The sequence below is a fragment of the Amphibalanus amphitrite genome, unplaced genomic scaffold, assembly GCF_019059575.1.
Source record: "Amphibalanus amphitrite isolate SeventyFive unplaced genomic scaffold, NRLGWU_Aamphi_draft 000069F_arrow, whole genome shotgun sequence".
Taxonomy (NCBI): domain Eukaryota; kingdom Metazoa; phylum Arthropoda; class Thecostraca; order Balanomorpha; family Balanidae; genus Amphibalanus; species Amphibalanus amphitrite.
This window is the reverse complement of record NW_024881565.1, coordinates 455278-565653: the sequence shown is the minus strand read 5'-3', so window position 1 is coordinate 565653 and position 110376 is coordinate 455278. Positions and strand designations below refer to the sequence as shown.

Sequence of the window (110376 nt, the reverse complement as noted above, 5' to 3'; positions counted from 1 at the left end):
TTCGCACGAGCGCCGGCGGTTTGGTATTTAGGGTCTGTGATACCAGCACACTGGACGCTCGAATGGCTGTGGTTGTCGTTGGAGACTTACTGACTTCAGAAGATAATGTTTTCGTCACTTCCGTCGACTGGCTACTGCCAGTTTGACCGCTCTCAGTAGACATCGATACCAGTGTGTCTTCTGTCGATGTGCCATTCATTCTGGCTGAATCAGCCTCGTGTCTTGATGGCATTTTCGTATTGGTATTTACTTTTGTTGGCTGTATTGTGCTTGACCCATTCATCGACTTCGACTGGCCTGTTGCTGCTTGTGAAGGTTTTCTAGATCGCATTGTCGTATCTTGGTCGGACGTCTTCACTTTACTATCTGATGATGTTCTTGAAGTGTTGACGATACCTCCAACTCTCTTCGTTGTTTCTTCATCAAGCGCTTTACTCTCACCAACCGAAGAACCTGGAGAGCCGTTGGGTGACATGGATGTTTGAGTTATCGCTGCTTCGGAGGCGCTATTGGGTATAATCTGAGTGGTCGCATCATGTAGCTCAGGTGAGCGGTCCGACTCCGATCCATCCACCGCGCTATCCACTGGCGGTCCGCTGAGATGGCCGGTGGCATTGGCCGCTACGCTTATGAGTTCGGTAACGCTGTGCGGGCTCACTTCAGGGGCATTTCCGTTCTCTTCGGAAGGATGTGCTATGTTAGTGTCTGAGCTGGCGGTATCGTCCAACATCTCCGGCTCTGATGTGGTCATGGACGTCTCTCCTGTTTTAGCAGCGGCGTCTAATGAGTTGATGTTGGACCCTCCCACAGGCTTACCCTCCTCGATATTGGCAGTGGCGGTCGATTCAGCTTCCGCCTTGGGCGCCGCTGGCGACGATTCGGAAGTGATGACTCGGCTGGTCGTGGTTTCTGGTTCATCCTCTCTGGTCTCAGAAACACCGGCATTTGTGACATCGGTAACACTCGTGGTTTCGGTGACACCAACAGTTGCAGCATTCGTGACAAGAAGAGCCGGATCCTCAGTGATACCAGCATTTCTGGCTTCAGTAGCAGTTAAAGGCTCGGTAACGCCACTAGTTGTCTGTTCGGTAACGTTTGTGACATTGAGAACACTGATAGTTGTGACATCAGTAACTCCACCAGCTGTCTCAGAAACATCGGGCGCAACAGTGGAATGTCTGTCAGGTTCTTCAGAAGCATAGTCAGGTGGTGGCAATGGCTTATGTGCCATTTTTCCAGTCACCATAGGTTTTTCGATCGTTGGTCCGAGGGTGGTTACAGGCTGTTGTGTCATTACCCCATCTGCCGTCACAGGTTTTAGTATCGCCTGTTCGGTCACCGTCATCGGCTTCTCGTCCGCTGACTCTGGAGATGGCGAGGCTAGTTTAACCTCAGTCACTGGCTTATCTTCTGGCGGTTCAGCCTCGGTGTCAGGACCATCCACCGTCTGTTCAACCTTCGTGACAAGCTGCTCCACCGTCCTTCCAGCCTCAGTGACAGACGTAGCTGCTGTGGTAGCCTCAGAAGTGAATCCACTCGAGGCAGATTCAGCCTCGGTAGCAGATTCTTCCGTGGCCCGCCCGTTTACATCAGCAGCTCCAGTCGCGTTGTCTGCGGCGGGACAACCCTGAATCCAGCTGGCGGCGGCCACCTCCCGTCCGTCTGCCGTGTTGGCCACCACCGGTCGGCTGAGGTAGGCCCGGGTGGCGTCCACCTCGCCCACCTGTCAGGAGAGTTTCAGCGTCAGATTCACATTAGCTCACCGACATATGGTCAATAACAGCCACCGAGCGCTTCAGCAAACAGTTTAACGATAAATAAACTAGACAGTTCACATTTTTCAATTTCTCACAGTCATCGCGTACCCATTGATTCTCACCTAACGTAACGCACAACCCTGTCCTGGTCCCGCTGCCCTTCCCACCTTGACGTAGTGCATCTCTCGAACGGTGGGGATACGCCGCATGTCCCGGAGGTTTAGCACGTCCGCACGCCGCACGGCCCACCGATCGGAGTCGAAGCTCAGCACGGGCAGACCGGCTGGTGTGCGGGAGTTGGGTCCAGCCAGCAGCGCGCCCGCCAGGCCACCGCTGATGCGGGGAATTCTGGAGTGGAAACGAAGGGGTGGAGATCAGACTTCCACTTAGAGCGGAAAATGCACCTTTGAATTAGCCAGGGATATTTGTAAAGTTATTGAATAAGTGTAACAATTGAACGAAAACTGACATCCTGTTAAAAATTTGACAGGAATATCGTAATACATTGAGATAACAAGAATATAGCATATATCTAATGACTACATTGGGTCATTCAGAAGCGAGTCAGCGGCTTTGGTACTACTCACGGCTGACATGTGGCGTCTTCTCGCGGTGGGTCTTCACACTCGGTCCGCTGCAGGCGCGCTAGGGCGGCCATCAGGCTGTTGGCCGTCAGTAGAGCGTCCTCCACACTGGCCGTCTCCAGGGAGCAGCGCGCGCCGCACTGGCGCCAGTACTGGGCGCGCCAGCCGGCCGACGGACCGCCCCCGCCGCCGGCGGCGCCGCGGGTCTGCAGGAACTGCTCACCGAACGCGGCCACGTCCAGCCGGCGCGCGCGCACGATGACGGCATTGTCGACGACCAGCGAGTGGCGGCGCAGCAGGCGGATGTTGTCGCCCCAGCTGGCGTCGCCCACGAAGAAGAGCGGGTCGCGCCGGCCGGGCCGCGCCGCCAGCTGTTTGAACAGCAGGTCCATGTCGGCGGGCTGCAGCAGGGCCAGGATGGCGCGGCCGTGGGTGCTGTCCGCGGCCGCCGACAGACCGCCCAGGCTGGGGCCGAGTGTAGCCGTGCGTAGACAGGGCACCGTCGGCCGCAGCTGGGCCGATAGGGCGGCGGCCAGCGCGTGGCGGCGCGGCTCGTCCGAGTGCAGCACCAGCAGCCGGCGGAGGCCGAGCGCGCGCACCAGCGTGGCCAGCAGCGCCGGCTGCCAGCCGGGCGGCGGCTGCACGCTGAACTCGGCCGGCGGCGCCGCTCCCTCGCCCGCAGACAACCGCAGCACCGTCACGTTGGCGCCGGCGAGCGCGGCCGTCACGGCGCCGGCCGCCGCGCCCGGCAGGTCGTGGATGACGGCCAGCGGCGGCGGTCCAACCGACAGTAGGCGCACAGCGCGCATCGGCGAGCCGCAGTGGTCGGCCGGCTCGAGACGCACGTGCAGCCGTAGCCGGCGCGAGAGGCGCGTCACCGTCCAGCGGAGCGCCTCCCAGCGCTGCAGGCCCTCGGCACTGACGGCGCCGCCGCACACGCGCCGGCCCGGCCCGTGGATGCCGAGCAGCGCCACCACGCGCGCCGGCGCCTCCAGCGAGCCGGGCACCGGCGCGTCGGGGTCGGTCGGTGCCACTGGCGGTGGAGGGCTCGGGGCGGACACGGGAGGTGTGTGGGCTACCAGCGGGGGTCGCGGGCCGACGGGGGGCGGTGACACGGGAGCGGCCACCGCCCCTGTCGGTGAGCCTGGAGGAGGTGGCCCCGATGTCGACTGATCAGCAGCGGAGTTGTCTGTCGTCTGATGCCGCGGCGGCTGACCTGTGTTTGTAGTCAGCCGATTTGTGTTGGTATGGTGTACATTAGACACAGAAGGCCGAACCACAGTGCCAATGCCCTTAGCTGTGGATGTCACTCGATTCTGCACAGTGCGCGGTTCGTCCGTCTCACCCGGTCGCCGTTGGCCAGGGATGTGCGTTCGATCAGTCGTCCCCTCACCGCCGCTGGCAGTCGGACGGTGCGCCGTGTCACCAGTGACAGAGATCTGTTTGACAATGCTCTCCTGGCCATCCAGCTCAGCATTTGAAGTGGCGGATGTCGTGAGACCTCCAACCGAATGAGCGTCATCGCGCCCGTGGGTGTTCTTTGATTCGAGCTCGTCACTTCGTTCCGTAGTGTTTCCGTCTGGACTGTGTGTTTCAGTACTCGTGGGCTGATTTTCCTTTCTCGTGCTTGATTCGACCGAGCTTTGTTGTTCGGTCGTGATACTGAAAGTGTCCTGTCTTTCCGTACTGGTATCAGTGTTTTCCTCCCCATCTGTCGTGGTCTCCAGTCTGTCTGCCCGTTCGGTGCTGACATCGGGTCTGGGCTGTTCCTCAGTCGTGGGGCGGAGAGACTGCGGCGGCGGCTCCCGGCCCGGCGTTCTCGGCACACCTCCCGGTACCTCGTCCTCTCCTGCAGACCGGGGTGGAGGGGGAGACTGTCTGTCCGGGGGCCGCAGAACCCCTCCCGGCACCCCACCTACCTCCACTGCGGGCGGCGGTGCGCAGCCGGGCGGTCTGACCATCGCCCCCGCCGCCGTGGAGCTGGGCGGCCGCCGCGAGTGGCCGTTCACGGGACCGGGACGGGCCGCGGTGGTGGCCGGCGTCGACTGCAGCAGCGAGGCTACGATCCGAGCGATCTCCGACTGGTCGTCGGTGAGAGCCGGCCCCGGCAGCGGCGTGGGGCGCTCGGAGGTCGGACCCGGCGACGCCTGATGATCGGAGGGTAAAGTTGACCCTTCCACCGGCGGGAGAAGACGATCAGGCAACTCTACTGGGTGAGTAGAGGAGGGATCCGTCGTTGTTGGCAGATGTGTGGAGATAGGAGTCGATGTTTCCGCTGATGAGGTAGAGCTGGTGACTGGTGACGATTTCGGAGAGCTCGTGTCTGTTGTCACGGCTACTCGAGTCGAGGTGATGGAAACTTTCGGTGGTTGACCAGAAGATGGCTCTGGTACGCCAGAAGGCTGTCCGAGGGCCTCATCAACGTCAGTTGCCGATGTAGGCCGTTCATGGGATGAATCGGGCAGACCCACTGGTGGTCGTTCAGAGGCTAGCTGATGCTTCTCAGCGGGCGTCTCAGAGCTGTTTCCCTTGGTCAAGTGCACAGAGCTGATATTCCGACTCTTTCCGGGACCACTCAGCACCTGCTCTGGACTTCCTCCGTCACTCGCTGGTGCCGATGATAAGACCACGGTGATATCCGGACCGGCGCCGGCCGAGGGCAGGGTGACGACACTACCCGACGACGCTGTGGACAGGTCTGAGACCGTCTCTGTAGTGACAGTGTCAGTAGCGGCGGCCGCTGGTGTCGAGCTCCCTCCGATTGGCTCCGTGGGGACTCCGATGCCGGGCGCTGCCGCCAGGCCGGCCAGGTCGATGATGGGTATCTGCGGAGGAGACATTCTCCACGGTCCTGGCCGGACGGTCACGGGGAGAGAGGAGGAGGGAGGTGGGTGGCCGTGGCTCGCCGAGGGCCGCCGGCGGGACGGTGACCCGCGGAGCCGCTGCAGCGGAGAGCGAGACGGGGCTGCTGGGGTGGCGGAGGACGGTGTGGCAGTAGCGGCGGAGGTCGGCCGCTGGGGTACCGGTGGCGGAGTGGTACCCTGGCGGCTCAGCTCGCCCGGCTGGGGCCGGGACGAGGTGGCCCGGGTGGGGGAGAAGGTCAGCAGCGGCGCCACTAGCTCGTCGGTCCGTATTCCGCTGACGGTGGCCGGGTCGGGCCGACGGCGACTGTTGATGAGTCTGTTCCGACCGCGGCCCGGCGGCGGCCGGCGGCGGCGGACCGCCAGCACGCGGCCGGCGCTGGGCCGCGGCGACGCCGGCGGGACGGTGGTGGTGAGCTGGCGCGGCGGCGCGGCTCTGACCGGCGTCGGCGCCGTCTCGGCAGCCACCAGCCGGTCGACGGTCGGCGGCCGCGAGCGGCGCACACACTCAGCCCGCGTGGCATTACCGTCGAGCGGCGGCAGCTGGCCCGAGAACAGCGAGAGCTGGCGCAGGTGGAGCGCGCCGGCCGGCCCCAGGCCCACGTGCAGACTCAGAAGCGGCACCGTCAGCCCCGAGAGGTGGCCGTCGCCGCGGCCGAGCCCGTCCAGCTCCGGTGGACTCCTGGAGAGGGGACAGGGGGACAGTCAGATCGAAGAGCGAAACAGAAGGCAACAGTCTCATCGATGAACTCAACGCCGAGAGGGAAGAAATGACGTCATTCAGGCGTCAGCTGATCTCTGTACCAACACCAGCGGTCGACGGCTGGTCAGACGGCCATAACTTTCGATTCGGACGTAATTACCCCCGTGATAAAACTAGAACGGCCGGCCTCAATGAAAGAGAGAGGAAGGGCGAGATGGTTAATGGTGAACGTCTATGTCCACTTTAAGCGAATTAAAGCAGGGGCTAACCGAACATGACAAACGCCCGTTAACCGTGCGTTTTTGAAATATGGACGTATTGCAACTCAGCATCCCCCGCCCTGTGACCGAGGCGGCGTAAGATCGCCCCTCGCACGGGAGGGTGTAAGATCGTTTCTCACCTAGTGACCAGGACGATATGACATGGTTTCTCACCTGGTGCCGGGGGCGGCGTGTGAGAACACCAACGGGTCCAGGTACAGTCTCCGGAAGGCGGCTGGTGAGAGCCGGTCCAGCCTCTGACAGGAACCCGGCCGGTTGCCGCACTCGGCTTGCCAGGCGCTGAACAGGGCGTTGGCGAACGTGAAGACAGCGTGTACGGCTGGCAGGGCCAGTCGGCTCCGTTCCAGACGGTCCAGGTCGTCCTCTGACAAACTGCGGAAAGACGTGCACATTTCAGTACAGACACAGCGCACTTCGCTTAAGATGCTTAATGGAGACTGCTCCCATGGCACGTAAACATATAAGCACGGCAGAAATGAAAACAGCGCTGCCATAACGTACACATTGGCAAGCTGATATTGAGCTATCAGATTGATGCATCTACTCGTCCACGAGTCTTACTCGAAGTCGCGGCAGATGGGTCGCCGCTCTCCTCTGGCGCTCGATGTAAAGTTGAAGAGCCGGCAGCCGAGCCGGTCCATGGTGTGCTGGATGAACCAGGCGTTGGAGGGCAGTCGCGGGATGGTGACCGACTGCATCTCCCGCCACTCCTTCTCCAGCTGTCCGATGGCCGCCGGCTGGCTGGGCACAAAGTACAGCGGCGCCGGCAGCCGGTCGAGCAGCGCGGCGCGGTCCTGGCGGCGCGGCGCGGCCGCCACCAGCACCCCGGCGAGCCCGGCCGCCCCATCAGACCGCTGCCGCAGCCGGGCCAGGGCGTCACCCACAGCCGCGCTGCCGACCACCAGCACCAGGTGCCGAGCCAGCGGCGCCGACTGCAGCTCGCCCACAGCCACCACGCCGCGCAGGCAGATGCTGTAGCTGTTGACGACGCTTTCGAGCAGGGAGACGACCAGGACGTCATCGGCGTCATCGCCGGCCGCCACCGACAGGTCCCGCCAGCCGAGCTCGAGCACGAACTTGGCGATTGCCTGGAACGGAGAGTCGGAGTGTCAGCGGAAGGTATCGGTTCTTTTCAGTGGAATAGATAGTGAGACCTGTGCCACCGAGCTGAGGTTCGTGTCATCATGACCGTCTGGTATCTGTCACCGAGCGGAGCGGTGGGTGTCCACCAGAGGAGGCACCCCGCAGCGAGCCGGTGGCCCGCGAAAACGGACCATCACCGGACGGCGCGCTGAATCGGGGCCGTGCCGCCGGCCGGGCGCGGCGCGTCACGGCGCGTGACGCGCGTCACCACACCGTGTAACGGCCGGCCGCTGGACGGAGATCCCGTCAGCGTCACCCGCGGCTGCCGGCGCGGCTCGTAACGCGGCCACCGCGGCGCGATCCGCCGCAGGGGGTGGTCATCCGATCCGCCTGAGGCGCCGTTAACTGCAGCCGCGGCGGAGACGGGGTGGCGACACTCGGCGAGGGCGAGACGCTCTCCGGCGGACGTCTCCACTCTGCCGTGTGTGTGTGGTGTAATAGAGACAGACGCTGCAGCCCGGCCTACCTACTGTCCGGTCGGGGACGGGAGCTGACGGCACACCGTCCAGCTGACGGGACGGAGCGGTGGAAAGTGGGCGCGAGCGGTGGAGTAATGTATCAGACCGAGCCGCGCCCGTCACTGATGGAGCGCTGCGAAATGCTCACATTCTCCCGGGCCGGCCATGCAAGAGGCGCCCCGGAGCTGGTCACGCCGCGCGGCGCCGGCGGACCTTCCCAGAGACGGGCCGTCGACGTCGAGCGGCCCGCGGCCGAGACAGCCGCCGCCGACAAACAACATGGGCGTGCAGATACACTGCAGGGACTTTCGATTGTGCATTAGCTGCCCATCCTACTCCTCCCCCTACGTCTCGATACTTTCGATTTTGCATGAGCCGTTATCATATGATCTGAAGAGTGCAGTGGTCCTGAGGGCAGCCAAGCAGCGTCTGATTTTATCGTTCTCGTGATACTCGGCTAGAGTCGGACACCGCTCACTGGCCCTTTCGAAGCTGTTGAAGCGTTGAGCTATTAAACGCTTAGGGTACCTGTGAGCCTTTCGCTCGTGACTAATGATCCTCTCCATGCATACCTAATTGACAACCAAACATAACAACTCGACCTCCGATAATCGCTTTGGCTTGGTCACGCTGTTTCTGTGATCGGCGACTTGGTATGATTCTGTTTTGAAATGTAAAAACATATGCTTATACTTATTTTCCGTTGTGCCTACTGCCCAGGGTTGAATCCTGGTTAGCACGTCGCGAGGACACCAAGATTAACGGTAGTTGACAATTTACTATATCCCGTGAACCCCAGAAGATGCGATGCAAGCGCGCAATGCTGTGCCTATCAGGGAGCGGATTCACTCCGAATGACTCTTTTCAGTCGCACAGACGAGCCGGTAGTTACAGACCGGCTGATTACCGCCGCCACCATCGATCTCCATCAGCGTCCGGCAGACAAAGCGCCGCTCTCAGGCGTCTCTGCGGGAGAAATTGTCGCGCTGAATCGTCCCCGGTGTGCCACTGACGCTGGTCCTGGGCGGTGGACGGCCGTCGGACCCAACTCCTGCGAGTCAGCGCAGCCACCGGCGCCATTTTTCACCGTGCTCCACTAAAACATCTGTCACCGGCGGTAAGTAAGTGGTCGGAACGCGGCACAGTAAGGCCGCCCGCGCGCGGAGCTGGCTGGTCCACAGACGGCGGTATACCTAGGCCCGGCTCGGTCCGATTCGGAGGGGGTGAGGTGCTTCCCTACGATTCCAGTGACTTGGTGCAGTCCGGTCCGCGGGCTAACTAGGTTAGCCTGTGAGGTAGCATCTGGCGTAGTTTGGATCACGGTTTTGTCCTCTCATCTGGCAGATTTCGGTCATGTATAGACGATCCACTGATCACCTAGTAATCTGTAAGATGACTTGCAATTCTCAGCTGCCATTTTGATACCGCCAAAGCGTGGATATGGACAGGGGAGATATCTGAAACGTGATGGCTTTTAGTAATCTCACAGCCGCTGGTGTTCGAGCTTATTTGGAGCAAACCACCCACCGTGGCGGATGGTCATAACACCAAGCCCGCTAGTTAATTAATTTCGGATTCCGTGTTAAGGCTGACTTGGGTCAAACACATCAAACATCGTTATATTTTGCCCTAGTTGGCAGCTTACTCGCGCCGCGCCTTGAGCGGCCCAGCGTAACGACACCTCTGAACGGCAGGATAGCACCCATTACCTTGACGTACGCTGGCCGGCGGGCGGGGCGCCCGGCGCTCGTCACGCTCGACCGGCCGCCGACGGAGGCGACTCTCTCCGGGGGCCCGGCAGGTCGTCTCATGACCACACTCGACGGGCGGCACCCCGGGGCAGAGCAGACGCGGCACCTGCAGTCATTGGGCGCACACGGCTGCCGACATCTGCCGCCGAACCGTCTGTCGGCGCTGCATTGTTACATCACTGACAGGCGGCGGAGATCCGGCCGCCCTACGTGGGACGGTCACCCAATCGCTGAGTCGCCGCGACCGATAGAACTGGGCCGGACACCCTCTCACTCCACGGCTGGGTAGCTGGCTAAAGCAGACGCTCGAACGAGCGGCGATGGGGGCCGAAATTAAGGGAATTAAGTATTAAGTCACAGGGAAACAGCAGTGATTACGATGATGTATCGTCTCGTTAGATTATCAGCCGCACACGGCGATGGCGCAGTTAGATAAACAAGAGCTGCACGCCACGGTGGTTTCCGTTTGCTTAGTACATAATCAGGTGGTTCGCAGAAGCCTTTATGGCTAACGAACTGTTTCAAGTCGTCCACACTCCACATATGACTGCTGGTTAAAAAGGAATATAACCGTTTTTATTAAATACGCAAACAAGAAGATGTATCAACAACTGTTCAAACACAGCAAGGATTTCGAATTTGCGTACCGAAGCTGTTATCGAAGTTATAAGTTAGTTAGCGACGTTTTCCCTTGGGCTGGTCCATTCCACCCATAACCCGTCGCCTGACGTGCGGCCACGTTGTCACGCATCCTGCACAAGAAAACACACAATTTGCCACACATTACACTTTCTGCTTGGCAACGTAGCCGTGGAAATGGCATTTAACAGCCAATTGAGATGTGTACGGACGCAGCGACCCGTGGGTCGGCCGCAGTGGCCGGCCGTGGAGCGGTAAATCGGGCGGTCCGGCCGGCGGACGCGCTCATCGACCGGCCTCTCCGGGATCTTCTCGTCTCGCTTCTCCGCTCGGTGTGGTCGGGAAGTCTCAAATATTACTTTCGGCGTGGCCATTTGTCGCTTGTTTGGGTCTGTTACTTTAAACATGTATTCTCTGTCAGTAATTATCAGTCATTATGTATACTTTAGAACTTTGATCATTTCCTAATCTGTCCAGTTTATACCGACATCTCATTCCCGTTTCTTTTTTTCCGTTTCTTTTCTTTTTCCCATCTGACTTAGTTCAAGACCAGTTGACCCTATCCAACTATTTGCACTTGACTGATTCCCGATTCGTACATCTCGGTCTTGTCCGATCATGCAACAGCAACACACTCGTCACTCCGTCTCCGTCCGCATAACTCCGCGCATTACATACCTACCAACTGCCGACGGTACACGCCGGTGCAGTGACTCGGCCGGCGCCGCCCGGAGAGCTCCCACGGCCATAATGACCGGCTAAGTGTCGTGCTGCCCTAACACGGTGAAACTGCCGGCTCCCACACACTGACAGCGCCGACCACTTCATTTGTCACCTTGTCGCCCGTGCATTTTTACCTACCACGTAGGTACTCCACGGACTCATCGCGCAAGCGTCCGAAATGTCTCCCGGTAATTTTCTAACGACAACGGAGAAACTGGCATCAGTCCGAGTAAGAACTCAATGGAAATTTAACAGCCATTTGGGATGATGAATGGTCTGATAAACTCCCACGGCGGAGACGCTGCTGCTTCGTTGGTCAGCAATGGGCGGCGAGCCAGGTAACAGTACACTGTACAGTGAGTAAGAGCAAATAGCGGCATATACCGCCTGCTCAGAGAATATAGAAAGTCGCTATAATATATGACGTATTCGAGTCGCTATAATATACATTACCTTTCCTTACTGTTGGCGGGACTTTGGCGAAATATATGACATATTATATCGCTATTGAAGACTATAGTCGTCAATTCGCCAGAGAGTCACCAGTCGCTAAAAATATTTCCACCCCTCCGCGCTGGGAGGAAAAGCATGACCCTTCCCTCTCGACACGTGAACGGAATCCATTCAGACTCAAACACTCGTGAATCGTAACCAGGGCTGCAGACTCGGAGTTGGGCTCACCTAAAACTCCTCGACTCCGCAACCCGTCCTAATCTACCCGTGCGTCCCACACACGGCCCGGACTCACCCTGGCCCTCTCCTCTGGCGGCAGGCGGTGCGGTCGGCCGATCCTCAGCTGCGCCAGCTCCGGGTGTGAGCCGGCCGGAGGTCCGTCCGACGCCGCCGTGCCGTCAATCACGCCCAGAATGCGCGTCTTGCCGGCGGTGCAGCGCAGCAGGTGGTCCACGGGGTCGCTGATCAGAGGGCACGAGTCCAGCACGTACACACCTGCCAGAGGACGTGCCGGGGGTGAGTAGATGAAAATGTATAAGACGTGTTCATTCAAACGAACCCCGCAGTTGAAATTGGGATTCTAAACTATAAAACAAACTGCCTGTCGTGTTTTAGATATACGGATAGACGCACATGGCGATTATTACAATATTTCCACTCGATTATATGAAACTTGGTGGCTTCCCTCCATGAAGTTATCGTCTTTCATCCACACTCGTCGTCCTGACACCATAGTTCCTAGTTGTATTGCATTCTGCCAAGACTCGGCTAGTCGTCTGTGTCAGGGTGTGTGGAGTCCGTGTGTCAAACGGCTGGTACTGCCAGATGGCGGCTGCTCGGCCGCTGGCGGTGGCGCGAGCTTTCATCGTTGGATCGGCCGGTCCGGCGTCACGTGTCATTTGCTGTATCACTGACGGCCAGATGGAGCCGCTAGAGACCGGGCGGTGCCGCGTGCCGGCCCGAGTGTGTGTGTATGTGTGTGTGTCGCTGCGCACGCGTTACGATAACCTCATGGTGGTTGGCCGAAACCGAGATCAGGGCTGATCAGATAGCACCCGATTCGATTCGAAAGATGACCAACCTGTTCTAATTTGGCTTCATTTATTGCATAATCAATTTAATCATCCATAAATTTTTTTTTTAAATTTAGTCCGAACCTTTTGATGGAAAGGATTCACAAGGACAGAGCCACCGCTAAGCGAAGCTTGTTGCGGTGACCCTGCCCTCTACCCTCCGATCGCGCAATTCCAGTTCTATGGCAGAATTTAGAGTCCAAAGTTTAACGTGCGCACATAGCCGCGCACGGCCGGTCCCCTCACTGACTTCACCTGGCTACGGCCTGCCACCAACCGCAACCATATCTGTCAGGAGGCCCATAAATGTCAAGCGCCCGTCGCGCTTCGAACCCGGACTGTTGTAACCGGGAACGCGTGCTCTCACCACGCGGAGTCCAACGCTCTACCAACTGAGTTACGGGACCGGCAAATGATGAAGGTCTTTCAATACTAAGAACGTGTCATGTGATGTGTTTTGTGATATGCCATGCCATTATTAGAGCCCTTTTCCGGCACTGAGGGGCCACCGCCCACCTCCCTACTCCCCTGTGCGTAGTTGTAGCGGCACCTGTCATTCTTGTTCGCCATTACCGGCCGGTAGGTCAGGGTAGCCTAATGAGGCCGTATCACACCCCAGCTGCGCCAGGAAACAACCGATAAACGCCGGGATCGCCTTCCGGAGAGAGCGCCAGCTGTCTGACCTCTGACCCGGGCCCGACCCTGACCAGTGACCTCTGCCCCGGGGCCGGACGGCGACCGCTCACCCTGTGACCCCAGCACGGTGTTACGGCGGCTACTCACAGTTAACGGAACACTTAGGCACTACCGGACAGACTGGTGCTCCCCATCTCGTTACCATGTCCGACATCATTAGGTGATGAGCATCCGCTTTTATTTCTAATTGCAGGTGCGACTTCACCCGTTCGTGTTACACCTGCTGCGCCTCTTTACACGAATACATTTCGGCAGAGCAGTAGCAGCGGACGCGTTCCCACCATCTGACCCAGTTGGGTACCTCCTAGTGGGTGCGAGTTCACCTTCACCGCGCTGGCCATCCGTGCATGACTGACTGACTGGCTGAGTCACTCGCGCACGGACTGAATCGCCGGCCGAGTGCGGCAGAGACACTGACAGACTGAGGGGCACATCTCGGCGTGACTGCGCCGGCAGGTGCGGCCGGCCGTGTGAGCGCGGCGCCGCAGCGTGCAGGGCGCGCAGTACTGACCTAGTCTGACGCCGGGCAGGAACGAGTCGGAAACGATCCTGCCGTCCACCTGTCCGCGGCTCTGGTTGATCCGGCGCAGCGCGAACCGCACCGCCTCGTACGCCTGCACGGCGGCCGGGTCGGTGCGGTCACAGCGGCGCGGTCGGCCGGCCGCCGAACTCGAGTGCACCGGCAGCAGCAGCCCTGAAACAGAGGAGTGTGTGTTACAAGATCGGTGTATTTTGGAACTCAGAGGATGGTCAGGCGGCACCAACATCACTGTAACAGGAGAGCGCACCACGGGAGTGACACCGAACAGACGCTCGTACTGACCCAGAGGGTTATCTGGCCGGCACCAGTCCGGCTGAAACAAGGGAGCGTGTCACTCGCTGGCCCGAAACACATGGACGTATCACCAGGGGTCATCTGTCCGAGTCAAAATGCTGTAACAATGGTGTCGTTATTGTGCTGCTACGCAACGGCGCGTAACAAGTAGATGATGACCGGCAAGAGCAGTATTGTGCTGTATTGTGTCGTGTTGCAGAATCTGTTGCATAACATCAGAGTCTTTGATTAAGTTCAGCGTTATGAGGAAAATCATAGTTAATACTGCTTTAAGTAAACTGTAATGGCAAAAATACAATACAAAAGCGATATATTTCGAGCACTGCTCTTTCTCAATCGGTTCGGAGGCTAGTATAAGTGCAGAACACGTCTCACTTCAAAGTAGCATTTCGTCACATTTGCCGCTTTCCAGCCCGAAATATCATCTATCGCGTGACAACTACATAAATTGCCCTCCCATACCAAAGCACACGATTGAGGATAAAGTATTGAGGATAAGGTCAAATGACTCATACAGTATTAATCTGTTGCATAATTGACTTCCTTGTTATAGTGGTCACCATATACAATTGGAGCTAGCATGCGATGCGCCTAACTCTAGAAAGAACACAATTCAGATAATGTTGAATCGAGCATTGGGGCAGGTATCTGCTGTTGAACGTGGTAAACAAAATTGATGAGTTTTGTTCTGTCGAGCTAAATTCAATTCGCAGCTTTTACTACATTGGGTACATACGTTCTAGCGAACAAATGTGTATTTGCCCCACTGAACGTGTGCAATGACTTTCTGAACCGCGTAGCACATGTGGCTCAGCCGGCGATAATGTCAAAATAAGTGACTTTTAACTAGAGGATTTTCTCAATTGACCAATTCAATTATTTCTGTTTACGTTCACTGATCAGTATATCTGACACTTGACAGGTCCACGTCAGAGAAAGTGATGCGCTTTGATTGGTAAAGGCCGGTTGTGAGTGGAATTCGCAGCTGAGTGAATGCTATGCATTTGACCGGGCTCATTTCACGGTTCAGTGCCCGCGCCGTGCAGTTGGCACTGGGAGCACTGCAGCACCCTCCCACCCAAACGTACGGTGCCAGCCCTCGGAAGGAGGAACTGCATCTCCAGGACGTGCCAGACTGTTGGAGCTGAGCCATCACCGCCGGACATGTGAAAACACATAGCGCTGCAACAGGCTTGGACCGAACAAAAAGCCGATTGAGGCGACGATTGGCGGGATATGTACATACTCCGTAAACCGGATATCACTTTGTGCTCAATATTTATCCAAAATAACTCGCTTATTTGCCCGGAGCCTTACATTTCGCGAATGGTTAGGTAGTATTAATATATGCTCTTACTCGCATTTATTCGTGTTTCTGAACATAAGGGTATATGGTTCAGTTTTATGTCCTCTCGGCATAGCATTACGCGGAAATAGGCTGACGGTGAATGGTTTAATTAATCGCAATGCTTATCAATTTTCTAAAGAAGGCGTTCGTCGGCTGTGTCTGAGACTCTGAACGGTCGGCCGACCCGGACCGTGGACTGGCGGCCGTGTCCTGATTCAGGTGGCCGGCCCGTCAGCCGTCGGTCGGTCGCTGCCTTCCGTGTCGGCGGACATCTGCCGTCCAATTATCGACTCCAGGTGCCTCTTGGCCGAGCAGACGCCGCGCCGTGGCTTATGGACCCAGCGGCACTGGCTGTGGATCGTACTCGGACTGGCCAGGCGGGGCGGCGGGCGCCGGCCAAATGTCCGTCCCTCTCAGTCGGGCCCTATCTAGGGCGGGGATTCTCTCCGAGGTTTCTCGCTCGGCGCCTGGCGTCAATTCTGCCGCCGCGCCGGGTGATACAAGACGGCGGCAGCCGCCACTGTCACTTGACAAGGACAGTCCCTTTCAGTGGCCACTTAAATGGAAAAATCACGGACCCTGAGCAGTTTATTAGCTGTAAAGTCGTCCTTTTAACCCGCGAGTTGCTGGGGGGGGGGGGGCGTTAAACGCCCACACTTTTTTCGCCGGGCCATACATAAAAACGGCGCGCCGCAGGCGCGCCAAATTTTTGGTACCTGTAGGGAATTGATTGAAGTTTATTGTGACAAAGTTTAAAAAAAAATCGGTCGGAAAATTTTTTGAGATATCGAGGTTTTAGTGACGTCATGATTTCTGAGCTTTCGACCAAAAACAGCATATGTTCAAAAAATGATATAAAATCACAGAATAGACATACAGACATGTCGTAAACGCCATTAGACTGCCAATACCATGAGCAACCAAATGGCTATCTTCGATTATTGATTATCGTTCCGCATTTTCCAAAATCTTGAACTGAATCTTGGCAATTTCTCGTGACTACTTCACGACCATGATACATGCATTTCTTAAATTGAACTTTTTGAGCCAAACACGTACACATATGATAAAATGAATGTCACCATCGTGTTCTACGCCCCAAATTACCCATAAAACATGTGTCACAGGCTGCGAATATCAGTTTTGATTTTCGGGGATATGTGCCTACCCGGTTGACCTGACCCTGACCTATGCTTGACTGACCCTTACATGGAGCTGACACTCTTGTAGGCCTTATATGATGGATTGTGCACCGTTTTGACAGAGTTTATGACGAGAGGCGCCCATTGCGAAGTCCTGAAGTCCATGTTACTGAAAGCCCGATTTCTGGTGTTTGACCCGACCTTGACCCGACCTGTGACCTCAAAATTCAACTTTAAAGTACTCATCTGAAGCGTCTCGTCGCGTTCTTTCGTTTGCCGCGTCGTGCGTTTCGCTGCGCCTATTGGTTCTCAAGTTATCGGCTGGGGGCGTTTAACGCCCCCCCCCCCCAGCAAACGGTGGGTGGCGAAATACTCCAGCAATGGGTTAACCATCTTCGTCTTCCTGCATTTAGACAGGAAAAACATCTTTCCAAGGAAGTCCAGAAATATGTTGGAATATTTTGGCCTAAAGTCAGTGAATACCAATAGGTCACAGCAACACAAAAGGCATTCTTTTTCCACTGCCGTTTAAGTACTATTCGCTGAATTTCCTAAATCTGTCTAAACAGCGCCTGAGCTGCGCCGATACCATGTAGTTCCGCTGTACGGCACGCTGATCCGTGCTGGCGTGTGTCGAGCACGGCCGACGGTGTGTCAGTAGGAGCGCAGGGCGGCCGCTGAGACAGCCTGACAGCCGCGGCGGGTGCGGCGGCCCCAATCCGGGCACAGCCGTCAGGCAGCTGTCGCCCCGCGCCGGCCGAGACTGGGTCGGCAGCGGCGCCGCCCCGGCCGCGCCGACACCGACACCGGCGCACCGGGGCCGGCCGTCGGTCGGCGGCAGGTGCGAGACACCGACCGAGCCAGTCACCGACGGCAAACGGCACAGACTGAACTCGGAGATCACAAAGCGCGGAGATGGAGCCCTCGGCACGGCCTGTCACTTCAATACCAGCTTGACATACATACTAACATGGACACCTAACGCCGAGTGTCAGCGACTCTGCAAGTTAAACAGGACTATGAAAGAGTGGGTGCCTCGATACGAATATAAAGAAGCGGGATCTCGAGACCCGTTTACAATCGGCAGTTTTTCAGTCAGATAATGTACCGGTATCCAGCCGCTAGCATTCCAAACTGATCCCGGTTGCAACCCCGAAACTTTAGGCGCTGTTCAAACAGCAGCCGTGATTGAGACCCGGATCTGGTTCTTCTGCTCAGCTTAACTTGTGCATGTGTGACCAGAGGCGCGCACAACAGTAACATCGGCTATAATATTGGAGACTGCATTGTCGCACCCAACACTACATAGGCCGTATCGGATAATGCGCTGTCACATACATATAACGCGAACATCGAGTGGGGCAGACTGCCATACCGCACAAAACACTAGCATCGGCTGGACCAGAGACCGCACTGTCGCACACAATTACATGGGTTATATCAGACTGCGTCACCGTATGCAAGACAGTTGAATCAGCTGGCCTGAAGACTGCAATATCACACAAAACACGAACCTCGGCTGGAGCGGGGACTCTATTATTGCACGCAATGTTTAAATCGACTGGAACGGAGACTGCATTACCGCTCACCACACTAGTAGCATCAGCTGAACCGGAGACTTCAGTACCGCACACGACACTAACATCGCTTATACTGGAGACTGCATTGCCGCACACGACACTAACATCAACTGGAAAGGAGACTGTCGTCTCACTCAACACAACGCTACCATCGGCCGGATCGGAGACTGCACTGTCGCACACGGCAGCATCAGCTGGACCGGGGACTTTATTACCGCACACAACAGTAACACACAGAACCGACGACTGCACAGCGCACACAGCACTAGCACCTGCAAGGTCGGAGAGTGCAAGGCCGCACACGACTAACATTGGTTACACTGGAGACTTCATTACCGCACACAACACCAACATCGCTGAACCAGAGACTGCATTACCTCACACAACACGAACTAGCATCGGTTGACCAGGGACTGGGTTACCGCTCACTTTCAATGATTGATAAGCACATCTCGAGTATGAAGAGGGGCACATGCATAACAGATCTGAGGACACAGTCCACAATTACTGCAGTAGCGCGCGAGCAAAGCACTACACACGCAGCATTACACATGAAGGGATGCCTACGCACCACGCTTTTAAGCTGAGCCAATGACTGAAGGCAGGCCTAATGCAAATACTTACCTACATAACCGCAGGGCGTAACAATGCGGAAAATTGCGTTTACACAAGACACTAACTAAATGTTCCGTGACTGTAGTAAGGGAAACACGTTTGGACTGTATGGAGATAGTGGCATAAACACGGGACAAGAATACGTTTGGAAGACTATAATGACGCATACGGCGGTAAACCGATACGATTTCTGGACACCACCGCCTGTTAGCACTGGGACAATAAATGATTCACTGGCACAATAACATGAAATGGGGAGCTCTTGAGGAACTCCATTTGTCACAGGCGGCAAAGCAAATGAGAAATAAATGCGAGCAGGTACCACTTTACGCTGATGATAATTCGAGTGTAAATGGTGTCGTCATGTGCCTTCAAAAGCTCATGGGGACGGTGAGGTAATCAGTGTGATTTGCGCGATGCCCACCCGGCTGCCTGGCGCAGTGGGGACGCCCGAGGTGTCCATGGTGTGAAAGTGTGCTGGGCACCGTGAGAAGCGCGACTGTTGCGCTGTCCACTGGCGCCGACGGTGGCTTTCTTTACATGAGCTCTGGCAGTGTGGTGAACGGTCTATGGGAGTGCCTGGCGGCGTTAATTGACATTGGATTTGGCACTAACGGCGATTTTAACATAGCCCATCGGGGTTGCCCTATAACGATTATGACGACGCCCAATCTACTGAATGTAAAACTATAAGATCCAACAGTTCCATCGTGGTTCCATCAACCAGTTGTGATAAACATATAAAAACGTTTCCAATTGGCAAACGGTACGCAATACCTTTCCCTTCCGGAGTTCACGCAAATACGATTCCAGAAGTTATGCAAGTGCCTAGAAAATGCAGTGATGTTAACGTGACGGGAAGGCGTTACCTGCCGATAAGACAACTGAAGTCTGGCAATGGATAACCATCTATTCCAGCTTTGCATGGTTCGAGGGAGATGAGCCGTTTGAACGGAAGGATTGTAAAGGTGGAAATAACAATGCATCTTAAAATGTGTTGAAACACAATATGACCTTTCGCGTTTCAGTTTGGTTCTCTATCGTGTTGATTTTGAGATTTTAATTTGATTCTCAAGCAGGTACTTATTCGGAAGATCGGATTTATGTACTTTTGATTTGGGTTACATCATAGTATAGGTTATGATGCCGGTTTGGGTTGCTTCAAAGGAAAGTATGGACGGAACCGTCGCTACACCCCCGAGTCACGGGTCAAATAACAGTCGCGGGACGAGGGGACGTTATGGCAGTTACGGCACCGACCGGACCCGCCTGTTATCGGTCAAAGCTCCGATTCGACACTGCTGCCTTTCGAGGATCAGTGACATGGCCTGCGTGACGATGTTCCATGCAATCTGCATCGCTTGCCAAATCACTGCACGAAACTTATTGCTGATGGGTCACATTTTAATCGCAACAAGAGCGTTCATCCTAAGCTCAATCAAGACCGTCTTTTCATGTGACTGAGTATCGAACGGTAACCCTTGTGATCGGCGTTCAGAAAGCAGACATGATGGCGTGTGACGGTTGTCGCTTTATCTCTTAGGGAATTCAATAGTAGGGTAATCAGCACACAATCATTGAGCTACCAGTGCAGGAAAACGGTGATAAGCGTCGGTAACATCAGTAATCAATGGCCGCACTACTCCGCTCGATTAGAGGAGTGGGAACGGCCAGGAACTAGGATGGGTAGCGACGATGACGGCGACCCAATCAGTATCATACATTCGCCGTATTGTTAAGCACGAGATAAAAGTGAGGGGCGGTGCGAAATAGCAAACGCTACAGGGGAGGCGCTAAAAGAATACGTTTCTTTAGAATAAACATGGCACATGTGTGCGTATCGCACGAGCAATCAGCAACAAAGTGATGTTTAGGTTTTCATGCAGGGCCGCCACTAGCAATCGCAGTGTGTTATCAAGACATGACCTGACAGTGCTAATTGTGATGTGGCATAGGGACCGGCGCCGCCGGGTACTCACCGAGCTGGACGGGCGCCTCCGGGTTGACCCGCAGGTGGTGACAGCGCGGCGTGGCGCCGACCACAGTCAGCACCAGCCCCAGCACCAGCACCAGGCCGGCCAGCGGCCCGGCACGTCTCATCGCGCCGGGGCTGGTCAGCGCTCCCGACTGGTGCGGCGCTCCATACCGACAGACGCGCCGCTCGCACAGATCACACGGCCGAGACGAGCTGCACTACACTGGTGTACCACTGATTAGTCTGACTGGTATGGCTCGGCCCTCCCCACTCAGCCACTCCGGCAACACACAGGCGACCTCAGCGAGGTCGGTATAACTCCGGCCGGCTCCGTCCGTCGGCTGAGTCGTGTCGAGTAGAGCGCGCCCAGCTCAGCCCGGAGAGGTGTGGTGGCCACGGACGGTGGTCGCCGACTGCGGCCGGCCGGCCGCCGACGGTCCGCCGCCGCCGCCGTCAGCGAGCTGTGCCCGTTTTCTCCGCGCCGACATTTCGCACGCTAAATCGTCCGGATGGACAATCAGCGGCGGCTGCGCACCGGTCGCGAGACGCGTGCCTCCGCACCTGCAGCCGCCAACCGTCGGCGCCGTCACAGCCCGGAGCCTGCGGACGCCAAAGCGTGAGCTTTTGTGCACGCAGACAGTATAGGCAGTAGGAGCATACGAGGCTTGGCGAAAGGGGAGAGACCTGGCGCTAGCACATAGACTCATGGCAGATCCAAAGGATAAGAGCCTCCACAATTAAGTGACGTGAACGTCCGAATAGATAGTTAGCATACACGAGCTTAAGTTGGCGACAAGGCAGAGACGAGTCCCTGGACCAAGCAGCGAGAAGGTCTGCCCCGGGGTCTGCCATATTGAGTCAACCCCTTGATGACACCCATCAAACACCCGCAAAACCAGTTTACACGGAAAAGTACGAACACGATTGCTGCAGATGCTGTTCAAGGATCCAGCCAATCTGTTTTAGAGACGGGCAAGATCGCCTTCCCGGACGCAGCAGAAGTCCAATGTTAATAGCAAGTGGGGCCATATTCAACATCTGCGTCCGGGAGACATAAAGCTGGGTGAAACATTGTCAATGCTACGTTAACTCTAAACGAATAGCCAAGCCCACGTTTCACATGTCGAGAGCAGCCCAGTATAATTGAATATAAAAATATTGAGATGGAAACATGTTTGTTGACAAGTTATTTTTTATTCACTGTAGCGGTGAGAAGGGAAACAAGGTTACTTAGCAACAATGTTTTATCTGTTCAACATGCGTTCCTCCTACTATCGAAATCGATGCATATACGCATCAACACTTTTACATTAAATTTACAAATGCAACATATTATTACACTGTTTGACAATATAAATAACAAGCGCTGCGATTTCATTAGCAAGTCCGTCCACTGAATACAAGGCTGCCATGCAAAGGCAAAAACGATTACGTCAGGTCAGAGGTCATTACGTCACGCCAGAGGTCACCCGGTAATCGTTTTTGCCTTTGCGCCGCAGAAAACAATACGCGATTCGCAGCATAAAATAAAATTTGCACCAGCTGATATTAAGCGTTCATTCGCAATAAGATGCAACAAACCTAACTAACTATACCAACAGCATCAACAACAAAGCACTTGTTAGAGAGCGCACTCATTGGCACACATTAAATAACCAAGCATGCTTCAGATCAAGCAGTTCAACACGATTACCAATATCATTATGTCAAGGTACAATTAGCGTGGGCCATGCCCTCCGACGGAATCCGTGCTGGTTCTTATGCGAACGAGAGCCGACAAAAGCCAACGAACAAATAAGTAGAATGACATGATACGTCAAAGTTGTTCTCGTCTTTGAGTGAGCATACTGGAAGACTCATAAGTAGTTCGTTTCAAGGCCAGAACAATGCGTTCCGCTTTTGTCACCTGTTGCACAGCGTGTCTACATATCTGTACTTCGCACCTAACCTAGATACACTTCCTACACAAACGATACACCAGGCTTCCGCAAAAATGACACCTTGCTTCTTCTGACTTTCTGTCATGGTGCTCATTAATTCTCACTTCTAGACAAGCAATAATACACATTCCCTAATACTCCCCAAACTCAGACATTCTGTTCTATGATTGCTAACAATTAATTCATATAGACCGTCCTCTGCATTGTGATCTGTTGATCTACTGCTGGGCGGACGGAGGCGACAGCAAGCTAGGAAAAGAGCCCACCGGACGCCTGGGCCACCCACCGCCGGGGCGCGGAGGCGGCCGATTCAGATCACAGACGTGGGTGTTAAGATCATAGACGATCTCATCACTCACCGTCCCAGCACGGCCGGCCGTCCGCCAGCCCGGCCGCTCAGAAACGAGAGACGGACACGGGCAGCCCACCACTCGACCGGGTACGGCGGCGGAACCGGGTCCGGGTGCGCACCGGCTGGCTGGGACTCGGCTCCAGGGAGGCGCGCGAAGGCCACCGCCGGCAGCCTAGACACAGCGCCGACCGAGCCTTCCTCGGACGGAGCGGTGTTCGCTTCTCGGGTGACGGACCCTTGGGACTGCTTTGGATGTTGTTGTTACAGACGCCATTCAAAAGCAGATCGTCTAGTTTCAGTCCGTAAGTGAGCATGGACTCTGAGAACGTCTTGACTGGACGGCTCGGCGAACGCTTCGGACGGCCCACACACCAGCAAGGGTCTGCAGGCTTGACAGTGCGCGATGCCTTGGTTATGAGCCCAGCCGACAAACGCGCCATCTTTGGAGAAGGCGATGACGGCGGAGATTCGGAATGTTTCGCGACCACCGGTGACGCGTCCAGCAGTTTCTGTTTGCAGCGGGACACGAAGCGGGCCGCCAGCCCGGCGTCGGGCGTGTCCAGGGCGAGTCGGCGCCGGCTGCCGGCCGTGCCATCTCCGTCCGCGCCGGCGGCCGGCCGCTCCAGCCGGTGGAACAGCCGCTCCAGGCGCACCACGGGCACGCGGTGGCGGCGCGGCTCGCCGGCGGCGCGCGCGTGCTTCACCGGCGTCTGGTGGTCCGGCTCGCGCGCGAAGCCGGGCCAGTGCAGCCACACGCTGACCGGCCAGCGGCGCCGCTCGACGGCCGGCCGCTCCGTCGCCGCGCTGCGCGTGGTGCGCCGCGGGCTGTTGAGCAGCCGCACGAACTGGCGGTCCCGCAGCGTCTTGCACTCGTCCTTCATCAGATCTCCGACGGCGTGCGGCAGCCGGCGCACCCGGTCCCGCTCCGTGGGACTACACTCGGGCCGCGGTGGCGTATCGCGGGAGGAGTCACTCCAGTCGGCGCGCTCCTCCGACCTCACACCGTTCAACACCTCAGCGGGATCCTTTGGCTCCTGCTGCGGCCGGACGGAGAGCGAGGCGGCCCTGGCGCGTGCTCGGGCCGCTCCGTGAAGGCGATCCTGCACCGACCCCAGCAGACTCATCCGTCGGTGGCCGGTCGGGGTGGCCGCAGAACCCCCCTCCAGGGCGTCTCCCTCCGACTGGGAGCGCGGCCGGCACGCGCCGCCGGCCCCCGGCGGCCGTCCGTTCAGCCGCGACACCCACCGGTCGCCGCGCGTCACACGCTCGGCACAGTCGAGCAGGTGGAAAAAGTGCGCGTCACGGAGCGTCTTGCACTCGTCGCGCAGCAGTCCCTGGCGCTCGTGGAGGCGGGTCGCGCCGCCCGACCAGCCGACCGGGCCGGCCGGCCGGTCGGGCGGCGTGGTAGGGGGGCTGGCGGTGCCGGACAGGTGGGTGGCCAGCTCGGCCTCTGACAGACGCACCAGCAGCACCCGGGCCGCATCTGGAGGGTGGTGCTGCCGGCGCTGCGCGGTCCGCACCGCTCCGTTCACCGTCTTCAGCCGGGTCAGCACCACCGAACACGGCCGGACTCCGTAATAGCGAGCCTTGGCTCGCGCCGACAGACCTGCAGGAGGAGCGGACCGGAGACATACCGTCAGTCACTGCAGCTGTGATGAACGGCCTCTAAACAATGCAGCACGACATAAATACGTTTACAGCATTAGCAAAATACTATTGTACACCAATGCCAATTCCGAAAAGGAAAAAAATGTTACAATGAAATGTCAGAGAACAAATAGCTGATGAAAAAATGTTCAGGTCAACGCCATCTAGGTGGTCTGCAAAGTACAGGAAAGGGTGCACTGTATATTGCAGGGCCGTTCTATCGTCCCTCGACCATGGGTACGACCAGCTACGAGTGGAGGACACCGTGCTGTACCTGCTTCGATGGCGGCCGCCCGCTCGGCCCGCTGTCTGGCCGTGAAACAGTAGACGCGCGGCTGGAGTCGGGACTGGGACGCCGGCGCGCTCCACGTCACCGGAAACTCATCCGTCGGCACCCTGCGGGCGATCACGGTGGCGCTGTGAGCGGGACGCGACACCACCGTACTAGGCGGCACATCGCAGCTGATTAGCTTTTGTGCTTGGTGATCGGTCCGAGATCCGAATTTATACAGTACAAGACGGGACCAGACTTAAGTAAGCTGATGAGAATATAACAGAAAAACAGCCACCTGGCCTCCAATGAAACGTGGGGTAGGTGAGTTCCGAGCTCGGGCCGACTCCCTAACACCCGTGTCGCCCCACCCGAGTCTGACCTGAGCTGGGCGCGGGTGCAGCAGTGCCGGTCCTGTCGGGCGGCCGACCAGCTGCTGGCCTCCTCGGCGCCCGTCGGCAGCCGCACCGCCTGCGTCAGCATGCGCCGGCCCAGCGGCGAGCTGAACTCGGTGCGGCTGAGTCGCAGCAGCAGCTCGGCCGTGGGCCAGCAGCGCTGCCGGCGCCGCGCGCGCCGCCGCTCCACCGACCGAGACTGGTACGGCTGGCGGCCGGAGCGGGGCCGTCAGTGACATTACAGTCAGGAGGGTCGTTAAATGAAAATAGAGAAACCAAAAATAGTCACAGAATAATAACCATAATAAAAGATCGTTGTAACATCCAGAACTTAATAACGTCACGTAAAAGATTCATGCTGGTATCATTCAGACACCAAGGCCCGCCTGTCATATTACTAATAAGACATGTCCGCCCGCCCTCCACGAGGACGGCAGGCGTTCGGGCCGGGGCCGCTGACTCAGTAAGCACCCAGTCACCAAATACCCACCTGGTTCTGACTGCCGGCCGCCGGCACCACGCCCAAGTAGCTCAGGAACCGCGCCTGTGACACTGTGCGCGCCGTCGGCTCCGAGAGAATCGACTCGCAGTCGGAGCCAACGCCGTCACAGAGCCGCTCGTGAGCCTGCCAATCAGAACACGTCACCATGGGCGGATAGCCAATCAGCGAGTGTAATCAAGGGCGGACAATTTAGTGGAACACGTTCTCACGAGCGAGTATCAGTCCGCAAATGCTTTAACTATCAGATAAAAATGATTTGAACACACAAAATAACAGAGCGCCTGCCAATCACATAGCCGTCGATAAGAGTAAGACGTCGTCACTCAGAATGGACGTCACCCTTATGCCAAATTGGAAAAAAACGGCAAATGACAGTAAGAAAGCTAACGCCTAACAGCATCTGTCACCACTTCTAGCTTGCACCAGGAAATTACCCGCCGCCCCTCAGGAAAACAGAGACACAGACATTCACTGTTAGGGAACAAACCTACCTGTCTTGATTCCATCTATAACGCTATGGCTATAATACGGAAATTCAAATTCAAACTAAGGCCAACATTCGGCCGAGTCAGCTCCGCACCTGAAGGCTGCCCGCGCGGACGGTCATCGAGTCACATACCATCGCGGCGGCCAGTGTGACGAACTGGGCTCCGCAACCCTCGCAGTCCGGCGGCGACTCCTGAACGCTGGCGGCGGCGGCTGACTTGGGCGGCGAGGGCTCGGGCGGGGGCGGGGGCGACTCCTCTGCAGCCGGGCTGCCATCGTACTGCTGAAATAGGGAGATATGAGAGGGCTCAACATAGAACGGGACGAACAACGTCAGAAAAAAAGGGAAGAAAGATAAGAAGCGTACGATAGGGCAAGCCGATAGAGATGGAGGTAAACTGCTTTAAAGATGTCAAGTGAAGGTGATTTTTTTTTAACATCTAAGTGCTCCTTGACGACTACACAGTAACTTTTCTGACGGAAAAGGCCGATATCTCGTACTTTTCGGAGGCGACCCACCAGGCTGTACTCGCAGAGGGTGACCACCAATCGGTCGTAGGCGACTCACCGGGCTGTAGTCGCGGTAGGTGCCCGCGTCAGCCGGTCGTAGGCGACTCAGCGGGCTGCAGCCGCGGCAAGGGACTACCACCCGGGCCTAGGCGACTTACCGAGTAGCAGTTGCGGTAAGTGACCGTCAGCCGGCCCGGTCCTAGACGACTCACCGGTCTGCAGTCGCGGTAAGTGGGCACAGACTGGATATAGGCGACTCACCAGGCTGCAGTCGCGGTAGGTGCCCATCAGTCGGTCCCAGGCGACTCACCGGGCTGCAGTCGCGGTAGGTGACCACCAGCCGTTCCGAGCAGCGCTCGTACAGCGAACTGGTGCCGTCGCCGTTCCGCTGCAGCCGCAGCCGGCCGCGGTGGTCCTCACGCTCGAGCACAGCGCTGAACGACAGCAGCAGCTCGCAGCCGAGCAGCCGGTACCAGCAGCGCACCAGTCGCCGCAGCCGACCCGGCCGACTCTGTCACGGAGAGGGACCGCACACCGCCGACGGTTAGCACCGGTCGCTGACGTCACAGTCACTGAATCACGGCCCAGTCAAAAGACATGTCACGGATCCGAACTCGCCGACCACAGTCATTGGGCTAGGACCGGGACCACTCGGAGCCGCCTCTGCCTGCCCGCGCACAGACCGACAGATGGGCAGTCACGGCACGATGGTAACTCGACGGACACAGGCCGTTGCACTGCAGCGGCAGCCGCAGAGCCGATGCGTCAGCACACACGCCCCGAGTCTGTAATCGGCCGGCGTCCACTGACCGCTGACAGTGGCAGAACGGACCGCCGGCGGATAAAAACAGCTGCTGGTGCGGCCGATGTAAACAGACGGCAGCCCACTCGGATACTAGCGGTTCTGAATTCACGGCTGACGCCTGACGAGGGAGCGGAACAGTGTACAGTGTGCAAGTATTGGCAGGAACTCTGGCACGACTAATGAAAATCGAACAAGGTAAACACGCATAATGGGGCAAAATAATGCAGAAAAAAATCATCACATAAGTGAAAGCCAGTGTAAATTAAGTTTTATTTATGTCATTCTTTTACTTTGGGTTTCGTTTGTCCGTCTGTCACAACTCAACTTCTCGCTATTTCTATTCTCATCTTAGCCCACGAGCCGCTGGGGGGGGGGGGCATAAAGTTGCCCCCCCCCCTTACGTTTTGTGGACTATCTCCGGAACCTGATGAGCTACGAACGTGAAATTTAATTGCATAGCTTCAAATGAATACCTAGGCAATGTTTGAGGAAAGTTTGGTGGTGGTATCACGTAAGATGACGACACAGTGACGTCATAAAGTTTTGTCGTTTTCCGATATGGACCGTTTCTGATGTCGCTGAGCATGAAACTCAACTGCAAATGAACTAGACAGCACCCGCTGTTATTCTAAAACATCCAAGTACACTTTCAATTTGTTCCTGAGTCCTGACCAATAATCGGTCCTTTATATTCGGTCTCATGTATCCAGTGGCGTAGACAGGGGGGGGGGGCATAGGGGCCATGGCCCCCCTTTCCGCCCAGCCGCACAGATGGCGCCCCAATTGTAGCGGACTAGGCTGATGCCGTGTTACAGAGGGAACATGAATTAAAAAATGACGTGCGGGCAGGGATCGAACTCAATAACTCTTTGGGGGTGGGGGGATGCCTGGACACCCCAATGTTCTCCAGGGCACCCCCAAATAGGACCTGCCCCCCCCCCCCCCGTGTTGAAAGGCGCCCCTCCGGAAGCCCGAATATTCCGAACCCCCAGGATCATCGCGCCCCTGAAGAGCCGCTGGCACCCACCTGAACGGAACAGTCGCCCCATTAAATGTTGATGGCGCCCCTCTACAGCATCCGGCGCCCCTCTGAAGTTCACAGCTGCCGCAATCGGCCCCATCCAAGATCGATGGCGACCCTTGTAACCACTGGCGCCCATCTAAAGCACCCGAATTTTTCTTAAGATCACAGTCGCCATATCCGAGATCAATAGCGCCTTCAAGAGCCACTAGCAAGCCTCAAGCCCCCTTGAGACTGAAGTCGTCCCGCTTGAGACTAAAGTCTACGATTCAAGCCCAATGACGCTCCTCCAGAGCGTCCGGCGCGCTTCTGAAGATCACAGTCGTCCTCATCCGAGGTCGCTGGCGCCCCTCAAAAGTCACTGGCGCCCATCTAAACGGAGATTACAGCTGCCCCATTTTAACCCTCGCCGGACCTATTGGTCTTCTACATACCCCCAAATAGGTAAATTCTACAGGCCGAGGGGGAAGGGGCGGGTACGACCCCCCTCGCCGTTTCGCCCCTGGTGGAGCTAGCGCGTCGCGGAAAAAACGAGCGTGTGCGCCGTTACGAGACGCAGAGATTGGTTCCCGATTTTAAGGTCCTAGGTCAACCGGTGACCTCTGAGGTCAGGATAAGTGCCCCAAGGTACGGTTCAGTTTTTGGTGAATAACTTCGCAAAAAACGGCCGCAGAGCCGCGATTTTGGCAGCATCGTGTTCGCCTCGCTCAGGCGCGTCGAATGATATACTTTTTGTTCGGGTCAGGTCAACTTAGGGTGTTGACCTCAGGTCAAGGTCAGGTCAGCACCCCCAGGTCACGAAGTTGGTCGAAAGAGGTCATGTCGCATATCATTCGATTCGGCAGATCTTCCTGAGTCCATTGGTGGCTTTCCCGACTCGCTAGCTCAATTTGATCAAGAGTTATTGACGAAAAACTAATATGACCTTGATGACGTCATAAATGACGTCACGCAAGGTTAACACTGCAAAAGTGACGCATCTAACCTTACAAGGAGTCACAGGGGAGCACTGCCGCTTCAATCCTATTGGCCGTAGTGTCTAACGGTGGCGGCCATATTGCGCAGACCAGGAAACGGCTGCCGCCTGTGTTGAGGAATAGGGAATTCGGGACCTCAATTTACGTTTGCGGCCGCCGTATCCCTTACGTTCAAGTTATGTAGATACGGAACCCGGCATCTTACGAAGAATTGAGTGGGGAACACGATCGTATCTTCAGAATTCCTCAAATTCACTCGCCGGACCTACATTTGCCCCGGCCGAGGGGGTTGATTGAACCCACCTCGCTAATGAGCCGCTAATTTAACTAGAATTAAGCGTAAAGTGGTCGTATGCGGCAAAGTATAATAAAGAGTGACTGGTAGGAACCCACTGTAAAGGTATCAGGTCAACTGGTGACCTCTGAGGTCAGGTCAAGTGATCTAAGGCACGGGTTCGGTTTTTGGTGAATAACTTCGCCAAAAATGGCCGTAGAACCGCGATTTTGGCATCATCGTGTTCAGCTAGCTCAGGCGCATCGAGTGATATACTTTTTGTTCGGTTCAGGTCAACTAAGGGTGTTGACCTCAGGTCAAGGTCAGGTCAGCACCCCCAGGTCACGAAGTTGGTCGAAAGAGGTCATGTCGCATATCATTCGATTCGGCAGGTCTTCCTGAGTCCATTGGTGGCTTTCCCGACTCGCTAGCTCAATTTCATCGGGAGTTATTGAAGAAAAATTGTGACCCTTGTGACGTCACAAATGACGTCACGCAAGGGCTACACTGCAAATATGAAGCATAGAACCTTGCAAAGAGTGCATGAAATCATGATTCTATATGCTTGAGATAGTTTCAGATCATTCTCGGCGCCAAAAATAGCAATTTTCATATTTCCCCATTGATTTAAAAGGGTTTAACGTATTAGTTCCTTGTATTTAAGGATTTTTTTAGGATTTCATCTTGTTCTCCACTCAATTCTGCGTAAGATGCCGGGTTCCGTGTCCACATAGCTTGAACGTAACGGATGCAGCGACCGCAAACGTAAATCGAGGTCCCGAATTCCCTATTCCCCAACACAGGCGGCGGCCGCTTCCTGGTCTGCGCAACATGGCGGCACCGTTGGACACCATCTGGCGGCCGATGCCCACTCCACATTATAGAGTTCAGTGCAAGGAGTGCATCAAATCACGATTCTGTGTGCTTGAGATAGCTGGAGATCGTTCCCGGCGCCAGAATAGCAGTTTTCATTTTTCCCCATTGACTTATAATGGTGAAGTCACGAAAATGATCTGACCTCATATGACCTTTAGGAAAAATCTGAGATATACAAGTTGTGAGACTCATAATGGATACTAGATCCTGCAAGTTTCAATTCCCTGTGACATCTCCTCTGGGATTCCAGGACAAAAAGTCAAAAGACAAAATGTCAAAAGACAAAAAGTCAAATGCAAAAAGTCAAAATGGATAAAAGTCAAATGGAAAAAAGTCAAATGGATAAAAGTCAAAACGGATAAAAGTCAAAAGACAAAAAGTCAAATGGCAAAAAGTCAAAACGTCCAAAAGTCAAAAATGCAAAAAGTCAAATGGCAAAAAGTCAAAATGGCGAAAAGTCAAAAACGCAAAAAGTCAAAAGCAAAAAGTCAAATGGCGAAAAGTCAAAATGGCAAAAAGTCAAAAACACAAAAAGTCAAAAGCAAAAAGTCAAATGGCAAAAAGTCAAAATGGCGAAAAGTCAAAAACGACAAAAGTCAAAAGCAAAAAAGTCAAATGGCAAAAAGTCAAAATGGCGAAAAGTCAAAAACGCAAAAAGTCAAAAGCAAAAAGTCAAATGACAAAAAGTCAAAAAACGCGAAAAGTCAAAAGACAAAGTGAAAAAACGGCAAAAAAGTCAAAATGATAAAAATCAAATGGAAAAAGTCAAATAAAATAAAAGTCGCACGTGCTGGAACACTCCTATACTGACACACTGACATGAATTGGTTGTTGGGTGCTCAGCTGTGTCCCAAGTCTCAGCCCAATCGGTCCAGCCGTTGTGCGGTTATTGAGGATAATAGTTTTCGGGTGTGTGCAAAGTACCCCAAGTTTAGCACGCACCACGTGCCAAGATCGACACTCAGACAACATGGTGTCCATGCCATACAACTTTTACATCCAAGTGGTATTCAGCAAAGAAGACCGCTTGTCGATGCGGCATGCGGTTCTTGAGTTATAAGGGTTTGAAGAGCGTGATGGGGTCGTGTCGGGTCGGGTCGTGTCGGGCCGGGTCGCGCATACTCAGATTTTTGCCTTAAACACGAAAGAACTCGCTCACTCGCTGCGCTCGCTCGCTCGTAATTAACCCTATGGCGTTGCATGGAAAGAAATGAGTTCAAACTGCCTCGAGCCCCTCCAACATTGAGAAAGTTCCAGCGCCAGTGCTCCCACGTGTAATAATAACCTGTGAATCATTTTCATTTTATTACTTAATGGATTCGTTCATTAAAATATGTTCATTTCTTTTAACCAAATTTCTATAAACCCAGCGCGTTGGATGCTGGACCAGTCAGCGATGACCGTACAGAGACCAGAGAGCGTGAGTGGACGGAGGGGACCGCGTCCAGTCTATCGGGCACGTTTAAACTTTCAGATAAAACTTTGCCATTTTTTTTTTAATGTATTCTCAATCGAATGCACAGGACATATTACACATTCACTATATCGCAACACCCACAACATACTGCCCCGCCCCGCATCGCCCCACGAAATGCGTAACTACTCAGCCTCGCTGGGGCGATGCCCCAGGCCGCCGGCCGGGCCCGCGACCCGTCACACTGATGGTGGCGAGCCGCGCGCCCGGTCGGCCGGCCGACCCTTTATAAGGCCGGCCTCCGGTTAGCCGGGTTGGGTTAGGGGCGGGCAGAGCGCGCGTACCATAATCCGGCCACAGTATACGTCGGCTGCACTCACCCACACAAGTTCACATGTGCCTCACGCTGCTTCTTCCCCCGTTCCGAGCCTATCGTCTGATCCACTCCAATGCATTCCGCATTTGTGAGAATTTTTAAAAAGTTATTTAATGAGTTAATAGACAAAATTCCTTTAGCCGCCTTTGTTCTATATATGTAGTATTTGGCCAACAGAATCAAACGCTGAACACTACGCATAGTTTCTAACGATAGTTGATAGTCTTTATCTAAGCCTATAATAATATCAGCCTTTCCTAAAGTTACGTTTATCCCAAGTTTTTCCTGAATACGACGCTCAATGCATTCCCAAATAGTGCGTACCTTATTACAAAGAACAAACAGATGAGTTAAGGTTTCTCTCTCGTTACCACAAAAAGTACACAAATCACTACTGTTCATAAATTTGGCAACAAAAGTATTTGTGGTCAATATTCTATGCAGAAGTCTGTCCTGGAACCACAATAAAGCCGTGTTCTTCGTTCAAGTATGTCCTCTCTGGTACAATGCTTGCCAGTCGAGTTCTCTGTCAAATTCGTTATTCCATTTTAATTCCGATTTCAAATTAGATCTAGTATATCCATACTTACTCAAAATCAAAGCACTGTAATAGTGCCCACACCCTGCCTTTGAACTCATCACACATTCTAAAGCTGGTTGCATTGTGGGACCAGTTTCCCGGTGAGGTATCATTCCTCCATATGCCTTTTTAATGGCTTTTACAATACCCATATATTCTAATCGCGAAATGACTGTCCCGAATGCTGAAATAAAATTATCATACGTCATCGTTTGCCCATCTGATGACATAAAGTCTCCTACATTCATGCACCCGGAGTCTAATAGTCTTTTATTCCATATCGACTTATGATCCCTCTTAAAGAAGGATGAAAGAAAAATCGGCTGCACATTAATATTCACAGGCGAAATATCAAAACAATGTTTAAATTGGTCCCATAATTCGACAACTTCATTCCAGAAAGGATTCATGCCTGTATAACAGATTTTTTGGGCACTCGTATCTCCACAGGTCAACAACAGATCAGCATTTGTAAAAATACTCATGGCAGCCCTTTTCCATGAACTATCTGAGGAAACAAACCTTCTCATCCATGCTATCTTCAGAGAGTCACAGTATGTCTTCAAACATGGTATTCCAAAGTTCCTTATCATATACCTGCGCTTAATTTTGTCGGGACCGTAGCTCCATAGGAACTTGAAACACTCTTTTTGTAGAATTGCTATTTCATTGGCAGGCGGACAAGGTAACACCATAAAAGTGTTTGTAAGCTTTGATAGCGCTAGTGTTTTTAGCACCACCCGCTTTCCGTAAATCGTTAAATTACGTCTCATCCATCCTCTGAGCAGATTCCGAATATCGACCATTTTTGCTTTAAAATTAATAAGACTCATATTCTCCAGTTCCCTGGTGAAAATGATGCCTAAATATTTGAACGTTTGTCCCATCATTTTATACTTAGACGCGGAAAAACACTGCGGTATTTCAGACGTTCCTAACCAGAGTAACTGTGTTTTCTGCGCATTTAATTGCAATCCCGATATGGCGCTAAATTTCGCAACCACATCCATGCATCTATCAAAGCTGTATTGCGAGCCATCCAGTATGAAAGTGCAATCATCTGCATATTGCTCAATCTTAAACTCAACATCTCCTAATTTATAACCCGAAATATCATTTTGATTTCTAATAAAAATACCTAGAATTTCAACGCATAGAATAAAAAGCAACGGTGAGCAACAATCTCCTTGCCTGCATCCCTGGTCGATAGGAAAGAACTCAGTGGAAATTTTGTTTTGAACGATGCAAGAATTCGCCTTGTGCAACATCACCTTTATCCATTGAATGATATCCGGACCGAAATTAAACAGCTCTAAAACCTCGAACATGAAAGCATGGCTGAGAGAATCAAAAGCCTTCTTATAATCTGCAAATATCATCAACCCTTTCTTCCCCTCAACGGATTTAGCGTCCCACATTATATCATAAACCGTTCGTATGCATTCCCCTATATATCTGTTCTTCATAAATCCTTTCTGGTCCGGGGCTATGAGCTTTCCCATTACTTTTCGTAATCTATTTGCTAACACCGTCGACAATATTTTTTGGGTCGTATTTAGAAGAGATATGGGCCTCCAATTATCAATAACATTTTTTGGTTTTCCAGGTTTTGGTATAAGCGTTATCATACCCTGTCTCTGCGTTACCGACAATTGGCCGACATTAAAACCCCAGTTCAATGATCGTACCAAAAAAACGCCTAAGTCATTCCAAAACGCCTGAAAGAAATTAGATGTGTATCCATCTGGCCCAGGGGACTTATCCCGGTGAAGCTTGGATAAGGCGACACTCGCCTCTTCCAAAGAGATAATCCCTTCTAGCTCTAATCTCTCTTCTAGCGATAACTTTGGAATTGCATCCCCTAACAAGAAAGCAAAGTCGTTGAGCTTCTTTGCCCTTTGGGTTGGTAGATAAATATTTTGAAAATACTTATGAAGGTAATCCATTATAACTGCTTGGTCGCTGCAATCCTCTCCGTTAATTTCTAAGCATCCTATATATTTATTCGTGTATTGACGTTTCTCCAATCCGCAAAAATATTTGATTGGTCTCTCCCCCATTTCAATCCACCGTGCTTTTGCTCTCACCATTATGCCTTCCATTCTTATCTTACGCAGGTCGAGAAGCTCCTCCTGCAACGCTCCAATGCGTTCGATAACATCTATCTCTTGCGTTGCGTAATTTTCTAATCGTTGTATTTTATCTATGAGATCCTTCTCTCTTAGACCTAGCTCCTTTTTCTTCCTAGATGCATATTCAATTGTAACACCCCTCAAATGGCAAAGAAGTGTTTCAAAAAACAACTGATCGTCCACTGAAAAACGAATGTTTTGGTCCTCTTCTATCGTTCTTTCTGAATAAACTGGTAACGCATACTGTTTCTTAACACATTTAATTTCCTTTTTAATTAGATCCACATATTCACTATCCCCCAGGAGACTTATTAAATTTCCAAAACAAGGTTCTTTTTGACTCCATCTTATTTTGAAAAGTCAGCTTAATTATACGAGGTGTGGCTAAAAAGAAACCAGACTGCTCGTGCTGACCATAAAGTAGGGGGCCCGAAAACTAGCGAGACACTGGACATTAATCTTTATCATATTGTCGTGATGTGTGCCATACGGCACCTCGATATCGCTATTATTCTCCTTTCCACAGCTCTTTGTTTTATTGATGACGCTGACGCTGGTCACTCCGGTCTGGATGTCCTCGACTGATTCAAAATGGGTTTCCTTGACGACGTTTTTCATTTCAGGGAACAGCCAAAAGTCACAGGGAGGGTGGTTTGGCAAATAGGAGGGTGCTTGAGCACCGCGACCTGCTTTTCGGCAAAGAACTGCTTGACGCTAATGACAGAATGCGCGGGAGCGTTGTCGTAATGGAGCACCCAGTTCTTTGCTTTCCAGAAACTCCACTTGGTGCGCCTGACTCGTGAAATGAGGCGTCCCAGGTCTTCCTTGTAGAAGTGGCTGGTCGACTGTGGTACACCTCCAGCACGAACTGGCGGTGAACGAATCCCCTATGATCGAAAAAGACGATCAATGTCGTCTCCACTCTCGACTTCGACATGTGCGCGGACGTTGATGGATCTCCAGACCTTGGGGTCATCACCGACATCCTCACGACCAGTGCTGAACCTCGTATGCCATTCAAACACTTGCATGTTACACATGACTTGCTCCCCATTAACAGCCTTGAACAGATTCAGCGTCTCTGTTGGACTTCTCTCCAGTCTGGCAAGGAACGTGATGTTCCCTCTTTTTTCGAAGTTCATTGTAGAAGCCTGGCGATGACAAGGCCGCCGAACATCGATAAAACAAAGTGCTGTGGAAAGGAGAATAATTGCGATATCGAGATGCCGTTTGGCACACATCACGACAATATGCTAAAGATTAATGCCAAGTGTCTCGCTAGTCTTCTGGTCCCCTAATTTATGGCCAGCACGAGCAGTCCGGTTTCTTTTTAGCCACACCTCGTATTGTGATCGGTTCTATAGCCCCAGATTATCTCGGACGAGTAAATACTGCGCACTAGTTCAGCTGAAGTCAGGAAAAAGTCTAGCCTCGAATACTTAACTGGGTTCACTCTCTTCCATGTATATCTACGTAAGTTTGGATGCTGCTCCCGCCAAATGTCTATAAGATTTTCTTTTTCTATAGCCTCCAAAACTGTCCTCCTGGCTCTCGGATTCCCCACTGTACGATAAAACTTCGTGTCTTTATCCGGGTCCAGGACAAAATTCCAGTCGCCAACAAATATAGTCGGGTGCTCATTTGCTCCTAGCTGTGACGCTTTTTCAAACAGTTCTTGGAAAAACTTGGGACAATCATCGTTAGGCCCATACAACACTACCAAGATACACCTGAAATATCCATCAAACTCAACATCTACTATTATATAATTACCTGCACTATCTGCAACATGATCGCGAACGATCACAGGCGCTCCGGGACAAGGGAGCACCGCGACACCCCTGGCATGATCAGTGCCATAACTAAGCAAAACATCTGTACCCCATTCGGAACGAATCCTCCTCTCCAGATCTGCCGTCAAATGTGTATCAACCAGGCAGTATAGAGCACAACATAGTCCCTTCAAATAATGAAAAACATCACGTCTTTTCGCGAATTGACGGATTCCTCTTACATTCACGCTGCAAACTGACAAGGTCATATATCAATAATCTATACCCGTGGAGCACAGAGACAACACTACAACACACTAATCCCCAAAAAAGTCCCTGATGTCTCGCAGGCCAGTCGTTTGACCTCTACCCGGGCAGGAAGATCGAGGTCCGACATCTCGATAAAGCCTCTTTATAACCGGAGAGACCGAACGAGCCCGCGGGCAGTGCCGCGGTCCAGCAGCTCCTTCCCGGGCTCCCGCTGCCTCCTCACTTTCCCCCTCCCTTCTCCCTGGGGCACGTTCAGGAGACCCACCACGCTCTACTGTAGCGCCACCTCCCGAAGCCCTATCCAAGGTCAAACTCTCACTTCTATTCCCAGATGACACAACACCGCCAACCCCTCTTCCCGCTCCCACCCGCTCCTCCCTCTCTCCCGAGTCCGGTGCCCCCGACGGGTGTGTATCAAATGTACCCAAGTACAGTCGGACCCAGAATCCAACGGGACCCAAGATTCATAAGTACCCAGGTGCCTCAGGCTATACGGAAGTACCATAGCGACGTTGGGTCCCAAGGTCCAAGGTTGCCAGAATATGATTGGCTGAGCAGGCAGACCAATCGAACGAGCTGTTAGAAACTACTGTACCTCAGTACACTCTCTGACAGTGGGCAAGTGCGGTGAAGAGTTCGCATACCAAAGTGACCCTTCCGGAGGACCGGCGGCCGGCGCCCAGTCAGGTAACAATGGGAAGGGTCGGAGGGACGGCCCGCCGCGCCGCACGGTGACAGCTGATTCCCGGGACGCCGTCAAGTGTCGCCTGTCAGACGCGTCGCCTGCCTCCCCCCTCCCGCCCCGCCGAGCCGCACAAAGCAGCCGGACCCTGTCGCGGAACGAACCACCCGACCATGCTGTCATCATCGGCAGCGAACTGAACTGCATGTCTTTCTGAGTCGTGGCGCTGAGCAAGCCTGAATAGTGAATAACCGGTCATGCTTGCGTATTTCATGCTTCAGCCCTGCTGTGAGCCATATTTTATGATTGCGGATCTTTCGCCGGCACAGGGGGGGGGGGGGGGGGGGTTGATGAGGTTTTTCGCGAATAACTCGCGTAAAAAGCGGCCGATCGCGACGAAACTTTCAGTACCCTCGCATTGATCAATTTTACACCTACCCTGAAAATTTCATGACCCTGACCCCAATGACCTTTGACCTGAGACCTCTTTTCCGAGACCATGTTTGGCCGGAATCGCGATTCGGCGTATGTCGGCTCGCATTAGCCGCGCGTTTGCAAGCTTTTCGTGGTTTCAAACGTTCAAACATGTGATTTGATGTTGCTCCCATACATTAGGGTGGGTGTCAAGGTCACCTGAAGGTCAGGTCAGGTCATTGACCTTTGGTGACCTCGGGTGACCTCGGTTCACCTTTTCGAGTTTACATGTTTCTAGCCTAGTTTTTGGAGCTGAATTCGAATTTAGCAATCATTTTAACATTTACGAAGTAGTTTTGGTGCCTTCGTAACATGTTACGAAGCTGTCAGAGGCGGTTGACACGTATTACGAATACCCGTCACAACCCCTACCGGTTGACCTGACCTGACCTGACCCGACCTGGTCTAAATGCTTAAAGACATCATCTCTGATCAAAACTAACACGATATTCGTGATCGTGAAATTACAGGTATGGTAAAACGTCCCAACTTTGGTTGTCACCTGGTTATGAGTATGAGTTCCGTTTGTATAGATAATGCATTTAATATTCCAGTTTCGGCGGTACTTCTCTATTATTTAGGTAAGCAGAAACGTATTAACGTCAGTAACGTGCTTTGGGAGTATATGATTGGATGGAGAACCGTTAAAAAAAAACAATCCTTCAGCATTTGCAAGCAAAGCTACCTAGCTCAATAAATTCACCCATTGCAAAAAATACTGTTTTCAATGTCTTCGTCATCTATTTACCCCAATCAGCAACAATGCATCACAATATAGCCATTTCTGGATTGTGGCATTCTGTTTCACATTTTTTACAAAGTCTGTTTCAGCCTTGACTATTTTATTTGCTTATAAGCAAATAAAATAGTCAAGGCTGAAACAGACTTTCCGCAGTCAGGAAATCGCATGCGAGAGCCTATTCAAATACATTACAATCCTTCCCGCATCAAACGCATGCGGGAGGTGCGTACGATTGATGCGAGCGTGATTTAATCAATTTGAATAGGCTCTCGCATGCGATTTCCTGACTGCGGAAAGAGTCTGTTTCAGCAGTTATTAGAAACTATGCCGGTGCGTTTTGTGAATTTTACAATGCTTGTTTGTAGCGGTATGTCTTATATCTGTCATTTATCCCGCGTCGTAGTCAGTATTTACAATTGCTTCACGTGCTAAGAGAGAAAATTATCAGATGTCGAGTAAATGATTTGTTTAACAGGTTCTAGACGTGTAACAGTTGTTTAACGTCTACTGTGACGATTAACAAACTGTTAAACGTCTAGTAGACATTACATGAAATATGTCGGCGGCACGGGATAAAATTATTAAACCGCTCGTAGGTAGAAAAATCTTTTAAACGTCTCGCCTATCGGCTCGACGTTTAAAAGATTTGTTGTAGGGGAGAGTGGGGCAAAGCGGCCACCCTAACGCTTCTCACGATGCCAACGCTTGATTTTTAAACTTTGAAAGATCGGTGGTCACGCTTTTGCGAGGCTTATATCTCAGCAACCACTTGACCGATTTACATGCGGTAATTAGTAAAGAAGCTTCATTCCTTCTATCAAGTATTGGATTATTCCTGATGAATGTGGGTGACCCCTTATGCACGTGCTACTTGCAAAACGAAGAGGTGTCAGTTTTGTAACAATTGCAATATCGCGCCGATTGCGCTGAAAGTTGGCATGTACAGGGTGTCCCATAAGATCGTTCTCACCTAAATTTTACTTTTAGGCGTACTCTTGTTTTACAACACGTTCAGCGTAACTCGCAACTTAACCCGCGCCCCACTGGGGGGGGGGGGGGGCGGCTATTCAATATTCATAGCCCCCTGCCGTTTTTCTACTGCAATGCAGCAATAACTTCTAAACCGCTTGATGTATCGCCGCCACACTTTCAGTACCTTCGGCTGCATCAATTTGACATCTTGTGTCAAAATTTGAACTTCGTATCCATCATAGGTCGGCCGGAAATGACGTCAGAGTGACGTCATGTTCGGCCGATTTCGACGCAAAACATTGAACCACGGGAATCGCTCCCAAGAGCTCAGTTTTTTAGCTAAATCCAATTTCTTTGCATGAGAGGACTCCGAATGGACTGCGCTATCAAACTGCCATCTCGAACTTTCAAAATTTTTAAATTTTGAAAAAATGTTTATATTTAAATTCAAAATTTGTATTTTTATCTTTTTCAAAAACTTTTTGACTTTTCGAAAAGAAAGGAATACATATGATATAAAAAACGGAATACATGCTTATGACTTTCCTACTCTATGCTTGAGGCTCAAAAAACGGAGCGCTGAGGACACCAGTAAGGTCATGTGGACTAATTCATGATCGAGATGAAACACTCGCCTAAATCCCAAAACGGTCTCATAAGCGCGAAAGACAGTGCCTCCTTTTCGCCCCTCTTGGCTCCTGTTCAAAAGGCCAGGGCCACGGTATTGTGGGGTTATAGGCGCCCAGGTGCTAACTAAAGTTGCACGAGGTACCCTAAAACCAGTTTTTTTTTTACGAAGACTGGTTCACCAGAAGATCTAGAGATCTAAGAGAAGCTTCTTAAAAAGCTCATATGTTTTTCTATAATTATCGCTGACGAAGCTTCAGGAGCGAAATATTCGATAACTTTAGATATAACTTTTTGGCTCCTATTTCTGATTTATATTATGAGGTTACTGGTTATTTTTATATTATTATCATGATCTAAGAGAAGTCTCTACTTTCCAGCTTAACTCGAACCGCCAGTATGGACTCAGTTTTGGAGGGGAAAATGGCATCAGGGAGATCGGTCGGTCGGTGATACATTAAAGCATTGAGGCAATGATGATGACTACACGTTGACGCTTTGATTTAAACATAAATTAATAGGGGAGAGTGGGGAAAGATGCCCAGGGTTTTACTATGTCAGATTTTATTCGAAAATGACGATCGGAAAGCAAAAACTTGGAGTTTCAACGGAAGCCGACATCATTTTTCTCCAAAAATATCACACTTTCGTGCCTGAAATATCATAACTTTTTTTGCTATTAAGCATTTCCCTGAAGAAGTGAAAGGGGGCATCTTACCCCACAGGGTGAGAAAGACGCCCCCTGCCGTTGGGTAAGATGCCCCCTGCACTATAAGTGACATAAATGGGCACGTGAATCGCCTGAACGAATCAGCAGTCCCTTCGAGCCTGCAGTAGACACCAAACGTCATCGTAAGGGCCCCCAAAAGTAGTCGTAAGGGGCTTCAGAGGTCATCGTTGTCCGGAGGGCTGCTCGGCGGGCTGTTGGCGGGGCCGTCGTGACCTGTGGCCAGGTGGTTTTACTTTGCACTTAATTTTCGTGTTAATATTTCCTTTTTTGTGTGTTTTTTGTGCTTATGTTTTGTGGGAAAGGCGCTTTGATTTAAGCATTTTGCTTTTGCGCCGATCCGCGATTATTTTCGCCGATATTTTTTGTTCGTGGTTACCAAAATACACTGAATGAATGAATGAATGAATCGTTAGGGCCATCATAGTCCAGCGCGGCCAAACAAGCCTCCGTGGTGGCGTTCGGAGACCACTGTGAGGCCCTTGTAGGTCTTCATGATGCTTGAGGGCCCTCGAGCCCATCGTGTGGACCCCAGATGCCAGCGCGGCCCGTGGAGCCAACGTGGGAGCCCTCAAAGGATGTCGTGAGGGGCCCTGGAGCCAATAATGGGGCCCACAGAGGCCGTCGTGAGGGCTCTCAGAGTCAGATGCCGCCCAAAAAGTCGTTGTATGGGCCGAGAGACCGGCATGGGGAGCACCCGACCGTACTGGACTCTCAATAGTCCCAGATCGGCCTTTGTCTCTAATCACAAGTATGTAATAAATGATTTGACGGGATGCTTGAAGGACAGCCTACGAATTTAGGGGGGCGTCTTTCCCCATCAGGACAGGGGGCATCTTACCCCAAGGTACCGAAGTAACATTAAATCAGTACAATTTGTTAGCCATAAAACTACACCCTGAAATAAATTGTTTGGGACACAGTACACGCATGTTAATGTATCACGACTATAGCAAAGGACGCAAAAATTATCTACCTTCTTTGATATTTACAATGTTTTGACACCAAAATATTTTTTGAAAGCAGCAAATAAAAAACATGCAATCACCAGCCAGCCGTTGCCCAACTGAGCTTCGCAAATTTTTGTGCAGTTAACAAGGCAGGCTTCCGCTTTACGCTAAGAACATTAATTTCCAGGTTCGATTCTTTGTTTCTCCGCTAGAGGGGGTGGGCGTCTTTCCCACCCTGGGCATCTTACCCCACTCTCCCCTAGAGACTGATGCTATTCATGTCAATACCTTAATTGGTTTGACCTTGGTACGGCTACCTACCGTCAACCCCTACATCGTAGCAGGGCCTCGTCTAACATGTTAACTGGGGGTGGGGGGGGGGGGCAAACCCCTGCAGTCACCGGCCTGCCCAACCCCCCCCCCCCCCCAGTCAGGGTAAAAATGTCACTAGGTACTGGGGGGGGGGCGGCAAAAGCGAAAAGGCAAACGAATTTTTACTCCAAGGCGTCGATGCGCATAAAAACAAATGCATAAACGAAACATGGATGCAATGTGAGCATATTGATATACCCAATTAGTACCTCTCACTGTTTTCACGTGTTTAGGTATCTTGTTTACCTGATAGCATTGTTTTTTTTTTCTTGGCTCACTGCTCACCAATACGTTACATTTCGGGTTTTCAGGCGACCTAACTCCGTGTCCCGCATATTATCTTTCACGTATTCTCCTGTTGTTTCTGTCCTCGGGGCGTCAATCTGTTGCTTCTACCCATCGTCGGCCTCACTACGCGACGTCGAACTTCTAGCTGAACGGTCACCGGTGTGCGGCAAGAGTAGCTCCTAATCGTAATGAAGCAGGCTCCCATTCTGGGTGATCGTAAGTTCAGCTTGGTGGTCTGTCTCTGGGGACAGGAAAGACTAGTGTGGGCTACCAGAGGTCAACGTGGGTCCAGAAGCTGGCATTGGCCATCAGAGCTCGGCACCTGACGCTCATAAGCCAGCGGGGCCCATTAGAACCGATCAAGGCCATAGGTATATACAGGGTGTCCCAGAATTACCCGAACATTGTTAATTAGTGTATAAAATAAGGCAAACATGATTGCGCTTTTTTCTTTTTACCGTCCTATATAGTCAACTAGGGTGGCTGTCAAATAGCCCACATGCAATAGGTAGATACGCTTGTTACAAGATCAGCCGATAATGATGGAAAATGCCAGCCATTGCTGGTCTCAGTTGTTTTACGGGTCTCCCGAAACTGGGTGTAGGCCTGTTTTCTTTGACCTCTTGCCGGAGGATATTACGATCATGTAAAGATAAACTTGACATCAAAGTGTTCCCAGGCCATAAGGTATTATCCCCCAAAACAAAAATTTCTGCCTACACCACTTTTGCTGCGTTTTTTACATCTGGAGTGGAGAAGCTCCATGTCTGAACATGGCGCGACCTTTGGCTTCCAACAGATTTGGTTTCCAAAACAAACCCGTTCATGGCCACTTGGTTCACGGCATCCAGTTTTTGTACTGGTAGAGTATTACCGCAATAGATACGGTGCAATAGATACGCTTCGTACTCTGTGCTAACGGTTGTCTTTGGGCCATCATATCAAGCCCAATGAGTGCACGGTGGCTCAAAATGTCTCACAATATGATTTTCGACGGGTGCCTGGCCGTCTCTGCTGTTGGGGCGTTGTAGTCATCTGACGTTCACACACGCCTTTTTCGGGCGGTTCGAATGACATAATACCTTCGTTACAGTGGCGTACCTAGGAATTTGCGAAGGACCAGGGCATCGACTGGAGGGGCGCCAACACTGGACAGAGGGGCGCCACCCACCATCATCTAGGAGCGCGACGCTATCGATTGGAGGGGCGCCAATACTGGACAAAGGGACGCCACCGGCCCACCATATCGTCTAGCAGGCCCATGTCGTCCCCTATCTCCGCGTGTGTCCACTAACACGAATGACGTCACGCATGTGGGCGGAGCTATGGGCGGAGCCTAACGCACGCGGCAGTCCAAGCCGCCATATTTGAATTTATATTTTAATAGAATCTTGCCGATATTTTGGGTGAAGTCAATTTATATGGATAGCTTGGTGACAGTTTAACTATATGAATAATAATTTATTATGGATGTGCGTATATTCAGCTTGGAATTGCAATTAAAGTTCCGCACCACATAGATTCTAACTCGGGACCTTTGGAATACTGCGCGGGCACGCTAACCACTACACTACCGCGACCGCGCGGCGGCCGGCGGCAGGGAGGCTGCGGAGACATGGGGGGACATTTTACGCTTTTGTGAAAAAAGCAAAAGATTTAGCGAAAAACACGTAATAGATAACTTGCAGAAAATTGTCTGCTCTTTCAGATAAGATACTTAGGTTTGATATATCTTGTGCAGACTTCATACTACAGTGCTTTGAAAATCGCTAATTTACATGGGGATTGAACGGGGCTTCGAGACTTGACTCCAAATGACGTCACGAGTTGACGTCACGAAAAGGTAGAATCGCCGGACGACCCTACCTGGTATATAGGGCCTTGATCGTCTAGGAGGGCGCCACTATCACCAGAGGAGCACCAATACTGGACAGAGGGGCTTCGCCATCAACTAGAAGCGCGCCGCTATCGACTGGAGGAGCGCCAACACTGGACAGAGGGGCGCCAGTCACTGAGGGCGCCGGGGACGATGAGCCAAAGGGACAGGGCATGCACGGAATGTCCTGTATGTGCGTACGCCACTGCTTCGTTAGACCACAAAGTGTGCTTCAATATACTGTTTTGTTGTATATGATATGTTTTTGGGATGAATTGTAGTGATTTGCGCTGCTTTTCCCGTAGTTTTCGCATATTTTTCTGGCGAAGGACCCCAACTTCCAAAATTTTGTCGAAGATAGTGGTGCAAGGTAGACTGATGTTTTGTAGATAATCCTGATCTATTGCTTAACTAATTTTTAGCTAGATCGGTGACGTTTGTTGTCTATGACAAGCAACCACCTGTTTGACAACTGGTGCATGGCCCTTTTTGGCCGAGCCCAAGCTTGTCAATCAGGTTTATCTCTTGCTTTCTCTCGCTTCGTTAGCTGATATAATTGCGCTTTGCTCAATCCTAACTGCTTGCAGATGAGCTGCTGAAGCTCTCCAGCAAAAACCATGCCGAAAGTCCGTTTACAAAGTTGAGAACGGGAGTTGATTCACCATGGTTGCCTGTTAGTGGCTTAAGCTGAAAACGGAAAAGGACTACTCTTACTTGACTCTGGATAATAATTGATTCGAGTCGTTACCGGCCACCAAAAGCACACAGTCCCCAAGCTAGATAGCTAAGGGATATCTTATAAAAGTATGATGCTTGTATATCATTAGAAGCGAGCGCAGTCGTACTTTTAGCCAGAAAATAAATGTTCGGGTAATTCTGGGACACCCTGTAGGAACCGATGTGGTTCGCAATAAAATATATGCGTTCGTAATAAATTGCTAAGATAAGGTCAATGTTCAGGTCATTCGAGGGCATCCATTGTCCATTTGGCTCGATTATTCTTAAAAAATATTTGATTTCAACGTTTTAACTTTACCTTGCACGAACAGAGGAGCAGAAGCGCATTTAAATAAGTGATGGCTCCCTTATAGCCATAACGGGAGTACGATTCTTAGATAAACGGAAATAAATTTGAACTCCGACGAACAGTAAAGCATCCATGAGAGGCTAAAATCGTTTACGAATGACCGACTTAAAAAAGGTGTAGCGGGTCCAAAACTACGGTTTCATTCTTTGCATGCTTATTACTGTCTGGTGGGGCAATGTGAGGGGGTTATAAACTAATGCAAAGGCATGCGGTTGGATGGTCTACTTTTTACTTATTTAGTGTTAAAAAAGTTCATCAGGTATCAGGATTTGTGGGCACAAACTATAGGTACACGCTATAAACAAAGTCATGTAAAGCGACTTGATTATGTCAACAGTGGTCAGTGGACACATGTACGGCCAGCGCTTTGCGGTCCAGCACCGGGAGCCCGGCCGCAGCCGGGAGGGCGGGGTGCAGGAGCGCCAGACCGTCTGGGAGGTGGCGCGCACCCCTATGCACAGCGCAGACCCGGCTCGCCTAACGGTCACCGCTGCCACTTACCGTTCACATACTCCCCCTGTCATGAGACAGCAGGGGTGGGAAGCTGATTGATGAGGATACCCTTGAGGTGGGTCCGAGATTTGCTCCGCTGCCCGGTACGCTCTTACAATGGGCGCATCCGATGGTCGGCTCAGTGGCGGGGCCCGTCCCTTGCGCTGCCCCGGCCCACCGGGGGACCTCCTGTGGCGACACTCAGTCATCCATGAATTGAGCAACTGGTGCAGCCCAAGATGAAAGCTACTAAAAATCAGCTATAAACCTATTTTAACCAGATCGCACCGAATGTCACAAAATGTGTTCCAGATAACCGTTCTAAAAACGGGTATTATCTTGTCATCTACACACTTCTTTGGGATAAACTAACTACCTGTGTTTACTTGTTGATAGGGTGGGTGTCAAGGTCACATGAAGCTGCGGAGACGATGGATTTTAAGGTGACTCCGACTCAGGCTCAGACTCCGACTACGGCAAAAATTATCCGGCTTCAAAAATCGACTCCAACTCCGACTCCGGACATTGCCCAGCAAGTCCATATAATGAAATAAAATTTATTGTCGGATATCTTTTTATCTTGCCTGAAGCGAACTTTTGCGCGTTCCAAGGCAAATGTTGCAAATAAGTGCCTACTTTTTAAATAGCATGCATAAATAAAAACAGGTTTTGACGCAGCAGCCTTCTTCAGTTTTTTTTTTTCAATGAAAACGCTGGTCCAAAACTGTTCTTAGCTTCAACAAAATCAGATTTTGAAAGGTCAACAAGCAAAATATCATGAAGCAGCCAGGTGTCGGGCATGACTTTGAGCAATGCAGTGTTAACTTCGGAGCCGGAGTCGGTAAGATTTTAGCGACTCCAACTCCGACTCAGGGCAAAACTTCCGACTCCGACTCCGACTCCGCAGCCCTGGGACTCAGGTCAAAGTTATTTTCCTTAGATGACCTCGTTTGGCGTTTCAAAACGTCTCAGCGTAGTTTTTATGAGATGATTACAAATTAAGCACAGATATAAACATTCCGGAACTAGTTCTGGCAATATGTTACAAAACTGACAGCGATGGTTTATAGTTTTTACCTAATGGATAGCCGTCGGGACGCCGGTTGACCTGACCTGACCTCGTTTGATCTACTCAAATGGATGAACACATCATCTTTGATCGTAATAATTCTTAAGTTCGAAATCAGGACTCCAGAAACATAAATCATCACTTTTAGAAGCTCTACAAGATCTCGATTTTCCCGATATTTGGTCATTGACCTGACCGATCGGCTTCCAGGTCAGACTAATGACCTATATACAGGGTGAGGCAGAAAGATTTACCTGTTTGTTTTCAGTCCATGACTGAAAAATGTATGAACGGATTTTATTAAAATTTTGCATGCGGCCTCCAAACTGACTTGTGCATTTACATTGATATCGTTTTTGCATTTTGTCATAATTTTTGATGAGCGAAGATTATAATTATTAGATTATAATTTGATGGCGAAGATTATAATTAACCCTCGCCCTGGCAGGGCGCCTGAGCTTTTTTTGCAATGCAAACCGAACTATTAGTCGCATCGTGCTTAAATTTTAAATGGCCTCTGGGGCATCCTTCGCGCAACTTTTGGTAAAAAAAAAATCGGGTCATATCAGGCCACCGAGCTGCGACGTCATAATAGTTACAACCTCCGACCGTTTTTGACAAAATCGCACATACCGTAACTGGGCTTGGTCTCATCGACAAGAACGAAACTATATCCCGTGTAATTTATGCTAGAATTTGGCTATCAACTGACCGGTGTGCAACGAGCAGATAGGTATTGATACTCGGCAATGGTTATTTTTGTTGTTTTGATTTTTTAATATAGGTATGTTTAGAGCTGTGGTGGCTATTTGTTTAGGCACCAAACAACATCAGTGATAGCGAGGTTATCGTTTTATTGCGTGCAACGATATGTAGACTGTTCTAATTACCGCACGGTCGGGGGTAACACCGTGACTTGGTGGAGAAGTGAGGTTATACCTACTTTTCCAGGTATGCTCAGCTCAGTTTAAATTAGTTCATTCAATCAATCATCCATAGGCACACACCCAATGATGGATGAAGTCATAATATAAAACAAAGCTTGTCCAAAAATAAGGCTTGCATGGTGAAAGGAAGTAATATTTGCGCTACTGAAACAGTTTTTCTTTCTCCAGGGTTGAACTGGAATTTTGTGTGACAGAGTATTGAGTAAGCGTAAAAATATGTTACAAGTACCTACCACACCTTGCACTTCTCTTGATGCATCTAAAATGACCGTCGTGATGCGTGCCACGTGAAAAGTCAAGGCTGTTTAAGTCCTTCCAAGGACGATGAAAATGGATACCATCGGCTTCCACACGCCACGCCCACTTTCCCTGTAGCTCAATCAGGGGACGAATCGCTGGTTGGTTCTTTTGACCCCTCCTTCCAGGGGCGTCGCCGACGGGGGGGGGTCGCGGGGGTCGTGACCCACCCACCCCCCACTCGCGAGAACCGGGGTGTCGACCCCCCACTTTTGGCGATGCTGAGTTTTCTTTTTTAAGCTATCATGTCAGTGAAGTTGGCGTAAGCAACCTCAACAAATACAACGTCAGATTCAGAATCGCTTCAAGAGCTCCGTAGCCCTATTGCTTATAGGTCAATAAGCGGTGGGCGTGGAACATCAGCATAACAATATTTTAACCCTCGCCAGGCGAGGGCCTTTTCCATAACACGGACGGCGAGGGGGGGGGGGGTTGGTACGACCCCCCTCGCGATTGGCTTCTATGGCACTTAGAAACACTAAATTTACAGGGTAGGTGGGTCCATAGGAGATCTCGCCCCTGTAAAAGTTTGGTGACTCTAAGTCAATATTTAGGGGGGTTTGGGGGGTATGAGTGCAAAAATTTTGCTTAAACATATCAAACGTTTTTCGGTTATAACTTTTTACCTAGTAAAGATAGTGCAAAAATAAAAGCACCAGTGAACTCAGGACGTCCGTGCGCATCGAATGATATACTTTGTTACCCATTTAAGTGAACTCTGGAATTCAGTTGCCGCTAAGCTAGTCCAATTTTCCCCTGACCTTGTACCGGCTTTTGTGACCTGGTGACCTGACCTGAAAAGACTGGGACTTCAAATTTTCAGGATAGGTGCGAAAAGGTTGCCCCAGAAGGTATGCCAACTTTGGCGGCGCTACCCGCCGCCGTTTTTTGCGAAAAACCTTAGGGGGGTTGCATCAACCCCCCTCGCCGGGCGAGGGGGGTTGATGCCACTATAGCCAGTATTCTAGTCCCTTTTTATCCCTCAAACGAATGAGCGCGCCGAAACTGACCCAAGCGTTCGTCTGATTGTCAAAATAATGGTTGCAGTCGATTCGTCGGATGACATATCAGTAACTACGAGGTAGGTACCTAACTAGCCTCAGCCCTGACTACCCTCGGACCTGCCTGAGGTAGCCGGGAAATGGGGTCAGATGGTGGACCCCTCTCGGGCTTTCCCAATAAGACGCGCAAAAAGGAGCCTATTGCAACGAAACTTCCTGTGACCTCGAGTTAATCAATTTTACACCTACTCTAAAAATTTATTGGCCATGATTCGAATATAGATGACCTTGGTTCACTTTTTTGAGTTTTATTTGCTTCCACTTACAAGTGAAGTTTTTGGAACTGATTTCGAGTTTAGCGCCCGTTTGAACTTAAAGAAGTAGTTTTGATAAATGGTGGTTATGTAGTAACATGTTACGAAGCTATCGTTGGTGGTTGTCACCCACTCTTTGTAGATGGCCGGCAGGAAGCCTGCTGGTCGACCTGACCTGACCCGACCCGATCTATACCCCAAATGCATGGAGTCATCATCTTTGTCCAAAACTTTAACATCGAACTCGTACCCGGAACCCCGATAACAGCTACGGCTCACTAAGTTCTAGCAGGCCAGCTTTTTCTACTTTTGGGAGTTAACCTAAGATGACCCGGCCAAGACCTTGAAATTGGGCATCATCGGCTTTCTCTCATCACGGGCAGCATCCTCGCTTTTCCGCGAAGCTCTACCTCGATCAGGGGCCGAAAGCATACCTTCAGCGTTGCGTTGGTAAACATTTTACCTTAGCGACCCGTAAAACACGAATAAGAGCTATAGTGACACAGAAAGCGTACTCGATAGCTTTTTTAAAGCTCTTTCGCCAGCTTCGCCTCAGATAGGTATGACTTCGGGTCTATGGCTTGTGTACCACAGAGGCCAAACAGTTAAACGGACGGATTTTGCCGAAACATTTGTTCTGTAACAACCTATATGATTCAGTGAATGTGTATGATATTCATGTTAGGTATCTATCATGTTAGGTTCTGTTAGGTATCACCATCGTGTTTGTTTCGTCGAAACACGTCGCATGGCTTACAATTTGAACTTAAGAACTTAACTAGAAAACTTGACATCAAGTAAAGGTTAATCAATGGTCATGTCCTGACCGGAAAAGAACCCGCTGCAAAAATGTGCGATCGATCTGTGTTGCTGAGCTGAACACACTTGACACTCCAGCACTGAACATTGAACACACACTGAACACACTCCAGGTGCTGTCATTGCTCTACAGCGTCTCCATCAAAAGTTGTTGTCGAAAATGTGTTAGAGACCTTTGATGACCTAACTAATAGTTTTGACTGACCATTCGAGTCACCACTGGTCATTAGCTGCGCCTTGTCTCTAAAATGAGCAGAGGTGCCATGGCTACAAAAGTATCTTATAGCGTTTTTAGCATATTCGTTCAAAGCAGAGGGCATCTCGTGCATTTTCCCATATCTTATCATGATTGATTGGTGAGGTCACATACTTCACTTTTCAGATTAAAATCCCAGATTCATGAACTGTTGGCACTTATAATCCCATTCATTACAACAAATTTCAGACTTATAGGAGATAATCTTTTTTTTATAAATTTAGCTCGAATGTTTGAATGGACGGATTGACAGAGCCGGAGCCCACGCTAAGCAGAGCTTGTTGCGTAGACCCCGACCCCTACCGTCCGATCGCGCAATTCCGGGTATCGGGAGAATTTAGATGCCAAAGTTTAACGTGCCCTTCAAAGCCGGACACGGCCTGCCCCACTCAACTGACTTCAACTGGCTGCGGCTGCTCCCACCAACCGCAGACCGTCCCCGTCAGGAGTCTCAAATCGAGCGCCGGGGCGTCTCGAACCCGGGCTCTCACTACCGGGAGTCCAATGCCCTACCAACTGAGCTACGGGACAGGCAAATCTATAGGAATGACAAGATTGCAGCTTTTAGAGGCATTAAAACTGAACTGAACATGGCATTGTGACCTGACCTCAGGTGGCCTGTGCTGGATTTTTATGCACGATGCAAAAGTGATGTATGTAGTATGTACAATAAGATACACCGCTGCTTTCGTGGCGCTGCGCGCCGAGATTTTTCTCAACACATGAAAAAACCGGGAGTGTGGCTAATAACACCTCTACCCATCAAGACGAAGACCGGAAACCCGACCCCACCGGCCACCCCACTCAAAAATCCGTGGCGACGCCCCTGCCTCCTCCCCCTCCTGCAATTTAAGTAGCCGCTGCGAACACTAATTCGTGCAAGGGGTCATTTTCACTTCTCCTTCGGACGCCGCAGTACGCTATACCGCCGCGCGGGGGGCCGAGGGACGCTACCTCCCGCCACACCGGATGACCATCGGGCCTGGGCGCCGCCGCGGCGGGCGATGGACGGCGCTACCTCAATTCAATCTCGAGAAAATCAATCACAAGCACACTGCCAAGTAGTGTACCAAGGTGGTCCAAATTTGTATCCGCCCCTCCTATTGGTCAACGTCACGGCCGCCACAGGGATGCATTACGTCATTCCCGTCTGCCAACGACCAATCACAGTATGGTACTTGCGTCTTCATGGTCCCTTCAAATCCTGGGGCCGAACGTAACCTGGGCCCCTGTGTAACCTTGGTCCCGGTGTAACCTGGGTACAATTGTACTCTGGTACTTATGAATGTCACCCCCCCGACGCCCGGCACAGATCTCGCGGGGATGTCGGCCGCATAGGCGATCCCAGGCTCGCAGACCCCTCGCTCCCCGGGCGCCCCCCGTCCGTCTCGGGGAAGCGGCCGCTCAAACGCTGCCCCGCCGACGAGCTCACGCCGCCCCGCTCACCGGACCTCGCAGGAGCGCCGTCGGGGACGACGACCGGGGCTCGGTCGGCGCCGCCCCGAGTCGCTGGCCTCTCTTGAAGGGGTGGGGACAGGTGAACCAGCTGAACGGTCGACTCCCGCGCACAATCTAACAGCGCGGATCCCGGCCGCCGATGGTCCGCGGCGTCCCCGAAGGTCGGCGGACTGGCGAATTCTTCCTCACGTTGAGACGAAAATAAAACTTTGCCATAGCACTGGAATTGCACGATGGGGTAGTGGTGACCCGGGAACGTTTGAAAAGTTGATGGGGTAGGTTGAAAGTTGAGGGGACAAAAATTGCAACTTAAAATTTTGAAATTATCTCGTCTTTTGTATTTTTTACCGTAAGTCCATTGACGTCATTTAAGCGTTAATCACATGGTATTTTTTCATTTTGAGGTTTTGGCTTTTCACCAGGGCCTCCTCTCAGGGGCGACACTTTCCGAAAATTCTTGGTAGGGCTCTAATGTAAATTTTTGCCAATTCAAAGCGATTCTTTCCACGCAACGCCATAGGCATAGGCAATGTTAAATTTCCTATGCCTATGCCATATTGCCTATGCCTATGCCATAGGCATAGGCATAGGCAATGTTAAATTTCCAAAATTATTGGTAGGGCTCGGGCCTTACCATGCCTATACAAAACGACACCCATGCCTCCTCTAACATGTTAACTGCGGGAGCTGCAGCCCCCGCAGTCATCCTCCAAACTGGTCACTGAGGGGTACCTTAGTCATTTTTTAGTCTTAGACGTTTTTGGTAGGGGTTACCTTAGTCATTGCCCGTGATCGGGCCCCCCAGTCAAAACTGCTTAGAGGAGGCACTGCTTTTCACCCTCTCCCATGGGGGAGGGGCTGCCGCCGCCCGGTGCTCCGCGCACCACGGACGCCACGCGAGCGCTGCTGGCGCGGCGGCGCGCACTGCTCGGCCCGCGCGCCGAGTATACGGTGGTGAACCGGCAGTGTCGAGCGGCCATCAGACGTGACCACGCGGCATACTATGCTGACCAGCTGCGTGAGGCAGGACCGGCGAGGATGTGGACAGTGCTGCGGCCGGTGATCGGGGCGGGGAAGAGTGCCACTGCTGCTGCGCCAGCGTGCACGCCGGAAGCGCTCAACGCGTATTATGTGAGCGTGGGCCCCACCACCGCAGCCAGCGTCCCTGCCCCGCTGCTGAGGACCCCGGTACCTGTCAGAATCCCTCGCGTACTCACATGTTCCTTACAACTTCAGTGGGTAGGGTACGTTGCGCTGTATAATATTTTTCAAAAGATGAAAAGATCGATGCTTCGACTTTTATCCTTTTGACTTTTTATTTCAGACTTTGACTTCGACTTTTCTATTTTATACTTTTTTTTCATTTTTTGACTTTTACCCGTTTTGACTTTTTGTTTTTGACTTTTTGTCTTTTGACTTTATTCTGTTTTGACTTTTTTTCTCTTTTGACTTTTACTCGTTTTGACTTTTTGTCTTTTGACTTTTTCCGTTTTGACTTTTATCCTTTTGACTTTTTGTCTTTTGACTTTTACACGTTTTGACTTTTTGCTTTTGACTTTCTGTCTTTTGACTTTTTTCCGTTTTGACTTTTATCCTTTTGACTTTTTCATTTTTGACTTTTTGCATTTTTGACTTTTTGTCATTTGACTTTTTGCGTTTTTGACTTTTGCACATTTTGACTTTTTGCTTTTGACTTTTTGTCTTTTGACTTTTATCCGTTTTGACTTGTATCTTTTTGACTTTTATCCCGTTTGACTTTTTGCATTTGACTTTTTGTCTTTTGACTATTTGTCTTTTGACTTTATTCCTTTTGACTTTTTGTCCGGTTACCCTCCTCTGGCAGTGAGGGCGTTGCGAAGTTGCGACATCTGAAGACCGTGCAGAGGTTCACTTATGACGTCATAGGTCAGTGACCTGACCTGACCCGAAAATGCGGTTGGTGTCAAAAGATCCGGCTTGAATCAAAGGTCAGGTATGCCAAGTTTCAGCTCTCTATCGCCAGCGTGCTCGGAGCTATCGCGAAAAAAACCCTATGGGGGGGCGTCACCCGCCCCCCCCCTCGGCCGGCGAGGGTTAAGATCGATGGCAACCCTCTGAAACTAATGGCGCCCATCTAGAGTATCCGGCGCCCCTCTGAAAATCACATTCTCCCCATCCGAGACAACGCCCCTCTGAAAATAACAGTCGGACCATCCGATATCACTGGCGCCCCTCCAGAGCGTCCTCAGCGTCCTGAAGGCAGCAGTGACCCCAACCAGCATTGCACCCCTATAGGGCACCCGGTGCCCTTCTGAAGATCACATTCGCCCTGTCCGAGGTCGTTGCCGCCCTCCAGTAGTCACTGACGCCCATCTGAATGGAGACTTCAGTCGCCCCGCCCCATTCAAGATCGATAGCGCCACCCCCCCCCCCCCCCCGAAACCACTGACGCTAGGTAATTATTCGACAATGGGGCTTTCTCATCGACACCAAGGGCCCTTTTCAAGATGCAGCAGCCAGGCGGCGCCGAGCTGGGGTAGGATGTGCCATGCGTTTCTTATAAGGCAGTCTCGTTAGTGCCACCCCTCGTTGCGATACCGCCCCTCAATGCGACGCCGCCCGTTCACCGTACAATGCCACCTCTCAATGCAAGTGGTGCCCCTCAGCGCAGTGCTGCCCATTATTGCGATGCCGGCCCCGCCTAACAGTGCGGTGCCGCCCCCAGCGTACGCGTTTTTTTAATTGAACCTGCTGGCCGAACACCCACTTTTAACTCAGCTTGTGGGCCACGTCGAGACACGCAGTAGGCGGCGTTCGAAAGAGCGTCAAAAATATTACAAAAGTACCTACTTAGATCATTTTTAAGGTTAGATCGAACTGTTCGGTGGTCACTGGTCAGGTCACCAGAGACAACCGAAAATCAATTTTCGCCGATTTTGACATTTTTCGACAAAGCGGCGCCTATAGTAAGTCAGGATTCAGAAAGAGATTGAGCTACAGCGCCGCAGCAAAGCGCATTCGATAGCTCTCATGCTCTTTCTTATGAATCATTTCAGATTTGACCTAAGGCAAATTTTTAGTCTCAAAATATACGTTTTCGCGGAGGACGTTTATCTGTTATACCTTTTGGCTCAAATTTGCTAAGATTAGTTTAACCTGGCAGGCGGTGGGCCTCCCGGCCACCTTCCGCGCGGTGGGGGGGAGGGTGGGCATTTTTTCCCCTCCCCCCGTATCTCCGAAACCACTGGACGAATCCGCAAAATTCAAACGGTGTTCGATAGCCCTGTGTTCAGCTCGACGATACAAATCAACTGATATGCAGTATGACCCTTACCAGTCAGGTCATCACCTTGACCTGAGGTCAAATTTTCAAAATAACCCTTAAAGGTCAACGTATGGTTCATTCGAGGCGACGCGACGAGAGGAACACGATGCTGGCAAAAGTAATGCCATGGCTTTCTTGAGTCAAACGTTATTACCGAAAACATTTTTCGTGAAAACGGCTATTTTTTGGGGTGATGGGGGGGGGGGTTGCCCTCTGGAGGCTAAACCATTGACCGGAGGTCAAATCTGAGAGCATTATTCAGAAAGGTCTGTATAGGGCCCATCGAATGCGTTTTTTCGCGGTGCTGTAGCTCTATTGGTTCCCGAGTTAGCCGTTGGCACTTGACAGTTTCCAAAATTGTTGAAATGAACTAAATTTGACCTTTGATGAACTCTGGTGACCTGATCTTTGACCTGACCTAAAAATTGATCGAAATATTTCCGTCATTATTTTTGACGCTCTTTCGATTGCCGCTTACCGCGTGTCGATACGTGGCCCAGGAGCCGAGTTAGAGGGTGGGGGCGTGAAAACGCCTCCCCCAGCACGACACGGAAAACACAGGCCACCAGCACGGCGCGGGTTAACTAATAGGTAATGGAGAGGTAGCAAAATTGACCTGGCCTTCAATGTAGATATTTTGTCTGGGGATTACGCAAGGCGAATGTTCGGTGAGAACTGAGATCAGCAGGTTTCTATAGCACTTAATCAAAGTCGATCATGCACACCCACATCAGCAAAGGTCGTCTTCTATACTACGTCGGCAGAAGATATCTGTATCGTGGTGGCTGCTGTGGTCACACCCCGCTCTATAGCCTGGAGCCGCCGCTGAGCCGGCGCCGGTATCATATGCAGTCTGGGCTGTGGCCGCCCGGGCCACCGCCGCCCCGCTCGCTGAATACAGTTCTCGGCTGGTACTGGTGGCGTCTGCACCCTGGGTTCATCAAGCCATAAGCAAGCACACAAACATGGCGCAGCCTGCCTTCTGAACTTGCCGTGCCACTCATCAAGCAAGCATAAGCAAGCGTTAGTGACTTTTTTGTGAAGCGTGCATTTCATTATTGTGATTTTTATCTGCCGTTATTGAAGATTTTCGTGTAGCTGCTGTGCTGCATCGTCACTCAAGATGCCTGGTTTCCATCCACCAGAAGACTTTGACTTCACCTCTCCTGAAAAGTGGCCGGCGTGGCGTGATCGCTTCATCCGCTACCGACTGGCATCGAGACTTCACAAGGAGGACGGTGATGTACAAGTAGCTGCGTTGATCTATAGCATGGGCCCGCAGGCCGAGCATATCGTGTCAACTTTGCTAACTGCTGAGCAAAGCAAAGATTTTGATTTTGTACAGAGCAAGCTAGACGAGTATTTCATTCCGAGACGGAACTTCGTTGCAAAACGTCACAACTTCGAGCTCCGATGCCAAGGGTCACACGAGACCAACGATATGATGCGTAACGTCGAAATCGTAAGCAGCCGTGACAGCTCCGGTCCATTTGATGTCAACAGGGTTCAAGCACCGACGCAGTACGGACAGCCGCGCCAGCAGCCGCAGCATGCCCGTCAGCGCCAGCGTGGCCATCAGTAGCAGCACCAACGGCGCCAGCAGCACGGGCGACAGCAGCAGTCAACTGTCACGCAACCACGACAGCAAGCGCGTCACATCGACTCTGCAACAACATGCAGGTATTGCGGTAGAGAGCGGCATGCTTCACCGAGGGACTGTCCCGCTAGGGGAAAAGTTTGTTCGAACTGTCAGAAAATGGATCACTTCGCAGCCGTCTGCCGATCACCTAGCGTCAGGCAGATAGAGCGTACAGAATCAAGCGAGCCGTTAGCGCCACATGATGCTTTCGTTGGTGAAATCGACAAAGCGTGCACGCCGTGGAGAATCACAGTCAGTCTCTGCGGTCAGGAGGTCACGTTCAAAGTTGATTCTGGTGCCGACGTTAGCATTCTGTCTTTGAAAACCTACCAGCGACTGAACCTGCCCTCTCTTGAGCATGCTTCAAGCACGCTGACTAGCGTCGGTGGCGTGCTAACCGTAAAAGGAAAGCTGAAGGGGACAATCATGTTCAAAAGCAAAGCAGAGTCGGAGGTGTTCTATGTAGTGGACTCAGCAGATAACCTCCTCTCCCGGTCGGCGTGCTCGCGTCTGGGTGTTCTCCAGTTCACAGGAGAGGTGCATGAAGATGTCTTCGGAGAAGCAGGTCTCATGAAGACGGCACCAATCAGCATCCGGCTACGCGAGGATGCCGTCCCGGTCGCCCTCTCCACAGCAAGACACGTCCCCCTGCCGCTGATGAAGCCAGTGGAGGAGGAGCTGAAGAGAATGGAAGAGCAGGGCATCATCGTACCGGAGACTGAACCCACAGACTGGGTATCCGCGCTCGTCCCCGTCCCGAAGAACAGTGGTGTCCGGATCACAGTTGACTACAAAAAGCTGAACCAAGCCGTAAAGCGTGAGATCTTCCCGATCCCGACCCTGGAGCACCTGACGTCCAAGCTGGGCGGTGCGACACTGTTCTCCAAGCTGGACGCTTCTTCTGGCTTCTACCAGATCCCGTTGGACGAGGCAAGCTCCAAAATGACTACGTTCATCACACCGTTCGGCAGGAAGAGGTTCCTGCGCCTGCCGATGGGAATCTCACTGGCTCCGGAGTGCTTCCAGCGAAAGATGCAGGAGATGCTGGATGGACTGCCTGGAGTCATCGTCTACATGGACGACACGCTGGTTTTTGGAGATGCAAGCAACCATGACGCCCGTCTCGAAGCCGTCATCAGAAGAATCCAGGAATCTGGCCTCAAGCTGAACAAGACGAAATGTGAGTTCCGAAGGGACGAGGTCAAGTTTCTTGGCATGAAGATAAGCAAGAATGGCATCGGTGTGGACGACGAGAAGCTCGAAGCGATACAGCAGCTCCAGCAGCCAAAGAACGTCACAGAGCTCCGGTCTCTGCTAGGGGTGGTCAACTACCTCTGCAGGTTCGTCCCGCACATCCAGGAGCGCCTAAGGCCCCTCAACGATCTGCTGAAAAAGGACGCTGCGTGGAACTGGACGCCTCAGCAGCAGCAAGCACTGGATGATGTGAAAGCAGCCGTCACGTCCGCTCCAGTCCTGGCGTTCTACGACCCAGCGCGTGAGACAGTGGTCAGCGCAGACGCAAGCAGCTACGGAATCGGAGGATGCATCCTTCAGAAGCATGGTTCCATCTTCAAGCCCGTCGCATTCTGCAGCAGAAGTCTGACGGACACAGAGACGAGGTGGGCTCAGATTGAAAAGGAACTACTCGCTGCAACTTGGACATGCGAGAAGATGCACATGTTCCTGTCTGGACTGCCGTCGTTCGACCTTCAACTGGATCACAAGCCACTGATCCCGCTCATCAACACGAAAAATCTCGTAGATGCGCCATTCAGGTGTCAGCGCATGCTCATGCGACTGATGCGTTACAACGCAACAGCGGTGTTCATTCCAGGGAAGCAGCACCTGGTACCTGACTTCCTCTCGCGTCATCCACTCCAGAAGCACGATGCGATCGGCGCTGTGCTACAGGAAGACGTTCACAACTTCTGCAAGAGGGTCTTCGATGACCTACCCGCCACACCGCAGCGTCTAGTGGAGATCAGCAGGGCTCAACAGGCAGATGAACTCCTCCAGCGCGTGGTTCAGCAGACTCTCTCTGGCTGGAAGGAGGGAGCAAAGCACCCCGACATGCTGGACTACTTCGCCGCGCGTGGAGAAATCAGCGTTCTCTACCTGACAAGCGGCACACTGCTGATGTACGGCCGCCGCATCATCATACCGCCTAGTCTGCGTGAAGAGATGCTCAACCGTCTACACGACGACGGTCACTTCGGGCTCAACAAGGCCGCCAGCGAGCAGCAGAATCCGTCTGGTGGCCCAAGATCAGCATCGACTTGAAGCGCCACGTCGAGCACTGCGCGTTCTGCCAAGTGCACGCGCCCTCCCAGCACGCTGAGCCACTGGTAACGACTCCAACGCCGTCAAGACCGTGGACTCACATCGCAGCAGACATCTTCCACTTCAACAACAGCAACTGGCTCGTGACTGTGGACCTCTTCAGCAGGTATCTGGAAATTCAACGCTTGCCCAGCCTCACAAGCACCGCCGTCATCGAGCGGCTGAAGCGCCTGTTCTCCAGACTGGGGATACCGGATCTGATGACAACAGACGGAGGAACGCAGTTCACTTCCAGCTCATTCGCCGACTTCGCAGCGTCGTACGGCTTCACACATCGCGTCACTGACCCGCACACGCCATCATCCAACGGAGCAGCTGAACGGGCCGTGAGGACCGCAAAGTGGATACTTCGCCAAAAAGATCCTCACCTCGCTCTCCTGAACTACCGAACAACGGCTGTGGAAGCCACTGGATACTCCCCAGCCCGCCTTCTGATGGGACGTGAGCTTCACTCCCGTCTCCCCGTCGCTCAGCAGCCCGCCAAGAAGGCATGGCGGCACGCCAAACTCCGTGATGGGCGGAGAAAGAAGAAACAGGAGTCAACCGTCAATCAGAGGCGAGGTGCCCGCAACCTGCCTCCGCTGCAGCCCGGCGCCAGAGTCCGGATCAAGACAGAAAAGGGCAGCTGGTCGGAGCCCGCCATCGTCACGCAGAGGCTCTCCAGACGCAGCTATCTGGTGGAGCTGGGCGGCTGCCAATATCGCCGCAACCGACGGCACCTGCTGCTGATCCCTCCTGTTCCGTTACAGGTCCTGGCACAGCACGGAACCGGGCAACGGGCAGCACCAGTGTCACCTCCGGTGGTGCCGCCGACATCCGTGGCAGCACCACGCCCGGTGGTGCCGCCACCACCACCACATCAGCTTCCGCCAGCTGCGCCGTCGCCTGAGCCGGCGACGTCTCCGCTGGCACCCGCTCCACCATCAGTGCAGCCCGCTGACGACCCCGTACACGTTAGCCCTCGTAAAACTCGCAGCGGTCGGATTTTCGGGGTTTAAGAAAACCAGCTTTGTGCTTGGAGTACAGCTTAGCTTTCTCTAGTAGATCTTATTAACATACGCGTAAGAGGGGGAGATGTATCGTAGTGGCTGCTGTGGTCACACCCCGCTCTATAGCCTGGAGCCGCCGCTGAGCCGGCGCCGGTATCATATGCAGTCTGGGCTGTGGCCGCCCAGGCCACCGCCGCCCCGCTCGCTGAATACAGTTCTCGGCTGGTACTGGTGGCGTCTGCACCCTGGGTTCATCAAGCCAAAAGCAAGCACACAAACAATATCCTTTTTACCTTCGTGCCACTATACATATGGACAGTCTCAAGCCTCATCCATCTGGCACTCATGCAGTCATGCATGTTCACAAGTAGGGGCTGCGCGCACTAGACTTCGAATTGTAAAGGCAATTTGTGGAGAAAAAAATCCAGAACGTATGTCAGCGTCAGGTCGCCTCTGACTGCAGTCGCTGCTGGTATGACAATGAGTTGGGATCTCATGGTGGATTTAATGGTCTTAAATGTTTCAAGTCTTTCCTTGATACCAATTTGGGCAATTAAACGCAGCGTAAATCATACATACGTGCGGTCTGAGATTCTAAGCACGGTCGACCACAGGTTGCAGCCCACAGGTCAGGTCACTTTGGATCAGTGAGTGAACCAACGTATACCTATTTTACCGTCTCGAACTCGCATGGATGAGTATTTTGAGAATAAAATGTCCGTAGCCTGAGCTCGTTTCCTTTATCGTGCTAAATATTCATCAAGATCAAGTTTTTTTATTTAGAAAAAACTGACTGCAAATTGCATTAATTGGATTTCATGAAAAATAAGCGAAACACTCATATTTTGCAACACCTAGTAAATCATGCATGAACATTACATTACATTTTAGACTGACGCCCCTGTCACGAGCTGACAATGGTGCCCCTCTCAAGGGAAAAAGTCGCCCCCTCGAGCACCATGGCCCCCTTTCGCTTATTTCTGGCTACGCCACTGCATGTATCGGATATATCGTGAGGAGAGACTGAGAGTCGCAAATCTATTATTTGACTTATGACGTCACTGTGACGTCATTTCAAATGGGATTGACACCAAATTTGGACACAACCTCGGCTAGGTATTCAGGAAGATCAGATGTGTACAAAGTTTCGCTTCTCTATCTCTTCGCGTTTCGTCGCAGAAGTAAAGGGGGGCAACTATATGCCCCCCCCCCCCCCAGCGGCCGGCGGGTGGCGCGGAGGCCCAGCGGCCGCCGGGTTCAATGCACACTGCACAATCATATATCTAATAACAGTGGCCAAGCCTGCTCAATTTTATTTTCACTCGACTCTTGCTGCATTTTAGGTTTAATATTCATTCAACTCAGTCTATCGTTTCTTGGCCTGTGATCTTGCAATTAATATGTTTCTCTGGAGCCTGGAAGCAAGAAGCTTCAAAACGAGCAAAGAAAAGTGCTCAACCAATTATTTTTTTTCGATTTAAAGTGATGCCCTTTGCACAAAATTTGTCATCAAAATGAAAGATCATTTTCCGTAAAATCACGCATTGATCCGGCACAGACGTAATAAAATTTTGTGGACCCCGGAAAACAGCAGGAGCAGTTCAATGACCCCTGGCAAATCTTGCAGCAAATATGTGCTGGTGTTATTGAAATTAAAGCTGAAAAATTGAGCCCATTGTTGGGTTGAACGATTAACTCATCCTTGGGCTCTTCCGATGATGCGTTGGTAAAATTTCCCCGCGTGTCTCTTGGTCTCGTCTACGACGAACTTTAATTATTGATTCGCCATGAGCATAATGATTGATGAATACAGATAAACCCAATTAGGGGCTATTAATACCTCATTTCTGTGCTGAGTGTGAAACTGTTTACTGTTTAGTGTTTACCACGATTTCTTTGTTAATTTTCGCTCGAGCAATTAACACATTTTTCCAGGAAATCATGACAACGGGAAAAAGTAATCTGCGAATGCTTTTAACACAATCTACCGATTGAGCACATTCAAGGCAATAAATAAACCTCAAGTCACCATTAATAAGCAACTATTAATAAGAAAACTACGAGATGTGAGAGCCCTGATCAAAAGACGCGCCAGCCCAGATTGAAACACAGCTCACATAATTACAATGCATATTATGGCTGGACGAGTTTTGATTGGCCATGGAACAAAATGAATACAGCATGGATTATACAATTGGGGAACATATTCCCCTCTCTGGCGCCACTGTAGCTCTCGGGTGAAGCCGGCCTTAACAGCACTATTGCCCTAGGCTGGGCCTCTGACAATAAACCATTGCGATTTTTACCCTCGGACTATACTTACGCCATATATGGTAACATCGTCCTTTTAACCGCTAATCCATACAGCATTAATAAATGCATGCTAGCCTAATTTCGCATTATGCCTTCGTCCAAATTTGCTGAATCTTGCCGGAAAAGAGCGGAATTCATACTGGCTGGCACTTAAGTTCGTCTTCAAAGGTGGTTTGGCTCAAATTATTCAGCGAGGCTATAACGTGACATGTGTCAACTTATGAAGCTGATCCGAGAAATCACAACTCTTGCATCCTCAATTGTCTTGTTCCGGGTGTGCTCGGCGATGTGAATCAACTTCCCTGATAGACTGTTCGTCAGTGACAGTGAGCACAGAACCGAAGAAGCGGTTCTTATAAGTTCTGTGTGCTCCCACACCATGGTTGATGGTACCTCTGTCCTCTACCTACCAGTACCGATCTCATGTTTAGTTCAACGCTCACAAACAGGAATAATCAAGAATAATCTAACTACAAAACTTACAATTGTCGATGTGCAATTTTGCTGCTAGGTCCGGTTCCAAGGTTCCATGTGCAGTGTGCACGTGCATAGCCCGAAAAATAACTTAAGAACCAAACCTTGACCAAACCACTTTTATTTGGTAAAAAGGAGCTACAGCTCAAAATTAATCCTTTATTCTGCCTCTAAATCGATATATCTGAGTCTTAGCCACAAATATATATCCCCTGAGCCCACCTTGTCGAGCGTGTGTCCGTTTGCCGCTGCTCCACTGATGCTTGGGTCGGTTGCCACTCCGCTGAAGATATCTGGCCACATCTGAGCCATCTGTCGCACGGCAGCCGTAGTCTGATCGTCGGCCATTTTCAGGCTGGACAGCAGGAACGTGACGAACGTCACAAGGCTCCTCTGGATCAAACACAGCAAATACAGTCATGACTCCATGTCCAGACTGTCGAATAAACTGGATAGAAACCATAGTCTGTCAAACCTAAGAAAGAACGGATTCAAAGCGCAAGCACCATTTATGCACGTTTTGATGTTGAATGAAATATATTAAAGAATATTTCTCTCTCGACTTTTTACACAAATTTCTTCTAACCATACACGTCCAGTGAGCAAAACACGTGGCAAAAGGATTCAGGAGCTATAACTCCGTTCTTTCTTAAGTTTGCCAGACCATACATATAATTCAACGGAGTGTTCCAAATAGAATATGTATGAGGTCTTCCCATTGTGTCCAGTAGTGGGCAACCATCTGCCGAGCATTATAAAAAGCACAAAATATACCCTGCTAATACAACACCTTTTTAGGTGCAATTTCAAAAAGTTAAAGGCCAAATTAAAAAAAGTTCACGTTCTAAATGCACGTGAACGTTTTGAATTTGGTCTTTAACTTTTGAAATTGCGTCTAAAAAGGTGTAGTTGCCAAGGCCAGCATCGATGGCCACCTCCAACGGCCAAAGTCCGCGGAAACAGCACGCGACGCTAACCTGGGGCAAGTGTTCTAGCGCCGTGGGCCGACCGCGTCGACACACCAGCGGCAGCCGATAGACGGTTCTCGGCGGCGGCTCAGCATCCTCCCACAAATCAGACGGCATGGCGCCGAGCGTCGGCCGATCGGCCGCCGGAGGTACCTATACAACAACAGCAGGTGTCACAACACAATGGTACTTGCTCGGCCGCCGGAGATACCTATACAACAACAGCAGGTGTCACAACACAATGGTACCTGCTCGTCCACCGGAGATACCTATACAACAACAGCAGGTGTCACAATACAATGGTGGCAGTCGGCAGACAAGGTGGAGTGGGTGGAATACACCTTTTGTCAGTTGAATTCGGTGCATCTTGGCATAATCGTCCATTTTAGTGCTAACGAAACATGTGTAGACATACCGCAATATCATGTACCAGAATCGCATAATATCTCGGCGCAGTTCAGACAGTTGGCAATGTCGCATTCAATTTCGGCACAGTGGCAATACAGTCCATTTTCGGCAATAGCGTACACAGAATCGGCGGCATCAACACGGGTTTGGAGGGTAACATCATAGTGACGTCATAAAGTTTTGTCGTTTTCTTCCGATATGGAGCGTTTCTGATGTCTTTGAGCATGAGACTCAACTGCAAATGAACTAAACAAATCCAAATCCAAATCCAAATCCAGTGTATTGAGGTCTCCATTTAAATGGCTTTTCAGCCCTCTCGTCGTGTATATACAAGTATTAAAATTCGCTGACAAACACGTGAATCATTACGCAGTACGTACATAAAAGGCTAAAATCAACGCAATAGCGAAACACTAAACACCGAAAGAAATAAAAGACATCTAAAATACATGGTTTTTCATCCGCTGCCGACCCCGCCAACGCTGTTCCACGTGGACACAGATCTGTAAGGGAAACAGCGTTTCTGATGTCTTTGAGCATGAGACTCAACTGCAAATGAACTAAACAAATCCAAATCCAAATCCAAATCCAAACAGCACCTGCTGTCATGCTGACACATTAATGTGCACTTCCAACTACTAGTAGTTCCTGACCAATTATCGGTCCTTTATACTCGGTCCCATATATCGGATATATCATCAGGAAACTAATGGTCGCAAATCTATAATTTGACTTCTGACTTCACTGTGACATCATTTCAAATGGGATCAACAACAAATTTGGACACAGCCTTGGGTAGGTATTCAGGAAGATGTGTGCAAAGTTTCGCGTCTCTATCAGCTCTTCGGGTTGCGACCACAGCAGAAGTAAAGGGGGGGGGCAACTATATGCCCCCCCCCGCGGGCGCGGAGGCCCAGCGGCCGCACAGTGATGTAAATGGGGTTCACAAGTGGCCATAAATATCAAAAATTCAAATTTACCAAACCGAGTAAATCGCTATATGGCTAACCAAAGAAATGTTTGACGCATCTGAAATCACATAGTTTTCATGTTTTTGTCAAAACCGGCCTCGTGTATGATTGTCAGAAGTCGTGACATTTTCCATGTCGTAAAATGACTGTCAGATACTACTGTCAGATACTTGCAAGTTCAAACGCCGCTAGCGTGCGCTCATTTAACCCGCGCCCTGCTGAAGGGGGGGGGGGTGTTTGAACACCCCCCTGTGGTTTTTCGCGAATATGTCAAAAACGGCAGCGCGGAGCGCCACCGTTTTTGGTACACCTTATCATACATCAATTCTACACATGTTGTGAAAATTTAAGACCAAGGTCATTCAAGGTCAGGTCACCAGGTCACTTGAAGTGACCTCACCTCATAAAAACTTTCAATGTCTGCCATAGCTACACCGAGTGACCGATTGCTTTGAAACTTTCAGGGATTGCTAAGAGCAATAACATGTACAAAATATAGGTATCTCAGAATTTTGATATCGATGACCTAAGGTCAGGTCAATTTTGCGACCTCCCCATTATAAGTCAATGGGAGAAAATTGAAATGCGCCTCCTTTGGACGAAAGACATTATAAACACTCCCAAACACTGAATTACAAGTAATTTAGACACACTTAACATGAAAATGGCGTCCGTGACCCCTGTTTATGGCCCTGAGGTCATCTCAGGTCACGAATGGTATCTAACAGTTTTTCACAAATAACTTTTGATAGAGGCATGCTAGAGCGATGAAAACGCCTTAGATGTGTTCAGCTCGACGATACGGATCGACTGATATGCAACATGACCATTTCAGGTCAGGTCATGACCTTGACCTGAGGTCAAATTTTTGTTGACCTTTCAAAATTCAAGGTCAAGTTAGTTCATTCGATGCGTCTTGACGAGAGGAACACGATGCCGGTAAAAGTAAGCTCGTACAAGGCTTGGGTCAAAAGTAATTGCAGAAAAACTGTTTCCGAAAAATCTGCTATTTTGCAGTTTTTGCCCCCTGCAGGCAAAACCGTTGACGTTAGTGCAAATCTGAGAGGATTACTCAGAAAGGGCGCAGTGGAAGGGGGGGGGGCGGATTTCGCCCACCCCTCCTGTTTTTCGCCAATAACTCGCGCCGCAAGCATAATATCAATGTGAAATTTCGGCTACCTGTCCAGAATTGAATTGCGGATCTTCTCGTGCAAGAAGTAATAATAATAATAATAATAATAATAATGCCCTTTATTTCGTTCCATCCTTGAAACATATGTGAGCACACATGGAACACACACCACACCACAGCAGTCCCATACATGGGACGTCAGCGCTCAACAATGCGCTTTAACTGTGACGCAAACACATTTACAAGATCAGAGCGAGTCACAGAACTGATCTCGAGGCCCATGAGACCATACTGCCGGAGTAGACACTGGTAGTCTGATCAGGATGCCTCCACGGCCAATCTCACTTGACAGGACCGCTTTAATTATAGCATTGTTGCTGCACAGCAGTCTTTTATAGAACATAATCTTCCTATTAGCTATAAGCATTGGACATGTAAGAATATTCAATGAGTAACAGAGAGGATGATTTCTATGGGATTTAGGAACACCGACCAGTTTTTTCACACACGAGTGGTAAGCCACACACAATGCACGATAAGCCACTTTAGCACCTGAGGAATCCCAAAGTTCACAGCCATAAAGGTTTGTACAATAGGCCTTGAACAGTTTAATCTGAATCTCACTGCTTGCCTGCCCCACCAAAGCACGAAGCATATTGACATTATAGTACAGCGACCTCTTGGTTCTCCTCATATCACCACTGTCATTTAGGTCAGGTTCCAGCACATGGCCAAGGTATTTAACCTGGGTTACGAGAGATAGTCTGGTACCATTTAAGGTAATGCTAGGAGCCTGAGAATTGGATAAATGTGCAGAAGCAGCACATTCCCTAGGATTAAAAACCATGCACACAGTTTTTTTTGGTATTAAAACTAATATTTCTGTCAATTGCGAACCTTTCACACTCATTAATTAGCTTTTGTAGTCCAGCCCGAGAAGGCGACAAAAGCACAAGATCATCTGCATATGCCAAAATATTAATGGGACGATTTCTAACATGACAGCCGATCTGAAGCTGCTGCAACCTTTCAAGAAGATCATCAATGTAAACATTGAACAAAAGTGGAGAAAGATTACCACCCTGCCTGACTCCATTGGTGACTGCAAATGACTTTGATCTGCTCTCAGCCCACTTAACTTCCATCTTTTGTGATCTATACCATTGTATGAGCAGCTTTAAATAGGGTTGGGGGACGCCACGCTGCTGGAGTATCTGAAAGAGTTTGGAATGACATACTCTATCAAATGCCTTGCTGGCATCTAAGAAGCAAGCATATACAGGGCTACCTAACCTATTATACAACGCAACTGTTTCCTTAAGGATGAAAGTTGCATGCGTGGTAGAGTGATCAGCCTTGAATCCAAACTGGGCATCGCTGGTATGCAAAAAAGGCTGCAGTCTCTCAAGAAGAATTAGTTCCAAGACTTTTGATAAGGTAGTAGACAGAGCTATAGCTCTATAGTTTGATGGGTCAGTAAGCGACCCGCTCTTATCCTTAACAAGAGGTGTCAGAAGTGAAAAAACCAGTTCATCAGGGATGGAAGCATGGTTTAAAATGGCATTTAAGATAACTGCTACTACAGACAGGACATCAGGCTGTAAACACATTAAATGTTCAGCAGAGATATCATCAAATCCAGCCGCTTTACCAGCTTTAAGGGTTTCTACGACCCTGCAAACGTCCCCTGTGGTAATGGGAGGGACATCAAGTGATGGTTCATGGGCAAGCTGATAGAGAAGAGCACTGTCACTCCCACAACTGTCATCATTCAATATATTCCTAAAGTGGTCACCCCACATTTCAGCAATATTGACACTACCCGAGACATTTCCAACGCTGGGAGGGAGAGAAGTACCCGCTCCTAGACGCCTCTTAACAAGGACCCAAAAATGGTCATACTGTTTGTTAAAAAACGAGGCAGCCAGTCTGCCTGCCTCATGTTTAAGCTGCTCTCTTTTACACTTTCTCAAGGCATACTTGAAAGCAAGCCGAGTTTGTCTCATCTGCATCGCAATTCTGCCCTCCTTTGGAGAACCACATGACTTCCAAAGAAGAAAGGCATGACGAGCAACGTCGTGCTTAAGTTTAACAGACTCATTCCAGCCTCTAATGAATTTAGCATTGTTTGTACGATTTGACCGACCTGCTAAACATAAGTTGCCACTGAACCTGAGAGCCTCAATGAAGCCTTTATAACAAAATGACAGTGTATCAATGTGCGACTCATTAACACAATCAATACCGCATTCCGTGCTGATTTCATCTACAACAGACTCTTCAAACAGGCTAATCTTCTCACGGATAACCTCGTTATACATAACAACCTGCTCCCTGGTGGCAGAAGTCCAGCATAGCTTAGGAGAGCTGGAACAGACAGTCTCCTCCAATATTTGCAACATAGGTTGTGAGGCAAAGCTAACGAGAGGCAAATGATCGCTGGAGTAGCCATCATAATTAATACAGACGCTTTGTATAGCAGAGTGCAAACTGAAGCTACATATACAGTGGTCTAACCACGATGTTGTGCCATGAGCAGCACTGATATAGGTGTAAGTACTGCTAGATGATCCAAGAATCTCGACATCAGATATCACAAAGCCATTCTCAGAGCAGTATTCAACAAGTTCTAAGTAGAAGGGTGAGCCATAAGCATTTGCATTAAAATCGCCCAAAATACCAACAAAATTTGTCCTCATGCTAGAAAGCTCAACCGAACAGGATAACTGGCCAAGTACCAAGCAGAATTGGTCATGACTGTCTGTGTTACGGTAATCTGTTGGAAGATACACATTATACAAACAAATAACACCAAGATTTGTTGCAATGTCCAACACCATTATGCGATCACTTATAACTTTAGCTTGAACACTACCTTGTAATGACTTCTTCCACAATATGGCAATTCCTCCATAAGGTCTACCAGACAATAGTGCACTAGACGAGTCAAAGGCAGAGACACCAAGGCCAATGAAGTCATCATGAATTTGATTTAACATAAATAGCTCAAACTTCGCAAGCCAGGTTTCCTGCAAGTAAATAATATCATTGCTATCACAAAGCCTACGTACTTCAAGAAGCGAATTTTTCAAGGAATTACAGTTGTAAGTGCAAATCTGGATCATCAGCTACAGACACCCATAGTACCTACTACACACCAGACACCACATTCCCAACACTAGTGCTACGTGACAGAGCTTTTGGGACAGGAGGCGCTGCACCCACATTTTTGTTTGCCTTTGGCTGAAAATACTTTCTGACTGACACATAGCTCGGCCACTTGTCAGGAAGCAGCACACTGCTGGCTACCTCTGCAGGCACACTTACTTTAAAACCTTTGTAGCCATACTTTTCAGCACAGTGAGGAATCTCTGACACAGATACAGTTGCAGTACCCTGAACTAACCAGTGAAGATGAGTCTCCAGCGCCTCACGAGTTGTCGACATGTCCAATCTACCGACAAAGAGATCAAGCTTCTTCTGCGGAGGAGCTACGCCTTTCAGCAGAGTTGAAGAGCTGGTCCCCTTAACATCAAGCTTTTTTCTACTGCCCTTTACCTTCGCTGATGTCACCAGAGTGAAGCCATCACTGTCTACGGCAGGCTGCTGCCGCTGCTGAACTGGAGCAGACTCACCCGACGGCTGCATAGACTGACTGGAGGCAGGAAGCTGCTGCGGCTGCAGAAACTGCTGCTGCCTTTCTTGACACTGCTGAGCTGGAGCTGGAGGCCGTCTGGCATCTCCACTTGCACTGATCTGTGGCCGTGAAGACTGTTGCTGCCGCTGCTCGACACTGGGCTGTTGCAGAGAAGACGCTGCCACGTTAGCCCAACTTCTTGGAGTCTCAGGGGCAGAGTACGTCTTCTTTGGAGCAGTTTCTTGCAGATTTTGCATTGCACATTTGAGACCTTGCATATCCGCCTGCATTAGGCTGAACTGACTAAGAAGCACAGCCAAGTCCAAGTTCTCGGGGGTTGAGAAAGGAATGCTGCTCAAATCAACAGCATAGAAGGTCGGCAGAGCTGTACCTTCTCTATCGCAGACCTGTAGAGCCTTTACGATGTCTTCTGTATCTGCTCTTGCTTTTGAGCTGGCTCCCGTGTTCTTTCTCTTGATGTTCCGTAGATCGCGACGGTCACCATGGAACACCGTCATGACCGTTTCCCACAACAGGTCTTTGGCCTCTTGTATTTTTTCAGGGCTATAAAAATTAGCACACGTCTTCACCAAGATATCATAAGGCATCGTGTCAAGCTTGTTCACAGCAAAACATAGTAGCTCACTGTGGTAGGACCGTGAAGACGAAGCTTGCGCACCGTGCGCCATTGTGGCGATCAAAAGAAATGCTTCGGAGAGAAAGGGAAAAAATGATTCACCCAATTCATGCCTTACATCGTAACCAGTAAGGTCTTAGCATTCATTAAATCAGAAATGAACTTAAATTAGATACTTGCACCAGGAAATATCGCTGTAGAGAACGGAGCGAATCAAATCCAATGTAAACAAGTCCGTTGCCATGGCAACTCCATGGCATTGTAAGAAAATCGGTTCACAACTTTTCTAGTAATAGCGGTGTAAAGTCAAACATCCTGCCGCCGCGGCGGCGCGGCGGCCGGCGCTAGCCGTTACGCGCCGCCTGAATTGTAGGCTGTGCCGGGGCGGGACGGTTCCGTCTTTACATCGCGCTCCTTACCGCTGATTATATTAGATTCGCGTCAAATTCGGTGAGAAGACTGAGAAATGTACAGGCAATCATATGGTCAAAGAATTTTGAAAATCGGCCGGTAACAACTTTTACTGTATGCCTATTGCCTGGCCTATTCAAATACATTAGCCAGAGGGGTGTGGTAATAACTGGTGCAGGGGGGTGTCGTGCTTGTGTTACTCCATAGGCAAAAATGTGACTAATGACGTCACAATATCGACAGCTTCTGCGCAAATGTTACGTTTAGTGGCGCGTTGCGCCGCCATTTTTAAAATTGTTTACTTTGCGCCTGCTCTCTCTTCTTGCAGCCGTTCTTCTTCTGTGGATTTTGGTCGGTGTCGGCTGAACAGTAACAATACCTACCTATATTTGTTAGATCGTTATTACTTTGCTTGGTTTGAGTGAGTGTTTTAAGTTTTTGTGAGTCAGCATGCCACACTGCGCCGTTTCAAAGTGTTTCAACAACTCTAGGAATAGTCCAGGACTCTCATTCTTTTCATTCCCCAAAATCAGTAACTTGAAATCAGAATGGATGCACATAGGTGCGCCAGAAAGGACAAAATCAATGTCAAGACTGCCCGAGTGTGTGGGAAATTTTTTTGGATGATGACCTGACCTGGATGATTTCTTCAAAGTTCAGCGATCTGTCATGCCATCAAATGTGAAGTTGAAGCCCAAGCTGAAGGCTGGAGCAGTACCATCCATCAAATTCCCGTCATCAACCTTCAGGCAAGCTGCATGGAATATCATTTAATTTACAGTTTTGCATAGGTATATTTTAGTGATTTCATTCATTATTTTTGTCAGTCGTCTTGTTTCAGATGCTCAGCCCATGCGTGTTTCATTTGTCCAACAAAGGACAGGGGCTTCCTGGAGAATAATAAATCAGAAACAAAACAAATCTAACCTAACATAACCCAACATAACCTACAAACCAACAAAAATACAACAGTTCCTTCCTTGTGGGTTCCCTCCCTCAGGCTCATTCCATCCTGAACTAGCCCATATGGCTGCGCTCATCAAGTAGGGAACCCCAACAGGTGAGTTGAACCTTTACACAATCTGCAAACCAAAAACATACAACAGGTTTGAGGTTAAAAATATGGGTAATCATGGATGTGATCATTTGCTGGATGTTTGTTTGGATGTTTTCTTTTCTATATTCCACTCAAAATTTCCCATTTTTATTATCATATACATTGGTATACAATCCTCCTTAGTTACCAGAGACTATACCAACGTGTAGGTCTCTTTTTAGAATAAACTTAGTCACAATTTTTCTGAGAACTTTGCCAGAAAAGTTGCTAGCGTCGACAGATCTCGCATCTCATGAGATGTCTAAAAAAAGCTGTAATACTAAAACATGTGTGTATGGCCGGCTATGAAACCTTGAACCTATGATTATCAACTCAAGGCGGGTATAGCTGATAACTGATAGCTGATATTTGATAGCTGAGCCAGCTAATAAGGATGAGTAAGTGATGCATCAATGACGCAATGAGGTATTCTCCAGTGTCCAGGTGGTACTTATCCTTTGTTGGAAAACAAAATAGGCGAGTCTAACAACTTTTCACAAATAACTGGCAGTAGGTACCTGAAATGTCCGCTATGCGATTAGGATATTTCACGTTTTATTATTGTCCATAGTTCACAAATTTGTCACTTGATGTTTATAGCAGGTACTGAGTAGGTAATTAGTATTATCTTTGACTTTTTAATGCAAATTTTCAGGCTGCATCAGCATCATTACGCTTTGCACTGATATTTTTATGTATGAATTGAATAAGTACTTTTTTTTAGATGTTATGCTTTTGCCTTTTGAAATGACCTTACAAGAACATTTGTTGCCCGATTTTCCTTACGTATTCAGTTTTTGCTCAGATCTGTCTTATGACACTTATGACCTAAATGTAACTTTAGACATCTTGCGATCATACAGAACTCAGTTAACATATCTATTTCTCTGCTAGATCTGCTGACAGAATGAAGTGTTCTTTACATTGTCCTTTGTTTTGCTTCATTAAATCATTATTTCCTTGCAGGAGACAAGAGGTGACATCTGCACAGCGAGATGGGCGTTTGCAGCTGCAGCTGCAAAGAAGCTGAGTGACGAGCTGACCACTGCAGGGTCTGGTCAAGAGCTGTCGAGGTATGCTATTTGTTTTGACCTTATGATGTGAGATTGGATTGTAGCACAAACTTGTGAGCTTGACCAAACTGACAACGACAGTTTTATGATTTTCACAGTCAAGCTTTAGGCAATGTTTTGTTAATTCATATGGTGCTCAAGGAATTCAAAAAGTACCTACCTAGAGCCCGTCATTGGAAACATATCTGGCAGAGGTAAATCTTGTGAAGTGCTTTTAAAAGTAAGTTTTCAAAAATAGGGGTTGTTTTCTTTTCCTGGAATAAACATAAGTGCGCCTGTTTGTTGTATCATTGGTGTATCATTTTGTTATAGGTATCATTGTTGTATCATCTAGCTTTTTACCACTATATTCCCTCACGATATGCCTGTTTGACCTTTTGAACATTGAATAGGTATCGATGATAGGTAGCTATGCGTTCAGTGTCCAATTCTCGGGTGTCCAGCCAGTGGTACCTCTCAAATGTTTTGGGTGTCCAATTCTGGTATATTGAGCTGGTGCTAATGCTAAGCAGAGCTTGTTGCGTACACCCCGACCCCTACCATCCAATCGCGCAATGCCGGATAACAGGAGAATTTATACATAGCAGTTTTAACATTCACTGTTTTTCTGTCGCCTCCAGGGACAGCGACGGCGGTAGTCCGACCGGCGATCCTGGACCTGCTCCGGAACGGCCTGGATCAGATCCTGGACCTGATTGTTCAGTGATCGTCTTCGAGGAAACCACTCCTCTTGAGCAAGTAGTGCGCCTGGAAGGGGAGCTGAATGACATGCAACAGCGCCAATGGAAGCTCAGCAGGAAGTGGCGGAACGAGAAGAGGTCGCACCTTCAGCGCCGCCTGCGTATCGCCACCGAAAAAGGATCACAGCTGGACCGTCTTCTAGAGTCCGGGGTTCTGTCCCGTGATCAGGTGCGCCAGGCGGCGACAGGGCGCCGGATCCGCTGGTCTCCTGGAGACGTGTCCAAGGCGCTCGGTCTGCGGTGCCTCACGCACAGGGGCTACAAGTGCGCTCAAGGTGTGCTGAAGATCCCGCTGCCCTCTGTGAGCACCCTGTCTCGCTGGACCCGCGCGTTCCGCGTCACACCCGGTGTGATGGACGCCGCTGCTTCCGTCCTTGAGGCTATCACGACTGACATGAGCGACATGGACCGTCTGTGCGTCATCAGCTTCGATGAGATGTCGCTCGACAGCCGCTACTGCTACGACAGTACCGCCGACCAAGTGTTGCGCGGTTCGAAGCTGCAGCTACTGATGGTGCGGGAACTTTGCTCGCCGTGGAAACAGCCCCTGTACTACCACCTGGACTCAGCCATGACGCCAGGCGAGCTGGTGCACGTCATCGTCCGCCTCGAGAGCATCGGTCTGTCGGTGGTGGCGGCAACGAGTGACATGCACTCCTCCAACGAAAAGCTGTGGGAGCAGATGGGAGTCACGCCAACCAAAACCTGGATCAAGAACCCACACGATGACAGCAGGTTAGTGGAATGTTGGCACACTCTTGTGTTAGATGAAATTCGCATTAAAAGCAATTCTAATATCCTCATTTCTAAGCTTTCACACAGATTTGACCCGATTCGATGGAGCGATAAGCTGCGCAGAGCAAAGACGGAACCGTCCGGCGCTGTCATAGTCAAACTGCTTGATTTTAAACCCCTGATGGTAGAAAAGTTGTAGCCTGATTTACTTATTGCTTTCACAGCAAGATGCGTATCTAAATTCGAGGCAGGTACTGAAGATGTGATGTTAACATAATGATTGCGGCGTGAGTCAGTTGCGAAAAACAGGATGCGTGGGCAGTATTCGCCCCCCCCCCCCCCTCCCCCTCCTTGCACTGTGCGTGTTTAATAATAATCATGCGAAGACAAAAGACTCCCCCCGTCACCGTAGAACCAAGAAAATAATAATAAGTGCCGCTAAAAGTTCAATAAACTTTCCTTTTTCAGATCCAACGCCCAGCGGAGCTGACGGCAGCGGTGGAGGAGTTTCGGGCCGTCACCCTGCAGCCGAAAGTGCCGCCGGTCATCAGTATCACAGAGGAGTCTGAAGACGGCGGTGCGGCGACCAACACTGTGCAGGCGAGGGCTACAGCTGCTGAGGACGCCTGCATTCGTGGCTGGTTATGTGATAGCGAGCTGCCAAAATATCGACCCATCCCTCGGTCTGCCGACGCGTGTGGCGCCACCGAGCAGTGTCCCAGAGTTGGATCCGGTCGGTGAGCAGAGGAGGGCTAATGGTGCCGTCGCCCGTCAGAGCATTGGATGTCCGTGGTGGAGGCGTTCGAGGTGCTCTTCTGCATCCTCATGGGCCCATCTGCGGACCGGAACCCGGGCATTGTTCGGCGGCTCATGGAGCTGCTGCGACAAAAGGAACCGGGCCTGGACCTCCGGATCGCCAGGAAGCTGGTTCGTAACAGGCTGCACATCCGACTACGATTCCTCAATCAAGCTTAGGCTGAGGCTGCTGCCGCGAGGAGAGCAGCCAAACAGGTCCGCCAACATGCCCAGACTGTGGGCCCCAGAGGCCAGAGCTCTGCTAGTTGTGGAAGGTGCTGAAGCAGGATGTCGGGCTTGAGCGGCTGCTGCTCACATAGCTGGCTCCGCTTCTGCTCATCTGGCCACTCATCTGGTTCTCTGCCGCTCGCCAGGATGACTCATCTACTGCTCATCTACCCCTCGCCTGGCTGACTTATCTGCCGCTCACCTGGCCGGGTTGTCTGCCGCTCGCCTGGCCGTCCACCGCTCGCCTGGCTGGCCCGTCTGCCGCTCGCCTGGCTGGCCTGTCTGCCGCTGATCTGGCGGACTTGTCTACTGTTCACGTACCGCTCACCTGGCTAGCCTGCCTGCCGCTCGCCTGTCCGTCTGCTGCTCGCCTTGTTGGCTCGTCTGCTGCTCGCCAATGTTGGCTCGTCTGCCGCTCGCCTGTCCGTCTGCTGCTCGCCTGGTTGGGTCGTCTGCCGCTCATCGTGCAGGCTTGTCTGCCGCTCATTTGGCTGGCTTACGCCGTAAGCCAGCCATGTACGCCGTACAGTACGCCGTGCGGTAGACTACCGCTGATCTGGCCGTCTTCCGCTCACCGCTTAAAGGCTACAAGTACGCTCAAGCTGGTGTGCTGAAGATTCCGCCGCCTTCTGCGAGCACCTTGTCCTGCTGGACCCGCGCAGTGCGCCTAGAGACTGACACGGCGTTTGTCAGCACTGGTCAGCGGCTGGAGCGTGACAACCTCGGCAACGAAACGTTGGAGGTTCTGCAGATACAGGTGAGTCTGCTTGGCGGCCATGACAGTACGCCGTACGGTGGGTATAACTTGTAATAATAACATAACTCATCGATAAAATTCGAAAACGTAGACCCATATAAAGCTTTTCGATGAAATTGCATGCCTTTAATAACCCTTTCGTATTCCATTATTGTATTATGATGTTTTAGAACACTTTATGACCACGGCATAAAAATAGCCTCATGGTCAGGGCTTGAAAATATAAAAAATACATGAATATATGCTTCGTATTACCGATAATGGTGATGTGCATGCGGACATGCATGCGCGCACACAAACGGCTCCCTCAGTTGACTGCTGAACTGAGAAGATTAAATGCCCCTAAAGGCTAAAAGCTATGCAAACGTTCCCTTTCCAGATCCAGTTCCAGCGTCCGCCGTCCAGTGGAGCTGACGGCAGCGGTGGAGGAGGCGTTCCGGGCGGTCACCTTGCAGCCGACAGTACCGCCGGTCATCGGAGAGTATGCTGGAGACGACGGTGCAGCGACCGACACCGGTAGGGCGGTGCCGAAGCTACCTGAGGACGTCTGGCTAAAGCGGGAGGGAATGACAGTGATCGAGGCGTTCGAGGTGCTCTTCTGCATCATCGTGGACCGTCTGTACTCTGTGGTCCTGGATCCGGGCATTGTTCGGCGGCTGTTGGAGCTGGTTCGCACCGGGCTGCATATCCGACTCAGATCCCATGAATCAAGCGCAAGCTGCTGAAACTGTCGCCGCCTGGGAGCAGCCAAACGGGTCCGTCAGCGTGTCTGTAGTTCTGTGGTAGAAGAAGCTGAGACATCTGAATGTCAGTTTTGACCGGCGTGTGATAGCCAGACTCATTGCTGCCCTCCTATCGACGCGCCGTGAGGTGTGACTAGCGACCATTGGGCGGCTGTGCGGGTGACGTGTCCGCCGGAGCCGAGTGCCTGGCCTAGTCGGGAGATTCAAGTGTGATTGCCAGGCTTAGTGCTGTCCTATGAATGCGTAGGTACTGATGTGCAGTGTTGATTATGCTATATTATTGATTTATATAATGACGGTTACCATTTTATTGTGTACATCAACTGCTGCGGAAAACACGTGGCACGAGACGACATGCCTACAGCACACTGTTGCTGTTGATGGGCTGCGCCAGTCTACTCAATTAGGTGCATAATATATTATATTATTAGATAATAGATATTATATTAGATGTAGTAATACGGCAGCTCCCGTGACTTTTCTGAAAATTTAAATTATGTTGCTTAAACAATGACATGATGTTGGAGCTTATGAACTAGGGGCAAGATTCAAATGGGAAATCGCGTATGGAGAACGTCGTTCGCCGCTTCCCTCAGATGCTTGGTTAAATCCCTTACTAAGGTACGCTGAACTGAGTAATAAGAGTACAATAGGGCAATAAATTAGGCTTGAAACGGACTGCGTTAATTGAAAAAGGCGCATAAATTAGTCTCGCAAACGTAGGTTGTACGTACCGCTAAGCGATAAAGTTACGCCACGAACTAGAATCGAACCCGCATCGCCCGGGTAGGAAGCGAAGATCATACCACTGAGCTACTGCGGCCGCCACCGACGGCGCCGGAGCGAAGAGTCGAGAGCAGGGCCGAGGATATCACCTTATAGCAAGAAATGTGAAAAAGATAGAGAAAAAATGTATTTAGATAAAAGATAGAGCTTGAAACGGCCTATTCGCTGGCATAAACAGAATACTGCAAGCACCCCTAGATTTTCTGTACCAGCCGTCGGAAAGTGACCCATTTCTACGGTTTTGATACGGGGCAACGCGATCTGAGGACGTGTGACGTCACAGCTTTTCGTGAAATCCCCGGATGACTCTACCTAGTATATAGGGCCTTGAACTGGTGTAAGCAAATTGACCACGGTCAAAAATGCATTACCAGAATGCACTAAAGCCAACATTTTGTGATGGTCTCGTTCCTAAGTCGGCTAAGAGCTTCGGTCCAGAAAATAAATTTATCGTTGGCATACAGTAAAATACATACCAAACTCGGCCGGTGATAAATTTTCAAGACCTCAGTCCTTACTGATTTTTGAACTCGGCCTTCGGCCTCGTTCAAAAATCCAGTAAGGACCTCGGTCTTGAAAATTTATTTACACCGGCCTCGTTCAGTATTATATAGAGTTATGAGTGTGTAAACACAAAATTGTGATTGCCGCGTTTCCCGCGTCGGCCGATGCCGCTTCAGCCGGCGACATCTTACCCTTAGCAGGCTTCTAAGTTCTAACCAAGGGCGCACACAAGGGGGGGCACACGGGCCCGTGCCCCCCCCCATTCGAGTTGGGGGGCCCAACTCGAAGGAAGGGGCCCATTTGAGGCGGCCGAAGGCCGCCTCAAATGGGCCTCTAACTAATCCTTAGACCACCGAAGACCGTGTACAACGGGCCCTCAAATGGCCTTAAAGGGCCCTCAGATGGTCTCAAAAGGCCCTCAGATGGCCTCGAAGGGCCCTCAGTTAGCGTCATAGGGCCCTCATCTGGTGTCAAACGGCCCTTAGATGGTGTCAAAAGGCCCTCAGATGGCCTTAAGGAGCCCTCAGATGACCTCAAAGGACTCTCAGATGGCCTTAAAGGGCCCTCAGATAGCCTCAAAGGGCCCTCAGCTAACGTCAAACGGACGTCAGAAGGCCTTAAAGGGTGTCAAAGGTCCCTGAGCTGGCGTCAGAGGGCCATGCCCTTGCGTCAAATGGCTCTCCGAAGGCTCTAAAGGGTCCTTAGCTGGTGACAGAGGGCCCCCAGCTGGTGCCAGATGGCCCCCAGCTGGCGCCAAATGGCCATCAGAAGGCCTCAAACGGTCCTCAGTTGGCGTCAAGCGGCCCTCAAAAAGCCTCAAGGGGCCCTTAGAAGACCTCAAGGGGCCCTCAGAAGGCCTTAAAGAGCGTCAAAGGGCCTTGAGCTAGCGTCAGAGGGCCCTCCCCCAGCTAATGTCAGAGGGCCCTGAGCTAGCGTCAAACTTAAAGTGCCCTTAGCTGGTGTCAGAGGGCCCCAGTTGGTGTCAGAGGGTCATCCATTGGCGTCTAATGGCCATCAGAAGGACCAAAAACGATCCTCAGCTGGCGTCCAACGGTCCTCAGCTGACGTCAAGAGACCCTCAAAAGGCCTCAAAGGCCCCTCGACTGCTCAAAGGGCCCTTAGAAGGCCTCAATGGGAACTCAAGAGACGTTAAACGGCCCTCAAAAGGCTTGAAAGGGCCCTCTGCTGATGGCAAAGGGCTCGCACCTGAGTCAACAAGAGCCTTGTCAAAAACGGACCTGAGAAACCTTGCCGGCCCTGGTTATCTGCGGGACTCCTACACTTACCTGAGTGGCCCCCGTTTACTGAGGGGCCCTGGTTATTGATGGGGTCCCTGGTTACTTAAGGGGCGCCTGGTTACCAGCGGGGCCCATGGTCACCTGACAGACAGACAGACAGACAGACAGACAGATAGACAGACAGACAGACAGACAGACAGACAGACAGACAGACAGACAGACAGACAGACAGACAGACAGACAGACAGACAGACAGACAGACAGACAGACAGACAGACAGACAGACAGAGATATGGGGATGGAGATAGAGTGCAAGAGGGAGAGAGAAACAGAAAGAAAGAGAGAAAGAGAGAGTGAGAGGAAGCAAAGAGAGGGAGAAGGAAAGAGGGAGAGGGAGAGAGGGAGAGGGAGAGGGAGAGGGAGAGAGGGAGGAAAGAGAGATTGAGTGAATGAGGGAGAGAGAGAGGGAGAGGGAGAGGGAGAGAGGGAGGAAAGAGAGAGGGAGAGGGAGAGGGAGAGAGGGGGAGAGAGATGGTGAGGGCAAGGGTTAGGGTGAGGGGGCCAGGGAGAGAAAGAGAGAAAAAGAGAGGAGAGAGGAAAGAGGGGAGAGGTAGGGAGAGGCAGGGAGAGGGAGAGAGGGAGAGGGGAGAGAGAGGAAGATGGAGGGAGGGAGGGAGGGAGGGAGGGAGAGGGAGAGAGGGAGAGGGAGAGAGAGGGAGAGGGAGAGGGAGAGAGGAAGAGGGAGGGAGGAAGAGAGGAAGGGAGGGGCATCTGCTAAGAGAGCACCCATAAAAATACATACCTACAGTCGGTATCGGTAACCCTGGCGTCACCGGTAGCGTTTTCGTTCAAGGTTAAGGTTTCCTGTATTAGGCAGTATTTGGCCACCGTGCCAAGCCGTAGCATGCTGTGACGTCACTGGGTAAGAGAACGTACCACGCTATCAGTATCGACTGAGACTCAGATAGACTCAGAACGACTCAGGCAGACTCAAACTGACTCAGACCGACTCAACCGACTCAAATCGATTCCGATCGACTCAGACCGACTCAGAACGACCCAAACTGACTCAGACCGACTCTACCGACTCAAATAGATTCCGATCGACTCAGACCGACTCAGAACGACTCAAACTGACTCAACCGACTCAAATCGATTCCGATCGACTCAGACAGACTCAGAACGACTCAGGCAGACTCAAACTGACTCAGACCGACTCAACCGACTCAACTCGATTCCGATAGACTCAGACCGACTCAGAACGACTCAAATTGACTCAGACCGACTCAACCGTCTCAAATCGATTCCGATCGACGCAGACAGACTCAGAACGACTCAGGCAAACTCAAACCGACTCAGGCAGACTCAAACTGACTCGATTTGAGTCGGTTGAGTCGGTTTGAATCCGCCTGAGTCCGGCTGAGTCGTTCTGAGTCGTTCTGAGTCTTTCTGAGTCGCTCGGAATCGATCTGAATCAGCTTGAGTCTGCCTGAGTTGGTTTGAGTCTGCCTGAGTTTATCTGAATCGGCCCGAGTCTGCCTGAGTCGTTCTGAGTCTGTCTGAGTCGCTCGGAATCGATTTTAGTCGGTTGAGTCGGTCTGAGTCAGTTTGAGTCGGTCTGACTCAGTTTGAGTCATTCTGAGTCGGTCGAGTCAGTTTAAGTCTGCCTGAGTCGGTTTGAGTCTGCCTGAGTCGTTCTGAGTCTGTCTGAGTCATTCTGAGTCTGCCTGAGTCGCTCGGAATCGATTTGATTCGGTTTGAGCCCGCCTGAGTCGTTCTGAGTCGGTCTGAGTCGATCGGAATCAATTTGAGTCGGTTGAGTCGGTCTGAGTCAGTTTGAGTCGGTCTGAGTCAGTTTGAGTCGTTCTGAGTCGGTCGAGTCAGTTTGAGTCTGCCTGAGTCGGTTTGAGTCTGCCTGAGTCTGTCTGAGTCTGCCTGAGTCATTCTGAGTCTGCCTGAGTTGCTCGGAATCGATTTGAGTCGGTTTGAGTCCGCCTGAGTCGTTCTGAATCGGTCTGAGTCGATCGGAATCGATTTGAGTCTGTTGAGTCGGTCTGAGTCAGTTTGAGTCGGTCGAGTCAGTTTGAGTCTGCCTGAGTCAGTTTGAGTCTGCCCGAGTCGTTCTGAGTCTGTCTGAGTCGATCGGAATCGATCGGAATCTATTTGAGTCGGTTGAGTCGTTCTGAGTCGGTCTGAGTCGATCGGAATTGATTTGAGTCGGTCTGAGCCAGTTTGAGTCTGCCTGAGTCGTTCTGAGTCTATCTGAGTCTCAGTTGATACTGATAGCGTGGTACGTTCTCTTACCCAGTGACGTCACAGCATGCTACGGCTTGGCACGGTGGCCTAATACTGCCTAATGCAGGAAACCTTAACCTTGAATAAAAACGCTACCGGTGACGCCAGGGTTACCGATAGGTACCTCTACAGTCTACGAAACAAGTCATGGGTACCTACCTCATGGGACATTTTTGACATCAATGCTTCAACATCATTATATTGACTAAAGCATTCATGTATTGTCACAAGCTATGCATTGCTTACCTGCTAGTTCAATTGAACAGGAGCCTCCAGAAAGTGTAAATCAAAATTTGTCTTGTTTTGGACCATTTTTCAGAGTATACACCTACCTAACTACCTAGCAGGAAAAATATTGAAAATTATACACACCAGTATCAAATATTCAGCACATAACATAAAAACAAGAAAATAAAAACATCCTTAACTGCCACCTAAAATAGAAATTAAAATAAGCAGAAATAGGTCAACCACAAAGGAAAACGCGCCCTATTCAAGGTCTCTCTTCAGCACCGCGAAAATGATTTATTTCCGCCATCGTAATGACGTCCTAAGAACGCCTCATTTTATATCAGCACTAAACTAAATTATTTCTCTATGGACATTGTTGAAAAAATGATTGAAAGATTTCCATTTTTTGTTGTTTGATTGCTCATTTATAGGCAGGAGATAGTAAAAAATAAAAGCTCTGCCCAAATTTGTGAACTTCTCTGACGTCAAAGAATTGTAAGAAGTTCTATGGGGGCAAAAAAATGCTATCCTCAACGTGTTCAATTACTTCTTTTTCAAATGAACCACATCAAAAGACATTGATTCAAAGTGATTCTACGTGTTTTTCACTGAATTGCAATTAACTGAACAAAACTTATGATTTTCTCAGTTATGTTGTCCAAGTCATTATTTTAGAGTTCAGTGGTCCAACTCGTAGACAAAGGGCTCTTAGCTGTTAGCGATTGCTGCCGGCCCCCGCCGAAGTTAGTTGGTAGCACTGCTGCTCCACGGCGTACATTTCCTACCAGCCCATAGGGTTTACATGTTAAATGGCCTGTTTTCGGACGTCCATCAATTGAGCAGCAGATTGATATTCGCGAATATCAAACTAAAAATTCGATATTCGGACGGGGAACGCAATAACTCAAGAACCAGTGAACCGATTTTGATGAAAATGCCCTCATTCGATTCCTCGTTCCTTATTGCAGGTTGACAGCGATTTCCAGGTCACTAGGTCATGACCTTCAAGGTCAAGGTCAAGGTCAAAGGACGGGGAACGCTCTACAGCCTAAAGTTACCGTCTGATTGGCTTGTAAATGGTCTCAATCGATTCCCCGACCCCGATTCCAGCTTGACAGCGATTTCCAGGTCACTAGGTCATGACCTTCAAGGTCAAGGTCAAGGTCAAAGGACGGGGAACGCTCTACAGCCTAAAGTTACCGTCCGATTGGCTTGTATATGGTCTCAATCGATTCCTCGACCCCGATTCCAGCTTGACAGCGATTTCCAGGTCACTAGGTCATGACCTTCAAGGTCAAGGTCAAGGTCAAAGGACGGGGAACGCTCTACAGCCTAAAGTTACCGTCCGATTGGCTTGTAAATGGTCTCAATCGATTCCTCGACCCCGATTCCAGCTTGACAGCGATTTCCAGATCACTAGGTCATGACCTTCAAGGTCAAGGTCAAGGTCAAAGGACGGGGAACGCTCTACAGCCTACAGTTACCGTCCGATTGGCTTGTAAATGGTCTCAATCGATTCCTCGACCCCGATTCCAGCTTGACAGCGATTTCCAGGTCACTAGGTCATGACCTTCAAGGTCAAGGTCAAGGTCAAAGGACGGGGAACGCTCTACAGCCTAAAGTTACCGTCTGATTGGCTTGTAAATGGTCTCAATCGATTCCCCGACCCCGATTCCAGGTAGACAGCGATTTCCAGGTCACTAGGTCATGACCTTCAAGGTCAAGGTCAAGGTTCGCGAATATCAAACTAAAAATTCGATATTCGGACGGGGAACGCAATAACTCAAGAACCAGTAAACCGATTTTGTAAAATATCTCACTGTAAAATATCTCATTACTGCGCTAGTTTTTCCCGTGATGCGCTACTGCATGTCTGTATACGGCATTTGTAACAAAACGCAGGTCCACCGAATTCAAAAGTTGATTAACTTCGCTGCGCGTGTTGTGTCTGGACGTCGGAAGACCGACCATATTTCTGACGTGGTTCGATCGCTGGGTTGGTTCAAAGCAGACGAGCTCATTTCCTATCATCGAGTTCTTGTCATTCACCGACTCATGTCATGCCTCGTTCCGCCGCCATTAGCGCAGACTATCGGTGCTCCTGCTCGCCGCCAGCACGATCACGACACACGGTCTGCTGACCTCCTGACTGTGCCACGTATTCGTACCGAGACTGGTCGCAAGCGCTTGTGTTTCAGCGGTGTGAAATTGTATAATGAGGTACCGAAGCCTGCAGGAACCTCATTCAAGACTGCTGCAAAGCGCCACCTGCGTGCCGTCGAAACGTGACGAGAGCTGGAGCCATGAGGTTTGTTGGCGAGTGCTGTGATTACCTGTGCGCCCTATATGGATAATGGGTATACTGTCACCTGCCTTACGTTTTTGTTTGTGTATCTGTGCTTTGGATGGATGCTACTGTATGTTTACCTTTTATCACTGTTTTATTTTTACTACGTACGATGGCGAAAAGCCACCAGTTTGCGTGGATCTATCGTGAATACACATTGAATTGAATTTGATGAAAATGCCCTCATTCGATTCCTCGTTCCTTATTGCAGGTTGACAGCGATTTCCAGGTCACTAGGTCATGACCTTCAAGGTCAAGGTCAAGGTCAAAGGACGGGGAACGCTCTACAGCCTAAAGTTACCGTCCGATTGGCTTGTAAATGGTCTCAATCGATTCCTTGACCCCGATTCCAGCTTGACAGCGATTTCCAGGTCACTAGGTCATGACCTTCAAGGTCAAGGTCAAGGTCAAAGGACGGGGAACGCTCTACAGCCTAAAGTTACCGTCCGATTGGCTTGTAAATGGTCTCAATCGATTCCTCGCCCCTGATTCCAGCTTGACAGCGATTTCCAGGTCACTAGGTCATGACCTTCAAGGTCAAGGTCAAGGTCAAAGGACGGGGAACGCTCTACAGCCTAAAGTTACCGTCCGATTGGCTTGTAAATGGTCTCAATCGATTCCTCGACCCCGATTCCAGCTTGACAGCGATTTCCAGGTCACTAGGTCATGACCTTCAAGGTCAAGGTCAAGGTCAAAGGACGGGGAACGCTCTACAGCCTAAAGTTACCGTCCGATTGGCTTGTAAATGGTCTCAATCGATTCCTCGACCCCGATTCCAGCTTGACAGCGATTTCCAGGTCACTAGGTCATGACCTTCAAGGTCAAGGTCAAGGTCAAAGGACGGGGAACGCTCTACAGCCTACAGTTACCGTCCGATTGGCTTGTAAATGGTCTCAATCGATTCCTTGACCCCGATTCCAGCTTGACAGCGATTTCCAGGTCACTAGGTCATGACCTTCAAGGTCAAGGTCAAGGTCAAAGGACGGGGAACGCTCTACAGCCTAAAGTTACCGTCCGATTGGCTTGTAAATGGTCTCAATCGATTTCTCGACCCCGATATCAGCTTGACAGCGATTTCCAGGTCACTAGGTCATGACCTTCAAGGTCAAGGTCAAGGTCAAAGGACGGGGAACGCTCTACAGCCTAAAGTTACCGTCCGATTGGCTTGTAAATGGTCTCAATCGATTCCTCGACCCCGATTCCAGCTTGACAGCGATTTCCAGGTCACTAGGTCATGACCTTCAAGGTCAAGGTCAAGGTCAAAGGACGGGGAACGCTCTACAGCCTAAAGTTACCGTCCGATTGGCTTGTAAATGGTCTCAATCGATTCCTCGACCCCGATTCCAGCTTGACAGCGATTTCCAGGTCACTAGGTCATGACCTTCAAGGTCAAGGTCAAGGTCAAAGGACGGGGAACGCTCTATAGCCTAAAGTTACCGTCCGATTGGCTTGTAAATGGTCTCAATCGATTCCTTGACCCCGATTCCAGCTTGACAGCGATTTCCAGGTCACTAGGTCATGACCTTCAAGGTCAGGGTCAAGGTCAAAGGACGGGGAACGCTCTACAGCCTAAAGTTACCGTCCGATTGGCTTGTAAATGGTCTCAATCGATTCCTCGACCCCGATTCCAGCTTGACAGCGATTTCCAGGTCACTAGGTCATGACCTTCAAGGTCAAGGTCAAGGTCAAAGGACGGGGAACGCTCTACAGCCTAAAGTTACCGTCCGATTGGCTTGTAAATGGTCTCAATCGATTCCTCGACCCCGATTCCAGCTTGACAGCGATTTCCAGGTCACTAGGTCATGACCTTCAAGGTCAAGGTCAAGGTCAAAGGACGGGGAACGCTCTACAGCCTTAAGTTACCGTCTGATTGGCTTGTAAATGGCGAGGTCATGACCTAGTGACCTGGAAATCGCTGTCAAGCTGGAATCGGGGTCGAGGAATCGATTGAGACCATTTACAAGCCAATCGGACGGTAACTTTTGGCTGTAGAGCGTTCCCCGTCCTTTGACCTTGACCTTGACCTTGAAGGTCATGACCTAGTGACCTGGAAATCGCTGTCAAGCTGGAATCGGGGTCAAGGAATCGATTGAGACCATTTACAAGCCAATCGGACGGTAACTTTAGGCTGTAGAGCGTTCCCCGTCCTTTGACCTTGACCTTGACCTTGAAGGTCATGACCTAGTGACCTGGAAATCGCTGTTAGCTGGAATCGGGGTCGAGGAATCGATTGAGACCATTTACAAGCCAATCGGACGGTAACTTTAGGCTGTAGAGCGTTCCCCGTCCTTTGACCTTGACCTTGACCTTGAAGGTCATGACCTAGTGACCTGGAAATCGCTGTCAAGCTGGAATCGGGGTCGAGGAATCGATTGAGACCATTTACAAGCCAATCAGACGGTAACTGTAGGCTGTAGAGCGTTCCCAGTCCTTTGACCTTGACCTTGACCTTGAAGGTCATGACCTAGTGACCTGGAAATCGCTGTCAAGCTGGAATCGGGGTCAAGGAATCGATTGAGACCATTTACAAGCCAATCGGACGGTAACTTTAGGCTATAGAGCGTTCCCCGTCCTTTGACCTTGACGTTGACCTTGAAGGTCATGACCTAGTGACCTGGAAATCGCTGTCAAGCTGGAATCGGGGTCGAGGAATCGATTGAGACCATTTACAAGCCAATCGGACGGTAACTTTAGGCTATAGAGCGTTCCCCGTCCTTTGACCTTGACCTTGACCTTGAAGGTCATGACCTAGTGACCTGGAAATCGCTGTCAAGCTGGAATCGGGGTCGAGGAATCGATTGAGACCATTTACAAGCCAATCGGACGGTAACTTTAGGCTGTAGAGCGTTCCCCGTCCTTTGACCTTGACCTTGACCTTGAAGGTCATGACCTAGTGACCTGGAAATCGCTGTCAAGCTGGAATCGGGGTCGAGGAATCGATTGAGACCATTTACAAGCCAATCGGACGGTAACTTTAGGCTGTAGAGCGTTCCCCGTCCTTTGACCTTGACCTTGACCTTGAAGGTCATGACCTAGTGACCTGGAAATCGCTGTCAAGCTGGAATCAGGGGCGAGGAATCGATTAAGACCATTTACAAGCCAATCGGACGGTAACTTTAGGCTGTAGAGCGTTCCCCGTCTTTTGACCTTGACCTTGACCTTGAAGGTCATGACCTAGTGACCTGGAAATCGCTGTCAAGCTGGAATCGGGTTCGAGGAATTGATTGAGACCATTTACAAGCCAATCGGACGGTAACTTTAGGCTGTAGAGCGTTCCCCGTCCTTTGACCTTGACCTTGACCTTGAAGGTCATGACCTAGTGACCTGGAAATCGCTGTCAAGCTGGAATCGGGGTCGGGAAATCGATTGAGACCATTTACAAGCCAATCAGACGGTAACTTTAGGCTGTAGAGCGTTCCCCGTCCTTTGACCTTGACCTTGACCTTGAAGGTCATGACCTAGTGACCTGGAAATCGCTGTCAACCTGCAATAAGGAACGAGGAATCGAATGAGGGCATTTTCATCAAAATCGGTTCACTGGTTCTTGAGTTATTGCGTTCCCCGTCCGAATATCGAATTTTTAGTTTGATATTCGCGAATATCAATCTGCTGCTCAATTGATGGACGTTGTTTTCGGCGAGCGATATCTCGGTCAATCTTTGAAGGAATCAATGGTTCTTAGTCTCAAATGATAGATCGATGAATTTTCTTTCGACAATTCCTCTACCATTTTTCACGAAACCCAGCCGATCTTCTACGGCGTACAGGGTAAAGATTTATCTGCACGCCAGCACCCGCGATCCGCCTCTCCGATCGTCGGCGCGCGGTCCTCGGTAGCGCAGTCGGTAGCGTATCGGGCTACGGATCCGAGGGTCGTGAGTTCGAATCTTGGGAGCGCCGCGTGATTTTGGCTAGAATTGAATGATGTAGATTCTTGAATGTTTGCATAATCAATTATTAATAGCTAATTGAATGTATCTGCCCACTAATCGGCCCCTAAAACCTGTTATTTAAGAAATTTAAGAAATGAATGTCACGTGCGCGTCACGACTGCCGACCATAAGCGCTACCATATTCTAGTTTGAACTAACTTTTTGCTAGTCCCGACCACATATAGTAGGTTTTCTAGTAGTTATACTAGAAATTCCTACCAAAGTTCGTCCTACCCTTCACTCAATATACGATTTTTTTTTTTTTTTTTTAGTGGCCCTAACTTACGTTACCGGCCTCGCGAGGAGGGCGGCGACCTAACTACGCCGCGCAAAACAAACCGGCCGTCCTAACTAAGACCGGTGGCCACTTTTACAGCAAGACAACATGGGAAAACCCATATCCATGTACTATGCCATGAATATGGGAAAAAACCCATGAATTTACGTTAAGACACATAAATGACAGTGAAACTTACCGGTAAATTGATGTTTGTGAAGGGAGGGAAGGAGGAAGTTTGTGAATGGTAAGGTTACGAGAGTTGGATGACAGGAATGGTTTGAAGAGTGGGGGATATGTCGCTGGGAGGGATGGGGTTTGTGAATGTTTAAGCGTCACGATGAAAGGAATGGTTTGGAGGATGGGGAATCTGTCGCTGCTGCAGTTGGCGGCCGACGGTTGTCTGTGGTCGTTCAACCCGGCCGCCGCCGCTGTTCAGCGGCGGGGGTCCGCTGGTGTAGCTCGCTGGGCCGCTGAGCCTCTAAGCCTGCTCCAGCGGCAGGAGAAAACCCGTCTGCCACCGAAGCTCTGTGTTTCGGCACCAGCGAAAAACCCGACCCATCCCGTATCACAAGTCAGCCTGGTGGTAGCGAAACGGGCGCCTGCTAACAGTCAAGGCCGTTAAAGTAGCTCTGAGTAGGGTGATGTTAGGACGAAATCAAGTACCAGGTTTGTCAATGTTGTGTCGTCCCCGAGAAGCGTCGGGAGGTCGTTTTTAAGGTGTTGTACCGCAAGATAGTTAGTGATGTGTCTTCGTTCGTGATGCAATGCCGTGCATGCGATCAAAATGTGCTCTACGGAGATGCGTGTGTCACAGGTGTGGCAAATCGGAGGGCCCGTCCTATCAAAAAGGTGGCCATGGGTGAGGCGAGTATGACCACACCTCAATCTGGCCAGGGTCACCTCGCGTATCCTGTCTGGTTGGTTACATGTGACCCATGTTCTAAGTTCTCGTTTGATCGCATACATATGTGCAGCATGATGTTGGTCCCATTTGCGTTGAAGGTACTCGGCGAATTTGATTTTTATCATATGAATAGCGTCCCCTTGGGCCATAGGTTCCACAACTGGATCAGGTCGCATTGCAGCCTCCTTTGCGAGGACATCCGCACGTTCATTTCCTGCAATACCGTAATGACCTGGAACCCAAAGAAGGGTCACATGCTGGCCCTCATTGAGATCTGATGTGATCCTGAGAATATTGTAGATACCGTGGTGGGTAACATTATCGGTCCTTTCCAGTGCTTGAAGAGCGGATTTCGAATCAGTACAGATGGTTGCCCGATCAATCTTTTCTGCCTTGATGTGCTCCATAACTTTTTCGATTGCGTGAACTTCGGCACTAAAGACTGTCGTAAATTCTTGAAGCCGGGTCTCAAACCTAAGCCCAGGGCCGACGGCTGCTGAACCTATCTGATTTTCGTGACATGAGCCATCTGTGAAGAAAAAAGCAGAGTCGCAGTTGAGCTCTACATACTCCTGGAAGAGCATTTGAGCTTCCACCGGAGGTATACTGGTCTTCTTATAATCAAAAAGAAATTCAATGGATAGGTCTTTGAGGAGCCAAAATGGAATCATAGGAGGATTTAGAGTAACTTCAGTGCGCCTAATGTTTAGCAGTTGATGAGCTTGCTCAAGGCACCCGGGTAGAAAGCACGATCTACGCAGTGGGCGTCGGGTTCTTGGTTTCCTCGCCTCCATTGCTGGTACCGCAATGTGATTTCGAACACTTTTTGCTCTGTAGTAATAGCGGAGGAAAAGAAAGACGCGTCGGTCATCAAGTGCTGGAATGCCGGTATCTGCACGAAGCGCAAGAACTGGCGATGTGCGAAAAGCCCCAGTTAGAAGTCTCAAGCACGTTGATTGGACGGCTTCTAGACGTTTGCATAAACTGGGCGACAGTGTGCTAAACAGATAACAATTGTACTCAATCGTAGATCTGATTAGCCCAATATACAACATTTGCAATGTTTTCCTGTCCGCACCCCAAGAAAACCCACATATGCATCTTAGGACATTGATTCGTTTAATACAACGTGCTCTTAGGTGCTCAACGTGTTGACGGAAGGTTAGATTAGTATCCAAAATGATCCCTAGAAATTTGTGTGACGTGGAAAAAGGTATTTTAATCCCATCGATGTGTGGGGATCTTTCAAGCGATGGACGGGGTCCACGTTTGAAGACCATCATGACTGATTTTGGTGCTGACAAAAAGAATCCCCATTTTGTGCACCATTTAACGCAGTGATCAACCACTGTTTGCAATATAGAATAAGCCTGTTTGTAGTTTTTGTGGGATACCCATATTGCTATATCATCAGCAAAAAGCGAATAGCGGACAGAAAATGTTAGAACACGTGGCAGGAGTAGGAGCATATCGTTCAGGGCAATCAAGAACAGCGTAGGTGACAGCACGCTGCCTTGAGGGACGCCATGTTCCATTACAAAGTCGTCAGAAAGTGTCGCTTGGCAACGAACTTTGAAAGTTCGGGGTTTTAGGAAATTTTGAAGAAACGCAGCCAAATGGCCTCTGATTCCGATTGAGTGCAGCTTATAAATTATCGTCGAACTGTGTACCTTGTTGAAGGCTGACATTAGATCTAGGAAAATAGCAACAGTCGGTCGCCTATGTTCCCAGTTTACCTGGATGTCCGAGATAAGGCGAATGATATTGTCTGCCGTACTACGATTTTTCTGAAAACCGCTTTGACATATATCAATGCAATGGTTGCTCTCAAGGTAAAATCGCAGGCGCCTGTTTACCATTCTTTCGAAAATCTTGGAAACACAATTGGTTAGTGAGATTGGGCGATACGAATTTGCGTCGTGCTGGTCTTTGCCGGGTTTGAGGATAGGTATGATTATACTTTTAAGCCATTCATCCGCACTGAAAAAAAATTTTTACTCAGGCCAGGCATTACTCAGTAATAACTCATGAAGAAACTCAGTGAATACGATAGTGGTGCTCACTTATTGGCTGATCTAACTCACATCACCAGGGTGACTTCGTTATGCGTGAGTTCTGAGTGCTTAGTTTCGTGAATTCGAACTGAGTCGGAAATGACTTTTGCTTGGGCAAATCTAGTTTCCTGCGCAATGCATGAGTTCTCGCGAATTCACGTGCAGTTGTGCGTGAGGTACCCCCGGCTTGAAGATGCGCGCATGCGCGGCAGGGTGAGTTTCCTGCGTGATGCGTGAGTTCGCGTGATGAGTATTATAGCCGTTGCGTTCGAAAACCGCGGCGCGCGCTTCAGTCCGTTGTGGCGCGGTGACTCGCGTAGTTCACGTTGAATTGTTGAGGCTATTGTGAAATTGTGCGGGAGAGTGCAGGAGCGGGGAAGGCGTGCAGCGAAGGATGGGACGGGCAAGTTATCTGTGAAGAGCTCGGTGATTGTCGATGAAGCTTTTATCAATCGCATGCGCCGCGGAGAACAGGGAGGTGAACTGATGGACCAGCAGACATTCCCCGCCGGGGTCAGGAGGTCGGTGCCAACCGTGAACGGCGGAGCAGATCGATCGAGAAACTGAGGGATACCTACCCGGCATAGTTCGAAAAAGAAGAGGTGAGTTATGTTATATTTAAATTTAACCCTTGCATGTGTGCGGCGTTTTCCAGCTTCTAATGTGTAGGGGGGGGGGGGGGGGGTCGGTTGGACCCCCCTTGCCGTTTGGCCCCTGATCGAGCTAGAGCTTCGCGGAAAAAACGAGCGTGTTGCCCGTGACGAGAGGAAGCCGATGATACCCAATTTTAAGGTCCTAGGTCATTGGTTGACCTTCCAGGTCAGGTCAATGACCCAAAGTCGGGAAAATCGGGACCTATTAGAAAGTCGTAAAGTGTGGCTGCTAAGGGGTTTTTCGGGGTACTGATCACGAATATCGTGTTAGTTTTGATCACAGATGATGTCTTTAAGCATTTAGACCAGGTCGGGTCAGGTCAGGTCAGGTCAATCAGTAGGCGTCGTGACGGGTATTCGTAGTACGTGTCAACCGCCTCTGACAGCTTCGTAACATGTTACGAAGGCACCAAAACTACTTCGTAAATGTTCAAATGGTTGTTAAATTCGAATTCAGCTCCAAAAACTAGCCTAGAAACATGTAAAACTCGAAAAAGTGAACCGAGGTCACCCGAGGTCACCAAAGGTCAATGACCTGACCTGACCTTCAGGTGACCTTGACACCCACCCTAATGCATGGGAGCAGCATCAAATCACATGTTTGAACGTTTGAAACCACGAAAAGCTTGCAAACGCGCGGCTAATGCGAGCCGACGTACGCCGAATCGCGATTCCGGCCAAACATGGTCTCGGAAAAGAGGTCACAGGTCAAAGGTCATTTGGGTCAGGGTCATGAAAGTTTCAGGGTAGGTGTAAAATTGATCAATGCGATGGTACTGAAAGTTTCGTTGCGATCAGCCGCTTTTTACGCGAGTTATTCGCGAAAAACCATGGGGAAAGGGGGTCAATCCGACCCCCCCCCTACACATGCGAGGGTTAAAAAAAACATGTTTGTGGGATAATGTTGTCCTTATCCTAAAAGAACGTTCATTTGACCCTTTTTACTTCTTTAAACAAGAACTCCGTCACGACCCGATGTTTTTTTTTTGGGGGGGGGGGGCGAAGGTTGTTTGAAGTCGATTCTTTCCATGCAGCATCCATAGGCACAATGTTAAAAATGTAAAATATTGGGGGACACGTCCCCCGTACCCTTCCCCCCCCCCCGGTGGTGGAGCCCATGGTCTCCACTCGCTGAACCGTTTAAGATTCTTTTGTCTCGTTTGTGCTTATTATTTTTCCACTGTTATTATTTTTTCCGACTGTTTTTTTTAATGCCTACACACATATTTTCGTACACTATTCGATTTCAGCGAGCATTTTCAACCTTCCTTACATATTAGATTATTAGATAGGTACCGCGGCGAGACGCGTTTGGACGTGACATACTTATTTCCATTACTGTTAAGTATAACACATTTTATGTGATTGTTTCAAGCTGATTTTAATATTGGACGCCCATGGAAGTGTTTTGCGAGACTAAAACCCGACTGTTAACCCTCGCCCGCACATGCCATTTTCCCATCCTAGAACGCACATGGGGGGGGTGGTTGCCACCCCCCCGCGCCATTTCGTTCCTGTTGGAGATAGAGCTTAGCGGTAAAGACCAAAAAGATTCTTTGGGAAGAGACGAATCCAATGATACCCAGTTTTACCTTCTCAGGTCAGTCATTGACCTTCCAGGTCAGGTCAAACTAAAAAATGTTGCTGTTTTGGGTCACCGTTGGATATCAAGTGCGCTGCTTATCATATACCGATAACGATGCTGTTTTCTGGTGCCAAGCCAGCTAGAACCTCTTTCTCACACTACCCGACCAGGTTTTTGCTGCTGAGGTCATTTCAGGTCAAGTTAGGTCAAGGTCAATTATATGTGTTTGTATGTCTGTGTGTGTCTGTGTGTATACTGATGTGTGCACCGATTGTTTATGTGTCCATATTACATGAAATCATGATCTGAGAAGCTTTTACCAAAAATGCAGTCAAAAAAACTTCACAAAAAGTAAATTCCGCTTGCCTAAAACGCAATTATCTTAGATGACCTAGGTTGACCTTGACCTTGACCTTGACATCTGTACATCGTCGAACAACATGTTCCATGATGGGTGGGAGGTAAGACTGGTAAAAAAGGCCGAAATCAAGGTGTCAAAAGCTCACAAGGCCCATAGCCAACGCAAGATGTCGAAAATTGGCCATTTGGGTCATGACATGACCTGAAAAACAAGGTCATATCTCCGAAACCAAAGGTCACAGAAACTTGAAATTTTCAGTGAACATCAAAAAAGGATAGAGGAGCAGCTATACGAAAAATCAGCCTTCTATCTCTAAAAATGTTGAGTGCAGAGCAGAAAGACTACCTGGGGGGGGGGGGGGTGGCAACCACCCCCCCATGTGCGGGCGAGGGTTAAGGTGACCATCCGACCTTGACCCGCGCTGTGCTGGGTGGCGTTTTACGCCCCCCACCCCGCCCCCTCAGGTTTTTCGCGAATATCTCAGAACGGCGGCGCGCAGCGCCACCATTTTCGGCACACCTGCTCATACATTTGTTTCTGCATATGAAGAAATTTTAGACCCAGGTCGTTCAAGGTCAGGTCACGTCAAATGACTTAACATCGGAAAAATTTCAATGGTCGCTGACGATCGCACCGTTCGCAACGTGCCATGGAAACCGTTCGATATTTTTGTCATTTTCGCTCAGGGAATTCACCGCTCGATTTCACACCAGTTTGAGGTAAAATGTCAAAAAAATATCGAACGGATTTCATTGTATAGCGTTTTTGATACTGTCCCATTACCATGTCTCAAGTATCAACCTTACGGCATGTACAAAATATATTTGCTAGTGCAATAAAACACCTCATATGTGTTCAGCTTGACGGTTTGGATCGACTGATATGCAACATGACCTGGTCAGGTCAACCTAAGGTCAAGTTTTAAATATGGCATTTCAAGGTCTAATTATAGTTCATTCGTCCCGACGAGAGGAACACATGCTAACGGCAAAATAAATGTCGTGACTCTTGAGTGGAAAGTATTACAGAAAACATTTTGGTAAAAACGGCTTTTTTAGAGTTTTTGCTCTCTGGAGGCTTAATTGTTGACCTGAGGTCAAATCTGAGATCAAACGCCAGCAAAAAAAAAAAAAAAGTCGAAAGGGCTTTTGACTGCATTTTTCCGCGGGCAGCTCTTTTGGTTCCGAGTTAAGCCCCAGTTTTTCGAAAATATTGAAATAAGCAAAATTTGGCCTTTCCTGACCTCTGGTGACCTGGCACTTGACTTGACCTTAAAATTACCCAAGTACCTATTTCCTTAAATATCTTTAATGCTTTTTCGAAAGCCGCTTACGGCGTGTCGCTACGTGGCCCAACCCCAACAGCCGAGTTATGGCCCTTTCACACGTAGCAACTTTTCCGGTCGCCGGCGACGGCAACTGTCGCCGGCGATCGCCAGCGACCGGGGTCAGTCGCCGGCAACTCCGCAGTTGTCGATATCAGCTGACCAGTCGCCGGGGTGTGACGTAGCAGTCGTGTCAGCCAATCATTAAAGAGTTGTCGGCGTTGCCGAGAAAGTTCAATTTTTCCAACATTTTGAAGTCGCCGGCGACTGTTCCAGCCAGCCGCCGCTCAACTGTCACGTGACCCGCTTGACCTTGAGTTGGCACCAGATATTGCGCTGCTGATACATGCAGCGGCGCAGCTTATTTTACTGCATTATTCAAGGTACTAAATATTTGGACATGTTTTGCAGGATGATAACTACCGTCTAGGTAATATTGGAATAATATTTATTAGATCTATTATTGAAACAATACATAATATCAATGAAAATACAATCAAACTGCGATTCTTCTACATTGGAATTCAATGCACTCAAGCATAAAACTGAAAAGTGATGTGTACTTGCAGTTCCTCCATTTTTCCTAACGCATCAGCCAAGACTACGAGTGCTGCAGATTTTGCTCACCTGTCTTGTTTATTCAACTACAACCCTGTTCTCAATAAATGAATAACTTCGCTGTAACGACATTAGCATTGAAGGAATGGTTGGTGGTAAGCATGGGACAATCACAGTGATTTGTGGTCACACATTTGAACCGTGCTTTGTATGTGAAAAACAGAAAAAAGGCATTCTAGAAATGTAGCAGAAATTCAAATGCCAGAAACGGACCTGAGGAACGGCGAAGCCTACCACCCACATAAAACACAGGCTTTCATTATGTCAAAAACAGATGCTGTATTATCTAAAGCGCTGGATTGGGGAACACAAGTGTACCCCCCCCCCCTTATAACAAAATGCATTTTTCCACACAGTGGATATCACTAAACATGGCGAGGTGACAGTATATGACACCATACGCGCGACCACATAAAAATGCAGCACGCGCGGACACGGGGCAAGGACGGTGGCACAATATGCCGATACCCAAGAAGAGACAAGCCTAGGTCAAAGGTGACAAAACTGTGACAGAAATCTTAAAATCAGCCTGAACACAGCTCACTCTTCATGACCGTTTTTATCGAAAATAGACCAACAAAACACCAAGGCTCCTTCGTCCAAAACTCAAAACTCGACATGCCGCTCCAAAGGCCTTGCAAAACAGCGCACACCAACAACGCATAATAGCCAGCAACGCACACGACAGGATTTTCGAGGCCCGAGTCGTCAGCCGCCGCCGCCGCCACCTCCCGGCAGCTGATTGCTGAGTGCCTTGCTCCTTGCCCACCGGCGCCGATCGTGGCGACCTCTTTACTCTGGCAGAATCGACCCTACCGAGCGGCGACAGCATTCAGAAGCAAAATGACAAATGAATTCACTGCACTTATGTCAGAAAATCGAATGCACATGCCATGGTCACACGCGGTGCCGTCCACGGGGCCGGCAGAAGCTGCACACTGTCACTGAACACCACCTGCACCTTGGACGCAGTATGTGAGGGCTTGGGGGACGCGCGCCGCCTCGCGTGCGGTATTGGCATCAAGGCCCGGACACGAGGGAGCACAGTCACACTCGGCGCAATCAGAGCACACCGTCCGGGGCCGTCAGTGTCGATCTCCTGACCTCACAGAAAGTTGTGCAGCACACAGGTGAACGCCGTCAGTGTGGTGACTGGTGCGCAGCACACCGTCCCACGGAAGATCGTCTGTGGGCCGTGGTGCAGATGCTGTCTCTAGGCAGAGTCAACAGTGCAGTGGCAGAAGTTGAACATTCAGCTGCTAGACTCCTTTTCGGGTCAGCAATGCCGTCGAGTTGGCCATCAGGTGGTGTTGCAGAATCATCAGGTACTCTTGATCAGGTACATCAGGTACAGAACCTCTTGACTCATCAGGTAACGCTGTGACTTGTCTGCCAGGCACAGAGGGCGGACATGTCAGAACATAATTCAAATACATTTTTAAAAATCATTTTTTAACCAAAAGCTCTGCAAATTAGGAAGCCTGGAATAGGCTATTGCTTAGCATCATAAAAACTACCCAAATACCCAAATCAGGTTAGGCTTGGTTTACCCAAATACCCAAATCAGGTTAGGTTTGGTTTTTACACTTCAGGCTAAAATGAGAACTATCTTACATCATTATCTTTGATGCAGCATTGTTGACGCTTTTTGTCTTGCACAATTGGCAATCAGTATTCAGTGACACAGAATTGGAATTTGTGGTTCAGAAACCTAGCATTATTTCACACCTAGCATTTTAAGGCAGTGCTCATTCTTTTTGAAAGCAAGTGTATTTTTTAATATAATTTTCTAGGTAATTCATTTCCTACTGAATATGGTTATGAGACCATTGTTACTAATTTTGGTATTGTTAAGGCAGCTGTAGCATGAGTGGGCATATGCTGTAGAGACTGGAGTGATTAAAGTCACTAGAGGCTTGAGGGTTTTTTTAGACATTATGCAGCAGCCTGGGGAGATATGCAGAGGCAAGTCTAGGCACCACCAGAAGGGGGACAAGCAGTCAGCACAACACACAGCGGGCACAAGGGGAGAAGATTGTAAAAACTATTGCCTGGATCCACCTCTGTGGACATCCTCAGGCATGCCTCTGTGGACATCTCCAGGCTGCTGCATGTAAAAAAGTATCAAGCCTCTAGTGACTTTTTCCACACTGCAGCAAATGCCCGCCTATTCTTGGTCTGCTCTACCTTCCTCCAATTATGAGTTTTGTGTGAAAATGACATTTTTACATTGGTGGAGCTTGTGTGCGCATGGTACACATAAGCCATGCCGGCAGCATTGCTGCAATGAATAGAAAACAGCTCCAGGGCCAAAATACATACCACCTAATACTTTGCCAAAATACATGACATAGGTACCACCTACTGGGCATACTGCAATTATTTATGTACTAATAAGCCATGGATTATCATTTGCCATGTGAGCACGCACACACATGCGAACCCAATGCGGATTAAGTTTGGCCTGGGTTGTTTATCCATGGTACCAAGGAAAACTCCAGCAGAAACAATAACAAAATTGCAAAGCTACCTGTTTGATTTTGATCATGCTAATTAATGAGCAGCAATATAATATTTTGTTGCTATCAAATATTTCCTTGTGTCGCACAAATAGGTAGGCAAATAGCTGACTGATGGGTAGGCACTTTGTCCTCAAGGGCACTGATACTGAATGTAAACAATGTTCTTGTGACACAACAAGCAAGTTTTCATTACCTTATGAAACTAGTGTCAATTTCAATGTCATTAAAATATTCAATTTTGATGAAAAAATACATATTTATCACAAATAAAAATCATGGGTGATCATGGGCAAGTGCGCCACAAATGACATAAACCCTCCAATATTGTCGAATCAAGCTTAAATTCAAGTCACAACAGCTTCACGACAGGCAAACTACAAGATAATAATCCCTATGCTACTGTGCAACAAATTTAAGGTAGCCACACCAACCAATTTAGGAAAAAAATGCATCACAAATCACCTAAACCACTCACCAAGGACAAAACTGTCATGGCGGCGTCCGCTGCTCGAGAAGAGTCGCCGGCGACTGGCCTGTGACGCGGATCTGACGTCACCAGTTGCTGGCGATTGCCCGGCCGTGGCCCGGCGATCGCCACCGACTTGCTTACGTCATACCTACGTCACACACGATCGTTGGCTGGCGGTCGCTGGCGGTCGCCGGCGACTGCTGCTGTCGCCGGCGACTGAAAAGTTGCTACGTGTGAAAGGGCCATTAGAAGAGCGGACGTGAAGACGACCCCCTCCCCCCAGTACATCACGGTAAACTCAGAGCACCAGCACGGCGCGGTTTAACATTAATTTTGAGCTGAAGTAACTTGATAACTTTTGATATTTCAATCACCTTGCATGCCCTATAACTTCCGTTTCTCTTACTGGCAAAAGAAAATCTGACTTTTTTATTGTGTTTTCAGGGAACGGCCCATTGAGCCTCCTCTGCATCTTGGCGGAGAAGGCGTCAGTGGTGGCGTACACGGGTGACGAAAATTTGGATCACCCCTATCATAACAAGTCCGAAGAAAACGAACGGTGCCGCCTCATCGTGGAGCGAACGGAAGTCTTGTGGGGATCCATGGTTTGGAAGGGAGTCTTTTGCTGTGGGCGACGGCGCACTTTGTGCTCAGTCAACAAACGGCGCACAAAGTGCGAAACACGCTGTGGTTTGTGTGTATCCATGTGCTCCACACACCACTCAATGCTGAGCGCCAGCCACCTGTAGCCGCGAAGACTGAGGTCGAGAAGCTGGCAAAAGAGTGAAGCTGAGCTGACGTGGAGTCGATCCCCCCCCCCCCCCCCCCGACGCAGTTTGGCGTGTGTCAGAATTGAAATACAGCGCAATGCGACCGTTTCTACAAACATGTATTTCTTGTGTAAGACACCTCAGTCTTCAGATACAGCCTCCGGTCTTACTGCATGTCTCTGTATTCCTGTGTTCTCAGCTTGACCGAACACACAACACACAACCAGCCGCGCCTCCGGCCGCGCTCCACACACACACACCCTCTGCCCAGCGCTCTGCTCTGCTCTGCTCGCGCGCCGACGCGCGACCGCTTCCCGCCACAGCCGGGAACACGATTTAGCCGTGCATCCTTCACGGCTCTCGGCCACTAAATAATATTATACCTACTTACACTCCCCTCCTATTGAACAATATGCCAACGACAGTCACAACAAACGCTTAATCAAAAGACCAGTGAGCAGGGTCGAACCGTTTCGGGGGGCGTACCTCACGCCCGAAACGGGTGACAGTTCGCGGCCGCTGATCCACATCCCGCGGCGGCTCGGCATCGAACGGCGGCGGCGGGGACGGCGGCGGAACATGTGGTACCTCCGGCCGGTGCGGCACAGCGTCATGGAGCGGTACAGGGTAAGGTGGCGGCACACAGTCAGGTCGCATCTCGGGCAGACGCGGCATCGGCACGTGCGGCAAAACAACAGGTTGCGGTACATAGCGGCCAGCTGTGACACCTTGGGGCGGAAATACAATTGGCACCCCACCCATACCAGGCACACTATGGGGCCGGGCAATGGGCGTTCCCGGCACATCTCGCCAGAGAGACAACCCATGCGCTCTTGTCGCGGTCCTGTGCCCCTCACTCACAGCCGGCGGGCGCTCCACTGTGTTGTCCGGCTTCAAGCGGTTGTGGTGCACCACCAGACTGCGCCGCTTTCCCTCCTCGCGCACTCGATAGTTCACTGGTCCACATTGTTCTATGATCTCAGCCGCACGCCAAGGCCTCACAAACTTATGATATTCACCGCGCTTCGGTACATTGCGAAACAAGAACACTTTGTCACCCGGGCGATACGACCACTCGTTCATTCTGCGCTCATACAAAGCTTTGTTGCGGTCATGGGACAGCTGATCGCGCTTAACCACATCCTTAAAAGTAAGTCGGAGTGTCTCTCTCAAATCGTCTATGTACTGGGGGAAGGTTGGGGCCCGATCCACAACCGGCCGATCACCCAGCGAGGCTTCCGCCGGCAGGCGGGGCTCTCGCCCAAACATCAAGGCGAACGGAGAGTATCCCGTGCTGTCGTGCACCTGACTCCGGTAGGCGAGCATGAGCATCGGAAGATGCTTATCCCACTCCGTGTGCTGCTCAACAAACTTAGCCAGCATGTTCAAAATGGTGCGATTGGCTCGCTCAGTCATCCCGTTGCCCATAGGGTGATAACTGGATGTCTGAGACTGCTGAATGCCGAGCAGTTCGCTCACAGCTTTCATCACCGCACCGACAAAGTTCCGACCTTGGTCCGAGTGCACACGTTTCATGACGCCAAAACGAGAAATAAACTCATTTACAAGAACATTCGCAATCGTAGTAGCCTTTTCATCAGCGAGGGGATACGCTTCAACCCAGCGTGTGAAGTGATCAGTGATCACTAGCAGGTGTTTGTAGCCTCGAGCGGTTTCCGGCAGGTTAGTCACAAGGTCCATGGACACCAGCTCCATCGGCTCGGACGCAGACAACTGCCCCATACTCGCACATGGGCGGGGAGTCGGAGAGTTTCGCGAGGCACAGCGGCGGCACTGTTCGCAAAACTCAGTCACCGTACGCTCCAGGAGCGGCCACCAAAACCTGAGTCGCGCGACTTTCGCCAGCTTTGAAGCGTTGAAGTGCCCACCCGACGGACCATCATGAAGCGACCCCAGCACCACAGGCACGAGCTGGGGTGGGACTACCAGCTGCAGCTGGTCGTGCCCCCTCGGCCCAGCCCGGAACACTCTGTACAGAACATTATCAATCAAACGCAGACGTGACCACTGCCTCCAGTACGGCAGAGCGCCCTTTGACACGGAGGACTGGGAGGGCCGCTGTGTGCTCCCAGCAAGCTGCCTCTTCACCTCCGCCATGGCGGGGTCTGAGTTCTGCGCCGAACACATGAAATCAGAAGGCCACATGGACTGAACGTGGCGAGCTGCGACGGGAGGCGACTGAAAATCCATTGTGTCTGTCTGTGTAGACACCTCCTGCGTGGGGTCCGGCCTCCGACTGAGCGCATCCGGAGCCTCATGTAGCCTACCTGGCCGATGAACAATCTCAAACTGAAACTCGCCCAAAATCTCCAGCCACCGCGCCAGAAGCCCGTCAGGGTTTCTGAAATTCACAAGCCACTGCAGAGCGGCATGGTCTGTACGGAGCGTGAACTTACGACCCAAAAGGTAATGTCGGAACTGCTGCACAAACGTCACAGCTGCGAGTAGCTCCTTTTTAGTGACTGAATATTGCCGCTGGGATTTAGACAGGCTTTTACTGTCAAATGCCACTGCCCGCTCATTCTGTCCATCCCTCTGCAGCAGAACCGCGCCCATCTTTGACCCTGAACAATCCACGTCTAGTACGAATTCGCTCGCTCCCGGGGAAAAGTCAGGGTATTTCAGAACCGGAGCCGTGCACAGCGCCGCCTTTAGCGAGTCAAAAGCCATCTGAGCCTCCGCATCCCAATGGAAGTCTACGTCTTTCCTGGTGAGGTGATGCAGCGGAGCCGCGATAGCAGCAAAATCTTTGATGTACCGTTTAAAGTACGTTGCCAATCCCAAGAACTGTGACAATGCCTTCTCATTCATAGGCACCGGCCAATCCTTTACTTTGTCTACCTTTTCTGGATCGGGACTGACCCCATCAGACGACACCACGTGACCCAGGTAAGTGATCTCTGATTGAAAGAATTTGCACTTTGAGAGGTTGAGAGTCAAATTCGCAGCCGACAGACGACGGAACACCTTCTCAAGACGTGAAAGATGCGTGTCAAAATCGCCAGAGAAAACCAAAATGTCATCAAAGTAGCTCACTGCATCAGTGGAAGCCAAATCACCCAATACAAGACTCAACAGTCTGGCGAACGAACTCGGGGCACCACTGAGGCCATATGGGCACGTTGTGTATTGCCAAAGCCCAAACGGCAGCGTGATGGACGTTTTGGATCGATCCTCCTTTCGGATGCTCATCTGGTTGTACCCGCTTTTTAGATCGAGCACCGAAAACAAAGAGTTACCTCCCAGGCTGTCAAGTAGGACATCAACCCTTGGGATTGGAAAGGCTGGCACCTGGCACACGCGGTTAAGTTTTCGAAAATCCCCACAAATTCGCACAGAACCGTCTCTTTTCTTCACCAGGACTACCGGTGATGACCAAGTGCCATCAGACGGCTCCAGCACCCCCTGATCTACCATATCCTGCACGCGCTGCTTTACTTCTGTCTCCAGGTGTGGGGGAATTCGTCTGGGAGCTGATCGCACCGGCTTGGCAGTGCCCGTGTCGATTACGTGCTCAACTAGTGAGCAGTGACCAAGCTGGTCTGAGAACAACGAGGGGTACCGGCGCAACAGAGCAAAGAACTTTTCCCGCTGCTGACTCGTTAGCGACACATCAGACAGATCGACCAAATCCTCCAAGGAACCCGCGCCAGAGCTGGGACCATTTGACACCCCATTGTCTGCATCACCCGCGCCAGAGCTGGGACCATTTGACACCCCATTGTCTGCATCATTCCCCTCCCCTTCAATGGAGAAGTCGGCTTCCATTGATCCTAGGCCCTTGCCCTTAGACACCGAGACCGAGGATGACGTCACGTTACGCACCACGACCGGAACACTGCCGCCCGGCTTCACATCAACCAGTCCGTCCAGGAACGTCAACCCACTGACTGCGACGTCGGCAATGAACACAGCCTCTCCCTCAAAATCAGCATCATCGACATGGCCGGGGATCACAACCTCACAGTTTGGGGGAATAGCGTACGTTTCCTGTACAGACACCCTGCACACACGAGTCGTCGGTCGCTCAGGCAACACCGTGGCGACCGGCTGACGGTTCACCTGGTTTGCAGGTGTCAGCTGCTTCGTCGATAAGTTAAGAACAAACGGGTACTGCGCGAAAAAATCCATGCCCAGGAGGCAGTCGATGGGACCGATTTCGTCGGATACAAACACAGAGAGCGGGTATGACACATTATCGATAACAAAATGCACTGCACACCGACCGAGCAGGCGCAACGGCTGTTGAGTTGCAGTTTTAGCGGTGACGTCACAACGTTGTAGCTGGGGACGCGCTGAAATCTGATCATAAATCCGCCTGTGAACTATTGTTATAGCACTTCCTGTATCCACAACAAGCTGCGCTGGCACTTTACTAACCTTTGCCTTGACCGTAATGTCCGACGCCGATGCAGCGCAGTTATTCAAAACTCTCGGTCCCGGCGGCCGAGTGACCGGGGAGCGCGCGCGCCGCCCTGAGCGCCCTCCCCTCCGGCGTTTCCCGAGAGGCGGCACGTGCGCTGAACATGGCCCACCTTCCCACAGGCAAAGCACCTGGCTAGACGGAAACGACAATCTGGTTTCCCGTGACCCGTCTCCCCACAACACAGACATATGGGCATTGACACGTCACACTCCTGTCGTCCCCGGGCCCGGTCATGCCTCATCTGTCCCATCCGGTTAGTAGCAGCCAGCTGCAACTCCAGCTGCCCAACGCGGCGCAGAATTTGCTCCAGCACTGATGGTTCTGCAGCCTCGCCTCCCACTTTACGCACCCCCGGTCGCTCTGAGTCCGATCCGGCCGGCCCAGCCTCCGCCTGGTCGAGGGCGGGCTCGGACCGGGCGCCATCGCCGCCCACTGCACACACGCGCTGTCCCTGGCCCACCGGTCCCCGAGACAGACGATCAGCAGCCAGCACGTTTTGCACACTTTTTACGGCTGCATCAAAGGTCACAGATCCCAAAGACACCACTGCATGAGCCAACCGCTGAGGCAAGGCGGCCAGGAAATAGTGAAAGAGATGCGTATCAGGCGAGTGGGCGCCAAACACGGCAGTGACCAGGCCGCGCAGCTGAACAATGAAGGTGTCCAGTGACTGAGCCGTCGGGTCGAATTTGAGCGCCTGCAGCGCGCTGTGGCAGTCCAAGGCGCTAGCGTCCGGGAACACGGCTCCGAGACGGTCTAGCAGAGTGTCGATTGAGCCGTCAGCAGGACGCTCAAACGTGTCGAACGCCTCTCGGGCCGCTCCATCCAGACACAGCGGCAAACAGTTCAGAGTCGCCTCACCCGTGAACGACTGCACGGCACAAAAACTCTTAAAATCCTCTCGGAAACGACGAAATGACCCCCGACCGTCATACCTGGGTGGCGCGAAGTGAGCCATTTCCTCTTGAGATAATCACGACGTCGTCGTAAATCACTGCGTATCACTTGGGGCGTGAAAAAAATCAAATGTTTATATAACAGCTCGCAGCTGATCGGTTCCGTGTCAAACAATTTATCAGGCCAAGACTGTGTTAGGCCAACACAACCCGGTTCGCAACCACAACCACCGCTGCCACCAATGTAAAGGTCAAGCTACACGGGACACTTTTTCGGTTTTTGATTTTTCGGTTTTTCGCTTTTTCGGTTCGATTTATCGCTTTTTCGCGTCGGTTTTTCGATTTTTCGATTTATCGCTTCGTGACTTGAGTTTTTCGAGTTTCATTGATTTTTGTTTAGTTGGAACGCGCTGTGCAGCCGCCAGCTCTTTTTATTTTGTTTGCAACCAGTGCAATGCGTTGGTCGCAGTTTTGCCTAGGGGCTTTAGGGGTCTGTTTTGTTGTCTGTTTTAACAGATGGAAATTACTTAGAATAGATCTCGTCTGTTTTGTAGTAGGATATTGGCTTGACTTCCAGCAGCTTTTAACCGGCGCCCCGCTGGGGCTCTTCGATTTCCATGCCCGCTGGGAGGGGGAACACCCCTTCTAACTTGGCTCCTGAGCCACGTAGCGACACGCCGTAGGCGACACTTGAAAAAGCTAAAAATGAGGATCAAACTGCTGCGGCCATTTTTAGGTCAGGTGTAGGCCAAAAAGCAGGTCACCAAAGGTCATCGAAGGTAAAATGTCGCCAATATCTATAGGTCAAACTTCGACAATTTTCGACAAATCGGTCCATAGCTAAGGAATGAATAGAGCTATAGCGCCGCGGAGAGGCGCGATCAAACGTTCTTTTAACGTTCTTCCGCTAGCATGTCCTCAGATTTGACGTAAGGTCCACGGTTTATCTTGCTGGGCATAAACGTCCAAAATAGACGACTCTGCAAAAACAGTTTTTCCGCAATAACTTTTGACTCTAAACTTGCACGAGCTTTCCTTCACCAGAAACGTGTTTTTCTGGTCGAAACGCATCGAATGAACCTTAGGCTGACTAGACTGGTCTAGGTCATGACCTGGCCGGAAAGTTCGTGATGCATATCAGTCGATTGGTATCGTCCAGTGGAACACATCGAATGTGTTTTCATCACTCTATGTAGCATGCCTTTACCGAAATTTATTACCGAAAATTGTGCATACCTTTCGCGACCTGATGTGACCTCAGGGCATAACAAGGGGTCACGGGTGCCATATTCCGGTTCATTGTGTCAAGTGTACCTACTTGATTGGCGTAGGAACAGCTGGAACATTCTGGGTGCAGAAATCCAACCATCGCCCGTGGAGCGGGGGGGGGGGGAGGGGGTTAGGGAGCGGCACCGAGTATCTTATCTTCTCTCTATTTTGGACTGTATATCGCCATTCGCCACCGATATTAGAAAACGGTTTCATCCGGGAGGCTCATTGCGATCTTCGAGGGGTGTACGCAGTACCGACGGAACACCTTCAATTAAGAGGGATGAATTGACCACATCTGGATGAATTTCAGGTCGAGGTCAGGTTAAGGTCAGGTCAAGTGAGGTCAAATTTTGAAGTTGGTTGTTAACCCCTAAAAAGGTGTCTATCTGATGCAGTTTTTCACGGTGAATCGAATGGTGCTGTTTTGTTTCCGTGCGAGGTCTAGAACTTCCAGAAAATTCATTTGTCAAAAATTTTGTGTGTCGTGACGTCATAAAATTTTGAATAACTCTCACATTTTCGGACCGATTCATCTAAAAATTGGTAAGTTGGTGCACCTAGATCACTTCTCTGACATTTATTCAGTTTTTTCGATACACTAAAAGTTTTGGATTTATAATTATCTTCCCAAAAGTCATTTTTTTAAGAAAAAAGTTTTGGCCAAAATCCAAAATTTTCAAAAACCGAGATAGCCATTTGATAGACGAAGTGGAATCACATATAGCCTTTTTGTTACGTCTTGATTCCTTTAAAAATGGAGATGTTAGCGGCGTCTAAAATGTTGCCGGTTTTAGGCGAAAATGGCGGACATGACGTCACTTAAACGTCATTTTCTAAAAAAATTCCGATGGATTTCACTCAAATTTTCAGGCAACATGTTAAATTGATGTATGATAAGGTACTGAAAGTTTGTCACTGGTGTGTTTACGCGTTTCACACGCGTTTAGAAGTTATTGTCGAAAAACGGGAGGGGGCAGATTCTGCCCCCCCCCCTCCCCCAGCGGGGCGCGGGCTAGCAGGGCGCGGCTAGAAGCATGATGAACAGGTTTTTACTAAAGATGAAATAAATACGTGCATATATCTCGCATAATTAACCGCTATTCAATCCTTTCACGTGGATAATATGTGCATACTTACACTGAAATACTATTGAGCGATTACATTCCTTCCTTTCCATTAGGAGTACCGAAATGTGAATCGTCGGAAACATTCATCAGTATTACCACATCGTCACGTGCTGAAGCCAAAAAACTCAAGATTACTTGGAAAAGCTGATTGTCGATCCAAACTTTTGGGTTGGACGAGTCGTTTCGTTTTTTCGCTTTTTCGCTTTTTAGAGTCGCTTTTTCGCTTTTTAGAGTCGTTTTTTTCGATTTTTCGCGTCGCTTTTTCGAGTTGCTGATTTCGTTTTTTCGGTTTCGCTGCCGTGGAGCTACACCAATGTTATCAAGTGAAGCTGATCGTCTACTGAAGCCGAAAAAGCGAAAAAACGAAACGAAAAACCGAAAAAGTGTGCCGTGGAGCCTGTACTTAAGACACCTCAGTCTTCAGATACAGCCTCCGGTCTTACTGCATGTCTCTGTATTCCTGTGTTCTCAGCTTGACCGAACACACAACACACAACCAGCCGCGCCTCCGGCCGCGCTCCACACACACACACCCTCTGCCCAGCGCTCTGCTCTGCTCTGCTGCTCTGCTCTGCTGCTCGCGCGCCGACGCGCGACCGCTTCCCGCCACAGCCGGGAACACGATTTAGCCGTGCATCCTTCACGGCTCTCGGCCACTAAATAATATTATACCTACTTACACTTGTAAGGGCTGGGGCGAATAGTGCAAGACTAGACGTTTGTCGGGCATGGTATAATACAGATATGTATGCTGGTTTTGGGCAATGATTCGTTATATATTGGCCAATCCCAATATATAGACTAGCTGCCTGGTAGTGGCTGTTGTATCAGCATCATGCATGCATATTGCATAATGCTGATGCGGCAGCTGTTATCATGGGCGGCGAGCCTATACATTGCAGCTTGAGCCAATATAAAACGAATCAGATCAGCCGTTTCAGGCGGCGCCTGAGTAACACCCGAGTATCGTATGAGTTATCGACGTGAGTACGTCCTGAGTACAGCCCTAGTTTTCACTGAATAACCGATGAGTTCCAACTGAGTTATGGCCGTACTACCACCTGAGTTATACATTAGTACCAGCTGAGTTACATGTGAGTTACTTCCTAGTTTTTCATGAGTAATGACTTACTAATACCTGAGTTTGGCCTGAGTTGTCTGAGTAGGACATGAGTTACGCATGAGTACTTACTGAGTTTTATCTGAGTTTTACCATCGGACAAAATGGCAACTCACTTTGTTACTCACATGCTACTCACTTGCAATGAGTTTTGCCCGAGTTTTACCTGCGTTCCGCCCTGAGTTTTACCTGAGTACGCGGATTTAGAGTGAGTTTTACCATTGGACAAAATGGCAACTCAGTCATTACTCAGAAAAGTGAGTAAAAATTTTTTTCAGTGCGGGAAGTTGTCCTCAGTCCATAGTTTGTTGAATGCTATCAGTAGTGTGGAAAGGTTAAGTTCGTTCAATTTTGTGAAAAAAGAATATGGAATGGAGTCTGGTCCTACCGAAGTTTTAGTGCTTGCCTTTGCTAGGGATAGTTTAAGTTCTCTTAGGGTAAAAGGAGCATTGTATGGTTCAGAGTTTGCAGAAGAAAAATCAAGATTTACTGTTCTATTAACGAGAGCTCGATGCACGCTCAAGGAGTAAATATCTGTAGACGATGTGTTGGCAAAGTGTTGGGCAAATATATTTGTGACGGTA

The 110376-nt window shown here is 50.4% G+C and overlaps 1 protein-coding gene across 1 annotated transcript; it reads right to left on the bottom strand.

The window, feature by feature from the left end:
* Nucleotides 1-21847: 21847 nt before the first annotated feature.
* Nucleotides 21848-83356, bottom strand: LOC122379007. Its single transcript, XM_043360807.1, has 9 exons — nt 83127-83356; nt 64704-64847; nt 63949-64119; nt 27031-27231; nt 26344-26493; nt 25713-25847; nt 25210-25430; nt 24831-24952; nt 21848-24515 (listed from the first exon to the last, which is right to left on the bottom strand). Exons 2-9 carry the CDS (start codon nt 64809-64811, stop codon nt 22954-22956), a joined length of 2670 nt encoding a protein of 889 aa, XP_043216742.1. The 5' UTR covers nt 64812-64847; nt 83127-83356; the 3' UTR covers nt 21848-22953.
* Nucleotides 83357-110376: the final 27020 nt, after the last annotated feature.

Coding starts and splice junctions, on each gene's coding strand:
- LOC122379007 (XM_043360807.1), bottom strand. CDS start 64,811: ATGCCGTCTGATTTGTGGGAGGATGCTGAGCCGCCGCCGAGAACCGTC. Junction 64,120..64,703: donor CGCTAGAACACTTGCCCCAG/GTTAGCGTCGCG, acceptor TGTTTGATCCAG/AGGAGCCTTGTGACGTTCGT. Junction 26,494..27,030: donor CCTACCGCGACTGCAGCCCG/GTGAGTCGCCTG, acceptor TCCCTATTTCAG/CAGTACGATGGCAGCCCGGC.